Consider the following 144,179-nt stretch of genomic DNA (forward strand, 5'->3'; position numbering starts at 1 on the left):
GGTCTGAGTTCGGAGGCCCCAGACCACTGCCGGCAATTCTTTCATCCATCGACCGGGTGCTCTGTCGTTTTCGGTGTACAACCTTTTCTTTAGGGCGTCAACGATCATTCCGTTAGCACGTTCAACTTGACCGTTGGCACGTGGATGTGCCACTGACACGTATTTTATGACTATGCCTCTGTCATCGCAGAAGTCCCAAAAGGTGGTGCCAGTAAACTGAGTGCCCAGGTCGGTGATTATGCTGTTCGGGATGCCGAATCTGTGTATGATTTGATTGAGGAACTCCACAGCCTTCTCGGAGGTTGCCTTGACTACGGGCATGTATTCAATCCACTTGGAGAACTTGTCGATTAACACGAAGACAAACTTGAAATTGCCCGGGGCTGGTTTAAATGGTCCGATCATGTCAAGCCCCCAGCAAGCAAAGGGCCAAGATGACGGGATGGTTTGAATTTCATGGGCAGGTACATGGGTCCTCTTAGCAAAAAACTGACATCCTTCGCAATGTCGAACCAGTTTTTCTGCGTCGCCGACCGCGGTTGGCCAATAAAAACCTGCTCGGAAAGCCTTTCCGACCAACGTTCTAGATGCGGCGTGATTGCCGCAGGATCCAGCATGTATGTCCTCTAAGAGCTTGATACCATCATCTTGGGGTATGCACTTGAGCAGTACTTCGGAGCTTGCATTTTTCCGCATGAGTTTTCCGTCGACCAGGATGTAGTTCTTTGATCGTCGGATGAGGCGCTCGTTCTCTGTTTTGTCCTGAAAACCTGTCCCGTCTGATATGTATTTGATGAACGGGGTACGCCAGTCACGCCCACCGGTTGTCGGAGTGGCGTCGTCTATGAGCATTGCCTCGGTGGGTTGCTTGTCGACCAGGGAGGAGCCTACGCTCGGCTCATGGATGTCCTGGACGAAAATACCCCGCGGGATTTGGGCCCGAGATGAGCCTAACTTTGACAACGCATCTGCTGCTTGGTTCTTATCCCGGACCACGTGGATGTATTCTATGCCATAGAAGTTGGTTTCCCATTTGCGAATTTCTTTGCAGTAGAGATCCATCTTCTCGTGGATTGCGTCCCACTCCTTGTTGAGCTGGTTGATGACCAAAGCGGAGTCGCCATAGACATAGAGGCGCTTGACCCCCAGTTCAACTGCTAGTCTTATGCCATGCAAGCACGCTTCGTATTCGGCGACGTTGTTTGACGCCGGAAAAAGGATCCAAAGGACGTAACGTAGTTTGTCCTTGTTGGGTGATACGAACAGTACCCCGGCGCCGGCACCGTTGATGTTTAAGGACCCATCAAAGAACATTGACCAGTGGTCTGAGACATCGGGAACGGGAGGCTCATTGAGATCCGTCCATTCAGCAATGAAATCGACCAGGGCCTGAGACTTGACCGTAGTTCGGCTCTGGAACTCCAGCGAGAATGGGCACAGTTCCATTGCCCATTTCATGATTCTGCCATTGGCGTCTTTATTGCGCAGGATGTCCCCGAGAGGGAAACTGGTTGTCACCAGGACTCGATGGCCGTCGAAGTAGTGCTTCAGCTTTCTTGATGTTATCAGAATGGCGTATATGAGTTTCTGTATTTGTGGATACCTAGCCTTGTACTCGTTTAGGACTTCACTTATGAAGTAAACGGGTCTCTGGACCTTGTAGGCATGACCTGGTTCATCTCGCTCGACCACTATTGCCGTGGAAACAACCTTGTCGGTTGCAGCAATGTAAAGAAGTAGGTCTTCATTGGGCTGAGGCGCTGTGAGGACAGGTGACGAAGTGAGGAAGGTCTTAAGCTGAGTGAACGCAGCGTCGGCTTCATCTGTCCAAGAAAATTTTTCTGACGCTTTCAATAGTTTGAAGAAAGGGAGGCCTTTTTCTCCCAGCCTTGAGATGAAACGACTGAGGGCGGCCATGCATCCGGTTAGCTTCTGAATGTCCTTGACGTTCTTCGGTGGTCGCATGTCGAGTACGGCTTTGACTTTTGAAGGGTTTGGTCGTATGCCGTCGCGACTGACGACGTTGCCGAGCAGTAGACCGGAAGGAACGCCGAAAATGCATTTCTTGGGGTTGAGCTTCCACTTGTAGCTATTGAGTGCCTTGAAGGTTCGGTCTAAGTTGTCGATTAGGGTGCTCGCGTCCCTTGTTTTTACGACCACGTCGTCCACATAGGCCTCGACGAGGTCATCGCGAATCTCGTCGTGGAGGCATTGCTGGATGGCCCTTTGATAAGTGGCCCCGGCGTTTTTGAGTCCAAAAGACATGGTCGTGTAGCAGTATGCGCCGAAGGGTGTGATGAAGGATGTTTTGATCTGATCTTCCTCCTTTAGCGAGATCTGGTGATAACCAGAGTAGCAGTCTAGAAAGGAGAGGAGTTCGCATCCGGCCGTTGAGTCGACCACCTCGTCGATGCGAGGGAGACCAAAAGGATCTTTAGGACAGTGTTTGTTAAGATCAGTGTAATCAACGCACATTCGCCATTCATTATTCTTTTTGCGTACAAGAACCGGATTGGCGAGCCAATCGGGGTGATACACTTCTTTTATGAATCCGGCTGCTAGAAGCCGTGTTATTTCTGCCCTAATAGCCTCCTTTTTGTCACGAGCGAACCGTCGCAGTTTTTGCTTGATTGGTCTTGCGGTCTTCGAGACATTTAAGGAGTGCTCGATCAGGTTTCGTGGGACACCGGGCATGTCTGCGGGTTTCCATGCGAAAACGCTCACGTTGTCCCTTAGAAACCTGACGAGCGCGTCTTCCTATTTTGGATCCAGGTTGGCCCCGATGAGGGCTGTCTTCTCGGGGTTGCCTTCGACCAGCTGCACTTCTTTGTACTCCTTGGATTTTGAGTTTTTCCTGGCTGTCGCCTGTTCGGGTAATCGGAGCTGATCGGGAGGTAGCTGTGCGGCTTGGTTTGCTGTTTCCGCCATGCGGATTGAGAGGTCGATTGCCTCGGTGATCTTGAAGCTTTCTTCTTCGCAGGTGTACGCAGTGTAGACGTTGCCTCTGACGGTTAGGACGCCCTTCTCCGTGGGCATCTTAAGGACCAGGTATGAGTAGTGCGGTACTGCCATGAACTTTGTCAGCGATGGGCGGCCCAGTATGGCGTGATAGGTCCCGTCGAAATCCGCGACTACGAAGTTGATGAACTCCGTCCGGAAGTGGTCGGGTGTGCCGAATTGGACAGGCAATGTTATCTGTCCAAGGGGCACTGAACTTTGACCTGGCAAAACCCCCCAGAATTGGGCGTCATAAGGTTTTAGTTGTGCCGATGATATCTTGAGGGCGGGCAGGCTGTTGCGGAAGAGGATGTCGATGGAGCTTCCCCCGTCCACGAGCACGCGCTCGAATCTGATGCTATTGATGCAGGGGTCAAGAATCAGTGGGAAACGACCCGGTTCTGGGATAGCGGCCCACTGGTCCTTCCTGCTGAACGAGATCTCCCTGTGGGACCACGCGGGAAATTTCGGATGTGCGATCAGCCCGTCCGTGCTGTCTATGTTGAGGCAAGCTCTCTTTAACAGCTTTCTTTCTTGCTTGGACTCAGTGGAGACCTTGCCCCCGAAAATGGAGTGGACCACGTCAGTGGGGCTGACGTATTGGTGTCGGGGGTCCCTATCTTGGTCCTCATCCTCATCTTCGTGGTCGTGCCCGTCGCGCTTGTTATTTTTCTTGGCGGAGTCCTCTTGGGCGGCCCGCCGTGTATAGATACTTTTGAGGACGCGACACTCTTCCATGGTATGGTTGGACTTTGGGTGTAGCTGGCACGGTCCCTTCAACGTTTTGTTGTAGTCGTCTTGGTAGTCCCATCGTCCATTGGGACGTTTGACCGTATTTACTTCGTGGTCGTAGTCGCGAGGGCGCTTTCCTCTGAAGTCGTCGCGGCTGTCGCGCTGCCGATCCCAACCCTCTCGGTGATCGCGGTTGTCGGAGCGGCGGTGATTTCTGTTGTCGTAGCGACCACGACCGTCATCTCGCCGGGAAGGCTGGTCGGGGCCTCTCGCATCGTCTCGGATTAGTTTTTCTGCGTCATCGGCATCGGCGTAATTTTTAGCCGTGGCGAGGAGCTCTGCTACCGTTGATGGGCGCTTACGCAACAGCTTGTTCCTCAGCGCTTCATGGAAACGCAAGCCCTTGATAAAGGCTGAGATGGCCTCGTCATGAGAAATCTTCGGGATTTTGAGGCGCATATCCGAGAATCGTCGGATGTAATCGCGCAGAGGTTCATTCTTCCTGTCTCTTATCCTTTCAAGGTCATACTTGTTTCCGGGCTGCTCGCATGTGGCGATGAAGTTGTCGATGAAAGCCTGGCGTAGCTCTTCCCAAGAGTCGAAGGAGTCCTCGGGCAAGCCGAGAAGCCACTGATGACCAGCCTGGTCGAGGACTACGGGGAAGTAGTTAGCCATGACGTGCTCGTCTCCTGCCGCTGATCGGACGGCGATTTCATAGAGAGTGATCCAGTTCTCTGGATTTTCCTTGCCGTCGTATTTTTTAAGTTTTTCGAGCTTGAAATTGCGGGGCCACACGACCTGGCGGAGGTGTGAGGAGAACTGTCTTAGGCCCGGAGGACCGTGGGTCGCATCGTACTCGATGCGGCGCAGGTTTTCGTGGACTGCTCTCTCTGCGGCGCGCCTGTTGATGCGGTCCCGGGCATCTTTGGAAGGGATGTTGTGGCGTAGATCCCTGTGTTGATCTTCTTCTTGGCCGCGTACGCCATGAATTTGCTTGCGGCGGCCATCGGCGTCCCGACCACCATCGTCGCGCCGCGAGTCCCCTCGACGGTTGTCGGGGGAGCGGCTGCGGTGACGCCTGCTGGGTGAGACCTGGCTACGATTAGTCTGGTCGGAGGCGGCTTCCGTATAAGAGACGTCCTGGACTCTCTTGAGTAGAGTGGCTGTCTGTCCCATTGCGGCGATCAGGTGTGCTCGGATGCTGGTCCGGACTCCCTGGCATTCGGGGGTGTCAGGAAGCCGATCCAGGTTGGCCATGGCGACAGCCACGTTGGCGCTTGGCGTTTTGTAGACTGGCTGGTCCCCGACCATGTCAAAGGCATCGTTGAGGTTATTTGGTGGCATCTGTTGTTGCTCGTCCGCACGCCGTCGGGCGCGATCGGCGTTACGCTGTTCGCGGAGTTGCCTCTGGTCATCTGTTTCTCCGTCAACGGCCGGTTCGTCGGCGCTGACATTGAACACAATATCCCCTCGCCGGGGGGGAATATCGGGAATCGGTCGAAACCCGGAGGGTGTGAAGGAAAATCCAGGTCGTAGCCCTCGTCTTCGGTGTTTATAACCTCGGTGGGGACGGAGCCGGTGCTTGAGTTGGTGCTGGAAACCTGGCCGTCCCGTAGCTCTCGGATTGTCACCATGTTGACATGGTGACGATTGTTCCTTGTCGGCGACCAACCCGCCTTGCTGAAAACGAATTGGACATGCTGTGAGTAAACAGAGGCCGAGTTGTTCAGGCCGCAAGGATAATCTTCCTTTTTGAGCTCGACGGATCGTCCTGAGGGGGTTGAGGTTATCGTCAGGGACGTTCCCAGCCGTTCGTGTGTGGCGACACGAGTTGGCCGGCGGGATTTCGAAAAATCCGCTCGAGCAGCTTGGTCGGGCCGGCGCAGAACTCCATCTATTAGTTGGGAGACTTCGAGTAGCTTGGAGTCAGCGCGATCGAGCGCTTGGAGGAGGTCCGAGCAGTCGATCTCCTTTCCCTTGTAGAGTGGGAACGGTGGTCGGGCGCTTGGTGCCGTCATGCGTGTGGTCGGAGACGGCGTGATCTCAGATTGGATCTGGATCTCTTCCGGAACCGTGGTCGCGAAGCCGCCGCTGCACGTCGTCCACGTGATCTGGCCGACGGTGAACGTGAGGCCTTCGGGCACGGTCGCGGAAGCTGGGATCGTGACCGTCTTGTTCGCCGGAAAAGTTGCACGCACACCCCCTACCTGGCGCGCCACTGTCGACGAAAGCTAGTCGGCAGTCTACCTTGGGGTATACCCACGGTAGTAGTTTATCGGTAGACGGTGCGCAAACTACGAACTCGGTGGTGAAGCAAGACACGGACAAGCTTTTTATCCAGGTTCGGCCGCCGAGTTGGCGTAATACCTACGTCCTGCGTCTGGTTGTATTGATTTGTGTTGAGAGAATATGATGTGTCCTAGGGGGGTCCCTTGCCCCTCCTTATATAGTCTGGAGGGCAGGGTTACAGATCTGGAAACTAATCCTAGTCGGTTACAATTGCCATGGATAATTCGATATCAATTCCTATTCTAACCGACCAGAATCCTGCTTGATCTCCACATCTTGTTTCCTTGCGCGGAACTCCAGGTTGTCGGATCAAGCTTTGGACTCGTCTCGTAATGGGCCAAGCCTCCTGGCCCAAGTCCAGCCGTAAGGGTATAGGGGTTTATACCCCCACACAGACCATGTGAACATAGACAGGAAAAAGAAAGCCTGCTTCATGCGTGGTCTAAATACTAAACTTCAGACCATGATGACCACTTGCCAAAATGCTACCTTCTACGAGGCGGTAAATATTGCCATCGCCTCAGAGGAAAAGAATAGAAAGCACAAAGAAGCCAAGAACAAGGCTGCTTCTTCCTCCTTCTCTGGTCGCGGTCAAAAGCGCCAGAGAATCATTTATCATCCGCAGGGCCACGGACGTTTTCCAACGCCGTCACCTTATCGTGGTCCCTTTTCCCCACCACAATATAGACCAGGGCAGCAGGTATACCCTCGACCTACTGCCATCACCCTTGCACCACGCCAGCCGAACGCCCCAGGTGTTCGCCCCACTGCTCCACCCAACCACAATTACCCTTGTTTTAATTGTGGTAAGCCTGGGCATTTTTCTAAAGAATGCCCTTACCCCTGCCAAACCAACCCCACCTTCCAAAGGCCACCTATGGGCCAACCCCAGCCGGGCCAATTCAGGACTGGGGTTCAGAAAGGACAAAATGTGCAAAGGGGAAAACCAGCGAAGAAAGTGGGACAAGTCTTCCATACGGAGGTGGAGACGATCCCGGAGGGTGAACCAGTAATGATGGGTACGTTTCCTGTCGCGAAACATCCTGCTTTAATGCTTTTCGATTCTGGTGCATCTCATACATTCATCAATCGCACCTTTGTGTTAAGGCATGGCATACCCATTGGGGAAAACACAAGATCATTTTTATATACAGTCACCAGGAGGGCGGCTGAGTTCTAAAGAAATGGTTCACCAGGTACCCATCGAATTTGGTGGCCATAGTTTTCCCACTAGCATGATTGTTTTTAAAGACCAAGAAATTGATGTCATACTAGGCATGAACTGGATGGCACAACGAGGGGTTGTGCTAGACACTTTGCATCGAACCATTAAAATCCCATTGCCCAATGAGAATTCCTATTTGCTAATTCAATTAGTTACTCCCAAGCGGGCAATTGGGCAAGTTCATGCCACTAATGTGTCTGCAGTTAAAGATATCCCGGTAGTTCGAGAATTTCCGGACGTGTTTCCGGAAGACCTACCAGGTCTGCCACCGGACCGGGATGTACAATTCAGTATAGAATTGAAACCAGGGACAGCCCCAATATCTCGAAGGGCCTACAGAATGGCACCGAAAGAGCTGGCCGAATTAAAAACCCAACTACAAGAGCTGTTGCAGAAAGGTTTTATTCAGCCCAGTTCTTCTCCATGGGGTTGCCCAGCCTTGTTTGTGAAAAAGAAAGATCAAACATTAAGGCTGTGTGTCGACTATCGTCCCCTAAATGAGGTGACGATTAAAAATAAGTACCCTTTGCCCCGCATTGACTTATTGTTCGACCAGTTAGCCGGGGCCAAAGTATTCTCAAAAATTGATTTGAGATCAGGGTACCACCAAATTAAAATTAGGCCGGAAGATGTGCCCAAGACAACTTTTACAACCCGTTACGGGCTGTATGAATACTTGGTAATGTCTTTTGGGTTGACCAATGCACCGGCCCATTTCATGTACCTGATGAACTCTGTCTTCATGCCAGAACTAGATAAATTTGTGGTCGTCTTTATTGATGACATCTTAATCTATTCCAAGACTAAGAAAGAACATGCTGAACATCTGAAAATCATGCTGACCCGTCTTAGGGAGCATCAACTATATGCCAAATTTAGCAAATGTGAGTTCTGGCTGGACAAAGTTCATTTCCTGGGTCATGTATTATCAGCGGAGGGAGTCGCTGTAGACCCAGGCAAGGTAGAAGATGTGTTGAATTGGAAACCCCCAACTACGGTACATGAGGTCCGTAGTTTTCTGGGTATGGCGGGATATTATCGTCGTTTTATCCCGGACTTTTCAAGAGTCGCCAAACCTATCACGACCTTGCTCAAGAATCAAACAAAATTTGTTTGGTCACCTCAATGTGAGCAAGCCTTTCAGACTCTAAAATGGTTATTGACAACTGCACCTGTCTTAGCCCAGCCAAACATTGAAAAACCCTTTGATGTGTATTGTGACGCATCAGGGATTGGGATAGGCTGTGTGCTAATGCAGGAGGGTCGCGTAATTGCATATGCCTCCAGATAGCTTAAACCACATGAAGAGAATTACCCGACCCATGATCTTGAACTAGCCGCCGTAGTACATGCATTAAAGATCTGGCGCCATTATCTATTGGGGAACACATGTCATTTATACACCGATCACAAAAGCTTGAAGTATATTTTTACTCAAGCCGAGCTTAATATGCGCCAACGAAGGTGGCTAGAACTAATCAAAGATTACGACCTTGAGGTGCATTATCATCCTGGCAAGGCGAATGTAGTAGCTGATGCCCTCAGTCGTAAGGCTCACTATAATTGCTTAACAGTGACGCCTAGAGATATAACTTTGTGCCAAGAGCTAGGGAACTTGGGGATAGAAATGATTTCCCAAGGAAGCTTTGCCAATCTAAAGATTGAGTTTAATCTCGAAGCTCAAATCATAGAGGCACAAAAGGAAGACAAAGGCATGAAACATCTTAAAGAGAAAGTTTCTAATAGAGCACCTACAGACTTTAAGGTGGATGATGCAGGAGTGATCTGGTTCAAGAACCGGTTAGTGGTTCCAAAGGTACCTGAGCTACGTCAACGAATCCTGGATGAAGCTCATACCACGAGGTATTCTATTCATCCGGGGAGCAATAAGATGTATCAGGACCTAAAGCAAAGGTTTTGGTGGACAAAAATGAAGATAGAAATAGCTCGCTATGTGGCCCAATGCGATACCTGCCGAAAGGTCAAAGCTATTCATCTCAAGTCCGCTGGGGAGTTGCAACCTTTGCCTATTCCAGCGTGGAAATGGGATGATATTAGTATGGATTTCATAGTAGGATTGCCCAAGACAGCCAGAGGCTTTGATTCTATTTGGGTCATTGTGGATCGTCTCACCAAAACAGCACACTTCTTACCTGTAAGGAAATCCTATTATACCTCCACCTATGCTAAGATCTATTTTGATCGTATACTAAGTCTGCATGGGGTGCCAAAGACAATAGTGTCAGATAGAGGCACACAATTTGTCTCCCAGTTCTGAAAATGCTTACATGAATCTTTGGGCACCAAACTTTTATACAGCACAGCCTACCACCCTCAAACGGGTGGGCAAACTGAAAAAGGTGACTCAAACTCTAGAAGATCTATTGAGATCTTGTGCCCTAAATTTTCCGGATAAATGGGATGACTGTTTGCCTCTAGCAGAATTTTCTTACAACAATAGCTACCAAGAGAGTATCAAGATGGCTCCCTTTGAGGCACTATATGGTCGTCGATGTCGAACTCCGTTACACTGGTCAGAGCCCGGAGAAAGATGGTTCTTCGGAGTTGACTTAGTGAAAGAGACTGAGAACAAAGTTAGACAAATCCAAAATAACTTGAAAGTTGCTCAGTCCCGACAGAAAAGCTATGCCGATAAAAGGCGTCGACCATGAAGATTCGCCTAAGGTGATCATGTGTATTTGAAAGTATCCCCAATGAAGGGAGTAAATCGTTTTGGTGTTAAAGGCAAGTTAGCACCCCGTTACATTGGTCCATTTCCAATCCTTGACCGATGTGGACAGGTAGCTTATCGCCTTAAACTGCCCGAACGATTATCCGGCATACACAATGTATTCCATGTGTCTCAATTGAAAAAGTGTCTTCGAGTACCGGACCAAATCCAAGATATTGAAGATGTGGAACTTGAACCGGATTTAACTTATTCGGAGTATCCTATCCGAGTATTGGACCAAAGAGATAGAGTTACTCGAAGAACAACTACCAAGTGGTACAAGATACAGTGGAGCCAGCACTCTGAAGAGGAAGCCACCTGGGAATCTGAAGATTACCTAATGGAGAATTTTCCTGAGTTCCATGCTTCTCTTCAAGATAACATCTGATAAATAGGTAGTGTACTCTAGTGAAGGAAAAGAGTGGCCAAAGTCATGTACTTGGTATATATATATGTTATAATTGAGTAATCTTTCCCCACTTCTTGTTTTATGAGAAAGTTGAAGATAAAAGAGTTTTGACAAATTTCCTTTTCCATTACGTATCCTAAGGCTTTAAATCTCGGGGACGAGATTTCTTTAAGGGGGAAGGGCTGTAACATCCCCGATGTTACGGTTACTAAAATTTGGATCATGGCATCATCAGCATTGCACAGCCTAGTTGTTGAGCACACCTGATGCATCAACTTAAAATGAGTTTAATTTGGTTGAATGTGCTTAGGGAATTAAAGTGTGTTTATCTTGTATATTGATGCTTGAGTTGGTTGCTAAAACCCAAGGGTAAAGGATTTCCGAAAGATTAGGGGGGAAAACCCTGATTTTTGAACCCAAGATTTGCCCCCTTTTGCACAATTTAAAAACTAAGCAAAATTTGAAATTGAGTTCAAAAGCAAAGTTGTAGATCTTGTCAAGATGTACAACTTTGGTGTTTTGAGTTTTTGAAGATTCAATACAAAATTCAAAGTAATTTTGAAAATACAGATTTCCAGAAAGTGTCCCCTTTTCCAATTTGAACCTCCAATTCAAAATCTATTCGGAATTTTGAAAAGTGACCAACATGAAAGTTGTAGAGCTCAAAAAGTTGAACAACTTTCATGTTGGGAGTTTTTCAAGTTGTTAAGCAAAATCAAAAGTAATTTTGGAAACCCTATTTTATCCCCAATTCAAAGATTTGAATTTCTTTGAATTGAGTTGTGAATTCCAAACTGTTTGGCCAAATTAACCAATTTCCACTTAGATTTAGCCTTGGGCACCAAAATATGATTTGTAGCTTATAAAATTCTGAGCAACTTTGGTTTTGGTGAAATTTGGTCTTCAGTTCAAAATTTGGGCGAATTTTGCAAAACGACAAATTGAATGGATTGAGCTTGCTACAGTGATTGGACAGGGGGGGTGCTCTGCCGTCGGGACAGAGCCACCGTGCCCGGTGCTGCCACGCGCCTGGCCACGCAGCTGCTTGCCGGCTGGCGTCGCTCGGACGTCCTCATCCGCTGCGGGCACGTCGCGGTGAGGATAAAGCCTCGAGCCGCCGTGGAAAACCTTCTTCCTCTTTGAACTCTGACGCCGACGAGCTCCCTACGCTCCACGATTTCGCCCTCCCCGCTCCATTTCCAAGCCATTCGAGTGCACCAGCAGCTCCGCCTTGAGCCCCGCCACCGATTGCGCCCCCTAACGCAAGCTCTAAGCCCGCATAAGCCGCAGCTGAGCCATCGTTTCCAACTCCGGCCAAAGCGCCGCCGCGAGCACACCACCGTGGCCAGCATCACTCCGACCCTCTCCGCTGCTGCTTTTTGCTCGGTTGAAGTCGTGGTGAGCTCCTGCTGCTTTTGCGCTACTCTTTTCACGCTCTACTCGCTCGTGGTGGCCGGCGTTTGCTTGGCCGAGGCGGCCGTCCGCCATGGACGTGAGCAGGAGGGTTAGGAGGGAGTAGCGGTTGTCCCGTGTGTCCTAGGGGTTGCGCGAGAAGCCGGAGGTGCTAGCCCACCCCACCGCGGAGGCCGGGAGCTCACCGGCGCGGAGCTTGAGCTCACCGGAGCGGTGGCGGGAGGAAGAAGACGCCTCTGACAGGCGGGACACGCCCGTCAGTGGCCGTGTGTGAGGGCGGCGCCCGCGCGCGACGCGGGAGAGCTCCCGGGCCGACTTGGGCCGAGTCCAAGCAGGCCACCAGCGCGGCATAGTGCACTTTTTCTTTTTCCTTTTTGTTTAAAAATGCTTGATGTTTGAATTTGAATAGTAAATTTTGTGCTGATCCAAAAATTATGAGAATTTTTGTATAGCTTCCATAAAATGGGTAGAGCACAAGAAAAATGCTAGCTACTATTTCTGGTAGTTTGCATGTCTGTAAAAATTTGCTCTCTTAATTAGTAAATAAAACTTCTAGGAATTTTAATAATTTATTAGTATGTCCAAAAATCACCAAAAATTATGGGCAGTCTCTGAATATTATTCCCTGGCTCCACACAAAATTTGGTGTCTTTTGGATAATGTTTGAATAAAACATGATTAAACCCTTAATTAATAATTAAATAATAATTCTAGGATAATTAGATAATAATTAGTTAATTGCTCAAAATTAGGATTTGAGTGATTTTGGGATTATGTGATGACCTGAGGTCATTAACCCTAATGACCTTTGGCATTTAATTATTGTTTGGCCTTAATGCTTAATTACTGTCTTTAATAATTAATTAAGAATTAATTAAGGTAAATAGGATTAATAATTAGTTAATTTAAGATAATTATGAATTAAGAAAAGTACTAATTTACAGATGCAACCTCTTGGGTAAAGACACTAAGTTGTTGAACAACTTTAATTATTGTTTAATCTGTGTTGCACCGAGGCGGCCAGTGGTATTTAACTTGGTCCCTTTTTGCATATTTGTCATACGAATATCATGAGTATTCATCATTTCGCGTATAGTGCACGTGACCGAAGGAGCGCCCGTTGAACCGAACCCCGAGGTCGGTGCTCCGTTCGAGGAAGTAGGATCCGAGACTTGGGAAGTCTCCGAGGGTCCCTCTCTGCCCTGCAACCAAGGCAAGCCCCGGATGCATTAACCCCTCCTTGAATGTTTTAAATCTTTTATCACTTATGAATTGAAAATGCTGCATTAGATAGTTGAGAATTGGGTTAACCTACTTGCTGCATTTACTACCTTGATATTTGTTATCTTGTCCTTGGCACCTGTGTTATTTTGAAATCGTGTAGCGATGCTTAGCCCTGCTACTAGATAGGTTTTCAAACAAAGTTTGAAGGGTTGTTGTGGAATACACTTATGATCAATGATGTTTCAACTTGAGACCGGTCAGTGGACTTGCTTTAAGAATGGAGTCTTGAAGTAGTGTCTCCAACTGTGTCGATTAAGGACCGGTCCGTTGGTGGCCTGATGGGTTGAGAATTTTTAGTACTAGCCACTTGCCCTCGGTAAGCTCGGTCTTGGGATCCCTCGACGCGAACAGCTACTCGCGCACTGGGAGTGGAAAGATGGCGAGAGTAACATGTGCCCACCTTACGGATCTGAGATGACCGGAAAACATCTAGATCGGCTGTAGGATGGTGGAGTACTGTGCTCTCGGGTGCCGCGAACCTGGTCAAATTTGGGGAGAGCTTGATTTGGGTTGATATATGCAAGATTTGGTTCTACATATGTCGGGTGGTTAGGAACTCCAGCTGGATTGCTAAGCGGTTCGAATCGTCGTTGCTCCCCGATTGGGAGACTCAATCCACTGACCCTCATAGTAGTAAATATGCAACTAAGTAGTAAAATGAGAAAGAGGGAAATGTCTCATGAGGTTCGGATCCCAATTCCCGGACTCAGAGTGACATGAAGCTATGGCCGTTGGATAAATAATACTTTATTTTAGGACTAGGAACTCACAGACTTGTCTGTGGGAGACAACTAGTTAGAGTGTCCTCAAACTCCTCGGCCTCTTAAGGAGAGGAATTCGCAGGTAAAACTTGAAAGTAAGGATGCACTATTAGTAAGCTTTTCCGCAAAACACTTTGGCTCCTTGCTCAACCACCCCTTGTCTACCCCAAGCCTGCATTCCTAATTTCTCCTCTTTTTCCACCGGGTAAGTCTTGTTGAGTACTCCCGTACTCAGGGTTTTCCAACCCCCTGTTGCAGGTGAAGCTCAGGAGCCGACTTGTTTCGGATCCTGTTGTGTGACCGTCGTCGAGGTTGACGACGAAGAAGAGTGAACGTGACCCATGGGCAGGGTCTGTAAATTTGTAATCTGTATTCTAAAGTTTAAGTTGCTCCGCTGGACCTGGCTTGTAATAACACTCTGCTATTTGGAAGAACTCCTTTTGTAAATTAAGTTATGTAATACTTCCGCCGTTTTACTCTGAAGTAATATTTTGCTCTTGTGTCGTCTGTGATACTGCAATGTCTTCGCAACGAATGATCCTGGTGTTAAGGTGGCCACTTGCTATCCTGTAAGGGCGAGAAGAAGAAGTTCTCGTTAATTGACCATCACCAGTGGTCAGGATGAGCCTGCTTAGTACGCCACAGGTAGCAGTGGAATGAGCGTCCAGCGATGCTCATCGGACTTCTAAAGTGGGAGGATCCTCGGCATCACTGTCAGAGGTCCTTAGGACAATGACAGGTGTCGGTGGGCCCAAACACTTAGGAGGTTCTGCCACAAAATATTGCACAGATTACACAGCAAATAGAGCCTCCAGATCTTCAAAGCATGGACAACTGCGGCCAATTCTAGATCATGAGTAGGGTAATTGACCTAATGTTTTCGAAGTTGGCGTGAAGCATAAGCGATAATGCAACCTTCTTGCATAAGCACACAACCTAGACCGATACCGGATGCATCACAAAAGACATCGAAAGGCTTCTCGATATCGGGTTGAGCTAGGACAGGAGCCGATGTTAGCAATGTCCTCAACTTATTGAATGCCTCTTCACGTAATGGTGTCCACATGAACTTCTCATCTTTCTAAAGTAAGTGAGTCATAGGCTTGGATATTGTCGAGAACTCTGGAATCAAACGTCGATAATATCCAACCAAACTTAGAAAACTCTGAACGTCGTGCACTGAAGTCGGGACCTTCCAATCCAGCACTTCTTGCACCTTGGCCGGATCAACTGATATCCCTTCTTCAGACAATACATGGCCCAAGAAAGGTACTTTCTTTAGCCAGAACTCGCATTTGCTAAACTTAGCATAAAGCTGATGATCACGCCAATGAGTTAACACTACATGCAGGTGCTTTGCATGTTCTTCATCATTGCAAGAATATACTAAGATATCATCAATGAAGACCACCACAAACTTGTCCAATTCGGACATAAAGACTGAATTCATGAGAGACATGAAATGTGCCAGTGCATTTGTAAGACCGAAGGACATGACGAGATACTCATTCAACCCATATCTCGTTGAAAAAGCCGTCTTGGGTATATCTTCACGATGGATCTTAATCTGATGGTACCCAGATCGCAAATCAATCTTGGAGAATACCTTAGCCTTAGACAACTGATCAAACAAGACATCAATGCGAGGAAGAGGATACTTATTCTTGATAGTCACCGCATTAAGTGGGCGATAATCCACACACATGTGCAAGGATTGATCTTTCTTCTTCACAAAGATAGCCGGACAACCCCAAGGAGAAGACCTAGGACGAATAAGACCCTTCTTCAACAATTCGTTCAACTGGGTCTTAAGCTCAGCCAGCTCATTTGGCGGCATTCTATATGGTCTTCTAGAAATAGGAGCAGTACCTGGAAGCAATTCAATTTTAAACTCCTCATCCCGGTCCGGAGGAAGCCCGGTCAAGTCATCAGGAAATACGTCCAGAAACTCACACACCACCGGAATATCCTCGATGGCCCCAGATGTAACTACGTTCATTGTGTTGTGGATATGAATATCACGAGGAAGTTGTACTAAGAACGCCTCCTTAGTACTAGGATCTCTCAACATCACTACGCGAGTAGTGGTGTCGGTAAGAACCCTGTTACCACTCATCCACTTCATTCCCAGAATTACATCTATGCCCACACCAGGCAAAACAACTAGATCAGTAAGAAACGGATGGTCTCCTATTTCCAGAGTTGCCCCCAAAACCACTTGATTGGTAGAAATATTATTTCGAGTGGCACTAATGCAATAACTGCCCCTATCAAGTGTAATTGCCTTGAGATTATGCTTAGACACAAAATCTGAACTCACGAAGGAATGTGATGCTCCCGAATCAAAAAGCACAAGTGCATCACATTGGTTAACCAGAAACTGCCCGTGACTACCTCACCAGCAGGGATGGTTTCCACTGTAGTATAGTGAACACGTCCCCGACGGACGTTACCTTGGTTGGCTTTCTTCAGCGGGTAAGGGCAGTTGCTTTGCCAATGCCCCAGCTGATCGCTGTTCCAGCACGAACGATTGGCAGGCGGAGTCTTGGCATAGCTAGGCCCAGTGTTTCCCCTAGTGTCGGCATCTAGACTCGTCGTCTACACACAAATGAGTATAAGTATGTGTGTCTCCCTAGCCCAGATGGTGATGCAAGTGAAACACAGAGAGTTTATACTGGTTCGGGCTAAGGATGCCCTACGTCTAGTGTGAGATTGGGGGTTTGTATTGCCTTGCACCCAAAGGTGCTTGTAGTAAGGGTGTACAAGCAGGTTGCAAGGGAGGGCTAAGTCCCAGGTCTTGACTTTGTGTGGTGGATAGAGCGCTGCTTGCTACTCTGTGTGAGAGCTCGCTTGGAGTGTGGTGTTTGTGTGTTGCTTGGCCGTGTTTTGGTTGTGAGCCCTAGCTCCCCTTTTATAGTCTCAAGGGGGCCCAAGTTTTTACATGTGTGACTAGTGATTTTCCTCTGGTGAGAGGTGGGGCTACAGTCCTGACACTATAGAGGCTTGTCCATCCTGTCCTTGAGGCATGGCTGACAGCATAGTTACTCCTGTGGAGGGTCGCCGAGCCCTGTTGAAGTTGTGGGGGTCGGATCGGTGATACTGCAGCTTGTCCCGTAATAGTGGGTGAAGACAGCCAATAGTGACGCTGATTAATCTCCCCCATTCCTCTTTCACTGTGAGGCAGTACACCACAGTGAAAGAGGTAAGGTAGCATAGTACAAGAGGTAAGGCTACAGTGGCCAGGGTGGTTGGAATAGTCGCCTCCATGCCCTGCTGCGATATGGGAGTTACTGCGCCTGTCACGTCGTGGGTACGGATGCCGTGTGCTGGAAGCCTTGTTCTGGGGGCTCGGGCGAAGCGGCGTTGGTGCCCGAACCCTAGAGGGGTCGGGCGAGGCGGAACTTGCGCCCGAGGCCAAGGGGGGTCGGGCGAGCCGTGGCTTGCGCCCGAGGCCAAGGGGTCGGGCGAGCCGGGGCCCGCGTCCTGGTGATCGCGGATGGTTCACTTTGTCTTTTGCGATTTTTATTGCTCTGATTTGGGTATCCCTTTTTATGGTACCCAAAAGTAGCCCCCGAGCCTTTGAAGGGGTGAAGGCACCCTTTCAAAGGTTCTTTTTCAAGGGACTATTTTGCTTGACTTGGAGCTTTTTTATTTCCTCCGGAGGGTGTAGCCCCCGACCTTTTGGAGGAATGGTGTTATTCGTTCCAAGGCTTTTACCCCTGAGTGTTGTAGTCGGGAGTATTTGAGGGGTAGGTTGCGTGTTCTTTACACGTAGTGCCTGTCCCCATTGTGCGAGGAAGCCCCCGAGCCCTTTCCCCACAAGGGTCAATCGGGTTCTTTCTCGTCTTGTAGTTACGTCCCTCATTCTTCCTTTCGCTCGAAGGAGGGGTGGGCAGCGCCGTACTACCCTCGATTGGCGAGTGTCGACGTTCCCCGGGAGCTGCAAGTGGGTAAATCCAAGTGGATGTCTGAGTGCCATTCGATAGGGGTCGGCTAGTGGCCTTATGGGCACATCTCAAAATACCCGAGGGCAGTCACGGTGGATGTCAGAACCGTTCGCTAGGTTCCGAGGGCTCGGTGCCTTCCTCGATGGGATCCCACTCGCGTGACACCCGCATGGGTCTCGGATACGACTGGTAAAGATGCGTTGACCCCCTGAGGGGCTCGGACCATGGCCTCTATGTGCTCATCTTCAGTCATCCCTTGCTCGGTCATCCAGAGGCGACTGTTCGAACCCGCTTTGCAGGTCAGTCTCGCAACCTCTGGAATGTAGGTGGCCGTGGCTTGGGGATATTTACTTCGAAAGGTTTTCAGATTTGATTATAGTGTCGGGGTCAGGCGAGACGGAATCTGCGCCCGACGGAAACCGCCTTGCAATTTTTGCTCGGGGTTAGCAGGGGGTCTAGCGAGACAGAATCTGCACCTGACAGAAACCGCCTTGCAATTTTTGCTCGGGGTTGACAGGGGGTCGGGCGAGACGGAATCTATGCCCCACGGAGACCACCCTACGACTTTGGTCAGCAGGGGGTCGAGCGCCGCTTGCCCTGGAAGGAACCGCCTTGACATATCTTTTTAGGGTGCTCCTTTTGAGGCGCCGCGCGTGGGGAGTCAAAACGGCCGTGCCGTTGTGCCCTGACCGGACACGACGTTTCACCTGCGAAATTAATGCGTGCATGCGGCGGGTGTGAGAATCAGGGGAAGTGGGCGTTTCGAATTTTTCACCTGGTGAGGGAGCGAGCGACGCTTGCTCTTTTCCCCCTTGATCTTTCGTGCAGGCGGTGTGGCCACGGTGCGCTCCTTCTATAAAAGCAGCCGCGGGGGCTTCGATTACTTCCCTCCTGCTCTCGCGCAAAAAAGCTCTTGCCTCCTGCTCTCCTTGCCGCCGTCTTCTCCACTCCATCTCGCAAGCTCCTCACTTTGCTCGCAGCCATGGCAGGTGATGATGCGAGGCCCACCAGTAACGTGACTAGGTCCACGCTGGATGCGCGCGTGAAGGCTGGGCTCCTCCGCCCCATCATGGATGTCGGGTCGCCGGAGTGGTTCGCTCCCCCGGTGAGCGACAGGGAGCCAAACCCGCCTCCGGGCTATGTGGTTTGCTACCTGTCATTCTTGGACAGGGGGTTCGAAACTCCGGCCAGCCGTCTTATCCGGGCGATTCTGCATTACTATGAGGTGGAGCTGCACGACCTCAACCCCAACTCGGTGATGTAGGCGGTCGTCTTCGCCACGGTGTGCGAGGGGTTCCTGGGGCTTCCCCCCCACTGGAACCTCTGGCTTCACCTCTTCAAGGCGGATATGTCTGCCCGCTACGAGGGAGGGGAGAAAATTCCCCTGCGGGTCGGTGGTTGCACGCTGCAGCTCCGCCAGGCGCGGTCCCACCAGTACATCTGGAGCGCCATGCCCTCGTCGAACCGGGGGTGGCAGAGCGGATGGTTCTACCTTCGGAACGACGGCGGGCTGCTCCCAGAGTACACCGGGAAGATGGTGATCGAGAGCCCCCAGAAGTGGGCGTGGTGCGCCCCTGCGGAGGAGCAGAAGAGGCTCGCCCCTCTTCTTGCGGGGCTCGAGAAGCTGCGCGACACCAGAGTCACCGCGGCCGTGGTGGCGATGGCGTTCCACAAGAGCAGCTTGCTCCCGCTGGCGCAGCGGCGGGCATTCATGTTCGGGATGACCCGGGATGTCCCCTGGGTCGGGACAAGGATGCTGGAGGCGCCGGTGTCGGCGTCTGACATAGCCGCCCGGGTATCTAAGACCACGCACCCGGACCTGAAGAACTCCCAGGTGGTGCCAATGCACCCTGAAAAGGGTTACATTTCTCTGGTAAGGCGCCGCCTTTGTTTTTGATTTTTGCGCTTGTTCCTTTTCCTCCCTGCCTTAATCCTGATTGCTGCTCGTTTTGCAGGGGATGGGGATTGTCAAGGACTCCCTGCCCCCTGTCCCTGAGGACAAGGAGCTCTGATCCAAGAATCGAGCCCAGAACGAGGAGTAGAAGAAAGCAAAAGAGGACAAGAAGGCGAAGAGCGCGAGGAAAGCGCAACGCTGCGAGATCTCCACCAAGAACCATCGCGAGGCCGAGAAGGTGGGGCTCCCTCCGCCCGACTCTCCCGAGACATCGGTCTCAGAGATAGAGGGCGGGGGAGACAACGCGCACTGGCTCGATGAGCTCAAGGCGGAGGAGGATGACATGATCCCCCTGTTGGCGGGGGGACCGAGATCCCGGAGGGGTCGAAGGCCCATGGGGGGGCGGAGGCTCCCGAGGTGTCCCAAGCACCGGGGGGTGGGCGGACCGCCCCACATATAATCGTCGATGACGAAGACGACGGCGCTCCACGAGAGGGCTCTGTCCTCCCGGGTCCCCAGGAGGGGGAAAAGGCATCAGGGGGCAGATCCGAAGTGCCCCCACAACCGGTGGCGCCGGAGGGCCCAACTGAGCCCCGTCCAGCGTCCTCGGCGGAGGCAGGCGGCTCCATTGAGGCACCACGGTCCGAGACCACTGTCAAAGCTCCCGCGCCAACCGCTGGGGAGACGGGGGTCCATCTGACGGCCCCTGGCGCTTCGAGAGGCCCCCAGGGAGCTCCAAGCTCTCAGAAGAAGGCTGACCCTCGAGCAAGGTATGTTTTAGCTTTTTTTGATCTTTATTCTGATTTTTAGTTTTTCTCTTTCTTCTGACTCGTGTTATCTCCTCTTCAGCCGGAAGAACAAGGCGGCCTCAGTGGAGGTGGCTCCCTAAAGGCTGTGAAGAGGGGGGCGCAGTAGACCCCTGGATTGGCGAGGCCCAAGTCGCCACCCCCCCTGAGCCATGAAGAGGGGGAGCTCCCCCATGACGAAGGGGGGTAGGGGACTGGGCGGAAGACGCCGGATCCGCCGATGAAGGAGGTGGGGACGCCGAGGACCCAAGAGCCAGAAGAGACGGTCCTAGCCCTCGGGGCTATTCCCCCTTCTGGGGATGCTAGCCAGGGGGGCCATGATCGTCAGGTATAAGAGGGCCGAGCCGAGGGGACTCTTAGCGTGGTGGCCCCTGTGAGGCCCCACACGAAGGGGCCGGCCCGACCTGAGGCTCCTGCAAGGGAGGGGGGTGGGAGAATGGCCTGGGGCCAGGACCCCGTGATCTGGCCCAACCCTAACAACCGAGAGGGGAGGGCCAGATTCATGTTAGACGACCCGTCAGAGGCCTATCTCTGTCGGGGTCTTGAGGAATGTGGGCGCACGAGCGTCGAGGCGCTCAACCGAGCGTCCGAGCTCGTGAGCCCTGATATGTTCAAGCTCGCCCAGGTACGATCTCTGTCCCCCTGTCGGTGAGGTGTTTTGCGTCTTTGGGTTAATTCTTTGCTTAATACTTGAATTGCAGGCACTCCAAGCCGCTTCCCTAGAGAAGTCGACGTTCCTTCGTGGGGAGCGGGACGCCTGGGCGGCCTGTGATGATGAGAAGGCTGCACGGGAGGCGGCCGAGGGGGAACTCGCAAAAGAATGCGAGATCTCTGCCGAGCTTCGGCAGTTGTGCTCGGCCCTTGCGACTGAGGCTCGGGAGGCCCGAGAAAAGGTTGCTCCCTAGAGAAGAGGGTCAGCGACCTTACCCAGGAGTCCCAAGAGCAGAGGGCGACCGCTGAGGGGTATAAGGGTGAGGTTGCTCGGCTAGAAGCTCTGCTCGCCGAGAAGGACCTTGCCCTGAACCAAGCCTAGGCCGACCTCTCCGCAGCTCAGAGCGAGGTGGTCCGTTGGCACCGGAGCTCGGCGGAGAATGAGAAGCGAGCCGAAGGTAAGGACTGAATCTTTTACCTTAGCTCTTTTTATATTTGGATTGGTTTTCCTGACCTTGGTCTTTTCGATCTATTTTCAACAGAGGTGGAGAAGAAGATGGCTGAGACGGTCTCTGCCACCGACGCCTTGCAGAAGTCTCTCAACACCGAGGTCGCGGACCGCTCGGCTCAGGAAGCCGTGGTCACCTCGGCGTGCGAGGGGCTCGGGGTGTCGGCGGGCCTGTTGGGGTCGTCGCTGTGGAGTCGGATCGAAGTTCTCTACTCCCGGGCCGGGGAGAGGATGAGGGAGGCACTCCATGCTGGGGTGAGGAAGGCCCTGGCGGTGGTGAGCTCTCACTACGTCGGTATTGATTTGCCGGCGGTCAGTGAGGGCTATGTCCTCCCTGATGACGAGGTGGAGGCCCAGGGGGAGCTGTAGAAGGTTGAAGACGCCGCGGATGCCCCGAGAGATGCCCTGGCCGCCTTCTTCGACGCTGAGGTGGAGCTTCCCCCCCTCGGCGCGTAGGGGCCTAGGCCAGCAGGGCAATAAGGCCCTTTAGTTAGTTTTTTCTTTTTGTAAACATCGAAGGCCAGTGGGCCTTGTTTTCTGTATAAAACATTGATGTTGAGAATGTTTATATGTTGTTTCTTTTAAGATTTTCTTTGTATCCTTTATTATCTTTTTCCCTATGTCGACCCGACCTCGGCAGCGTGGGGTCAGGTGAGCTACTTAGGGTCTGTGCTAGTCAGAGCGTTCGAGCCTAAGTCCTTTCCTCTTCCTTAGTAATTTTTAGAAGTCTGGATTCGTCCCCCGATCCTACGGAGTGAGCGGAGGTCGTCCTTGCCCGTGGGCGTGGATCTTTCCTCGAGCTCACACCTTGCTAAGATTTAGGGGATGGATTCTGCAGCCTCTTAATTTCCTTTAGGAAACCAAAGAAAGGACTTGGGTCGGGGTGCTTTGACTTGCACGAAAAAAGGAGGAAAGAAAATTTTGGAGTTGCCACAGGGGGTTCCCCCCGTGTAGCCCCCAAGGGAGGCTCGGACTCTGCAAGGCAGATCCAAGGCTTACTCTCAAAAGAGAAACAACCATATAATTTGAACTTTCATTTATTCTTTCGAGGTGATGAACAAATGGATATCTTTAAAAAATTCTAAGGGTAGAAGCGACGTAGTTGTTCTATGTTCCACGCGTTCTTGAAGACCTCCCCTGCTTCGTTGGCGAGCTTGTAAGTGCCGGGTCGGAGGAGTTCGTTGATGACGAAGGGTCCTTCCCAGGGGGGTGTGAGCTTGTGATGACCCTTGTTGCTTTGTCGGAGCCTCAGCACTAAGTCACCGACATGAAAGGCTCGGCCTCGGACTCGTCGCGCGTGGTATCGGCGGAGGGCCTGCTGGTACATGGCAGAGTGTAGGAGGGCTACGTCTCTGGCTTCATCCAGCTGGTCCAGTGCGTCTTCTTGGAACGTCTTGTAGCTATTTTCGTCGTAGGCTTGTACCGTTGGAGACCCGTACTCTAGATCCGTTGGGAGGACGGCTTCCGACCCATAGACCATGAAGAACGAGGTGAAGCCTGTGGCTCGGCTTCGGGAAGTCCTTAGACTCCAAATCACGGCCGACAACTCTTTGAGCCACCTTTTCCCGAACTTGTTCAACCGGTTGAAGATTCTAGGCTTCAGACCCTGGAGGATCATGCCATTGGCACGCTCCACCTGACTGTTGGTCTTTGGGTGAGCAACCGCTGCCCAGTCCACACGTATGTGGTGTCTGTCGCAGAATTCCAGAAACTTCCGCTCGGGGAACTGTGTGCCGTTGTCAGTGATTATGGAGTTGGGGACTCCAAATCGGTGGATGATATCCGTAAAGAACAGCACTGCTTGTTCGGCCTTGATCCTTGTGATCGGTCGGACCTCAATCCACTTGGAGAACTTGTCAATTGCGACAAGCAAGTGGGTGAAGCCCCTGGGCGCCTTTTGCAGAGGCCCGACGAGGTCGAGGCTCCAGATAGCAAAGGTCCAGGTGATGGGGATCGTCTACAGAGCCTGAGCTGGGAGATGAATCTGCCGAGCGTAGAACTGGCATCCCTCATAGGTCCGCACAATCTCCGTGGCATCGGCCAGGGCAGTGGGCCAGTAGAAGCCTTGTCGAAAGGCATTTCCTACTAGCGTTCGAGGCGCGACGTGGTGGCCACAAGCCCCCGAGTGTATGTCCTCTAGGAGCTTGATTCCCTTCTGACGGGGGATGCAGCGCATAAGAATGCCCGAGGGGCTGCGCTTGTACTTCTCTCCGTCGAGGAGGAGAAAAGTCTTAGCGTGGCGAGCCACACGTCGTGCCGCAGCCTGGTCTGGGGGCAAAGTGCCGTCGACGAGACGTTGTAGCAAGGGGTAGCGCCAATCTGGTGAGTCGTCTGGTGCAGGGGATTCGGACTCGATGTCCATGGCCTCATGCTCCCGAGCCGCGGAGACCTTGGGGTCGGGGCCTAAGTCACCTAGGGGTTGATCCGAGCCCCCGTCGTCTTTGTAGTCGACGGAAGGTTTATAGAGGTCGCTGACAAAGACATCCGGGGGGATCGTGGCCCGCTCGGATGCCATTTTGGCGAGCGCATCAATGGCCTCATTGTATTTCCTTAACATGTGGTTAAGCTCGAGGCCGTCGAATTTTTCCTCCAGGCACCGAACTGTTTTGCAGTATGCGTCCATCTTGGGGTCGTGGCAGCTGGACTCTTTCGTGACTTGGTCGATGATGAGTCTGGAGGCGCCTCGGACGTCAAGCCACTTGATCCCAAGCTCGATCGTGATATGGAGACCATTGACAAGGGCCTCGTACTCCGCCGTGTTGTTTGAGGCAGGGAAGTGGAGTCGGCTTGCATATCGCATCCTTACCCCGAGGGGCGAGATGAAGACGAAGCCAGCGCTGGCCCCAGTTTTCATCAAGGACCCGTCGAAGTACAAGGTCCAGCACTCGTGCTGGATCTGGGGTGGAGGGAGTTGGGTTCCCGTCCACTCAGCTACAAAATCCGCCAGAACTTGGCATTTTATAGCTTTTCGAGGCTCGTAGGTGATCCCGTCACCCATAAGCTCTATTGCCCACTTAGCAATTCTACCATTAGCCTCTCGGTTTTGAATCACCTCTCCCAGGGGAAAGATGATACTACCGAGACTGGGTGAGACTCAAAGTAATGGCGTAGTTTGCGTCGTGCTAAGACTATCGCGTAGAATAGTTTTTGGATTTGGGGGTATCAGGTCTTTGTGTTGGATAGTACCTCACTAACAAAGTACACCAGCCTTTGGGCCGATAGGGCGTGCCCTTCTTCCTTCCTTTCGACCACGATAGCTGCACTGGCCACCTGATCGATGGCTGCAACATAAAGGAGCAGTGGTTCCCCCTCGGTGGGAGGTACCAAGATGGGAGGGTTAGTGAGCAGAGCCTTGAGCTTGTCAAGGGCTTCCTGGGCCTCGGGGGTCCAGGAAAAGTGCTTGGATTTTCTATGTAACCTATACAGAGGTAGTCCTTTCTCCCCACGACGGGAGATGAAATGACTGAGGGAAGCTAGGCACCCCATGACTCTTTGTACTCCCTTTAGGTTACGAATTGGGCCCATATTCGCGATGGCCGAGACCTTTTCAGGATTGACCTCGATCCCTCGCTCAGACACAATGAACCCAAGGAACATGCCTCGGGGGACCCCGAAAACGCATTTTTCAGGGTTGAGTCTGATCCCTTTTGCCCTGAGGCATCGGAATGTTTCATCCAAGTCAGCCACCAGGCCGCTTGCCTTCCTGAATTTGACAACAATGTCGTCTACGTAAGCCTCTACCGTTTTGCCTATGAGGTCCCCGAAGACCTAGAGCATACATCGCTGGTATGTAGCCCCCGCGTTCTTAAGGCCGAAAGGCATGGTTACGTAGCAAAACATTCCAAAAGGGGTGATGAATGAAGTCACGAGCTGGTCGGACTCTTTCATTTTGATTTGGTGGTAACCGGAATAAGCATCAATAAAAGATAAAATTTCACATCCTGCGGTGGAGTCAACTATTTGATCGATATGAGGTAATGGAAAGGGATTCTTAGGACATGCTTTATTTAAACTAGTATAGTCTACACACATCCTCCACTTCCCATTTTTCTTTTTGACTAGTACAAGGTTAGCTAACCACTCGGTATGAAATACCTCCTTGATGAATCCGGCCGCCAGCAACTTGTGGATCTCCTCCCCGATGGCCCGGCGCTTCTCCTCGTCGAATCGGCATAGGCGCTGCTTCACAGGCTTGGAGCCGGCTTGGATGTCCAAGGAGTGCTCGGCGACTTCCCTCGGTATGCTAGGCATGTCCGAGGGACTCCACCCGAATATGTCAGCATTCGTGCGGAGAAAGTCAATGAGCATTGCTTCCTATTTGGGGTCGAGGCTCGAGCTGATCCTCAACGCCCTACCTTCAGAGGTCCCGGGGTCGAGGAAGACGAGCTTGGTCTCCTCCGCCGGCTCAAAGCTTCCGGCGTGACGCTTGGGGTCGGGGATGTCCTGCTCACCGTCGCCGAGGCTGGTGAGGATAGACAGAGACTCAGCTAGAGCCTCAGCCTGCTCGATGCACTCGACGTCGCACTGGTAGGCGTGTTGTCTGGTCATGCTGACGGTGATGATGCCGTTTGGTCCCGGCATTTTGAGCTTGATGTAGGTGTAGTTGGGGACGAACATGAACTTGGCGTAGCATGGTCGCCCTAGGATTGCGTGGTAGGTTCTTGGGAACCCGACCACGTCGAATGTAAGGACCTCCCATCTGAAGTTGTCGGGGGTCCCGAAGCAGACGGGCAGATCGATCTGCCTGAGAGGATGGGCACGATGTCCCGGCACAACTCCGTGGAATGGCAATGCATCATTCCTCAGCCGAGACTTGCTGATCCCCATAAGGGCCAAAGTCTCGGCGTAAAGAATGTTGAGGCCGCTGCCTCCGTCCATCAACACCTTCGAGAGACGAGTCTCAGCGATGATGGGGTCGACGATCAACGGATAACTCCTGGGGTGGGGATCCGATCTGGGTGATCCTGCCGATCGAATGTGATCGCGCTCTCGGACCATTTGAGGTACGAGAGCGCGGCTGTGCTGACTGCGCAAACTTCCCAGAGTTCACACTTCCTCTAACTCGCGGTGGGGCGAGCCGTACGTCCCCCAAAGATGAAGAGGAAGTTTTTGACCTTGGGGAAGCCTTCTCCCTGAGGGTCGTCATCCTTGGGGGGCTCTTCAGCGCCCTCCTTGACTATCATGTCGGTGTAATACCGATGTAGGACAGTGCACTCCTCGAGAGTGTGCTTGGTTGGGCCCCTACGATAGGGGCATGGCTTCTTCAACATTTCGTCGAAGAGACCAGGGCCAGCGGGAGCCCGCTTGGGGTTCTTGCGATCTGGAACGGCGACTAGTTTGTCGTCCGACTAACCCTGCTTCCCCTTGCGACCCTTCTTCTTCTTTTTTGGGTCGTGAGAGCCCGAAGCCTCGGTGGCCTCGGCCTTTTGTTTCCCCTTGGCCGCGCCATCAGAGAAAATGGCACCAACTGCCTCTTCGCCTGAGGCAAAGTTGGTAGCGATGTCGAGCAGCTGGCTGGTGCTCATGGGGGTCTTCCGATCGAGCTCATGTACCAGCTCCTTGCAGGTGGTACCGACGATGAAGGCTCTGATGACGTCGGAGTCTGTGATGTTGGGGAGCTCGGTGCACTGCTTCGAGAATCACCTGATGAAGTATCGGAGGGACTCATCGGGCTTCTGACGGCAGCTCCTGAGGTCCCAGGACTTCCCAGGGCGCACGTATATGCCTTGAAATTCCCGACGAAGATCTTGCCTAGTCGTGGATCATGCGCTCAGGAAGGTGCTCGAGCTATGCTCTGGCCGTATCGGCCAGGTGGAGTGGCAGGTTGCGGATGATGAGCAAGTCATCGTCCGCCCCGCCCAGCTGACATGCTAGGCGGTAGTCCGCTAGCCAGAGCTCAGGGTTGGTTTCCCCCGAGTACTTGGTGAGGTTAGCGGGCTATCGGAATCGTGCCAGGAATTTGGCCCTACGGATGGCCTCGCTGAAGACGCGGGAGCCCGGAGGCTCCGGCGACGTGCTGCGGTCGTGGTCGGGGTCATACCTCCCACCTCAGCGCGGTCGATAGCGCCGAGACTCAACTTCGTCCCTGTCATGCCGTCTGGCCTCGAGGTTGGCCCGGGCGTCCATGTTGGTCCCGACACGCTCATGGACAGATGGGGCCTTGTTGCCCCTTACGGGTTAGGGGCGGCGGTCCCTACACCGTTGGTGCCCTGTTAGGAGGGGGCTGATCCCCTTGGCGCCTCGTTCCTTGGGACCGTGACGCAGAACTTTCTACGTTCTGCACTACAGCTTGCTCCAGGAGGCCACATAGCCCCTGGCGCACCCTTCTCCCCTCAGGAGTCGATGGCTCGGGCATCGCTCTGAGGAGGAGTGCGGCAGCCATCACGTTCTGGCTGGCCGTGCTGAAGACTGGGGGTTGTCACCCCCTTCGTCCTCGATGATGCGGCAGTTGACGTCCCGGGCATGGCGTCTAGCCTCGCCCCCGTCCCTGCGGCCGGACTAGTCTTGGACCAGGGTCTCGCGTAGTTGGCGGAGGCGTACGCGCTCTTCTTCGAGCCTGGCCTCCAGCTCGTTGAGCTGCTCGAGGTCAGGGCGCTGTTGTCCTGCGGGGGTTGATGCTGCCCCGCGTGCTCCAGGATGGGTCCCGGGAGTTGTGTTGGGAACCAGAGTGGCGTTCCCCTGCCTAGAGGGTCCTGCACACCCTTGAGCGTTGGGGGCGCTCCTCCGACCTCGAGGTTGGAACACTCTCGTGACAGATCGTAGCCGCTGTCGTCGGAGTCGGAGTAGCCGAGGCTGTAGTTGCTGGCCTCCAGAAAGCGCATGAAAGTTTCTGGATCACCACAACCGGAAAAGTCAGCGCCGGCCCATTCATCGTCGCCTGAGGTGGGATCCTCAGGGTATGACGAAACGGGCGGTGTAGCGATAAGGTCTAGTGTAGACCTCAGGTGGTTCCCTAGAAGATCCGCGTACACACTTAATGAAGTGCTCGCGGAAGAGGCGTAAGTGGCGGCTGTGCTCCTAAGTCCCAGAGGGAGCTCGGGAGGCGCCGCTGTCTTTCGTCCATCCATGGATGGAGGGCGACAAGAAGTCGAGGCTCCCTGGTCCCTCTTCTGAGGAGGGGGCGGGATCCGTGCTTTATCCTTTGATCGGGGCGGAACAGGAGGTCGCGAAGATCCCCTATTGGTCCATGGAGTGGAGCTTGATGCTCCGTGGGCCCTTCCTCTAGCGCCTGTCGGGCTAGAAGAATGGGTGATCTGGTGAGGAATATGCGGGGGGAGGGCCGGACGGACCCTTGCCTCGGTGGTAGGATCAGAGATCCTTGACGTCTGACGCCCCCGCGGGGCACCCCCTGCATGGTGCCCCGAGCGCCTCCCGCGCACTAGCTGTGGTGGGTGTAACACCCAAGGTGTTAAGCATGCACTTAATCTCATAAACCAACCACAAGCATTCTCATCAAGCATAGCATCACATGAGCATGTCATTCATTCAAGTGTGATTTTTTGTGCTTTATTTTATGTGAATTAAATATGGTAAAAATATTATGCTTCTTTCTAAAATTCTTCAAATGCCCAAATTAGGTTGAAATATGTGTTAGGGGATTTAAGAGTAATTTTGTGATATTTTTGGAGCTATAGAAAATGAGAAATGGAATTTATACAAAAATCCCTAAAATGAATTTATTAAAAACCTAGAACAAGTTTTAATTTGTGATTCAAATTCTATTTGGAATTTGGCTTTCCTTATTAAAACAAATTTGTAGGGAATTTTGTAGGGAACAATTCTTCTTTTTACTCCAACCCCTAAAAAGATTTGTAAAAGCTTCAAAAGTCACATTTAAGCTTTTTGGGAAAATAATTTCAAAAAAAAGGGGGCAGGCGCTGCTGGGCCGACCCGCCTCCCTTTCGGCCCAGCCAGACAGCGCGGCCCGGTTTCCCCTCCCTCTCTCCCGCGCGCGGACGCCCGCCTTCGTCCACCCGACGCCGGCCACATGGCGGCCGTACGTCGGCGTCGTGGACGCGCCGCGGCCGACCGGCCTTATCCCGGTCGGGACGCCGCCCCGCGCCCCCAGGCCACTCCATTCTGTCCCCTCCCCGCTCCCCTCTCCTTCCTCCGCTCGCGAGCGCAACAGCCGTAGCAGCTCCGCCGCAGCGCCATCGCCAGAGAGCTCCGCCGGCCACACCAGTGACCTATCCTCGGCGCCAAAACCACCGCTGCACTCGTCTTCGCCGCGGTAAGCCTCTGCGCATGCTCTACCGAGGTGAGAGACCGCCGCGAGCCCTGAATCGCTCGCCGGAGTTTCCCCGACCTCATCAGAGTGCTCAACTGCGTCGCAACTTACTCGTTTTTGCCTCATATCGCTTGCTTTCGAGCGCGTTAGGTTCGTAGCACGGTGAGGAAGCTCGGACGAGTACCCGCGCGCGTTCTACCGCACCGGAGCGGCCTGGCCACGGCGAGCAGCGCCGCCGTGCTGCCATGCATGCTCGTGAGGGTGCTCCGGTCATCTTACGGCCGATCCAAGGGTACCCTTGGGTGCGCCTCGCTGCGGGGAGAACGTTAGTGCTCGCCCCGTGGCCGGAGACCTCGCCGTCGGCGAGAGCCGCCCGGCCGAAGTCGGCCGGAGTGCGGCGTGGCTAACCCGTAGGGCCACGACCCCTGGGTCCCGCCTATCAGCGCCTTTGCGGGTGTGGATCAGGGTGGATCTAGTGTTTTTCGTCGGTTTTTCTTTAAAAAAAGGGTTTTCAGAATTTGTTTAAATCTTGTATATTTCATAACTTGAGTTCTACAGCTCCGAAATTGATGAAATAAATTTTGATGAACTCTATAATTCAAGATCTATAGTTTGGTGTGGTTGCATGTCATGTTTGAACAACTTTCCTGTACAAATATAATTAACCCATGTTTTTGCTGAAAATTGGAAAATGCACAGTAATTAAAATATAGCTCAGAAAAATATGATAACACATTATTTGCTGTATAAATTAATTTAGGGTGATTTAAATGCTTGCATGGTAGTGGTTTATAATTTTTAATAAATAATTGGATCATGCAATTAATCTAGAAATTTTTGTGGGTGTTTCTTATGATAACAAGTAATTTATAAACACTTGGTCCACTGTAGGGTATTTATACTTGCTTATCTGGATTAATCTTGTGATTTTTGTAGCCCAAAATAAATGTCCAAATATTATGAGAAATTTATGGTAGACTTTATGGTTGACTGGTGATCTGCTATAATTTTTGTGGAATTTATTGATAAACAGAAATATATGCTACTTTTGTAGACCTAAAAGTGGATAAAATAAATTATGAATTGTAATACATAGATTAAATAAAGTAAGAGGATGTTTGGTGTATCTTTGAAGCATCATGTGAGCTTGCTGGTTAACCATGAAGACAACTTGTAGAAGAGAATGTAATAGATGTTTAGTTCGATTACATGTTCTTGGATGATGTTGACTACCTTGTAAAAATAACCACTTATACCATCTATGCATCATGTCATGGTCATCTGGTATCCACTTGTATAAGCATTGCACCCGGGCATCTCACACTCCACTCATGAGCACACATGCATCATACAGGCTCGCAGGAGAACGAGGTGGGACCCGAGGAGCAGGAACCTCTAGGAGGACCAGAGCCCGGAGAAGAACTGCAGGAGTGCCCAGACCACAAACCGAGCACGTTTGAGAAAGGCAAGCCCCGGATCATTCTAAGTCTCCCTATTCTCACTAACATAAATGATATATTATGCTTGTTCTACTATGACTGCATTTAAGTGATAGGAATTGCTTGATACCACTGATGCATAGGTACTCCTTGATATTACCACTTGTTTATCTACCTTGTCCTATGTAGATAGGCACGGAGTCCATGCTTAGTTTGCTTAGTCCGGTAGAAGTCGGGTGATTTCCTGTCACCTGCAAGATATAGGTGGACACCTGTTTGATTAGCTGTAATTGCTATGGGGAAAAGTAATCAAGTGTGGAAAGGAATTTGAGACCGGGCAGGGTCTTACAGTGGGGTGGACCATAGTGCCCCTGACGGCCCTCTTGTCATGTTGAACGCATGCCCCACACTTAGCTGGAAGGATAAGTCATTCCGACCGCGAAGCCTGAACACTATCCGGGCCGGGAGTCGAGCCGCCATGCGCTGTATTGGTGATGGTTGAGGACAACGACGAGGGCGCGGCGCGCAACCTTGGTATACCTTGGATACCTCGGTCGTCGGAATGGTCCTCGGGTACTGGCGGTGCCTGCCGAACCCACGAATTGGTCCTAGATAGTGTAACAGTGTGATCTGTAGCTCACTTGATCAGTGAGTGTGGTTTGTGTGGGGAATAACAAGCCAGCTGGTTAGAAATCGATTCGAATCGCCATCACTCCTGGATAGTGAGCACTTGACATGAGCTTCGTTCTCGTAGTAAGGATCGTGGAACACTTGGGTTATGATGATAAATGAATTAAGAATGCTATGATGAGGTACCTTCATATTACTACACTTGCTTGTAATAGTACAGGTGCAAACCTAAATAATAGGTATTGATATTATCAAACTTGAGCAAATTAAAAGAGGAATGGTCTCTAGGCTACGTTTAGTGGAATAATGCTTTTATGCTAAAAGTCTCAGCTACCCCACCATACAGCCTTCATGATCCTTGAAGAGTCTTTATTTTTGGTTTATGACGGGTAAGTCTAGCTGAATACATTCTCGTACTCAGGGTTCTATTCCCATGTTGTTTTGCAGATGGTCAAATGTACTATGGTTATTGCATCCTCTGCTTGTACCCAGCCTTGGGCGATGACTCGACCAAGGGCGATGGTCAATCTACCTCATCTTTTGCTTTTGTGGGAATGACCAAACTATGGCACCGTATCAGACTAAATGTGTGCGTGTTATTTTCAAACTATGAAGCTTCCACTACTTAAGAACTTGGTTGTAATAATCTTAAGCACTCCGAGGTATTTGATGAAGGTTGTAAATTGGATGTAACTATGGGTGGTAACCGTTGAACTTATTACGGTCTTGGCTGTATGTGCGATATATGGTTTGAAATCCTTCGAGATTTCACGGACTACCGGGATTATATGGGCTTAAGCTTGGTAGTTTGACTGTGCAGATGGTCACTATTAAGCTTAATCTCTTATAATTTGGGCGGTTCTATTACAGCTGGCATCGGAGCAAGGTTAGCGAGTTACTGTTCATAAGTACGTTCTAAACTAAACTTAAACTGGATTAATAAAAGATTATTGTTAATTAAATGATAATCAAGGTGTCAAACTAAGTTTTTAGACTCTAAGGTGCCAAGGTCATATCCTTTATGCCCACTTAAGGACACTAAGGTGGCTAGTTAAGTACTGACTTGGGGGTTAATGCATCATATTTCTATTTCGTCGCTCATACGGCGTGCAATAGTATGAGTACCATTCATTTGAGTGGTAATGTATGGATCAATTCTTCCTCTACGTCTCGGTAAGTGGGTGCTGTGAGAGCATGATCGGATACACTACCGATCTAGGGAAGTGTTGTTAGGTGCTGTGTCATACACACATGTTTGGTGTGCCTGGGAACAGTACCGTATGTTGGGAGATTCCGTCCTGAGAGGCAATGCCGTCACTAGGGCGATGATGTGGGTAGTAACACGCCATATGCATGGACGGGGTGTCTATGCATGTGGGGTGTGTAGATTTAAATTCTTGTTCTGCATGTTCATACTATCGTTGGGCTGAAATGAGTTTTCTGCAGGTACCCTAACCACGCTCCCGCCTAGAATGCTAGTTACATTATGAGAGAACGTTGTGTGCCACCGTATATACCGATCAGTGTTAACTTTTGTTCCTATGTTTGTGAGATCGTAAGTTCGTGCATGCATCATGTTTATTTCATATCATTGCTTACTTCCCTCCCTTAAAGTAAATCTGTCTCAATTTTAATTAAGTTAATAAAAGGTACTCTGTTGACGGTCCTTAATGCTCATATTTAACCATCAACTAATCATGGAAAAGGATCCAAATGCAACCAACACCTAGACTTAGGGTTTTATCTGACAGAATTCCACGAGTTTTGGTGTTTGTCTATTTCTGCAGGGGGTTATTAGGAAATACGGGGGAAAGGCCGACACGTCGGGTTTACATAGAGATATTAACGTGCTGCGCAATTTTCTACCATCTAGAAGACTCCAGAAGCCACGGGACCGAAGCGGAGGCCGAGAGGGCTCACGGACAGGGCGCCCGCCCAAGTCCTGAGGGCGCCCGCCTTAGAGTTCTGCCCAATCACGTCCAAACTCGTGGATCGTGCTCCACTGACCTAAGGGATCAAGGATAACCGTTCAATCAATGTCGGTTTGATCCAACAGTCCATATTCACTTGAAGGGACTATAAAACCAGACCCTCTAGCCCCTGGAGATCATACCTCTTCTACAAAATCAAAGCTAGGGTTTCAATTCTTCATCCAAGTAGAGAGGATCCCTCTAGTTCTTCTAGTTCTGCCTCTAGTTTATCTAGTTCTAGTTCTAGTTCATCTAGTTCTAGTTCTAGTTCCTCAAGTTCTAGTTCTAGTTAGTTCTAGTTGTAATCTAGAAAATAGGGAGAGAGAAGAGGAGAGCAGTGCAGGAGGAGCCAGATCTATCGGATCTTCCTCAACATTATACTTTTGCAGCAACTGGTTCGTTCTTCATCGTTCTCCAGGTTCTTCAATTCATAATTCCTGAGTTCTTTAATTACTTTTATTTACATTCAAGTTATTTATTGGATTCCCGCTTGCATCAAGTGCTCTAATCTTTGAAACATTAGAGTAGTAATTAATAGATTAGACGTGGTGTTTAGTCTTGCAATTACCTGGAATTGCACCCAATCCTGCGGATTGTTGTGGTAGCCTTAGGGTAGTGACAGCCCTAACGGTCGACGTATTCCACCTCGTTCGGATCGGTGTTTGTAGGACCGTAGTCGCAGCTTCCTAGCCCCCTTCTCATCTCTTTCTATGGTTAGTGTTCTGATGTCCCGAAATAGATAATCTTGAAGTAATTCTTGATTCTTAGATCAACTAGAGAACTCTCAGGAAACTTCCTCTCTTCCCACCAAAAATAATTATATAGTTATCCTTGGGCGATCTTGATTCTTAATTAGTACACTCACGTTCCCTGTGGAAAATCGATACTCTGGAATACTCCCGGGTGAAAGCTACATCGGTATCCGTGCGCTTGCGGATTTTTCTGTTTGCGTTTAAAATACCCAACAAGCTTTCTGGCGTCGTTGCTGGGGAACGGTAGCTGTGCTAGTTTCGAACCAAGTCGTCCGTGTATCCTTTTTATTTTCCTTGTTTACCACACTCATCTTATCATTTTCACCATACCACATGGATTTCACTCTAAGCATTAATGAGCATGGAATCTATTTCATAGCCACTTCATTTACTCCATGCTCATATGCAACATCTTCCCAATCCATTGGTTTTTTTCAACATCACCACATTCAAGATCTCCAACCCCCTCATTCTTTCTATTTATAAAAACTTTAAAAGGGCGGTTGTCGATGCATATGTCTATAAGAAATATTGCAGATCTCGTTGAGTTGATCTTGATATAGGTCAGCGTTGGAGGGGAAACCACTTCGCCGACATAAATTGATGGTTTCCCAAGGACAAGCTTAGTGTCCTAAAATAAGCACTGATCAGATCATGACATGAGCTTTTAACTATTTGCAACATTACCTTGTGTGTTGAGCATATAAGGATAATTGTAAAAAAATTCCTTCGGGTATTCTTGTCACTAACCTTTCTAGGATTGGAGCAAGAAGATCAGATGAATGACAAGCACAAGGTATGTCCAACCAATTATCATACAACATTGAATTAAATTCATCCAAACTTGAATTTTGCAAAATTCATGCTTGGGGGAGTACTTTACATGAAACATCCTTTGCCATGTTGCTATGTTGGTTGTCCCTACCTTTAAGACATGCTCAATTTTGTTAAATACTAATCACACTACTTCATCTGCACTTGAGTAGATCTCTATAAATGCTCTCATGCTACCATTATTTGCTTTAGTATATGTCTAGGTTTGGAGTAGTTTCATTTTTCTCTTAATTAAGCATGGTGCTTAGTTAGGAATGTTGATCTTACTTCCAAGGGAGTTTAAATTCAGCATGATTCTTAGGTTAAAATGCCCTCCTAAATCAAATTAGACATGGTGTCTAGGTTGATTTTTGAGCCGATAGTATGCTATAGTAGATATTGGATATTTTGTTGGACTAACCCCTGCAGGAAAACTTTCAATATCAACCTGGGAAGTCCTGAGATACAAACGCACATTGGAGATAAAGGAGACACATGAAGTTTAACAATTTACACAAGGAAGACATAGCTCACAAGAGATGATCCATGGAGGGTGCCACAAACACGATGCACAACCGATAAGAAAGGGAAGCTACCACAAGGTGATACTGTACCATCACTCTTCAAGTAAGGTAACATCTTAAGGTACTTGACTATCAATTTTTATAAGTTTCTCCTTGGTTCTTCCGTTCACATGAATAAAAGAGACAAACATGTATTATTTACAACTCTAGATTAACCAACCCAATCGATTCAACATGTTTAGTCCTTCCACCTTTGTGATCCCACACTCCTAATCATATAAACTAAAATGTTGCACACACAATCTTTGAATGATATATATATATATAACATAAGTATAGATAGATTATCTTTCCATTTGGGTGAGCGATCTGATCTGACAAATGTTTTAAATGCTACACTCATGATGTTATTATCCATCAACTTTGTCTTGCTCTCTATGCTTAAGGATAGAGAAAAATAAATACACTTTTGGTTCTGTTGTTGTTTTCCACCAACAGGGCCCATGCACTTGATCTCTACCTTGTCTCTATGAGCAGGTACACTTCGAGCAAGATATGAAGGAGTTTTACAACTCCCAGACTCCACTAAGTGAAGAACCTAGATCTACGAGCACAAACACACTGGAGATACTGGACACTCAGGCAATCACTGCCCTGAGATGCTTGAGGACGTAAACTACATCAAAAACAACAACAACAACTACTACAACTATCCTCAACAAAATCAATGTTGGAATCAACAGAGGCCTAACTACTCAGAGAGGCGATCCAAGATGCCCCGTCATCCCGATCTCCATCGGCATGCTTGCAGATCGGACGCTAAGTTCCCCAAAGGGAATATTGAAGAACCTCTACGTCCGAGTTGGTACCCTATCCGCTCCAGCAGACTTCGTGGTGATAGAGACTGATACTGATGAGAGGGCACCCATCATCCTAGGGAGGCCATTCCTGAACACCTCAGGAGCTGTCATCTACGCTAGTGGTGCCAAGATCAGTTTCTACATAAAGGGAAGGAAGGAGACGTTTTTCTTCAAGAACAAGATTACACAAATCCCAAAGCAGTCCTGACATGAACCAAGGAAGAGGACCAACAGGAGGAATAGGAACAAGCAAATGTGGACCGAGTCAGCTAAGATGGTCACTACAGCTCAAGGAGGTCAAGATCGTCGACTCAAGTCACCTTTCTTGATCAAGAAGGACGACCCTAGTGTTCCAAGCATCGAGTGCACAATCAACGGATACTCTGTTCAGAAGACAATCTACGACACTGGATCTGATGTCAACATAATGGCCGCAGTCACTTATCAGCTCCTGCATGGAACCATGTCACTACAACCAACATACACTCAGCTCCAGATGATTTTCAGGTCATTGACATAGGAGAAGTCGAGTACGATCCACCCACCATCCTTGGAAGACCGTTCCTCAACACTATCAAAGCCATTATCTATATTAGAACCAGAGAAGTCCACATACATTTCCCCTCTAAGAAGGTACGCCGCTATTTTACTGACCCTAACTATATAGTTGAAGATTCTAAGCAGGTCAGGATAAGAAGAAGACGACGCAACCGCAACCAGAGGAGGCAAATCATCAAGGACGGATGGGCAGACTACGAAGGAGAAGTGATAAGGTCTCAAGACATACAATTTGAACAGAACTGTCCTGAGGAGACCGTAGCACCGAGTCAGGTGTGGAGAGAGAAGATAGTTATACACGAAGAGGAAGCAGCGCTGGAACCACCGACTACGCCATCCAGCGAATCCCATGACGACTGAGAAAACAGAGAGTCCCGTTCGGAAGACTTAAAAACACCGAACGCCTTGCCAAGAGGTAAACTTGGTAGTCATCTTTTTCCTTTCAATTATTTTAAAATAGTTTGCTTAGTTAATCAGGTTCATATCATCTTGAAAAGAAAATAAAAATGTTAAAAATAGTAAGCCCCATGTGAGTATGCTCATGGCATAAAACCCATAAGTACATTCATTGTGGTGGCGTAAAAATGAAATAAATATATTCCTATCCTATAAAAATAAAAATAAATTTATGATCCTACTAAAGAGAGTAACATTTATAGAGGAGGCTCAACATGATAAAGGCTAGATATTTATGCTAACACTTAACTAGTTCCACAAAGCTTTGTTGTCTATTTGAGCTCCAAAAAATTCAAGGATCAAAGAAGACTAGCAGACGGAGGACATCCTAATCGCTGTCAGGGTGCTGCCAACATTCAAATATACCTCCGCCACATGCTAGCTACATGAGAAGGAATTACGGCAAAATCCAGCTTGGGGGAGAACACCCCCATTTATCCAGCTAAGTGTTCTACTCACATTTATATTTTACTCAAATAATAAAAAGATGCATAATCATAAAAACCCAAATAAAGATTTTGTGCTTATATATATATATATATCTTTGCTTAGTTTGCTAAATAAATAAATAAATAAAGTCTGCTATGAACCCTCATGATAAGCTCTCACATGGAAATGATGAATTGTTGCTCTGCCATGACTAGTTCTCAGAATTGAAATCTCTCTCAAGTTTAGGCTTGACTGTTATGAATTAAGATTTGCTCTAAACCTGAACTTGTGGGGAGAATACTTGATCTAAAGTCTAAGTCGTTAATGGATACGATATGGGAAGGTTGAGTTGCTGTTTATCTGTTCCTAGAGATGCTAGAATTCTGGAGAATTTTATCTTTAAAAATCTTTAAAATGTTACATGATGAGTTCCTGTATGATGAGAGTTTAAATTCCTACCACAGCCATATATACATGCTTATTAGACTATGAACCACTCATTTACTTTTTACTACTTATGAGCATTGAGTGTGGTCAAGCTGTGTAGACCCTTAGGAGCTTGTCATGTGGTTAAAATCAAGATTCACTTGCACGTTCACTCACACATGCTGCTTCTACTCCGGAAGTACGCATCCACATATATCCACCCATTTCCATCTCCAGAATCACCTAAAAATATTCTACTCCTAATCCGGGAGAGAATAGCCAAAAACATTTCTGTTTTCCCCTGTGAAATAAATGCTCAAGTTATCTTGTTACTACCACTTGCTACATTATCTCATGAGATGAGTACTCTAAAAAAAGAGAAAAATACGAGGAAATAAAAAGGGGCAAGTGCCCGGAACCTCGAAGAAAAAAAAGTGAGACGAGAGGTAAAAATGGACAAGTGTCCGACAGTAGAATTAGGGGTACAAGATACCCACCTGAGAGAAAAGAAAAAAAAGAGAGCATCTCATTCTCCTCAAAAAGTTTCAAAAGAGCAAGAAAGGTATGTATCCCCTCAAAAGAGCAAAAGTAGAATTAGACTTTCACCATTATTATCACCATCATCACCATGCACTATTCATTCGCCACACATGCACATCTTGATTTGACTTATTGACTTGTTCTTCTCATGGTTTGACTATGCAATAAATGTCTTGTAAGTATGTATTAGCTGTCTCCCACCTATGAGCCCCAGATATCAAAAACCTTATTAGAGTAGGGTGAGAGAGAAGGCAATGCTACTATGCCTCATACCAAAAATACCACATACTTTGAGAGAAGGCATACACCATTACTACCTTGGTAAGGATCCAGAAATACCACAAATGAGAGACTAGAGAGAGTCATATAAGGAATCTCTGAGTTTTATTTGAAAATTTGCAAAAACTACAGAGCTATAGTTAATCAAGAACAAGAGACATGGCGCTTGACCAGACCGTTCTATCTTTTAACTGCTCAAGACAAAAGTGACGGTTGCAAGTCCCATGGTGGAAGGTAATACGAGTAAGTTTAAATTTTAACAGTTTACCCTAACCCAGAGATGAGATCTTGTTTGAACGCATGTGTATCTTTAAGGCATGAAACCACTGCAAAAACTCTTGAGTTCATATTTGCTCAGGGACGAGCAATGGTTAAGCTTGGGGGAGCTTGTTGGTGGTTCTTAATGCACACATTTAACCATCAACTAATCATGGAAAAGGATCCAAATGCAACCAACACCTAGACTTAGGGTTTTATCTGACAGAATTCCACGAGTTTTGGTGTTTGTCTATTTCTGCAGGGGGTTATCAGGAAATATGGGGAAAGGCCCACACGTCGGGTTTACATAGAGATATTAACGTTCTGCGCAATTTTCTACCATCTAGAAGACTCCAGAAGCCATGGGACCGAAGCGGAGGCCGAGAGGGCTCAGGGACAGGGCGCCCGCCCAAGTCCTGAGGGCGCCCGCCCTAGAGTTCTGCCCAATCACGTCCAAACTTGCGGATCATGCTCCACCGACCTAAGGGATCAAGGATAACCGTTCAATCAATGTCGGTTTGATCCAACGGTCCATATTCACTTGAAGGGACTATAAAACCAGACCCCCTAGCCCCTGGAGATCATACCTCTTCTACAGAATCAAAGCTAGGGTTTCAATTCTTCATCCAAGTAGATAGGATCCCTCTAGTTCTTCTAGTTCTACCTCTACTTTATCTAGTTCTAGTTCTAGTTCATCTAGTTCTAGTTCTAGTTCCTCTAGTTCTAGTTCTAGTTGTAATCTAGAAAATAGGGAGAGAGAAGAGGAGAGCAGTGGAGGAGGAGCCGGATCTGTCGGATCTTCCTCAACATTATACTTTTGCAGCAACTGGTTCGTTCTTCATCGTTCTCCAGGTTCTTCAATTCATAATTCCTGAGTTCTTTAATTATTTTTATTTACATTCAAGTTATTTATTGGATTCCCGCTTGCATCAAGTGCTCTAATCTTTGAAACATTAGAGTAGTAATTAATAGATTAGACGTGGTGTTTAGTCTTGCAATTACCTGGAATTGCACCCAATCCTGCGGATTGTTGTGGTAGCCTTAGGGTAGTGATAGCCCTAACGGTCGACGTATTCCACCTCGTTCGGATCGGTTTTTGTAGGACCGTAGTCGGAGCTTCCTAGCCCCCTTCTCATCTCTTTATGTGGTTAGAGTTCTGATGTCCCGAAATAGATAATCTTGAAGTAATTCTTGATTCTTAGATCAACTAGAGAACTCTCAGGAAACTTCCTCTCTTCCCACCAAAAATAATTATATAGTTATCCTTGGGCGATCTTGATTCTTAATTAGTACACTTATGTTCCCTGTGGAAAATCGATACTCTGGAATACTCCCGAGTGAAAGCTACATCGGTATCCGTGCGCTTGCGGATTTTTCTATTTGCATTTAAAATACCCAACTCAATCTTACCCAAGGTATTCTATCTGCAGTAGATGGCACGCACTAGGCTCACCGCTCGCAACTCCACTGGTGGGCGGGCCCCTCGCCATCAGTTGGCAGCTAGGAGCTTGCGTCATAAGAGCAAGTTCGTGGAGGAGTTTGGAATGCCCACCTTGCTTTGGAGGGTGCTCAGTTCGATGGGGTATCCCGAAGGAAGGGAACCTCGCTACTATTGGATCAAGGAGCAGCTTGGTGACGGGACCCTGGTGGGGATCGAGGCAGTGGTCCCTACCAGTGGAGGTGACCCCGCCTGGGGCGGCTGGGTGTATGAGTCCCGAGGTACCACGCCTTTCCACGATGCCAGTAGAGCAGCCTTTGCAGTTCTAAGGGACATCATGGAGAGGTTTCTACAGGAGCTAGCCCACGCCTTCGCTGGGGTGTTTCCCCGGCGTGACCCCTACACTTCGGTGTGGAATCAGTCTGAGGTGAATGCTCTAGAGAGGAGTGCGGACGAGGACCAGCACAGTGACTGTGCAGCTATGAGTGCTATGTTCGCCTTGATGATGACCTATGGGGGTCTAGAGCATTGCTTGGGACGCTTGTCTGGGTCCCTTCTCATAGTTCAGGATGAGAAGCGTCAGCTGCAGCGTGAGTTCGACACTGAGGTTGAGAGGTTGCAGGCAGAGTTTGTAACACCCTAGGTGTTAAGCATGCACTTAGTCTTACCAAAGCATTCATAAGCATTCTCATCAAGCATAGCATCACATAAGCATGTCATCCATCTAAAATATGATTTTATGTACTTTATTCCATGTGATTTAAATGTGTTAAAAATATGATGCTTGCTTCTAAAATTGTGAAATATTCAAACTAGGTTGAATGGTGTGTAAGAAGATTTAAGAATATTTTTGTGCAATTTTTGGAGCCATAGAATTTGAGAAATGGAATTTATACAAAAATCCCCAAAATGAATTTATTTGAAAACCTAGAGTTAGTTTTAATCTGTAAGTCAAATTCTATTTGGAATTTTGTCATGCTTATTAAAACAAAATTGTAGAGTTTTTGTTTTGGAACAACTTTGCTTTTGGGGAAAAAGGGTGAAAATGAATTCTAAATAGTCCAAATGAATTTAGAAAGAATTTGAGAAAAGAAATTCAAAAAAAAGGGAAAGGGGACATGCGCTGCTGGGCCGACCCGCCTCCCTTTCGGCCCAGCTGGACAGCGCGGCCCGCTCCCCCTCCCCTCTCTCCCGCGCGCGCGGCGCCCGCCTCGCTCCACCCGGCGCCGGCCACGTGGCGGCCGTACGCCGGCGTTGGACGCGCCGCGGCCGGCCACCTCCACCCCCCTGGTCGGGACGCCGCCCCGCGCCCCAGACCACTCCCTCCATTCTGTCGCCTGCCTCACCCTCTCTCTTCTTCCTCTCCGCGCACGCGCAGCAGCAGCAGCAGCAGCTCCGCCCGCGCCATTGCCGGAGAAAGCTCCGCCGCTCGCTGCCGGTCGCACCAGAGCTCTAACCTCGACGCCAAGAGCACCAGCGCACTCGCCGTCGCCGCGGTAAGCCCCTGCGTACGCTCTACCGAGGTGAGAAGCAGCCGTGCGCTGTGAATCGCTCGCCGGAGTTGCTCCGACCTCGCCGGAGTGCTCCGCCGTGACGGATCCTGCGATATCCTGCCTAGTTTCGCTCGCTCTTTAGCGCGTTAGGTCCGTAGCTCGATGGGGAAGCTCGGAGGAGCTTTTGCGCGCGCTCTACCGCACCGGAGCGGCCTGGCCATGGCGAGCAGCGCCGCCGTGCCGCCATGCACGCTCGTCGGAGGTGTTCCGGTCATCCTCCGGCCAATCCGAGTGTACCCCTGGATGCGCCTCGCTTCGGGGAGCACGCTGATGCTCACCCCGTGGCCGGAGACCTCGCCGTCGGCGAAAGCCGGCCGGCCGAAGTTGGCCGGAGCTCTGCATGGCTGACCTGTGGGGCCCCGACCCCTGGATCCCACCTGTCAGCGCCTGTGCGGGTGTGGATCCGGGTGAATCTAGCATTTTCCGTCGGTTTTCTTAAATAAAGGTTTTCCAGAAATTGATTTAAAACTTGTAATTTCCATATATTGAGTTCTACAGCTCCAAATCTGGTGAAATAAATTTTGGTGTGCTCTCTATTCTCAGATCTACGGTTTGATGTAATTGCATGTCATGTTTGAGTAACTTTTTTGTATAAATATATTTAATCCATGTTTTTCTGAATTAGGAAAATGCATAGTAATTAAAATATGACTCGGAAAAATGTGAAGCTTGTTTTGTTGGCTCTGCATGTATGTTTAATCACTGGGAAAATGTTGCTACACATTATTTGCTGAATAAATGAATTTATGATGATTTAAATGCTTGCATGGCAGTGGTTTATGATTTTTAATAAATAATTGGATCATGCAATTAATCTGGAAATTTTTCTGGGTATTTCTTATGATATTAGGCAAATTATAAAATATGAAATCTGCTGTTTGACACATATACCATAGTAGAGTAATGGTACTTGCCTTTATTAATTAATCTTGTGATTTTTGTAGCTCAAAATAAGTATCCAAAAATTATGAAAAATTCATAGTGGACTTTAAGCTTGACTGGTAGTCTCCTGTAACTTTTGTGAAATTTATTGATAAACATAACTGCATGCTATTTTGATGGGCCTAGAAATGAATAAAGAAATTATGAATTGTTATATGTAGATTAAGTAGAATAAAAGGGGTTTGGTGTATCTTTGAAGTATCTTGTGAGTTGCTGGTTACACTTGAAAATAATTATGTAGGAAAGAAGGAAGTGGATGCTTAGTGTAATTACATGTTCTTGGATGATGTTGACTACCTTGTAAAGAGCATGACCAATTAAATCACCTATGCATCATGTCATGGTCATTTGGTACTTTCTCATACAAGCATCCACTCGGGCATCTCGCACTCCACTCATGAGCACACATGCATCATACAGGCTCGCAGGAGAACGAAGTGGGACCCGAGGAGCCAGAGGAGACCAGGAGCAGGAACCTCTGGGAGCACCGGAACCTGGAGAAGAACTGCATGAGTGTCCGGATCACAGACCCAGCACGTTTAAGAAAGACAAGCCCCGGAGCATTCTAAGTCTCCCTATTCTCGCTAACTTACAGTATATATTATGCTTGTTCTACTATGTTGCATTTAAGTGATAGGAATTGCTTGATACCGTTGATGCATATGTACTCCTTGCTATCCCTACTCGTTTATCTACCTTGTCCCATGTAGATAGGCACGGAGTCTATGCTTAGCTTGCTTAGTCCGGTAGAAGTCGGGTGATTTCCTGTCACCTGTGAGATATAGGTGGATACCTGCTTGATTTAAGCAGTGATTGCTTTGGGAAAGGATAACCATGTGTGGAATGGAAATTTGAGACCGGGCAGGGTCTTATGGTGGGTTGACTGTAGTGCCCCTGCCTGTGTCTATTAAGGACCGATCGTTGACGGCCCTCTTGTCATGTTGAACGCATGCCCCACAATTAGCTGGAAGGATAAGTCGTTCCGACCGTGAAGCCTAAGCACTATCTGGGCCGGGAATCGGCCCGATGTACGCGTTGTATTGGTGATGGTTGAGGAGAACGATGAGGGCGCGGCGCGCAACCTTGGTATACCTTGGATACCTCGGTCGCCGGAACGGTCCTCGGGTACGGGCGGTGCCTGTCGAACCCGCGAATTGGTCCTGGATAGTGCAATACGGTGATCTGTAGCTCACTTGATCAGTGAGTGTGGTTTGTGTGGGGAATAAACTCGCCAGCTGGTTAGAAATCGATTCGAATCGCCAGCGCTCCTGGATAGTGAGCACTTGACATGAGCTTCGTCCTCGTAGTAAGTGTTGGGTATTCTTAACATCATTACCAAAAGTAGACTAAGTTCTCTAAATCTAGTAACGGTGCCAAAAATGCCAAACCTATCCCTCACACCACTTAAGCCAAGTTGTCATCCCCAGCATGATATAAGAGACGCGGTATTGAAATATGCAATTGCTCTTCTAAATAAATAATGAATGGGATCTGCAAGCGCACAGATTAATACCGATGCAGCATTTTAACCGGGAAGTATTCCAGGTATCGTTATTTATATTTTTACCACTGGGAAGGGATTAGCAATCATCACTATTGATTACAGAATAGAATATGAGATTGAGCATCTATCATTGCATGTATAATTGAGAACATTATATCTAACTCATCATACAGGGATAAGTGTCACATAAAAGATATATGAAATAATAATAGTGACAAGGATAACTAATCTGATCTAGCCACATGATAAATATGATAAGCACCTTAATTAGATACTCTAGAAAGTCATTAGCATGGTATTAGAACGAACTACAAGAATATTCCCTAAGTTATTCTTAACTATATAGTCTAGCATTATCATAATTAGTGCAAGCATACTTAGCAATCATTGCGAGATAAGACTACGCCCATGTATAGTGATATTAGCAAGGAATATGAGAAACATAGCAATCACTCCCCTGTAATAATGTTGCTCTGCCAGCCCAATACACGAGAGGGGGACTATATAAGAATCAATGAAGCTGTCACTATCACGAACCACCCCACGATCTGGCATATTGGGTACAATCGCAGATAAATACGGTATAAGCACCACGCCTACACAATATCTATCATTTACCCATGGATCCGATGGATAAACGCTATACGATCCTAAGCATGTATATAGATCCAATCTAACTAAGCCAAGTACATAACTATGATAAACTAAGAACAATATAATCTTGAATATAAGCAAGTAGAGCAAAGTCATAAGCAATATATTGAAGTAGAACAAAGTCATATTCATAATATTGAAGAACAAAGATAATTAGAAAGCAATTAGAAGCACAATTAGAGAATTACCAAGAATCCCCTTGACAGATCCGGAAACCAATCGAAGATTGACTCCTTCTAGTTCTAATCCTATGTAGCTATGCTAATCTAGATGTCTAATTGATGTGGTGGCTCTAATCTTGATCAGAGGCTTCTTCTCCCTTGATGGAACAATGAATTAGGGTTGAGAGGCTCTCTCCTCCAGGGGCCAGGGGGTCTGGTTTTATAGTCCCTCCAAGTGAATATGGGCCCTTGGATCAAACCGACATAGATTGTATGGTTTAGATTCATCCTTTAGGTCGGTGAAGATCTCCCGCAAAGCAGAGTTCTGATTGGACTCAGGGGCAGGGCGGGCGCCCAGTAGGACAGGGCGGGCGCCCTGTCTCTGGCCCCGTTTCGCCTCCGCTTCGGTCTCGTGGCTTCTGGAGTCTTCTAGATGTAAGATAATTGCGCAGCACGTTAATATCTTTACGTAATACTGACATGTGGGCCTTTCTTCCATATTTCCTTATATCCCCCTGCAGAAATAGACAAACACCAAAACTCGTGGAATTCTGTCAGATAAATCCCTAAGTATAGATCTTGAATTCATTTGGATCCTTTTCTTTATTTATTTGATAATTAAATTTGATACTTAAGGACCGTCAACAAACTCCCCCAAGCTTACCTCTTGCTCGTCCCTGAGCTAGGATAGACTCAGCTATGGATCATAAGTTGTTGCAATATTTAGAAAATTGATGGTACACATGCTTTTAAATAAGATCTCATCTCTGAGTTAGAGTAAACTATCAAGACTTAAAATTTACTTACTTTACCTTCACTATGGGACTTGTAACTGTCACTTCTGTCTTGAGTGGTTAAAAGATAGAACAGTCTAGCCAAGTGCCATGTCTCTTATTCTTGATCAGCTATAGCTCTGGGGTTTTTGCAGATTTTCAAATAAAACTCAGAAATTCCTTGTATGATTCTCTCAGGTCTCTCTTTTGTGGTATTTTTGGATCCTTACCAAGGCATTGATGGTATATGCCTTCTCTCAAGATATGTAGTATTTGTGGTATAAGGCATAGTGACATTGCCTTCTCTCTCACCCTACTATAATAAGGCTTTAATATCTGGAGCTCATAGGTGGGAGATAAAGTATACATACTTATAAGACATTTATTGCATAGTCAAACCATGGATCCAAAGTAACAAGTCAATAAGTTTAATCAAGATGTGCATGTGTGGCGAATGAATGATGTATGGTGATGACAATGGTGAAACAATGGTGGTGGAAGTCTAATTCTACTTTGCTATTTGAGGGGATACATACCTTTCTTGCTTTTGAAATTTTATGAGGAGAATGAGATGCTCTATATTTTTTTTCTTTTCTCTCAGGTGGGTATCTTGCACCCCTAATTCTACTGTCAGACACTTGTCCATTTTTACCTCTCGTCTCACTCTTTCTTTTCTTTTGAGGTTCCGAGCACTTGCTCCTTTGTATTTCCTCGTATCTTCTTTTTCTCTTTTTTTTAGAGCATTCATCTCTTGAGATAATATAGCAAGTGGTAGTAACAAGATAACTTGAGCATTTATTTCACAAGGGGAAAACAGAAATATTTTTGGTTACTCTCTCCCGGATTAGGAGTAGAATATTTTTGGGTGATTCTGGAGATGGAATGGGTGAATATATGTGGATGGTACTTCCGGAGTAGAAGTAGCATATATGAGTGGACGTGCAAGTGAAATCATGATTTAACCACATGACAAGCTCCTAAGGGTCAACACAGCTTGACCACACTCAATGCTCATAAGCAGTAAATAATAAATGTGTGGCTCAAAGTCTAGCAAGCATGTATATATGGCTGTGGTAGGAATTTAAACTCTCATCATACAGGAACTCATCATGCAACATTTTAAAGATTTTTAAAGATAAAATTCTCCAGAATTCTAGCATCTCTAGGAACAGATAAACAGCAGCTCAACCTTCCCATATCGTATCCGTTAACAACTTAGGCTTCAGATCAAGTTTTCATCCCACAAGTTTAGGTCTAGAGTAAGCTTTAAATTATAACAGTTATGTCTAAACTTGAGAGAGAACTTAAAATTTGCAAATTAGGCAGAGCAACTATTTATCGTATCCATGCTTAAGTTTTATTTAGATACAGATTAGCATAGCCACTTTATTTATTTATTAAACACACTAAGCAAAAGACATATATATATATAAGCATAAAATCTTTATTTGGTTTTCCATAGTTTATGTGTATTTATATTCTAAAATAATATAAGTATAAAGATAGATAGAAATACTTATCGAGATAAATGGGGGTGCTCTCCCCCAAGCTGAATTTTGACGTAATTTCTCTTGATGTAGCTAGCAGGTGACAGAGGTGTATTTGAAAGTCAGCAGCATTCTGACAGCGATTAGAATGTCCTCCGTCTGCTAGTCTTCTTGATTCTTAAATTCTGTGGAGCTCAAATAGACAACATAGCTTGTGGAACTGATTAAGTGTTAGCATAAATATCTAGCCTTTATCATCTTGAGACTCCTTAATAATTATTACTCCCTATTTTTATATTTTTGTTTTTATAAAGCAGAAAAATAATTATTTTATTTTTATGCCACCAGAGTGAATGTACTTATGGGTTTTATGCCACTCGTCTACTCACATGGGGCTTACTGTTTTTCACATTTTTATTTTCTTTTTTTTAGGATAATACAAACATGATTAACTAAGTAAACTATTTGAAATAATTGAAAGGGAAAGGATAACTACCAAGTTTACCTCTTGGCAAGGCGTTCGGTGTTTTTAAGTCCTCCGAACGGGACTCTCCATTTTCTTAATCGTCCTGAGGTTCGTTGGGTGGCGTAGTCGGTACTTCCAGCAGCGCCTCCTCTTCTTGTATAGTTATCTTCATTTTCCACACCTGACTTGGTGCTTCAATCTCCTCTGGATAATTCTGTTTAAACTCAACGTCTTCTGACCTTATAACTTCTCCTTCATGGTCTGCCCATCCGTCCTTGATGATCTGGCTCCTCTGGTTGCGGTTGCGTCTCTTTCTGACCTGCTTAGATTCTTTAACAATATAGTTAGGGTCAGTAAAATAACGGCGTACCTTCTCTGAAGGGAAGTGCATATGGACTTCTCCGGTTCCAATGTAGATAATTGCTTTAACGGTGCTGAGGAACGGTCTTCCAAAGATGATGGGTGGATTATACTCGTCTTCTCCCATGTCAATAACCTGAAAGTCTGTGTAGACAAAGTGATCGTCTATTTTGACTGGGACATTAGTTACTGTTCCTTTGACTTCTCGAAATGTCTGATCTGCCATCTGGAGCTGAATGTATGTTGGTCTTAATGGCATGGTTCCGAACAAGAGCCGATAGGTGACTGCGGCCATTATGTTGACGCCCGATCCGGTGTCGCAAATTGTCTTGTAGAAGTTGTATCCATTTATGGAGCAGTAAATGCTTGGCATTCCTGGGTCGTCCTTCTTGGTCAAAAACGGTGATTTAAGTTGATGATCTTGGCCTCCATGAACTACAGTGACCATCTTCGCTGACTCGGTCCACACTTGCTTGTTCCTGTTCCTCCTGTTGGTCCTCTTCCTTGATTTACGTCTGGATTGATCTTGAATTTGTGTAGTCTTGTTCTTGAAGAAAAATGTCTCCTTCTTCCCTTTGACGTAGAAACTGATCTTGGCAGCACTAGCGTAGATGATAGCTCCCGTGGTATTCAAGAATGGCCTCCCTAGTATGATAGGTGCTCTCTCATCATTCCCGGTCTCTACCACTACGAAGTCTGCTGGGCATACAAGGTACCAACTCGGACACAAAGGTTCTTCACCATTCCTTTTGGAAAAGTTATCGTCTGATCTGCAAACTGCAAACACATAGTTGTCTCTAATAAAGGATATGTAAAGAATTTTTCATAGAGTACCCTGGGTATAATGTTGACACTGGAGCCATAGTCGCAGAGTGCTTCTGGGAAGTCCACCATGCCGATGGAGATCGGGATGATGGGGCGTCCTGGATCGCCTCTCTTGACCGGCAGACGGTCAGTAGAAAATTCAGTGACGGGGTTACTCTAATTACCTGCATCAAACATGTCTACAAGATTTGCAGATTCTAATCCTTCCGGTTGTGATGGTATACCGGGGTTAGTAGTAGGAACAGCAGCAGCTATTTGATTTAACTGGGATTCAATCATTTTATTAAAGCTAATTTGATTCTTGATAGCAGTAGAAAAATTATCCATTCTATTATTTATATTTTCTAGCATTTTATCATTAGATGCCAATTTCTTAGACAGATTATCCATTAGCTTTCCTTGATTAGACACTAACTCTCTCAAAGGTGGAAAATTACTATTATTATTGTAAGAATTGTTACCTTGATAATTATCTGAGTAGTTAGGCCTCTACTGATTCCAACCTTGATTTTGTTCAGGACGGTTGTAGTAGTTGTTGTTGTTGTTGTTGTTGTTGATGTAGTTTACATCCTCAAGCATCTCAGTGCAGTGGTTGCCTGAGTGTCCAGTGTCTCCACACTCCTGACAAGTCATGTGAGAGTCATAGATGTGCATAACTTCTTTCTTGTCTCCAGCTCTATCATCGAGCTTCTTCATGAGCAGGCCTAGCTTTGCAGACAGCATGTCTACCTCCTTCAGCTGATGCATACCTCCACCTCTCTTGCGTGTCTGGGTCCTCTCTTCATTCTAGCTTTGATTGGATGCCATCTTCTCCACAAGAGGTGTGGCTTGTGGTATAGTAAGTGATAAGAATGCTCCTCCAGCTGCAGGATCCATGGTTTCTCGAGCACTGTTGCCGAGCCCATGATAGAATGTCTGCATCAATAGCCAACTCTCCATTCCATGATGGGGACATTCTAGGATGTAGTCTTGAAAGCGCTCCCATGCTTCTGGAACAGATTCATCATTTTGTTGCTGAAAACTTGTAATCTTTCCACGGAGAGCATTGGTCTTGCCCATGGGAAAGAACTTTGCCAGGAAGTTTGTTGAGCAGAGTGCCCACGTAGTATTCTTCTCCTTTGTAGCGTAGAACCACTGCTTCGCTCTTCCTAACAGTGAGAATGGGAAGAGGCGAAGTAGTATTCAATCCCGAAGCATTATTCAAGAAGACGAGAGCCAAGCTAAAGAAATCATCAACACTTCACGAAGAAGCTTCATCCAATCAAGAAGATCACTGGAACTTGTCTTCAGAGTACGAAGCCATGGCGAACAAATCAATCCGCGAGTTCTCAGCTCCCACTACGGACAACATCCGCACTGGACCTGCTGCAGAGATCGATGGCAACTTTGAGCTCAAGCCTGGACTTATCAACATGGTGCAATCCAACCAGTTCTGTGGGAAGGCACACGAAGATGCTAGTGCTCATTTACAACACTTCCTGGAGATTTGCAACACATTCACCATACAAGGAAGAGCGAAGCAGTGGTTCTACGCTATACTACTTCGCCTCTTCCCATTCTCACTGTTAGGAAGAGCGAAGCAGTGGTTCTACGCTACAAAGGAGAAGAATACTACGTGGGCACTCTGCTCAACAAACTTCCTGGCAAAGTTCTTTCCCATGGGCAAGACCAATGCTCTCCGTGGAAAGATTACAAGTTTTCAGCAACAAAATGATGAATCTGTTCCAGAAGCATGGGAGCGCTTTCAAGACTACATCCTAGAATGTCCCCATCATGGAATGGAGAGTTGGCTATTGATGCAGACATTCTATCATGGGCTCAGTAATAGTGCCCGAGAGACCATGGATGCTGCAGCTGGAGGAGCATTCTTATCACTTACTATACCACAAGCCACAACTCTTGTGGAGAAGATGGCGTCCAACCAAAGCTGGAATGAAGAGAGGACCCAGACACGCAAGAGAGGTGGAGGTATGCATCAGCTGAAGGAGGTAGACATGCTGTCTGCAAAGCTAGACCTGCTCATGAAGAAGCTCGATGATAGAGCTGGAGACAAGAAAGAAGTTATGCACATCTACGACTCTCACATGACTTGTGAGGAGTGTGGAGACACTGGACACTCAGGCAATCACTGCCCTGAGATACTTGAGGATGTGAACTACATCAACAACAACAACTACTACTACTACAACCGTCCTCAACAAAATCAAGGTTGGAATCAACAGAGGCCTAACCACTTAGGTAATTATCAAGGTAACAATTCTTACAACAATAACAATAATTTTCCACCTTTGAGAGAGTTAGTATCTAATCAAGGAAAGTTAATGGATAACCTATCTAAGAAATTGGCATCTAATGATAAAATGCTAGAAAATATAAATAATAGAATGGATAATTTCTCTTCTGCCATCAAGAATGAAATTAGCTTTAATAAAACGATTGAATCTCAGTTAAATCAAATAGCTGCTGCTGTTCCTACTACTAACCCCGGTATACCATCACAACCGGAAGGATTAGAATCTGTAAATCTTGTAGACGTGTTTGATGCAGGTAATTGGAGTAACCCCGTCAATGAATTTTCTACTGACCTTCTGCCGGTCAAGAGAGGCGATCTAGGACGCCCCGTCATCCCGATCTCCATCGGCATGGTGGACTTCCCAGAAGCACTCTGTGACTTTGGCTCCAGTGTCAACATTATACCCAGGGCACTCTATGAAAAATTCTTTACATATCCTTTACTAGAGACAACCATGTGTTTGCAGTTTGCAGATCAGACGATAACTTTCCCAAAAGGAATAGTGAGGAACCTTTGTATCCAAGTTGGTACCTTGTATGCCCCAGCAGACTTCGTAGTGGTAGAGACCGGAAATGATGAGAGAGCACCTATCATCCTAGGGAGGCCATTTCTGAACACCACGGGAGCTATCATCTACTCCAGTGCTGCCAAGATCAGTTTCTACGTCAAAGGAAAGAAGGAGACATTTCTCTTCAAGAACAAGACTACACAAATTCAAGATCAATCCAGACGTGAATCAAGGAAGAGGACCAACAGGAGAAACAGGAACAAGCAAGTGTGGACCGAGTCAGCTAAGATGGTCACTGTAGTTCATGGAGGCCAAGATCACCAACTTAAGTCACCGTTTTTGACCAAGAAGGACGACCCAGGAATGCCAAGCATCTACTACTCCATAAATGGATATAACTTCTACAAGACGATTTGCGACACCAGATCAGGCGTCAACATAATGGCCGTAGTCACTTATCGGCTCTTGTTCGGAACCATGCCACTAAGAGCAACATACATTCAGCTCCAGATGGCAGATCAGATATTTCGAGAAGTTAAAGGAATAGTAACTGATGTCCCAGTCAAAATAGACGATCACTTTGTCTACACAGACTTTCAAGTTGTTGACATGGGAGAAGATGGGTACGATCCACCCATCATCCTTGGAACACCATTCCTCAGCACCGTTAAAGCAATCATCTACATTGGAACCGGAGAAGTCCATATGCACTTCCCCTCAGAGAAGGTACGCCGTTATTTTACTGGCCCTGACTATATCGTTGAAGAATCTAAGCAGGTCAGAAAGAGACGCAACCGCAACCAGAGGAGGCAGATCATCAAGGACGGATGGGCAGACTATGAAGGAGAAGTTGTAAGGTCAGAAGACGTTGAATTTAAACAGAATTATCCAGAGGAGATTGAAGCACCGAGTCAGGTATGGAAAATGAAAATAACTATACAAGAAGAGGAGGCGCTGCCGGAAGTACCGACTACGCCACCCAACGAACCTCAGGATGATTAAGAAATTGGAGAGTCCCGTTCGGAGGACTTAAAAACACCGAACGCTTTGCCAAGAGGTAAACTTGGTAGTTACCCTTTCCCTTTCAGTTATTTCAAATAGTTTACTTAGTTAATCATATTCACACTATCTTAAAAAGAAAATAAAAATGTTAAAAACTATAAGCCCCATGTGAGTAGACGAGTGACATAAAACCCATAAGTACATTCACTGTGGTGGCATAAAAATAAAATAAATATGTTTCTGCTTTATAAAATAAAAATATAAAAACAGAGAGTAACATTTATTAAGGAGTCTCAACATAATAAAGGATAGATATTTATGCTAACACTTAATCAGTTCCACAAGCTTTGTTGTCTATTTGAGCTCCACAGAAATTTAAGAATCAAGAAGACTGGCAGACGGAGGACATTCTAATCGCTGTCAGAATGCTGCTGACTTTCAAATACACCTCTACCACCTGCCAGCTACACCAAGAGAAATTACGTCAAAATTCACCTTGGGGGAGAGCACCCCCATTTATCACGATAAGTATTTCTATCTATCTTTATACTTATATTATTTTAGAATATTAAAATACACATAAACTATGGGAAAACCAAATAAAGATTTTATGCTTGTATATATCTTTTGCTTAGTGTGTTTAATATATAAATAAAGTGGCTATGCTAATCTGTATCTAAATAAAACTTAAGCATGGATATGATAAATAGTTGCTCTGCCTAATTTGAAAATTTTAAGTTCTCTCTCTAGTTTAGATATAACTGTTATAATTTAAAGCTTGCTCTAGACCTAAACTTGTGGGATGAAAACTTGATCTGAAGTCTAAGTTGTTAACGGATATGATATGGGAAGGTTGAGCTGCTGTTTATCTGTTCCTAGAGATGCTAGAATTCTGGAGAATTTTATCTTTGAAAATCTTTAAAATGTTGCATGATGAGTTCCTGTATGATGAGAGTTTAAATTCCTACCACAGCCATATATACATGCTTGCTAGACTTTGAGCCACACATTTAATATTTACTGCTTATGAGCATTGAGTGTGGTCAAGCTGTGTAGACCCTTAGGAGCTTGTCATGTGGTTAAATCAAGATTCACTTGCACGTTCACTCATATATGCTACTTCTACTCCGGAAGTACCATCCACATATATCCATTCATTTCCATCTCCAGAACCACCTAAAAATATTCTACTCCTAATCCGGGAGAGAATAACCAAAAATATTTCTATTTTCCCCTTGTGAAATAAATGCTCAAGTTATCTTGTTACTACCACTTGCTATATTATCTCAAGAGATGAGTGCTCTAAAAAAATATACGAGGAAATAAAAAGGAGCAAGTGCTCGGAACCTCGAAAGAAAAGAAAAGTGAGACGAGAGGTAAAAATGGACAAGTGTCCGACAGTAGAATTAGGGGTACAAGATACCCACCTGAGAGAAAAGAAAAAATATAGGGCATCTCATTCTCCTCATAAAGTTTCAAAAAGCAAGGAAGGTATGTATCCCCTCAAAAGAGCAAAAGTAGAATTAGACTTCCACCACCATTGTTTTCACCATTGTTATCACCATCATCACCATACACCATTCATTCGCCACACATGCACATCTTGATTTGGCTTATTGACTTGTTACTTTGGATCCATGGTTTGACTATGCAATAAATGTCTTGTAAGTATGTATACTTTATCTCCCACCTATGAGCTCCAGATATTAAAGCCTTATTAGAGTAGGATGAGAGAGAGGGCAATATCATTATGCCTCATACCACAAATACTACATATCTTGAGAGAAGGCATATACCATCACTGCCCTGGTAAGGATCCAGAAATACCACAAAAGAGAGACCTGAGAGAATCATACAAGGAATCTCTGAGTTTTATTTAAAAGTCTGCAAAAACTCTAGAGCTATAGCTGATCAAGAATAAGAGACATGGCACTTGGCTAGACTGTTCTATCTTTTAACCACTCAAGACAGAAGTGACAGTTACAAGTCCCATGGTGAAGGTAAAGTAAGTAAGTTTTAAGTCTTGACAGTTTACTCTAACTCAGAGATGAGATCTTATTTAAAAGCATGTGAACCGTCAAATTTTTTAAAGATATTGCAACTACTTATGATCCATAGCTGAGTCTATCCTTGCTCAGGGACGAGCAAGAGGTAAGCTTGCGGGAGTTTGTTGACGGTCCTTAAGTATCAAATTTAATTATCAAATAAATAAAGAAAAGGATCCAAATGAAATCAAGATCTAGACTTAGGGTTTTATCTGGCAGAATTCCACGAGTTTTGGTGTTTGTCTATTTCTGCAGGGGGTTATCAGGAAATATGGAAGAAAGGCCCACATGTCAGGATTACGTAAAGATATTAACGTGCTGCGCAATTATCTTACATCTAGAAGACTCCAGAAGCCACGAGACCGAAGCGGAGGCGAAACGGGGCCAGAGACAGGGCGCCCGCCCTGTCCTACTGGGCGCCCGCCCTGCCCCTGAGTCCAATCAGGACTCTGCTTTGCGGGAGATCTCCACCGACCTAAAGGATGAATCTAAACCATACAATCTATGTCGGTTTGATCCAAGGGCCCATATTCACTTGAAGGGACTATAAAACCAGACCCCCTGGCCCCTGGAGGAGAGAGCCTCTCAACCCTAATTCATTGTTCCATCAAGGGAGAAGAAGCCTTTGATCAAGATTAGAGCCACCACATCAATTAGATATCTAGATTAGCATAGCTACATAGGATTAGAACTAGAAGGAGTCAATCTTCGATTGGTTTCCGGATCTGTCAGGAGGATTCTTGGTAATTCTCTAATTGTGCTTCTAATTGCGTTCTAATTATCTTTGTTCTTCAATATTATGAATATGACTTTGTTCTACTTCAATATATTGCTTATGACTTTGCTCTACTTGCTTATATTCAAGATTATATTGTTCTTAGTTTATCATAGTTATGTACTTGGCTTAGTTAGATTCGATCTATATACATGCTTAGGATCATATAGAGTTTATCCATCGGATCCATGGGTAAATGATAGATATTGTGTAGGCGTGGTGCTTATACCGTATTTATCTGCGATTGCACCCAATATGCCAGATCGTGCGGTGGTTCGTGACAGTGACAGCTTCATTGATTCTTATATAGTCCCCCTCTCGTGTATTGGGCTGGCAGAGCAACATTATTACAGGGGAGTGATTGCTATGTTTCTCATATTCCTTGCTAATATCACTATGCATGGGTGTAGTCTTGTCTTGCAATGATTGCTAAGTATGCTTGCACTAACTATGATAATGCTAGACTATATAGTTAAGAATAACTTAGGGAATATTCTTGTAGTTCGTTCTAATACCATGCTAATGACTTTCTAGAGTGTCTAATTGAGGTGCTTATCATATTTATTATGTGGCTAGATCAGATTAGTTATCCTTGTCACTATTATTATTTCATATATCCTTTATGTGACACTTATCCCTGTATGATGAGTTAGATATAATGTTCTCAATTATACATGCAATGATAGATGCTCAATCTCATATTCTATTCAGTAATCAATAGTGATGATTGCTAATCCCTTCCCAGTGGTAAAAATATAAATAACGATACCTGGAATACTTCCCGGTTAAAATGCTGCATCGGTATTAATCTGTGCGCTTGCAGATCCCATTCATTATTTATTTAGAAGAGCAATTGCATATTTCAATACCGCGTCTCTCATATCATGCTGGGGATGACAACTTGGCTTAAGTGGTGTGAGGGATAGGTTTGGCATTTTTAGCACCGTTACTAGATTAGAGAACTTAGTCTACTTTTGGTAATGATGTTAAGAATACCCAACAAGCATTATATCTAACTCATCATACAGGGCTAAGTGTCACATAAAAGATATATGAAATAATAATAGTGACAAGGATAACTAATCTGATCTAGCCACATAATAAATATGATAAGCACCTCAATTAGATACTCTAGAAAGTCATTAGCATGGTATTAGAACGAACTACAAGAATATTTCCTAAGTTATTCTTAACTATATAGTCTAGCATTATCATAATTAGTGCAAGCATACTTAGCAATCATTGCGAGATAAGACTACGCCCATGCATAGTGATATTAGCAAGGAATATGAGAAACATAGCAATCACTCCCCTGTAATAATGTTGCTCTGCCAGCCCAATACACGAGAGGGGGACTATATAAGAATCAATGAAGCTGTCACTATCACGAACCACCCCACGATCTGGCATATTGGGTACAATCGCAGATAAATACGGTATATGCACCATGCCTACACAATATCTATCATTTACCCATGGATCCGATGGATAAACGCTATACGATCCTAAGCATGTATATAGATCCAATCTAACTAAGCCAAGTATATAACTATGATAAACTAAGAACAATATAATCTTGAATATAAGCAAGTAGAGCAAAGTCATAAGCAATATATTGAAGTAGAACAAAGTCATATTCATAATATTGAAGAACAAAGATAATTAGAAAGCAATTAGAAGCACAATTAGAGAATTACCAAGAATCCTCTTGACAGATCCGGAAACCAATCGAAGATTGACTCCTTCTAGTTCTAATCCTATGTAGCTATGCTAATCTAGATGTCTAATTGATGTGGTGGCTCTAATCTTGATCAGAGGCTTCTTCTCCCTTGATGGAACAATGAATTAGGGTTGAGAGGCTCTCTCCTCTAGGGGCCAGGGGGTCTGGTTTTATAGTCCCTCCAAGTGAATATGGGCCCTTGGATCAAACCGACATAGATTGTATGGTTTAGATTCATCCTTTAGGTCGTGGAGATCTCCCGCAAAGCAGAGTCCTGATTGGACTCAGGGGCAGGGCGGGCGCCCAGTAGGACAGGGCGGGCGCCCTGTCTCTAGCCCCGTTTCGCCTCCGCTTCGGTCTCGTGGCTTCTGGAGTCTTCTAGATGTAAGATAATTGCGCAGCACGTTAATATCTTTACGTAATCCTGACATGTGGGCCTTTCTTCCATATTTCCTGATATCCCCCTGCAGAAATAGACAAACACCAAAACTCATGGAATTCTGTTAGATAAAACCCTAAGTCTAGATCTTGATTTCATTTGGATCCTTTTCTTTATTTATTTGATAATTAAATTTGATACTTAAGGACCGTCAACAGTAAGGACTATGGAACACTTGGGTTATAATGATAAATGGTTGCATGAATGCTATGATGAGGTACCATCATATTACTATACTTGCTTGTAATAGTATAGGTGCAAACCTAGAGAATAGGTAATGATACTTCAACTTGAGCTAATTAAAAGAAGGAGGACCTCTATAGAATTTTGGTTAACAGAAGAGTGCTTTTATGCAAAAAGGTTGTCAGCTACCCCACTATATAGCCTTCATGATCCTTGATGAGTCTTTATTTTTGAGTTTATGACGGGTAAGTCTAGCTGAGTACATTCTCGTACTCAGGGTTCTATTCCCATGTTGTTTTGCAGATGGTCAAATGTACTATGGTTATTGCATCCTCTGCCTGTACCCAGCTATGGGCGATGACTAGACCAAGGGCGATGGTCACTCCGTCTCTTCTTTTGCTTTTGTGGGAATGACTGAATTATGGCACTATATCAGACTAAGTATGTGTATGTTATTTTCAAACTATGAAGCTTCCGCTACTTATGAACTTAGCTTGTAATAACTTTAAGCACTCCGATGTATCGTATGAATGTTTTCGAAACTGGATGTAACTATGGATGGTAACCGCTGAACTTATTACGATCTTGGCTGTATGTACGACATGTGGTTTGAAATCCTTCGAGATTTCATGGACTACCGGGATTATATGGGCTTAAGCTCGATGGTTTGACTATGCAAGTGGTCACTATTAGGCTTAATCTCTTATAATTTGGGCGGTTCTGTTACAGAGTTGGCCCACGTGACCTGGGAGAGGGATCAGGCGGTCCAGAAGAATAGTGAGTTAAGTCAGGACCTGCTCGCAGTTAGGGAACAGAGGGACAGGGGGACCACCGCTCACAGGAACTACGAGCGCATGCTAGTTCATGTGGTTGGTCAGAGGAATGAAGCCTGGCACGAGGAGGACACCCTGACGGCCCGACAGCTAGAGCTTGAGCAGCAGCTAGCTAATGCTGAGGAGTACAATGAGAACCTGGATGAGGAGATCCCCCAGCTACACAACCAGCTCCACCCTCACCACCTGCCTAGAGCGGCTGAGTTAGACTCTGAGGATGAGATGGATGAGGATCTAGAGATAGAGGCAGCTGCTAGTGGAGATGAGGACGAGGAGGGCTCCGGCATGGACAGTGACCATAGCGAGTAGATGCTAGGGCTCTAGAGCTAGTCCTTCTTCTTTTGATGTTGTTATTGCATGGCATGTCTTGTAATCTTGGATTTGGGTTGTGTAAAACTTTATGTGATGACGCTGAAAGTCCAGTGTATGTATGCTGGCAATTTTGGATGAATGCGAACCTTGTTGCTCGAATGTTGAGTAATCTGTTAGTGATGTTGTGTGTGGATGATGAATTGTTATGCCTCTGTTTATTGTGTGAATTTATTTTCCTCAGTGAATTCAGTACGGCATAATTCTACATATGTCTACCGTTGATGGCAACTCCTAACGACTGCTTATTATTGACGCATGCAGATGGTGCAAACACGTGGCAGGGGTAACAGCAACCCCGGTCTTGGAGTAGGTACTTCCGGAGGTGGGGCTCAACGGAATGAGGACAGAGCACCAACACCGCCACCACCACCACCTCCTCCGTACACTGCGGACGTGTTTTCGCGCAGTTTCTGGGGAGCCAACGCAACATGGAGCAGATGCAGCGCAACATGGAAGAAGCCCTGCGCAATATCACTGACAATACCCACCGTGGGGATAACCAGGGCAGCCGTGAGGCCAGTCAGTACAGCTCTTTCAAGGACTTCTTAGATACCAAACCGCCAGTGTTCAAGGAGGCCTTAGAACCGCTCAAGGCAGATGAGTGGATCAACACCATGGAGCAAAAGTTCCGTCTTCTTCGGATGACGGAAGAACTTAAGGCTGAGTATGCAGCGCATCAGTTGCAGGGACCTATTGGGATTTGGTGGTCCCATCACTGTACCACCTACCCAGAGGGGACCCCTATCACCTGGAACCACTTCACCACCGTTTTCCGAGGAAATTACATTCCTCCGGGTGTGGTGGAAATGAAGGTTGGGGAATTCATGAGGCTGTCCTAGGGAATGAAGTCTATGAAGGAGTATCTACACGCTTTTAACAATCTTGCTCGTTACGCCCCCGAGTATGTGAACACGAAAGCCAAGAAGATCGCTAGTTTCTAGAGAGGCCTGAGCCCAAAGATGCTGAAGACCTTGGGTACAGGAGCCCGGGCTACCTTCAATACCTAAATCAGTGACTATCTGACCTAGGAAAACAATAACAACAACTATAGTGCATCCAAGTCTCGTAAGAGGGCTTTTGAAGCCGGGTCATCTCAGTCTAGGGCACCAGTGGCAGGGTGACAGCAGTATCGTCCTCCTGCCGCAGGTGCTAGGTTCCAACAACCGCAGAGAAGGAACACCGGGCATCCAACGCAGCAGAAGCCGTACAAGGTAGCAATAGCTCCTGCCAAGCCAAAGGCAATTCAAGCTGCAGCACCTGCCGCCAACAACATGACTAAGGGACTGTGCTACAACTGCCACAAGATGGGGCACTTTGCCAAGGAATGTCCCTACCCCAAGAGGCAGCAAACAACCTACCCAGCTCGAGTGCACCATACCTCAATAGAGGAGATCCCGGAAGGAGAACCGGTAACAGCTGGTATGTTTCCTGTCAACCAACATCTTGTAGTTCTTTTTATTTGATTCTGGATCATCGCATTCATTCATGAGCCAAGCATTTGCACAAATGCGTGACCAAGCAGTTACGGATCTGGGTTATGGCTATCGCATCAGCTCGGCAGGGGCAGATGTGTTGACAAATAGAGTGGTCCGAGGGGCAACCTTGGATATAAGTAACTGGGTGTTTCGAGTAAATCTGGTAGTCATGCCTGGGTTAGTTTTGGATGTTATCATGGGCATGAACTGGATGAAAGAGTGGGATGCTGTCATAGATACTGGGAAGAGGGTGTTATCTCTCAGAGAACCCTAGGGCAGTTGATCTTTTCAAGTACCTCTGCCCCGTCGCTTTGACTTTGCTAGCATCTCTTGTGCTACGCACGTGGTTCCTCTGCCACAGATCCCAGTAGTCTGTGAGTTTTCTGATGTTTTCCCTGAGGAATTGCCAGGACTTCCCCCAGACAGGGAAGTAGAGTTTGCAATAGAGCTAATACCAGGTACCACACCGATATCTAGGAGGCCGTACAGGATGCCGCCTAATGAGCTCACTGAGTTGAAGAATCAACTAAAGGAGTTACTGGATAAAGGGTTCATCCGGCCAAGTTCGTCAGAGTGGGGTTGTCCGGCATTGTTTGTGAAAAAGAAGTATCAATCGCTGTGCATGTGCATGGACTATAGTCCACTCAATGCGGTGACAATCAAAAATAAGTATCCATTGCCAAGGATTGATATTTTGTTTGATCAGTTGTCCAAGGCAAAAGTGTTTTCCAAGATAGATTTGAGGTCCGGGTATCACCAGATCAAGATCCGTCCGCAAGATATACCAAAGACCGCTTTTTCGACCAGATATGGGTTGTATGAGTATCTTGTCATGTCCTTTGTGTTGACAAATGCTCCTGCATACTTCATGTATCTGATGAACTCAGTCTTTATGTCAGAATTAGACAAGTTTGTGGTGGTATTCATCGATGACATTATGGTTTATTCAGAGAATGAGCAAGATCACGCCGAGCATCTCAGAGTCGTGCTAACACGACTACAAGAGCACCAGTTGTATGCAAAGTTCAGCAAGTGCGAGTTCTGGTTGAAGAAAGTTCCTTTCCTAGGGCACATTCTATCTGAAGAAGGGATTGCTGTAGATCCGTCAAAAGTACAGGAAGTCATGGACTGGAAGTGTAACACTCCTAGTGTTAGCTTGCATGTTAACCATGAGCATTGCATCAACATAAACATCATCATGATCACTCATGAGCATCATACCATGATCACATGCCATTTACTATATGCACTTTATGATTATATTGCTTGTGTGAGTTGTTTGAGTGACCTTAGTGGGTGACTAATACTTACAAATGTTCGTTGTCTTCCAAAATACCTCAATCATGTTTAGAATATCATTTAGAGCAAAGTTCATCTTGAAGGTTTTGTCCAAAAACACCCCTAAGTCATGGTTAACCCTAGAATGACCTTTTTGACCCCCTAGACCTCTTTTCAAAGATGTTTTATGAAACTGGTGTTAGAAACCTTGCATGTCTTTCACACCTGAAACAAAGTTGTAGAGAATTTCATAAGCTACAAAAGTTATGTTGATGACTTTTTATGAAAAAGCTTAGAACACATCCAAAAAGTGCTCACAAGCCAAAAATCAGGGCCGGTTTCACACTTAGCCAAATTTGGCTAAGTGTTGAGTCACACAGTTTCGACATAGGGTTGTTGGGAGCCTTGTAGTTTGAAATCCAGACCGAGTTAGGCTTTGATCTTGTAAACAAAGTTGTAGAACTCGTGTAGCTCTGTCCAGAGGATCAAATCCCAGCCAAAACCGCCGAGTGAGCTAAGAGTTAAACGTCGACGAACTTCGGGATTCAGTCACTGGCCACGGCGACTGAATCGCCCGATTCAGTTTGGACAGGAACCGTCCGCCGCCGCGTGTCCGGCCAGGTGTCGGCCGTACGCCGTCGATGACCCCGCTTGTCCGCCCCGACGTCATCCACAAGACGCCACGCACCGAGTGGACGCCTCAGACGCGCCCTCCACTCGCTCAACGCTGCTCATTTCGCTCCGCCGTCGCCTCAGGGAGCTCCGCCGCGCTTCGGCGAGCTTCTCCGGCCGTTCCACCGCGTCTCCAGCCAAGCCAGTCCGCCCAGAGCTCCGCCTCGACGTCCTCTACCTCAGCGTCACCTCCTTGGCCACTGTCGAGCACGGGTAAGGCGGCGTTGCCGAGCTCCGAGCAGTTCTTCCTCGCCGGAGTTCCGCCCGAGCTCACCGGCAACGTGGCCAGGCTTCTTTGCTCCACCATTTTCCTTCATTCTTGTTCCTATCGCTTTCCCTTGGTTCACTGATGCTCGGCGTGAACCTCTACCATGTCGCCATTGCCTGGATCCGCCGGCGTACCGCCGCGCAGCGCCGCCGCTCCGCCATAACCAACGGCGAGCACCTTAGGGTCCAGTAGAGCGCGAGTAAAGTAGGTCAACAGAGTCGCCTTGATGAGAGGAACACGTAGATGCCCTTGGATCCGGCGGAGACCTCGTTGTCGTTGAGCTTTGCCGGCGACGAGCTTCTCCCCTGTCACTGTCTCACTGACGCGCGGGTCCCGGGTGTCAGCCTCTCTATCTCACTCCCCCTAGTTCACTGTTTTTGCATAGCCTGTGCTGTTTTTGAAAAATTCATATCTGGAGTTTTAGAGATCCAAATGACATGGTTCCATTTTTGCTAGGTTCCAGCATAACTCTAGTTTTTAATAAAAATATGAAACATGTCATGTTTTTGCAGAAATAAATAGATATAAATTAATCTTGGATTTTTTGGGAGGTAATTATATCTTGAAATCTATTGATCTGCTGGCCATGCAAATTTAGGGAGTTGTTACTTATGTTTTGACTAGGCTCTGATAAATTTATCATGATTTTTGGAAGCCTGGTTAAGAAGTTAAAAATAAATCTTGCTTAAACAGGAGTTTCTTGTGCTATTTTTAATAATTAAGTTATAACTCCTTTTGTGGTGAAACTTGCTGAGTGTTGTACTTATATGTAGACAAGGCTAGGAAAAATCTGAAATCTATTGTCTGACACTTGTTGATAGGGTTTCACATTTATGCCTTGCATGCCTTTGCTAGCTTGTTATTTTTGTATCTCACAATATGTATGTGCAAATGTTCTGAACATTTTACAGTAATCTTATGATAGCATAAGTAGCTTGCTGTAATTTTCTTAGGATTTTTGGAACATTTGGAATGCATGTTCATTAAATCACCTTAATAATTAAATAAATGAAAAAGGTGATGATAGAAATGAGTTTAGACCTTGCCATGATGTTTTCTAGTGTTTCTTAGTCATGTTCTATCTATTGGTGCAATTGGATTGTCCCTGTGATACATTCTCAATATGTGTAAAATATTATTTTTGCTATTTATGTCTTTCCTAGAGCATTTCTGTACAGCTGATAACAAATGCTTAAGAACTATTTGAAGATGATGTCTTCTGGGACACTTGTCTACAACAAACTTGTAGCTAACTTACTGATCTACTTCGTGTCCAAATTTCATGACATTTGGTTGAGTAGTTTGAAAGTTATGCATGTTGCAAGTAGCTGCTGCAAAGTGCTTGCTCTCTGGATTTTCCAGGACAGCCAGACAACTTTGTAGGATTTAGCACATTTCGGTTGGGAATCTGGCTAGGATTTCTAAAAGTGAATTGTAGACAAATTGTTAAGCTTTCCAGAAAGTATTTACTTGCTTAGTTTGGTTAAATGATGCTTAAGTTATGGCTGAAACTTGTGACAGGTTGGTTTGTCTAGTAAACCAGTGACTGGGTAGGAGTAGCTAGGACTTGTTTAACTGGTCTATTTAGTCTCTCTACCAGAGAAGAAGTATGCATTTACTTGTTATTCCATGACTCACTTATTCTTAGAAGTTTATGCTCATGTTATACCTTGTTGTGTGTCCCTTTGGCTCCTCATCTTGGCATCATACACCATATGTGCATTCTCCATATTCATCTCCTTGTCATGCATACATAGGTGTACCCAAGGGAGTGACGGTGCTGGAGTTCGAGTTGCCGGAGCTGGAAGGACAGCAAGGTGAGCTACCTCAAGGAGCTGAGGAGGAGGAGGAGGACTTGCCAGAGTGCCCTGACCATCGTCCCTCTACTTACGTCGAAGGCAAGCCCCAGAGCATTATAAGCCTCCTACTATTTTATTATTCGTGTTCAGCTATCAATTGACTATGGTTATATATTGTTGCATTAAGTGGTAGGCGTTGATATGACACCCTTGCTGCATAATGACTACCTTGTCCACCTCATACCTCACCAAAGTAGGTCCAGGATCGAAGTAATGCTTAGCCATGCTTAGCTCGGTAGAAGCCGGGTGATTTCCTGTCACCTGCGAGAGTTAGGTGGATGATGATCACGGTTGGCTATATTTGCTATCGTGGACATAACCATGTGTTAATAATGAATTTGGGACCGGGCGGGATGACGATAGTGCAGCAACAAGGCATGGAGGTCTTGGGTGTGAATCTATCCCCGTCTGTGTCGTTTAAGGACCGAATCGCTGTACGTCCCCGTGTCATGTTGAACGCATGCCTATTGTCGAGGGTATCAATAAGGGGTACCCTCACCGATGCACGTAACAAGACTATCTGTACGCAGGACGAGACCCTCGACTAGACGCTCTGGATGTACATATACGCAGCCATCGACGTCCGCAGCCTCGAAGACAGAAATAGTGTCGAGCGAACCGATCAGGGGTCGAGCGCTGGCTACCGTCGAATACGGAAACAGGCTCGAGCGAATCGGGAAGCGTCGAGCGCAAGGACACTGTTCGCCGTCTGACGCGCGCACGAGAGCCAGGGCATTTAATGCACCTGCCGTTTTCCCACCTAACACACTGACCACGGGAAGCGTGATAGGAAACAGGCACCCGTCCCATCGCTCTTTTTGCAGCCTTCCCCACCAAACAATCCAGGGCGTGTCAGGACGCAGGAAACGAGGATGGGACGTCTAATCGGGACCCCCTCGAGACATCCAAGGTCAGCGCTCCGGATATCGGCACATTACACGGCGTCCGACCCTCGACCGAACAGAGTTCCATCCTGGGGACGAGTTGGGCGTCGACTGACAACACCAAACCACCCCGCTGGATCTGCCGCCATACCGTACAAGCGTGCGACCGTTGAACCAACACAAGACGGCGTGCAGAGTAGAATGCAGGGGCACGTGTAATCATCACCAGGCTATCAAGACGGGACGGCTCGAGGCCATGTCGGTACGGAAGCCTCGAGTAGGTCAGCGCTCCATGCTGCTATCGACCCCTACTCTGACACCTATACATGTACCCTGGGTCTCTCCTTGGAGCTATAAAAGGAGGGACTCAGGAATAGAACGCAAGGCTACACCATACGCAGTAGAGCTCACACACTCCATACGACGCTGGTATTCACCCTTGTACAAGCACTTAGGTGCGAGCTAATACAGACTTCCCTCCCCCGCTGGACGTAGGGCCTTCTCTTGCCCGAACCAGGATAAATCTTTGTGTCTTCTCGCATCACCATCTGGGAAAGGGAGCACGCATACAAATTCACTCATTGGTGTGACCCCCTGTGGGGAAAACACCGACAGTTGGCGCGCCAGGTAGAGGTCCTGCGTGTTTTTTCATCGATTTCCCACTCCTTTCCAGATGGCTGCTCTCGCCTCGCCGATTCCGTGCTCCACGGTGATTTGGTTTGGGAGTCTCGAGTTCATGTCTACGGGCTCCGGCTACGACATGATCTTGCTCTCAGTCAAAGGACTAGGAGGAACCCGTGTTGCACCAGCACGGTCGAGGGCCCCAAGACGCCCTCGCCACCATGCCTCCCCGCCCAAGAAGAGGCGCGGACAGCATCACCGCCGCTCCTCTGCTTCATCACGACCGACAACTCGTGCGAGGCAGGAGGTGGGCCACGAGCCGGCAACACCATATGCCGGAACCACGGGCACGACGGCTCAGCACGGCACGACGACGGGAGGGGACGTGTCTCGCGCGCCCTCCCCCACCGCCGCTAAGCTACTTCCACACGGGTTGGCATTGCCATTCGGATTGGACAATGCCGTGGCGTCGCTTGCCAGAGCAATATGCCCAAACGCCCAGACGTACGTAGAGAGACCAATGGTCCTCCCACGTAACTCTAAGGCACTACGACCGACGCCCGAACTGCCGGATTTCTCCCAGGTGCGAGGCCTCCGCCGCCTATGCCCTGGGCGATACACGATCACCTCACTCAGGCAATGGCTGCTGGAGGAGGGACGGGGACGCTTCTATGCCGCCGAGCCAGACTCCGACTCCGAGACCGATAGCTACGACCCTACGAGGGAATGCTATCACGTCGACGGGGCAGTAGAAACGACCGACGAGACGCAGGATGCTGCAGCGGGCGGTCGAGCCCCTGCAGCACGGGAAGACCCCAGGACGCCTGGGAACGACGGACAGGTCGACCCCCCTCCACAGGAAGACAAGGCTGCGCAGCTTGCACAGCTACGAGAGCTCAAGATGAAGCTCGACGAAGACCGTGAGCGCCTCGTCCTGCTTGAGCAAATCCTTGAGCAAGACCTGCCCTACCCGCCGGGCGGAAGTGTCCGCAGACGCGCTCGAGAGGTACATCGACAAATCGTCGGAGACGCAGAGCCAGAGCAGCCCGTCAGCCGTTTCCCTCAAGCGGGCCAAAATGTAGTGGCGGCAACGATGCTACTGCGCAACATGCCAGAACCATCGAACTCCCATGCTCGGCGCATTCGAGACGAGGTACAGACTCTGCTCCAGGTGGCGGCAGTTCAACAAGCCGAAAGCTCAGCTTCTCGACGACGAGGAGCTGCCACTGAAAAGCGCGACGAGCCGCCTGAAAATGAAAAGGAGGTGTCAGTCCATCAACAGCCTCCTCCTCGAGGCAGAAAGACCGCTCTCATTCTCCCCGTCGACAATCAGCGTCGGCACGACGCGCGGCATGACATCGAAGAGAATCGACGCCGCCGACACGGAGACGCGGAAGAGCGCGGTTATAGCAGGGCGATTTGATTAAAGTTTTTGCGGTGGGAGGTACGACAGCGACGAGGACCGGGTGGCCCCCGAGCCACCGGGCCCACGGGTGTTCAGCAGGGCGATCCGCAGCACACCCCTGCCCAGTCCATTCCGACCCCCGACCAGCATCGTGAAATACAATGGTGAGACCAAACCAGAATTATGGCTGGCCGATTTTAGGCTGGCCTGTCAGCTAGGTGGCGCTCGAGGAGACGATCGAGCCATCATCAGACAGCTACCGCTCTTCCTCTCCGACACCGCCCGTCGATGGCTCGAGCAACTTCCAGCAAATCAGATTCACGACTGGGTCGATTTGATTGAAGTTTTCGAGGGAAATTTCAAAGGGACCTACATACGGCCCGGGAACTCATGGGACCTCAGCAAATGCAAGCAGAAGTCAGGAGAAACTCTTCGAGAGTATGCTCGACGCTTCTCGAAGCAGCGCACTGAGCTGCCACACATCCCTGACCATGACGTCATCCTGGCTTTTGTCTCTGGTACCACCAGTCGAGACTTAGTGCGGGAACTGGGCCAAAATCACCCTCACACCGTCGATGAGCTGATGGACGTAGTGGCGAACTACGCAGCAGGGGAGGAGGCAGTCGGCGCTTTCTTCAGCTGTGAAGGAGGGAAAGGCAAGCGGCCTGTCGATGAAGATGGAACCCCCAGTCAAGGGCTCAAGAAAAACAAGAAGAAGCAGAAAGCACGGCGGTTGCAACGGGAAGATTTCGACGACAACCTTATCGCCGCCATGGAGCGGAAGAAGCCTCGAGGCCCTCCAGATGGAGGTATCTTCGATAAGATGCTAGAGGAACCATGCCCTTACCATAAGGGAGGCGCCAACCACAAGCTCAAGGATTGTCGTATGCTGAAAAGGCATTTCGACGGTCTAGGGTTCAAAAGGGATGAGCGTGACGACTCGAAGAAGGAGAAGGGCGACGACAAAGGGGGCAACAAGGACGACGACGGCTTCCCCGCCGACCACGACTGCTACATGATCTATGGTGGGCCTTCGACACAGTTGACCATGAGGCAGCGCAAAAGGGAACGCCGTGAGGTCTTCGCGGCAAGAATGGCGGTGCCCCAGTACCTCAGCTGGTCGAGCACCCCCATCACCTTCAATTGAGAGGACCACCCCGACAAGGTAGTCGCCCCAGGCGTCTACCCGCTCGTCGTCGACCCTATCATCATCAACACACGGCTCTCCAAGGTGTTAATGGACGGAGGCAGCAGCCTCAACATCATCTACCTCGAGACCCTCGACCTCCTTGGCATCGATAGGGGACGGCTCCAGCCAAGCGCCGGCGGTTTCCATGGCGTCGTGCCAGGAAAAAAGGCGTTGCCCGTAGGTCGAATCGACCTACCGGTCTGCTTTGGCACGGCGGCCAACTTCAGGAAGGAGACCCTCACCTTTGAGGTGGTCGGGTTCCGTGGCACGTACCACGCCATCATCGGGCGCCCGGGCTACGCCAAGTTCATGGCCATACCCAACTACACCTACTTGAAGCTGAAGATGCCCGGTCCCAAAGGCGTCATCACTGTTAGCTCCTCCTTTGAGCACGCTTACGAGTGCGACATCGAGTGCGTCGAGTATGGGGAGGCGGTCGAAAACTCCACCGAGCTCGTCACTAAACTCGAAGCCCTGGCCGCTGAGGCTCCAGAGCCCAAGCGCCACGCAGGCAACTTCGAGCCAGCAGAGGGAACCAAGAAGATCCCGCTCGACCCCAACAACTCCGACGGCAAGGTGCTGACGATCAATGCCGACCTCGACCCCAAATAGGAAACTGTGCTGGTCGACTTTCTCCGTGCGAACGCCGACATGTTTGCATGGAGTCCCTCGGACATGCCAGGCATACCGAGGGAAGTCGCCGATCACTCCTTGGAGATTCGAGCCGGTTCCAAGCCAGTGAAGCAGCGGTTGCGCCGATTCGACGAGGAGAAGCGCAAGATCATTGGCGAGGAAATCCACAAGCTTTTGACGGCCGGATGCATCAAGGAGGTTCATCATCCTGACTGGTTAGCAAACCCTGTATTAGTTAAGAAAAAGAATGGGAAAATGAGGATGTGTGTCGATTATACAAGTCTAAATAAAGCATGTCCGAAAGTTCCTTTTCCATTACCACGTATTGATCAGATTGTCGATTTTACTGCGGGATGTGAAACCCTTTCTTTCCTTGATGCGTATTCTGGTTACCATCAAATAAAAATGAAAGAGTCCGACCAGCTCACGACCTCTTTCATCGCACCTTTTGGGATGTATTGCTATGTAACCATGCCATTTGGGCTTCAAAACGCGGGAGCCACATACCAACGCTGCATGCTCCACGTATTTGGCAAACACATAGGATCGACAGTCGAGGCCTATGTCGACGACATTGTCGTCAAATCGAAAAGGCGAGGGGACCTGATCCAGGACCTCGAGATCGCTTTTAGCTGCTTACGCACCAACCAGATCAAGCTCAATCCCGAGAAATGCGTCTTCGGCGTGCCTCGAGGCATGCTCTTGGGTTATATTGTTTCCCAGCGCGGAATCGAGGCCAACCCTGAGAAAGTCTCGGCCATCACGAGAATGGGGCCAATCCGAGACATCAAGGGTGTACAAAGAGTCACGGGATGCCTGGCGGCTCTGAGCCGTTTCATCTCGAGACTAGGAGAAAAGGCGTTACCATTGTACCGACTTCTGAAGAAGGTCGAGCGTTTTTCCTGGACCCCCGAGGCCGAGGAAGCTCTCGAAAGGCTGAAGAATACACTGACCTCAGCACCAGTCCTGGTCCCACCTCAACCTGCGGAACCACTGCTCCTTTACGTTGCGTCGACGACCCAGGTCGTCAGTGCAGCGGTGGTGGTCGAGAGGCAGGAGGAGGGGCATGCGCTACCAGTCCAGAGGCCAGTCTATTTCATCAGCGAGGTGCTTTCGGAGACCAAGACACGTTACCCCCAAATCCAAAAGTTGATCTATGCCATAATCCTCGCCCACCGCAAGCTACAGCACTACTTTCTCGGCCACCCCATCACGGTTGTCTCGTCTTTCCCCTTGGGCGAGATAATCCAGAGCAAGGAGGCCACGGGAAGAATAGCTAAATGGTCGGTCGAGCTCATGAGTGAGACTCTCACTTAGGCGCCTCGCAAGGCCATCAAATCGCAAGCCCTGGTGAACTTCATTGCGGAATGGACAGACTCCTAGCTTCCCTCGACTCAGGTCCAGTCTGAGCTGTGGACGATGTATTTCGACGGGCCGCTCATGAAGACGGGGGCCGGGGCTGGCCTGCTGTTCGTCTCGCCCTTGGGCGTCCATGTGAGGTACGTCATCACGATTCATTTCGCCGCATCCAACAATATCGCAGAATACGAGGCCCTCGTCAACGGTCTCAAGATCGCCATCGAGCTGGGAGTCCGACGCCTCGACGTCCGAGGTGACTCCCAACTCGTCATCGACCAAGTAATGAAGACTTCAAGCTGCCACGACCCAAAAAATGGAGGCGTATTGCAAGGAAGTTCGTCGACTTGAAGACAAGTTCCACGGCCTCGAGCTCGTTCACATCGCCCGACGCTACAACGAAGCAGCCAACGAACTCGCCAAGATCGCATCGACCCGAGGCACGGTGCCACCTGACGCGTTCTCAAGAGATCTTCACGAACCATCCGTCGACTTGGGCTCGGGGGCTGGCGTCGATGCCACTCCCGCCCAGCCAATCGACACCGTCGACGCACTGCTGATGGCAGCAGAGGTGATGGAGGTAGAATGGCGGCCTGGTCGACCGTTCGACTGGCGCACACCGTTCCTCGACTGCCTAATCCGCTGCGAGCTGCCAGAAGATCGATCAGAGGCCCGCCGTGTCGCTCGACGGGCCAAGTCATACGTGATCTATGGCGAAGGCAATGAGCTATATCGACGAAGCCCGACAGGGGTCTTACAGCGTTGCGTCACCGTAGAGGAAGGCCGAAAACTCCTCGAGGACATACACTCGGGGGCTTGCGGCCACCATGCTGCTCCACGGACCCTCGTGGGGAATGCCTTTCGATAGGGTTTCTACTGGCCAACGGCCGTGGCAGATGCCATCGAGCTTGTACGCTCATGTCATGGGTGCCAGTTCTAAGCCAAACAGACGCATCTGCCCGCCCACGCTCTTCAGATGATCCCCATCACCTGGCCATTTGCGGTGTGGGGGCTTGATTTAGTAGGACCTCTACAAAAGGCGAAAGGGGGTTACACCCACTTGCTGGTGGCCATCGACAAATTCTCCAAATGGATCGAGGCTCGACCCATCACCAACATCCGCTCCGAACAAGCCGTCCTCTTCTTCACCGACATCATACACCGGTTTGGAATCCCTAACGTGATCATCACCGACAACGGCACCCAGTTCACCGGCAAAAAGTTCTTGGACTTCTGCGATCAGCATCACATCTGTGTGAACTGGTCCGCGGTGGCCCATCCTCGAACCAACGGCCAGGTCGAGCGTGCCAACGGCATGATCTTGCAGGGGCTCAAACCAAGGATCTACAATCGCCTGAAGAAATTCGGCAAGAAGTGGGTCGAGGAGCTTTCCTCGGTCTTATGGAGTTTGAGGACGACGCCAAGCCGGGCCACCAAATACACCCCGTTCTTCATGGTCTATGGCTCTGAGGCCGTGCTCCCAAAGGACCTCGAGTATGGATCTCCTTGACTCAAGGCATACAACGAGCAATCGAATAAGGAAGCTCAAGAGAATGTTGTCGACCAGCTTGAGGAGGCTCGAGACATGGCCCTCCTCAACTCTGCCAGATACCAGCAGAATCTTCGACGCTACCATGACAAACACGTACGAAAGAGGGACTTAAACGTGGGTGACCTTGTCCTATGACGACGGCAGAGCAATCAAGGACGCCACAAGCTGACCCCGCCATGGGAAGGCCCGTACGTGGTGGCCGAGGTCTTGAAGCCAGGAACATACAAGTTAGCGGACGAGAAGGGGGCGGCCTTCACCAACGCATGGAACATCGAACAGCTACGTCGATTCTACCCCTAGAAGTTCAAAACTTATGTTCCTACGTACATTTTGTACCAAGACTGTGTAAACGAATGCAAGAATAAATGAAGCCTTTCCCTCGAGCAACTTCTTTTTGTACCAAGGATTTACAAGTCATAATCTCGACGTTAGAAGGGGGCGCCGACTATGACCCATCGTAGTCAACACCCCCTCGGGGGCTACCAAGGGGACGACCCCCCCCCCAAGCGTCGAAAAAGCCAAGAAATTTTCTCTTCTTACTTAGTAAACCTCACACGATTCGAGTAGCTAAGGCGCCTCGAGCCCCTCAAAGGCCGAGGGACAACGAGCCTGAGAACTCCTACGCCCCCGGGCTACGGAAACTCTACTCACTTCCTTACCATTGAGGTGATCGAGGTCGTTTTTGACGAAAGATCGAACAAGGAATATAAACATAGGCGCAAAAAGAAACAAAAAGCCTCGAGCGGAAAGACAGATAAACATTTAACAAATATTTAAAGACACTGCATCATTTTGACGAAGTTTTATACAAGGGGCCCCGGGCACCCTGAGCAGGCTCGCAGGCCTCAGTCCGTGGCACGACCCTCACCGCCCTCGCCTCCGCCCGAGCTAGTCTCAGGAGGAAGCACCTTAGGCTCAAATAGCTTGGCCAGTCTCTCTCCAGGAGCCTCCGCATCGTCGATCAAGGCGTGGAGCCTCTCTTCGTTCTCCGCGTCGGTCTTGGAGATGTCGGTGACGAAGCCGTGGGATACTACCTCCATGTCGTAGGAGAAGCCCGAGCAGACAACTGCCATCGCCCGCTTCACCCCGATGTGGAGGGCATCCCGCACCCGATCTCACAGCGTCGCGCCTATGTAGCACAGCTGGTCGACCAGTGCGTCGCCTCGAGTGTCCTCCCTCAACTCATCCATAGGCTCGACCTCCCAGGAGGTCGAGAGGTCGCCTATCGCCGTCCGCACTCGACGGTTCAAAGCAACCTCAGCCTCGAGCTGAGCCTTAGCATTACAGGCCTCGACTTGGGCGGCTAGGAGTTCGTCCTTAAGCCCTGTAAATGCCAATAGAAGAAGCCTTAGGAAAAACCAAGAACACCTCGAAAGAGAAAATCCGACAGAGGAAACGTACCTCGGACGCTCTCCTCCAGGGCCGTGTTCTCGCCGACTAATCTGGTGTTGGCCCTCTCGATATCTCTGTTGGAACGGACCAGCTCAGTGTTGGCAACACGGAGATCCTCGATCACCTTGCCAGCCTGAGCAATGGCCCCACTCTTTTCCAACAGCTCTCACTTCAGACGTTCGACGTCGTCAGAGAGCCTGCGGGATTGAGCTCGCTCCGCCTCGAGATCTTCGAGGGCCTTCCTCTTGGCTTCCTCCGCAGCGCTCCTGGCGATCTCGCCATTCACGTGCTCCACCTTCATCTTCTAGAAGGACTCTCGGAGAGAGTCCAGGTCGGTTTTAAGAAGGCCCTTCTCGTTGTCCAGGTCCGCGATAACGCTCTTGTAGGACAGGGCCTCCTCCCGGGCTCTGGACGCGGCCTCCTCGACCGTCAGAGCCCGCTCCCGTAGCAGTGTCGTCTCCTCCTCCGCCTTTCTTGAGGCCTCTCGAGCCTCGGCCAAAGCAGCCTCCCTCGCCTTCTTCTCCTCCTCGAGCGCTATGAGGTCTTTATAAGCCTTGAGGAGCTTCTCCTGCGACTCGAGGAGTTGGTCCTTGAGGACGGGGAGCTGCTCCCAGCCGCATCTTGTGGCGTGAATGAAGCTCGACTTGATGCGGGAGGTCTCTTTCATGTCCTGTGAGTCAGCGGTCGAACAGTTAGAACACAAAACCAAAAGGTTCCATGAAGATCAAAGATCGAAAAACACTTACGAAATAAGCCGGCCCGAGCCCGTTGTTGATGATGTCCGACAGGAGCCCCACCACGTGCTTCATCCAAAGGCGGAGCTCCTCGACATGCTCCCACTTCTCGGTCTCCTTCTTGTCGTCGAGGAAGATGTTGGGCTCAGACGGGTCGGTGGAAGCTCGGATACAAATCCGATCGGGACACCAGTTCTCCATCTCCCGATCAGCCCGTGCCTTGACGCCGCGGATAAGGTTCTCGACGGTCTCGAGGGAGCCCCCGTGGCGCAAGAATAGGTCGACGAGGCATGGGAACCGCCCGTCGTCATCCACCGTCTTCCAGGTACCGTCCTTGCTTCCCGACGTCCCGATCTCGTCCTCCTCAGAGGGAAAGCGGTCCTCCCACGCCCGACGCTCCCGGAGGAACCCTGGGGCGATCCCGTCCATGCCGTAGATCGTCCTCCTGATCTCGGACTCGGGGTCGGTGGGGGTGCGCATCATTCAGGCGAGTGCCACCACTCTGTCCGCTCGCCCCGACTCCGCCGGATCGTGGCGGGCGCCCCCAGGAGGAGCCACGCTGGGGTTGGAGGGCCGTACACCGGCAAATCTTCCTCCTGCTCGCCGGGCTCTTGCGGCGCCAGTGGTACCGGTTGGGCCAGACCTTGAGGCGTGGGCTCGAGTGGTCCGTCCTCTTGGCCCCCCTGCTGCTGCTGCTGTTGCTATCCCTCGAGCGTTTGCTGCTGCTGCTCCTCCTGCTGATGTTCCTGCTGCTCCTGCTGCTCCTGTGGCGGCCGCGTCGCCTCGCGCTCCCGCTCCTCCCCCTCCTTCTCTTTCTCCTTCTGCTCCTCGAGGGCTCGAAGGCCAGCGGGCCAGGGAGTCCGTCCCGAGATGAGAGAGGTCGACGCCTCCTCCTCCATAGGTTGGGCGTCCCCAGACGCCTCGTTACCACCAGACGTGTCGCTGATGGTGATGGGGCCCGCCTCGACCCCCAATCGAGGAGGCTCGGGGGCTCCTTCCTGCCATTGAGTTTGGGGCGCCTCGTCACGCGTCGACGGCATCGGAGTAGGCTCGGGACAAGACGGAGCACTACCAGCGTCGGCTGGAGGTTGAGAGTCGGAGGAGCCTGCGAAGTAAAGAATAAAGGTCGGTCACTGTAATAACCGACACAAAAACGTCACAAGACCCAGAAACAAACTACAAACCTGGCTCCTTGGAGGCTGCTCCCGCCTTGAGCCTCTTCGCCATTGAGGGCTGGGCCTGCTCGAGTGTCCGCTTTAGCCTAGAAAGAAGAGAACGAGCATGAAAAGACCAGAATACAAGGAAACGCGAGGGAACGGGTAAACAAAAGTCACAACTTCAAAAAAGCTTACCCTACGGGAAGAACAGCTCGCCTACCGATACCCCGACTGGTGGGCCTCGAGCCACCCCGCGCCAAGGCTCCGGGCCCCTCGAGTGCAGGCACTGGCCCTGGCACAGCAATTCCCGCTTGGCGGGCACCGGGAGTGGCGCTCCTGCGGCCGGCCTCTCCTTTCTCGGAGGCCGCAGCGCGACCGCGAGTCAGTGGCCCCGTCGCTTGGGGCCTAGCATGGCTGCCCCCCCTGGGCGCGGGGGGAGGGCGCGGCGCGACCTGGCCAGTCGAGGGCGCAGGAGGCGTGTCGGCCCGAGGGCGGTGGGATCCGCTCGGGCCCTCCTTCGGGGCCTCCGTCCGGGGGACGTCGACGTCATCTCGAGGCGGGCCCTCGAGGATCCGGTCAAGACGTGACGCCATCCCCTCGGAGTCGTCGCTGTCCTCGTCGTCATCATCATCTTCGCTGGGGGATTCTTCCTCAGGCTCCCCCCTCTGCCTGGATTTAGCTCGACGCGCATCTAATGCTTGGCGGTCGAGATTCTTCTTTTCCTCCCCTTTCTTTGCAGAGTCCTTGGCGGACTTCAGCTTCTCGGTGGACTGGCGCCGCTTGTCACGATCGACCTCGTCCTCCTTCACAGGGGGCCTCGAGGACCGGACATCAATACGTCCCTGCCAGAATAAAGGAAGGTTTAAAAAAGAATCGAGGAAAATCTAGAATCGGAGCTATGTGCGAGAAAAGAACATACCAGGTCGACCGAACCTTCGTCGGGCCTCATAGGGAAGCCGTTGACGTGCTTCGACTTAAAGTCACCGGCGATGGCCGCCCTAACCCGGGCAGCGATCTCATCGTCCGCCAGAGCCACGTTGGACATCCGGCAAGCCTCGAGATCCCGAGACGAGACGCCCGCCCCCATCTCGTCCATCCTCAACGGCCGAGACATCAAAGGGAGGACCCTTCGACGATGGACGGCCGAGAGGATGAGAGCGGCGGACAGGCCCTCCAGTCGCAGCTTCTTCATGGCGTCGAGGAGGGGGTCGAGCCGCGATTAGTGCTCTTGGACGACGCCGTACGTCCAGTTGTCCGGGCGCTCTGTAATCAGACGGCCCGTGTAAGCGGGGAAGAGACCGTCGTCGTTCCTCAAGTAGAACCACTGGGAGTCCCACCCAGCGTGGTTCGACGACAGCCCCACCGGGATATACTCGCGTGGCCTCTCCGTCTTCAGCACTAGGTTGAGGCACCCGGCCCGCACGTGCTTCCTCACGCCAGTGGTTCCGGTGGGGGCGTTGAAAAGCTCGCCCCTGTAGAGGTAGAGCCACAGATCCCAGTGGGGCATCATCCCCAGATAGCCTTCACACACCGCGGCGAAGACCGCCGCGACGGTGATGGCGTTTGGGGAGAAGTGCTGGAGCTCCACCCCATAGTGGAAGCAGAGGGCCTGCATGAAGCGGCACGGGGGAGCGCCCAGGCCGTGGCGGTGGAACTTGGCGAACGACACCACGTAGCCCCCCAGCGGCTGGGGCTCCCTGTGACTCGCCGGCGGCGCGATCCACTCTGGCGACGACAGCGAGGTGCGGCGGCGCAAGAGTCCCTCACTCCGTCATCGACGACGGGCGCCAGTCGTCGGCGGCGACGAGTGTCACAGGCATCTTGGTTGGAAGGACGATGGATCCGCTATCGCTCGAGGGGGTGCGCGCGCGCTTAAGGCAGCGAGAGAACAAACGCAACGAGAGGATGAAGGCGAGAAGGCGGAAGGAAGAAGAAAGAACAGCGGTGACGCCACGACGTATTTATAGGCAGCAGTCCGCCAATGGACCGATCCAAGAAATGAGGTAACTCCCCCCCATAAATGCGCCACCTAACCGTCTCTTTCCCCTCACAGGCGGGGCGCTCCGAATTCCACGCCGACGCAGTGTCGTAACGTCACCCACCTGAAAAGGCGCGCCCAACGGGCAAAAAGGCGAACCGCCACAGCCACTTCCTTCCCTTGTAAGCCAAGGGGCGTACCCGCGAGAGTCTCGAGAGGTCGATGGTTGGCCCGCCGAAAGGGTTCGACAGCCGATCTCGAGCACCAGAGTCAGGGATCCCCAGCGAGCGGTGAAAGATCGAGGCCCGCCTCGAAGACTCGCTGGCGATATCCAAGGTAGGGTCGAGACAGTCGAGAGGACTCTATCGAATGAGACTGGTATCCCCGACCACGTCGATCCCGCTTTATGAGAACGCCTCCGAGCTATAGCTGACCCCCTCGAAAGGGGCACAGGTTCTCACTTGGACTACCCGCTAGGAACTCCCTCTGGGGGGAAGACGCTCGCTCTATCGAGAGTACGTCGAAACCTCCACGTAAAACGAGCCAATCAGAACCTACCACCACTGGTGTCGATAGTGTTTCTACAAACTAGGCAATATAACCCTCGAAGGAGTCAAAAACTCCTTCAAGGGCTCGTGGGCTACCCCCGCGGGGTCGCTCGCGCGCCTCCTCGGAAGCTCGACCCGAGAATACAGCCTCCACTCGAGCGCCAGCGCTCGAACGGAGACTCGAGGGCTACTGTCGAGGGTATCAATAAGGGGTACCCTCACCGATGCACGTAACAAGACTATCCATACGCAGGACGAGACCCTCGACTCGACGCTCTGGATGTACATATACGCAGCCATCGACGTCCGCAGCCTCGAAGACGGAAATAGTGTCGAGCGAACCGATCAGGGGTCGAGCGCTGGCTACCGTCGAATACGGAAACGGGCTCGAGCGAATCGGGAAGTGTCGAGCGCAAGGACACTGTCCGCCGCCTGACACGCACACGAGAGCCAGGGCATTTAATGCACCTGCCGTTTTCCCACCTAACACACTGACCACGCGAAGCGTGATAGGAAACAGGCACCCATCCCATCGCTCTTTTTGCAGCCTTCCCCACCAAACAATCCAGGGCGTGTCAGGACGCAGGAAACGAGGATGGGACGTCTAATCGGGACCCCCTCGAGACATCCAAGGTCAGCGCTCCGGATATCGGCACATTACACGGCGTCCGACCCTCGACCGAACAGAGTTCCATCCTGGGGACGAGTTGGGCGTCGACTGACAACACCACAACCACCCTACCAGATCTGCCGCCATACCGTACAAGCGTGCGACCGTTGAACCAACACAAGACGGCGCGTAGAGCAGAATGCAGGGGCACGCGTAATCATCACCAGGCTATCAAGACGGGACGGCTCGAGGCCATGCCGGTTCGGAAGCCTCGAGTAGGTCAGCGCTCCATGCTGCTATCGACCCCTACTCTGACACCTATACATGTACCCTGGGTCTCTCCTTAGAGCTATAAAAGGAGGGACTCAGGAATAGAACGCAAGGCTACACCATACGCAGTAGAGCTCACACACTCCATACGACGCTTGTATTCACCCCTGTACAAGCACTTAGGTGCGAGATAATACAGACTTCCCTCCCCCGCTGGACGTAGGGCCTTCTCTTGCCCGAACCAGGATAAATCTTTGTGTCTTCTCGCATCACCATCTGGGAAAGGGAGCACACATACAAATTCACTCATTGGTGTGACCCCCCGTGAGGAAAACACCGACACCTATCACTTAGTTGGCCGGATAAGTCGTTCCGACCGCGAAGCCTACGAGTGCATCTCCAGCCGGATACCCCATTCGGTTTAAGTGCGCACCCCGGTTGTTAGCAAGGATGTGCGGGGAGTCAATGGCGTCAGACCGAGGTGTCAGGTTAGAGTCCTGACCACGGCAGATTGGCGGTCCCTGGGGGTGCGGCGCCGTACGGACCCGCGAATTGGTCTGGAGTTGTGCTAAAGGTGATCCGAGCTGCCGTCATGAAGTATGCTTGGGTGAGTGTTAGGAATACCCCTCCAGCTGGATAGGAATTGATTCGAATCGCCGTTTCTCCCGGATAGTGAGAACTTGACTTGGGCAGCGGCAACATAGAATTCACTAAATAAACTTAATGGTTATGATGAGAATGATGATAGCTATGTGAAAATCTAGATATGGTTATTATTGTAATGCTTAAATACACAAGTGTATGCTTAGAACAGGTGCTAATCTAGTGGATAGTTGCTAAGTAAGAACTTGCTGCTGAAATATGATAAATGAGTTACTTACAACAAAGGCTTTTATGCAAAAGGTGAGTCAAACCAGTCCACAAAGATCAGCCTTGAATACTCCTTGGTGTCACTTTATTTTGGTTTATGACGAGTAAGTCTAGCTGAGTACATTCTCGTACTCAGGGTTTTATTTACCCCTGTTGCAGATGATGTCGTTTACCACGGCTACTGTGCTAAATGTCATCACCCGGCTACGGATGATGAATAGATCATGGGCGTGATCACCTCCTTTATCTTCAGTGTGCTTTTGTTGGGACTTGACCATGGAACTGGCATGTATTATAAACTGAGTTGGTGTTGTTTCAAAACTACTTTGTTTCCGCTACTGCTATGGTTTGTAATAACCACTTTAAACTCTGATGTGATGTAAAACTATGTTCTGTGATGAATGTTGTAATCTGTGATGGTGATGCTTGATCATGTATGATCTTGATTGTATGTTGGTTGAATCGAGGTCTTTTGAGATTTCATCGGACTACCGGGTTTATATGGGTTCAAGTCCATTGGCTTGACTGCCTCTGTGGTCGCTAATTCACTTGCATTCTTATAAATTGGACGGTTCTGTTACAGCTGGCATCAGAGCAAGATTAACCATATAACCATCATAGATGTATTTGAAAACAAATGAATTTGGTTTTCTCAAACTAATTTGGCAAATTAGGTTATATATAGGGTTGTTTTAAAAAGGTTTTGATAACTTATACCATGCCAGTGGTCATGCCCTTTATGCCCATATAAGGACTTCTAGGTGGCTTAACATTACTAACATGGGGGTTTTTCCTTTCGTCGTCCATATGGCGTGTAATTATATGGATACCACTTACTTAAGTGGTAATGAATGGATCACATACCTCTACACCATGGTAAGCATTGTTTGTTTTCTTTCGTCGTCCATACGGCGTGAAATTGTATGGATGCCACTTGCTTGAGTGGTAATGTATGGATCTATATGCCTCTACGCTACGGTAAGTGTGAGCTGTGAGAGCATGACCGTCCAACCGTCGGTCTAGGGGAGTGTTAGCTGTGGTTATTGGAATATTTACGTGTTTCACACATGTATATATGAAGGTACTTAATTGTGGGTAGTAGGTGCAGCCATGTATACATATTTGATGTATATGTGGGTGTATCCAAAATGGGTAGTGTGCTGCGATATATGTTCGGGAATATATATCGGAGTACCTAGCTTGATTGTTGTTGATTGGTTTTATATTTCTGCACTTATACTATTGTGGGGTTGGGCTGAAATAAAATCTTCTGCAGGTACACTAACAACGAAACGTGTAGACCGTGTAGTTGCGTATAAAGAGTGCACGTATGTATGCCACCGACTATACCGTTAGAACTTTCTTCTAGGAATGGAATGGACGTATGGAACGTGCATGCATCATGAATCATTCATACATTCTTATGCACTACTTGGGTATTAAATTCTGAAATTATATCTATTTATCTCTCCTTGTAATTAATCTCCCTTACTCAAATGTGGTCTTTCTACAGATGGCAGCCCCGCACGCAAGTGAGACTTTCCTGGACATGTTTGGCACTCCTACTTTGTTGTGGAGGGTGCTAAGTTCAGTTGGATATGAGGAACCACCTAAGTACACTTGGACCGAGTTGGAGCATGCAGGAGCATTACCTTGGGTAGGTGTCCAAATTACAGTTCCCCCTTGTCCAAATAACCCACAGTGGCTAGGTTGGATAGTTGAGTGTGATGGCCAAACTCCTTGGGAGGGTGCCCAAGTAGCAGCCCTAGAGGTTTTGCTATAGATATGCCAAGATTATGGTGATGAGTTAGTGAATGGCCCAGCGGGATCCAGGAGAGTGAGTGTGACTGACACATTTGTGTCTCAGATAGGGAATGAGCCTTTAGAGATGAGAGAAACCCTGCTAGGATATAGCTCTAGCCCTGCCATGAGTGGCATGCTAGCGGTGCTTAAGCTGTACTATGTACGACAGGACAATTACATAGACGCCATGCTAGCGCTTCAACAAGCTCAAGTTGGGCAGCGCAAACTGCGCAAGCGAGTGCGCAAGCATCGCAAGGCTTTTATGGATGCACAAGCTGAAATCCAAAACTATCATACCGCTTTGCAAGCCCGCCGCAACCAAGTTGAAAATGCAGTTAGGGAGCGCAACGAAGCACAACCCCGCATGATGCAAATGACTAGAGAGAGAGATGAGGCTATGTGCTTGGCTGAAAATAGAGAAGCTGCTAGAGTTAGAGCCTTGTTCCATGCTGAAATGAGAGAGGAAGAGCTGATTACTAGGATTGCTGAGCTGCAGTTAGATGTCCATCGCTTAAATAATATCATAAATCCTATTCCACATCCAGCCGCTTTTAATCATGAAGAAGTTCCTAGTGAGGAAGATCAGGATGATGGCATCATTTCTAATGGAGAATCTGAGGAAGATATGTAGCCTAGCAATAATTCCGTGATCATGTATCAGTTTCCATCTCTTGTGTAATGGGCATGTAATCTGAATTTTAGTTGAAACTCTATGTGTTTGGCCATGGTGCCCCTCCTGTAAAACTTAAGTTGTGGCAGTGACTCTGTGTAACCCTATGCACTCAATTGTGAAGCTCCATGTTTATGTTGAGCTTAAATAAATTTCTGCAGTGACTTTAATTCTTGTGGAGTGTGGCTGTGAATGATCGCGAGAATAACCAAGTGTTGTAGATGATATTCTCTTGTTGTACATGGATTATTGTGCCTTAATTTATGAGAATTTACTTTATTAAATTCCGTATGGCAGCAATTGAAGTTCATGACAATTATACCTGTTGCCTGAAACAATCGCTTGGTATGCCTTGTGCAGATGGCTCGCAATACTCGCTCCGGTCATAACGAGGTGCTGCCACCACCACCTCCTCCCCCGCCTACGCCTACTGAGCTATTGGCAGCTCTTGTTGAGGGCCAGCGAATGCTCAATGAGGCTATGCAAACTATGGCGCAGCAGAACCGGGGTGGTCGCCATGCCCGCCAAGACGGAGAGGCAAATCAGTACAGCAGTTTCAAGGATTTCCAAGACACAAAGTCGCCGCTTTTCAAAGAGGCTGTTGAACCTTTGGAAGATGATGAATGGCTCAACACTCTCGAGCAGAAGTTCCACTTGCTGAGGGTGACCGAAGAGCTAAAGGCGGAATATGCAGCCCACCAGTTGGAGGGCAAAGCAGGTGTCTGGTGGAGTCATTACAGGACCAGCTTGCCTGCCAATGCTGTTGTAACCTGGGATCAGTTCACAACTGCTTTGAGGAATACTTACATTCCCCAAGGCTTAATGAATATCAACCACACCGAGTTCATGAACCTGACGCAAGGCACAAAAAGCTTGACTGAGTATCTTCATGCTTTTAATAATTTGTCTCGCTATGCTCCTGAGATGGTTGACACCGAAGCCAAGAAGCTCACTAGTTTCAAGAGAGGGTTGGGACCCAAGTTGTCCAAAAACATGGCTGGTAACAAGAGTACCACCTTTAATGAGTTTGTAAGTGATGCGTTGACTCAAGAGAACTCCAATGCCGTGTATGCCGCGTCCAAGAATCGCAACAGAGCCTATGAGGCAGGTGCTTCACAATCCAAGGCTCCAGTGGCAAGCAAACCGGCCTATCGCCCACCCAATGCTATGACAAGGTACAGGCCGCCGTAGAAAAAGTCTAACGTGAAGACGGGAGTACGCAAGTCCTTCACAGTTGCTCTCCCAAGAGGTGCCACGGGTCAAGGAGGTCTCAAGACTCCTCCTGATAACCGCCCCTTCTTCAATTGTAAGCAAGTTGGTCACTGGGCGAGAGATTGCCCTTATCCTAAGAGAAATTCTACAGCTGGAGGCAATAACCGTATTGGTCGTGTGCACTACACCACGGTTGAAGAAATCCCTGAGGGTGAAGCAGTCACCGCTGGTATGTTCCTTGTAAATCAACACCCTGCAGTTGTCTTGTTTCATTCTGGAGCTTCGCATTCATTTATGAGTCAAGCATTTGCATCCAAGCATGGACAGCATGTAGTTGATCTTGACAGTGGCAAGTTTTGCATTAGTGCTGCTGGGAACCAAATTTCCACGAACCAATTAGTGAAGGATGTGAATATTGCTATTGAGGGTCGTAACTTTTCAGCAAATCTTGTAATTTTGCCAGGTTTGGGCATAGATGTTATTTTAGGGATGAATTGGATGAGAAATAACGGGGTACTAATAGACACCTCCACGAGGGTGGTTATGTTGCGAGAGCCTGATAGCAAAGAAGCCTTCTTAGTCCAGCTTCCCAAGAGTGATGACTTTCGTCATGCTGCCAATGCCATTCGACCACTCACTTTGGCAGAGATTTCGGTAGTGTGTGAGTTTTCGGACGTCTTTCCAGAGGATCTGCCTGGGTTGCCACCGGACAGGGACATTGAGTTTAAAATTGATCTAATTCTGGGTACCGCACCTATCTCTAGAAGGCCATACCGAATGCCACCCAATTAATTGGCAAAGTTGAAAAAGCAATTACAAGAACTCCTAGAGAAGGGTCTTATTCGGCCTAGTTCTTCTCCATGGGGTTGTCCAGCTCTCTTTGTCAAGAAGAAGGACAAGTCTCTACGTATGTGTGTAGACTATCGTCCGCTGAATGCCATGACCATTAAAAACAAGTATCCATTGCCTCGCATCGATATCCTATTTGATCAATTAGCCAAGGCCAAGGTATTCTCCAAAATTGATCTGAGATCTGGGTATCATCAAATCAAGATCCGACCTGAAGACATTCCTAAAACAGCTTTCTCTACCAGGTATGGGTTGTATGAGTACTTAGTCATGTCTTTTGGTCTGACTAATGCCCCTGCTCATTTCATGTACCTGATGAATTTGGTGTTCATGCCTGAACTGGATAAGTTTGTGGTGGTGTTCATCGATGATATATTGGTGTATTCTGAAAATGCACAAGAACATGAGAAGCACCTTCGGATTGTACTCACTAGATTGCGAGAACATCAGCTCTATGCCAAGTTCAGCAAGTGTGAGTTTTGGCTGAAGAAAGTGCCTTTCTTAGGCAATATTTTATCCGAAGAGGGTATTTCTGTTGACCCGTCAAAGGTGCAGGAGGTTCTAGACTGGAAGGCCCTGACTTCAGTGCACGAAGTCCGGAGTTTTCTCGGTCTAGCTGGATATTATCGGCGCTTTATTCCAGACTTCTCCAAAACAGCTAATCCTATGACCAAGCTACTGCAAAAAGATGTGAAGTTTGTGTGGTCTGAGGAGTGTGAAGTTGCTTTCACCACTTTACGCCATTTGCTGACCACCGCTCCTGTTCTGGCACAGCCTGACATTGAAAAGCCATTTGATGTCTTTTGTGATGCATCTGGCACTGGCCTAGGTTGTGTGCTTATGCAAGAAGGCTGAGTTATTGCCTATGCTTCTCGGCAACTGAGGAAACATGAAGCCAACTACCCGACCCATGATCTAGAGTTAGCAGCAGTTGTACATGCATTGAAACTCTAGAGACATTATCAGTTGGGTAATCTATGTCACATTTACACTGACCATAAGAGCCTCAAATATATATTCACTCAGCCCGAACTGAACATGAGACAAAGAAGATGGCTGGAATTGATAAAAGACTACAATTTAGAAGTACACTATCATCCAGGCAAAGCCAATGTTGTAGCTGATGCTCTGAGTCGGAAACAACATGTTAGACCTCTCCTAGAGGAAGGCTTCAATTTGCTGCATCCTGTGGTCCTGCACAACATCATAGTCAGTTGCTCATTAGAAAGTCAAATCATAGAGCTCCAAAAATCTGATCCTGGTATTTTTCATATCAAGAGAAAAATGCAAGAGCAAGACACCAAGCATTTTCGGGTAGATGAGAAGGGTGTACTGTGGTTTGACAATCGACTAGTTGTACCCAAAGATCGTGATCTACGCAATAAAATTTTAGAAGAAGCTCATTCTGCCAAGTTGTCCATTCATCCGGGTAGTAGCAAAATGTACCAAGACTTGAGACCTCGTTTCTGGTGGACCAAAATGAAGAAAGAGATAGCAGCTTATGTTGCTAGGTGTGATACTTGCTGCAGAGTAAAGGCAGTTCACCTCAAACCTGCAGGTTTATTGCAACCTTTGTCGATTCCAGGTTGGAAGTGGGAAGAAATCAGCATGGATTTCATTGTTGGACTTCCCCTTACTCAAAAAGGACACAATTCCATATGGGTGGTTGTTGACCGTTTGACCAAGTCAGCTCATTTTATTCCTGTACACTCTACATACCGACCATCCGACTATGCTGAGTTATACTTCTCTCAGATAGTTAAATTGCACGGAGTGCCTCGCACTATTATTTCTGATAGAGGTCCTCAGTTCACTGCTCGCTTTTGGGAGCATCTGCATTCACTCCTTGGTACAAAGTTGGTTCGCAGTTCAGCCTATCATCCTCAAACCTCCGGTCAGACTGAGCGTGTGAATCAAATTCTAGAGGATATGTTGAGGGCCTGTGTTATATCTTCCAAGGGTGCATGGGAGAAATGGCTACCCTTAGCTGAATTCTCTTACAATAATAGTTATCAAGAAAGCATCCAAATGGCTCCTTTTGATGCTTTGTATGGCCGCAAATGTAGAACTCCTCTAAACTGGGTCGAACCTGGTGAAAGGAGGTACTATGGAATTGACTTTGTCAAGGAAGCCGAAAAGCAAGTTCTCATTATTCAGCAACACATGAGAGCTGCCCAGGCTAGACAGAAAAGCTATGCTGACCGAAGAAGAAAGCCAATCGAGTTCGAAGTAGGTGACTTTGTGTACCTAAAGGTATCGCCCATGAAGGGAGTAAATCGCTTCGGCGTTAAAAGAAAGCTTGCCCCTAGGTATGTGGGTCCCTACGAAATCATCGAGAAGAGTGTCAAGGTAGCTTACAAAGTACAACTACCTCCCGAAATGAGAGCTATTTTCCCCGTGTTCCACGTATCTCAACTTAAAAAGTGTCTTCGTGTTCCCGAAGAGAGAGTTGAAACAAGAGATATCAAGTTGCAGTCCGACCTATCTTATGAAGAAAAGCCTGAACAAGTTCTTGATGTCAAAGAACGAGTTACTCGTGGGAGAGTGATCAAACTTTTTAAAGTTTTGTCGAACTGTCAAAATGAGATGGATGCCACTTGGGAAAGGGAAGACTATTTACAAGTAACTTATGCCTCATTCTATGAAAAATGGTACGTCTTTCAAATCTCGGGACGAGATTTTTGTAAGGGGGGAGGGCTGTAACACTCCTAGTATTAGCTTGCATGTTAACCATGAGCATTGCATCAACATAAACATCATCATGATCACTCATGAGCATCATACCATGATCACATGCCATTTAATATATGCACTTTATGATTATATTGCTTGTGTGAGTTGTTTGAGTGACCTTACTGGGTGACTAATGCTTACAAATGTTCATTGTCTTCCAAAATACCTCAATCATGTTTAGAATATCATTTGGAGCAAAGTTCATGTTGAAGGTTTTGTCCAAAAACACCCCTAAGTCATGGTTAACCCTAGAATGACCTTTTTGACCCCCTAGACCTCTTTTCAAAGATGTTTTATGAAACTGGTGTTAGAGACCTTGCATGTCTTTCACACCTGAAACAAAGTTGTAGAGAATTTCATAAGATACAAAAGTTATGTTGATGAATTTTTATGAAAAAGCTTAGAACACATCCAAAAATTGCTCACAAGCCAAAAATCAGGGCTGGTTTCACACTTAGCCAAATTTGGCTAAGTGTTGAGTCACACAGTTTCGACATAGGGTTGTTGGGAGCCTTGTAGTTTGAAATCCAGACTGAGTTAGGCTTTGATCTTGTAAACAAAGTTGTAGAACTCGTGTAGCTCTGTCCAGAGGATCAAATCCCAGCCAAAACCACCGAGTGAGCTGAGAGTTAAACGTCGACGAACTTCGGGATTCAGTCATTGGCCACGGCGACTGAATCGCCCGATTCAGTTTGGACAGGAACCGTCCGTCGTCGCGTGTCCGGCCAGGTGTCGGCCGTACGCCGTCGATGACCCCGCTTGTCAGCCCCGACGTCATCCACAAGACGCCACGCACCGAGTGGACGTCTCATACGCGCCCTCCACTCGCTCAACGCTCCTCATTTTGCTCCGCCGTTGCCTCAGGGAGCTCCGCCGTGCTTCGGCGAGCTTCTCCGACCGTTCCACCGCGTCTCCGGCCAAGCCAGTCTGCCCAGAGCTCCGCCTCGACGTCCCCTACCTCGGCGTCACCTCCTTGGCCACTGTCGAGCACGGGTAAGTCGGCATTGCCGAGCTCCGAGCAGTTCTTCCTCGCCGGAGTTCCGCCCGAGCTCACCGGCAACGTGGCCAGGCTTCTCTGCTCCACCATTTTCCTTCATTCTTGTTCCTATCGCTTCCCCTTGGTTCACTGATGCTCGGCGTGAACCTCTACCGCGTCGCCATTGCCTGGATCTGCCGGCGTACCGCCGCGCAGCGCCGCCGCTCCGCCATTCCCGACGGCGAGCACCTTAGGGTCCAGTAGAGCACGGGTAAAGTAGGTCAACAGAGTCGCCTTGATGAGAGGAACACGTAGATGCCCTTGGATCCGGCGGAGACCTCGTCGTCGTTGAGCTTTGCCAGCGACGAGCTTCTCCCCTGTCACTGTCTCACTGACGCGAGGGTCCCGGGTGTCAGCCTCTCTGTCTCACTCCCCCTAGTTCACTGTTTTTGCAGAGCCTTTGCTGTTTTTTAAAAATTCATATCTGGAGTTTTAGAGATCCAAATGACATGGTTCCAATTTTGCTAGGTTCCAGCCTAAGTCTAATTTTTAATAAAAATATGAAACATGCCATGTTTGTGCAGAAATAAATAGATATAAATTAATCTTGGATTTTTGGTAGGTAATTATATCTTTAAATCTATTGATCTGCTGGCCATGCAAATTTAGGGAGTTGTTACTTATGTTTTGACTAGGCTCTCATAAATTTATCATGATTTTTGGAAGCCTGGTTAAGAGGTTAAAAATAAATCTTGCTTAAATAGGAGTTTCTTGTGGTATTTTTAATAATTAAGTTATAACTCCTTTTGTGGTGAAACTTGCTGAGTGTTGTACTTATATGTAGACAAGACTAGGAAAAATCTGAAATCTGTTGTTTGACACTTGTTGATAGGGTTTCACATTTATGCCTTGCATGCCTTTGTTAGCTTGTTATTTTTGTATCTCACAATATGTATGTGCAAATGTTCTGAAAATTTTACAGTTATCTTATGTTAGCATAAGTAGCTTGCTGTAATTTTCTTAGGATTTTTGGAACACTTGGAATGCATGTTCATTAAATCACCTTAATAATTAAATAAATGAAAAAGGTGATGATAGAAATGAGTTTAGACCTTGCCATAATGTTTTCTAGTGTTTCTTAGTCATGTTCTATCTATTGGTGCAATTGGATTGTCCCTGTGGTACATTCTCAATATGTGCAAAATATTATTTTTGCTATTTATGCCTTTCCTAGAGCATTTCTGTACAGCTGATAACAAATGCTTAAGAACTATTTGAAGATGATGTCTTCTGGGACACTTGTCTACAACAAACTTGTAGCTAACTTACTGATCTACTTCGTGTCCAAATTTCATGACATTTGGTTGAGTAGTTTGAAAGTTCTGCATGTTGCAAGTAGCTGCTGCAAAGTGCTTGCTCTCTGGATTTTCCAGGACAGCCAACCAACTTTGTAGGATTTAGCACATTTCGGTTGGGAATCTGGCTAGGATGTCTAAAAGTGAATTGTAGACAATTTGTTTACATTTCCATAAAGTATTTACTTGCTTAGTTTGGTTAACTGATGCTTAAGTTATGGCTGAAACTTGTGACAGGTTGGTTTGTCTACTAAACCAGTGACTGGGTAGGAGTAGCTAGGACTTGTTTAACTGGTCTATTTAGTCTCTCTGTCACAGAACGGACCAAATTATAAGAGTTCAAGTATAGAAACGATCGACAAGCAATCAAGTTTCCAAACTTGAGCCCATATAATCCCGGTAGTCAATTGAAATCACGAAGGACTTCAAACCAACTTGCAACAAACCAAGATCGTAATAATTCAGCACAACACAGCGAATGTTACATAGTCTTTCATTGCCGTCGAAGCGGCACCACATCGGAGTATTAAGTTATTACAACACTTGTTTGAAGTAGCGGAAGCAAAATAGTTACACACACTTTCCAAAGTTCAGTTCATAAATTCGAGTTACTGCCACAGTCTACATCATCCTTCCAAAAGCAACAGGTACGAGGTTCTTAGAGAACCGTGCCCAACGGTTAGTCCTCATCCCCAGCGGGATGGAGACAGGTCTTGCAGAAGCCGTCATAAAAGATGTCATCTGCAACAGGTGGGAAATAAACCCTGAGTACGAGAATGTACTCAGCTAGACTTACCCGTCTAGTAAAACATAAAAGACACCAAGGATCATGCAAGGATAATATCAAGTGGAGCTGGTTGACTCAACATTTTGCCAAGGCCTTTATTATGACTAACCCATTGTAAGAGCATCATATTTATTTATCATCAGCCTACCACTAGATTAGCACCTGCACTAAAGCACTTCACTTGATTATTACAAACAATAATAACCATATCAAGTTCACCATATGTTCTTCTTCGCTATCATCATTATCATGAACCAAGTTTATTAGTGAATGCTACGTTTGCCGCTGCTTTGTCAAGTTCTCACTAACCGGGAGAGACGGCGATTCGAATCGAATTCCTATCCAGCTGGAGGGTTATTCCTAGCACTCACCCAAGCATCCCCCGTCGGAGAGCCAACGGGTCACCTTTGCTCCGATCAGCGCCGCACTCCCAGGGCTACCACTCTGCCAGGGAGGTCAGGAATTTTAACTCACCTGCCTTTGGGCTTATGCCAATGGTCCCCCGCACACCGCACTTCCTCCGGTAGTGCGCACTTTATACTTTCCGGTCTTCTAGCCTGAGTCATACTACTCGGCTTCGCGGTCGGAACGAGTTATCCGGCCAACTAAGTGTTAGGCATGCGTTCAACATGACAAGAGGACGTACAACGATCGGTCCTTAGCTGCCACAGACGGGGTTACTACAACCTTGCAAAACTCCGCCCGGCTTAAGTCAAATTAATCAGGTTCCACCCATGTGTCGAGGGTATCAACAAGGGGTACCCTCACCAATGCGTATAACCAGGCCATCCGTACGAACGCGCGGCCATCGACGGTCGCAGCTTCGAAGACGGAAATGCCGTCGAGCGAATCGGTCAAGGCTCGAGCGACCACTGCCGTCGAATACGGAAGCGGGCTCGAGCGAACCGAGAGGCATCGAGCGCAAGGACACTGTCCGCCGCCTGACGCGCGCACGGGAGCCAGGGCATTTAATGTGCCTGACGCTTCCCCACCTAACACACGGGTCACGGGAGGCTTCTGTCCCATCGTTCTTTTTGCAGCCTTCCCACCGAACGATCAAGGGCGTGTCAGGACGCAGGGAACAAGGATGAAACGTCTAATCGGGACCCCCTCGAGACCTCCAAGGTCAGCGCTCCAGATATCAGCACATTACACGGCGTCCGACCCTCGACCGAACAGGGTCCCTTCCTAGGGGCAAGTTGGGCGTCGACTGACAACACCACAGCTACCCCGCCGGATCCGCCGCCATACCGTACCGGCATGCGACCTCAGAACCAGCGCGAGGCGGCGGGCAGGGCCGAACGCAGGAGCACGCATAATCATCACCGGGCTATCAAGATGGGACGGTTCGAGGCCATGCCGTACGGAAGCCTCGAGTAGGTCAGCGCTCCATGCGGCTATCGACCCCTACTCTAGCGTCTACGCATGTACCCTGGGTCTCTCCTTGGAGCTATAAAAGGAGAGACTTAGGAATAGAACGAGGGGACGAAAACAAGGACACAAGACCACACTCATACGTAGTAGAGCTTCACATTTCATACCACGCTTGTATTCGCCCCTGTACAAGCACTTAGGTGCAAGATAATACAAACTCTCTCCCCCCGCTGGACGTAGGGCCTTCTCTTGCCCGAACCAGGATAAATCTCTGTGTCTTCTTGCATCACCATCCGGGAAAGGGAGCACGCATACAAATTTACTCGTTGGTGTGACCCCCCGGGGGAAAAACACCGACAGTTGGCGCGCCAGGTAGGGGTCCTGCGTGTTTTTCATCGATTTCCCACTCCTTTCCGGATGGCTACTCTTGCCTCGCCGTTTCCGCGCTCCACGGTGATTTGGTTTGGGAGTCTCGAGTTCATGTCTACGGGCTCCGGCTACGACATGATCTTGCTCTCAGTCAAAGGACCAGAAGGAGCCCGCGTTACGCCAGCACGGTTGAAGGCCCCGAGACGCCCTCACCACCACGCCTCCCCGCCTAAGAAGAGGCGCGGACAGCACCACCGCGGCCCCTCTGCTTCAGCACGACCAACAGCTCGTGCGAGGCAGGACGTGGGCCACAAGGCGGCAGCACCATGTGACGGAGCAACAAGCGCGACGACTCAGCACCGCGCGACGACGGGAGGGGACGCGTCTCGCGCGCTCTCCCCCACCGCAGCTAGGCTACTTCCACACGGGTTGTTCTCTCCAAGGGCGGCACTGCCGTTCGGGTTGGACAACGCCGCGGCGTCGCTCGCCAGGGCGATATGCCCAAACGCCCAGACGTACGTAGAAAGACCAATGGTCCTCCCACGTAGCTCTGAAGCGCGGCAGTCGGCGTCCGAGCTGCCGGACCTTTCCCGAGTACAAGGCCTCCGTCGTCTAGGCCCCGGACGATACTCGATCACCTCCCTCAGGCAACGATTGCTGGAGGAAGGACGTGGGTGTTTCTATGCTGCCGAACCGGACTCCGACTCCGAGACAGACAGCTATGACCCTACGAGGGAATGCTATCACATCGACGGGGCGGTAGAAACTACTGACGAGACACGGGATGCTGCCGTGGGTGGTCGAGCCCCCGCAGCGCGAGAAGACCCCAGGACGCCTGGGAACGACGGACAGCTCGACCCCCCTCCTCAGGAAGACAGGACCGCGCAGCTCGCGCAGCTGCGGGAGCTCAAGATGAAGCTCGACGAAGACCGCGAGCACCTCGTCCTGCTCGAGCAAAACCTCGAGCAAGACCTGCCCTACCCGCCGGGCGGAAGTGTCCGCAGACGCGCTCGAGAGGTACATCGACAGATCGTCGGCGACTCAGAGCCAGAGCAACCTGTCAGCCGTTTCCCTCGAGCAGGCCAGAATGTAGTGGCAGCGATGATGCTGCTACGTAACATGCCAGAGCCGTCGAATTCCCAGGCCCGACGCATTCGAGATGAGGTACAGACATTGCTCCAGGTGGCGGCGGTTCAACAAGCCGAAAGTTCGGCGTCTCGACGGCGAGGAGCTGCCACAGAGAAGCGCGACGAACAGCCTCTAAACGAAGAGGAGGTGTCAGTCAAACAACAACCTCCCCCTCGAGGTAGAAAGACCGCTCTCATCCTCCCCGTCGACGGTCAACATCGACACGACGCGCGGCACGGCATCAAAGAAAATCGACGCCGCCGGCACGGAGACGCGGAAGAGCGCGGTTATAGCGCGCATCGCGGTGTGAGATACGACAGAGACGAGGACCGGGTGGCTCCCGAGCCACCAGGCCCACGGGTGTTCAGCAGGGCGATCCGCAGCACGCCCCTGCCCAATCCATTTCGACCCCCGACCAGCATCGCGAAGTACAATGGAGAGACCAAACCAGAGTTGTGGCTGGCCAACTTCAGGCTGGCCTGTCAGCTAGGTGGCGCTCGAGGTGATGATTGAGCCATCATCAGACAGCTACCCCTTTTCCTCTCCGACACCGCCCGTCGATGGCTCAAGGAACTCCCTGCCAATCAGATCCACAACTGGGTTGATCTGGTCAGAGTCTTCGAGGGTAACTTCAAAGGGACCTACATACGACAAGGGAACTCATGGGACCTCAGCAAGTGCAAGCAGAAGTCAGGAGAAACTCTTCGGGAGTATGCTCGGCGCTTCTCGAAGCAGCGCACTGAGCTGCCGCACATCCCTGACCACGACGTCATCTTGGCGTTTGTCTCGGGCACCACCAGCCGAGACTTGGTGCGGGAATTAGGTCGCAATCGACCTCAGACCGTCGACGAGCTGATGGACGTAGTAGCCAACTACGCGGCAGGGGAGGAGGCAGTCGGCGCCTTCTTCAGCTCAGAAGGGAGGAAAGGCAAGCAGCCCATCAACGAAGATGGGACCCCCAGTCGAGGCCTCAAGAAAAACAAAAAGAAGCAGAAAGTGCGGCAGTTCCACCGGGAAGATTCCGATGACAACCTTGTCGCCGCCATGGATCGAAAGAAGCCTCGAGGCCCTCCGGATGGAGGCATCTTTGACAAGATGTTGGAGGAGCCGTGCCCTTACCATAAGGGAGGCGCCAACCACAAGCTCAAGGACTGTCGTATGCTGAGAAAGCATTTTGACGGTCAGGGGTCCAAAAAAGATACGCGTGATGACTCCAAGAAAGAGAAGGCTGGCAGCAAGGAGGACAACAAAGATGACGATGGCTTCCCGGCCGTCCACGACTGCTACATGATCTATGGCGGGCCCTCGACTCAGTTGACCACGAGGCAGCGCAAAAGGGAGCGTCGCGAAGTCTTTGCAGCAAGAATGGCGGTGCCCCAGTACCTTAACTGGTCAAGCACTCCTATCACTTTTGACCGAGAAGACCACCCCGACAAGGTAGTCGCCCCAGGCGTCTACCCGCTCGTCGTCGACCCCATCATCGTCAACACCCGGCTTTCGAAAGTGCTGATGGATGGTGGCAGCAGCCTCAACATCATCTACCTCGAGACCCTCGACGTCCTCGGCATCGATAGAGGACGCCTCCAGCCAAGCGCCGGCGGTTTCCATGGCATCGTGCCAGGGAAAAAGGCACTGCCAGTAGGACGAATTGACCTATCGGTCTGCTTCGGCACAGCGGCCAACTTCAGGAAGGAGACCCTCACTTTTGAGGTGGTTGGGTTCCGAGGCACGTACCATGCCATCATCGGGCGCCCGGGCTACGCCAAGTTCATGGCCATACCCAACTACACCTACTTGAAGCTGAAGATGCCCGGTCCCAAAGGCGTCATCACTGTCAGTTCCTCCTTCGAGCACGCGTACGAGTGCGACGTCGAATGCGTCGAGTATGGGGAGGCGGTCGAGAGCTCCACCGAGCTCGTCGCGAAGCTCGAGGCCCTGGCCGCTGAGGCTCCAGAGCCTAAGTGCCACGCGGGCAGCTTCGAGGCGGCGGAAGGAACCAAGAAGATCCCGCTCAACCCCAACGACTCCGACGGCAAAGTGCTGACGATCAGCGCCGACCTCGACCCCAAATAGGAAGCCGTGCTCGTCGACTTTCTCCGTGCAAATGCCGATATGTTTGCATGGAGTCCCTCGGACATGCCAGGCATACCGAGGGAAGTCGCCGAGCACTCCTTGGAGATTCGAGCTGGTTCCAAGCCAGTAAAGCAGCGGTTGCGCCGATTTGATGAGGAGAAGCGCAAGATCATTGGCGAGGAAGTCCACAAGCTTTTGGCGGCCGGATTCATCAAGGAGGTTCATCATCCTGACTGGTTAGCAAACCCTGTATTAGTTAAGAAAAAGATTGGGAAAATGAGGATGTGTGTCGATTATACTAGTCTGAATAAAGCATGTCCGAAAGTTCCCTTTCCATTGCCACGCATTGATCAGATTGTCGATTCTACCGCGGGATGTGAAACCCTTTCTTTCCTTGATGCATATTCTGGTTACCACCAAATAAAAATGAAGGAGTCCGACCAGCTCGCGACCTCTTTCATCACGCCTTTTGGGATGTATTGCTACGTAACCATGCCATTCGGGCTTCGAAACGCGGGAGCCACGTATCAACGTTGCATGCTCCACGTGTTTGGCGAACATATAGGGTCCACGGTCGAGGCCTACGTCGACGACATTGTCGTCAAGTCAAAGCGACGAGGAGACCTGATCCAGGACCTCGAGATTGCCTTTAGCTGCCTACGCACCGGCCGGATCAAGCTCAATCCCGAGAAGTGCGTTTTCGGTGTACCTCGAGGCATGCTCCTAGGTTACATCGTTTCGCAGCGCGGCATCGAGGCCAACCCTGAGAAAGTCTTGGCCATCATGAAAATGGGGCCGATCCGAGACATCAAGGGTGTACAGAGAGTCACGGGGTGCCTGGCGGCTCTAAGCCGTTTCATCTCGAGACTAGGAGAAAAGGCATTGCCATTATATCGACTCCTAAAGAAGGTCGAGCGTTTTTCTTGGACCCCCGAGGCCGAGGAAGCACTCGAAAGGCTGAAGAAGACGTTGACCTCGGCCCCAGTCCTGGTTCCACCTCAACCTGCAGAGCCGCTGCTCCTCTACGTCGCATCGACGACCCAGGTCGTCAGCGCGGCGGTGGTGGTCGAAAGACAAGAGGAGGGTCATGCGCTGCCGGTCCAAAGGCCAGTCTATTTCGTCAGCGAGGTGCTTTCGGAGACCAAGATGCGTTATCCCCAAATCCAGAAGCTGATTTATGACGTAATCCTTGCCCGTCGCAAGCTGTAGCATTACTTCCTTGGCCACCCCATCACGGTGGTCTCGTCTTTTCCTTTAGGCGAAATAATCCAGAGCAAAGAAGCCACGGGAAGAATAGCAAAATGGTCGGTCGAGCTCATGAGTGAGACTCTCGCTTATGCGCCTCGCAAGGCCATCAAATCGCAGGCTCTGGTAGACTTCATCGCAGAATGGACGGACACCCAGCTCCCCCCGACCCAGGTCCAGGCGGAACTATGGACGATGTATTTCGATGGTTCGCTCATGAAAACTGGAGCTGGAGCCGGCCTGCTGTTCATCTCACCCTTGGGCGTCCACATGAGGTACATAATCAGGATTCATTTTGCCGCATCTAACAATGTCGCAGAATATGAGGCCCTCATCAACGGTCTCAAGATCGCTATCGAGTTAGGAGTCCGACGCCTCGACGTCCGAGGTGACTCCCAACTCGTCATCGACCAAGTAATGAAAACCTCGAGCTGCCACGACCCAAAAATGGAAGCGTACTGCAAGGAGGTCCGTCGACTCGAGGACAGGTTCCACGGCCTCGAGCTTGTCCATGTCGCTCGACGCTACAACGAGGCAGCCGACGAACTCGCCAAGATCGCATCTACCAGAGGCACAGTGCCGCCTGATGCATTCTCAAAGGATCTTCACGAGCCATCCGTCGACCTAGGCACGGGGGCAGGCGTCGACGCCACCACCGCCCAACCAACCAATGCTGTCGATACGCTCTTGATGGTGGAAGAGATGATGGAGATAGAACGACGACCGGGTCGACCATTCGATTGGCGCACACCGTTCCTCGACTGCCTTATCCGCGGCGAGCTGCCAGAAGACAAGACAGAAGCTCGTCGTATCGCTCGACGGGCCAAATCATATGTGATCTATGGCGAAGACAACGAGCTATATCGACGGAGCCCGACGGGGGTCTTACAACGTTGCATCACCGTAGAAGAAGGCCGAAAACTCCTCGATGACCTGCACTCGGGGGCTTGTGGCCACCACGCCGCTTCACGGACCCTTGTAGGGAACGCTTTTCGGCAAGGCTTCTACTGGCCAACGGCAGTGGCGGATGCCATCGAGCTCGTACGCTCGTGTCATGGGTGCCAGTTCTACGCCAAGCAGACGCATCTGCCCGCCCACGCTCTTCAGATGATCCCCATCACCTGGCCGTTTGCGGTATGGGGGCTCGATTTAGTAGGACCTTTACAAAAGGCGAAAGGAGGATACACCCATTTGCTGGTGGCCATTGACAAGTTCTCAAAATGGATCGAGGCTCGACCCATCACCAACATCCGCTCCGAGCAGGCCGTCCTCTTCTTCACCGACATCATCCATCGGTTTGGGATCCCCAATGTCATCATCACCGACAACGGCACCCAGTTCACCGGCAGAAAGTTCTTGGATTTCTACGATCAGCATCATATCCGTGTGAACTGGTCTGCAGTAGCCCACCCTCGAACTAACGGCCAGGTCGAGCATGCCAACGGCATGATTTTGCAAGGACTCAAGCCAAGGATCTACAATCGATTGAAGAAATTCGGCAAGAAATGGGTCGAGGAGCTTTCCTCAGTCCTATGGAGCCTTAGGACAACGCCAAGCAGGGCCACCAAATATACCCCGTTCTTCATGGTCTACGGCTCTGAGGCTATCCTCCCCACAGACCTCGAGTACGGGTCACCTCGACTCAAGGCTTACAACGAGCAATCGAACAAAGAAACTCAAGAAAACGCGGTCGACCAACTCGAGGAGGCTCGAGACATGGCCCTCCTCAACTCTGCCAGATATCAGCAGAGACTCCGACGCTACCACGACAAGCACGTGCGCAAGAGGGACCTCAACGTAGGCGACCTTGTCCTACGACGCCGGCAAAGCAACCAAGGACGCCACAAGCTGACTCCACCTTGGGAAGGCCCGTATGTGGTGGCCGAGGTCCTTAAGCCAGGAACGTACAAGTTGGCGGACGAAAAGGGGGCAATCTTCACCAACGCATGGAACATCGAACAGCTACGTCGATTCTACCCCTAGAAGTCCTAAACTTACGTTCCTACATTTTGTACGAAGACTTTGTAAACGAACGCGTGAATAAATAAAGTCTTTCTCTCGAGCGACTTCTTTTTGTGCTAAAAATAGTTACGAGTCATAGTCTCGACGTTAAAAGGGGATGCCGACCATGACCCATCATAGTCAGCACCCCCTCGGGGGCTACCAGGGGGACGACCCCCCCCAAGCGTCGAAAAAACCAAGAAGTTTTCTTTTCTTACTTAGTAAACCTTGCACGGCTCGAGTAGCTAAGGCGCCTCGAGCCCCCCAAAGGCCGAGGGATAACGAGCCGGAGAACCCCCACGCCCCCGGGCTACGGAAACTCTACTCACTTCCTTACCCTTGAGGTAATCGAGGTTGTTTTTTGACGAAAGATCTAGCAAGGGATACAAACGTAGGAACAAAGAGAAATAAAAGGACCTCGAGCGGAAAGACAAATAAGCATTTAACAATTACAAAAAGACACCATATCGCTTAGCAACAAAATCAACAAAATATCAAACAAGGGGCCCCAGGCGCCCTGAGCAGGCTCGCAGGCCTCAGTCCGCGGCACGATCCTCACCGCCCTCGCCTCCGCCCGAGCTAGCCTCAGGAGGGAGCACCTCAGGCTCGAAGAGCTTGGCCAACCTTTCCCCAGGAGCCTCCGCGTCGTCGATCAAGGCATGGAGCCTCTCCTCGTTCTCCGCGTCGGTCTTGGAGATGTCGGTGACGAAGCCATGGGACACCACCTCCATGTCGTAGGAGAAGCCCGAGCAGACAACCGCCATCGCCCGCTTCACCCCGATGTGGAGGGCGTCCCGCACCCGATCTCGCAGCGTCGCGCCTATGTAGCACAACTGGTCGACCAGGGCGTCGCCTCGAGCGTCCTCCCTCGACTCATCCATAGGCTCGACCTCCCAAGAGGTCGAGAGATCACTTATCGCCGTCCGCACTCGACGGTTCAAAGCAACCTCCGCCTCGAGCTGAGCCTTGGCGTTGCGAGCCTCGACTTGGGTGGCCAGGAGTTCGTCCTTGAGCCCTGTAAGAGCCAATATAAAGAGACCTTAGGAAAAACCAAGCACACCTCGAAAAAGAAATTCGACAAAGGAAACATACCTTTGATGCTCTCCTCTAGGGCCGTGTTCTCGCCGACCAATCTGGTGTTGGCACGCTCGATCTCTCTGTTGGAGCGCGCCAGCTCAGTATTGGCGACGCGGAGATCTTCGATCACCCTACCAGCCTGAGCAACGGCTCCACTCTTCTCCAGCAATTCTCCCTTCAAACGCTCGACGTCGTCAGAGAGACTGCGGGATCGAGCCCGCTCCGCCTCGAGGTCTTCGAGGGCCTTCTTCTTTATGTCCTCGGCGGCACCCCTTGCGACCTCACTGTCCACGTACGCCACTTTCATCTTCTGGAAAGAATCGCGGAGGGAGTCCAGGTCGGTCTTGAGAAGGCCCTTCTCCTTGTCCAGGTCCGCAATGACGCTCTTGTAGGACAGGGCCTCCTCCCGGGCTCTGGACGCGGCCTCCTCGACCGCAAGAGCCCGCTCCCGTAGCTGCATCGCCTCCTCCTCCGTCTTCTTCGAGGCCTCTCAGGCCTCGGCCAAAGCAGCCTCCCTCGCCTTCTTCTCCTCCTCGAGTGCTATGAGATCTTTGTAAGCTTTAAGGAGCTTTTCCTGCGACTCGAGGAGTTGATCCTTGAGGAGGGGGAGCTGCTCCCAACCGCCCCTCGTGGCGTGTATGAAGCTGGACTTGATGCGAGAGGTCTCTTTCATATCCTACGAATCAAGGGTCGGATGGATTAGAATACAGAAACCAGAAAGCACCATGAAGATTGGAGTTCGAGAAACACTTACAAAATAAGCAGGCCCGAGCCCGTTGTTGATGACGTCCGATAGGAGCCCCACCACATGCTTCATCCAAAGGCGGAGCTCCTCGACATGCTCCCACTTCTCGACCTCCTTCTTGTCGTCGAGGAAGATATTGGGCTCGGACGGGTCGGTGGAAGCTCGGATACGAATCCGATCGGGACACCAGTTCTCCATCTCCCGATCAGCCCGCGCCTTGACGCCGCGGATAAAGTTCTCGACGGTCTCGAGGGAACCCCCGTGGCGCAAGAACAGGTCGGCGAGGCAAGGAAACTGCCCATCGTCATCCACCGTCTTCCAGGTACCGTCCTTGCTCCCTGACGACCCAATCTCATCCTCCTCAGAGGGAAAGTGGTCCTCCCATGCTCGACGCTCCCGGAGGAACCCTGGGGCGATCCCGTCCATGCCGTAGATCGTCCTCTTGATCTCGGACTCAGGGTCGGTGGGGGTGCGCATCATACAGGTGAGCGCCACCACTCCGTCCGCTCGCCCCGACTCTGCCCGGATCGCGGCAGGCGCCCTCGGGAGGAGCCACGCTGGGGTGGGAGGGCCATACATCGGCAAATTTTCCTCCTGATCGCCGGGCTCTTGCGGTGCCAGTGGCGCCGGTTGGGCCAAACCTTGAGGCGGGGGCTCGAGTGGCTCGTCCTCTTGGCCCCCCTGCTGCTGCTGCTGTTGCTGCCCCTGCTGCTGCTGCTCCTCCTGCTGATGCTGCAGTTGCTCCTCCGGCTGGGGTTGTTGCTACTGTTGCTGCTCCTGTGGCTGCCGCGCCGCCTCGTGCTCCCGCTGTTCATCCTCCTCCCTCTTCTTTTTCTGCTCCTCGAGGGTGCGGAGGCCGGCGGGCCAGGGAGTTGATCCCCCGACATGAGGAGTCGATGTTTCCTCCTCCATGGGGCGGGCACCCCCAGACGCTCCGTCACCATCAGACGTGTCGCTGATGGTGATGGGTTCCCCCTCGACCCCCAATCTAGGGGGCTCGGGGGCTCCCTCTGACGCTTGCGTCTGGGGCGCCTCATCACGAGTCAGCGGCAACGGAGTAGGCGCGGGACGAGGCGGAGCCCTCTCGACGCCGGCTGGAGGTTGGGAGCTGGAGGAGCCTACAAAACAAAGGGTAAGGGTCAGACGTTACGATAACCGACACAGGAACATCACAACGCCCAGAAATAAACTACGAACCAGGTTCCTTGGAGGCGGCACCTGTTCTGAGCTTCTTTGCCATGGACGGCTGGGCCTGCTCAAGGGTCCGTTTCAGCCTGAGAAAAGGTTGGCATATGAGGAAAGGTGGAAGAATGGGAAGACAAAAACCGCAACATCAAAAAGGCTTACCCCACAGGGAGAACGGCTCGCCTTCCGCCACCCCGACCAGTGGGCCTCGAGCCACCCCGCGTCGGGGCTCCAGGCCCCTCGAGGGCAGGCACTGGCTTAGGCGCGTTGGTCCCCGCCTGGCGGGCACCGGGACTGACGCTCCTACGGCCGGCATCTCCTTTCTCAGAGGCCGCGGCGCGACCACGAGTTAGTGGCCCCGACGCCTGGGGCCTAGCCAGACTGCTCTCCCTGGGCACCGGGGGAGGGCGCGGTGCGTCTTGGCTCGCCTTGGGCGCGGGAGGGGTGTCGGCCCGGGGGCGACGAGATCCGCTAGGACCCTCCTCTGGTGCCTCCGTCCGGGGGGCATCGACGTCACCTCGAGGCGGGCCCTCGAGAATCCGATCGAGGCGCGACGCCATCCCCTCGGAATCGTCGCTGTCCTCGTCATCATCGTCATCATCGTTAGGGGATTCCTCCTCAGGCTCCCCCCTCTGCCTGGATTTGGCTCGACGCGCCTCTAATGCTTGGCGGTCGAGGTTCTTCTTCTTCTCCCCCTTCTTTGCAGACTCCGTCGCAGACTTTAGCTTTTTGGCAGATTGGCGCCGTTTGTCACGATCGACCTCGTCCTCCTTTACCGGTGGCCTCGAGGACCGGACATCAATCCGACCCTGCCAAAACTAAGGTGGACTTAGAAAAAAGAGAGGGGAGAAAGGAAACCCAGAGTCGAGGCTGCGCGCAAGAAGAAAGCGTACCAGATCGATCGAGCCTGCGTCAGGTCTCATGGGGAAGCCGTTAACATGCTCCGGCTGAAAATCACCGGCAATTGCAGCCCTGACTCGGGCCGCGACTTCGTCGTCCGCCGGAGCCTCGTTGGACATCCGACACGCCTCGAGGTCCCGAGAGGAGACGCCAGGGCCCATCTCGTCCATCCTCAACGGTCGTGACATCAGAGGGAGAACTCTCCGGTGATGGACGGCCGAGAGGACGAGAGCGGCGGTCAAACCCTCCTGGCGAAGCTTCTTCAGGGCGTCGAGGAGGGGGTCGAGCCGAGATTGATGAGCCTGGACGACGCCGTATGTCCAGTCCGCTGGACGCTCCAAGATCAGACGGCCCGAGTAGGAAGGCAGGAGGTTGTCGTCGTTCCGCAGGTAAAACCACTGGGAGTCCCAGCCGACGTGGTTGGTCGACAACCCTACCGGGATGTACTCCCGCGGCCTGTCCGTCTTCCCCGTCTTCTGCACCAGATTGAGGCATCCCGCCCGCACGGGCTTCCTTACGCCCGTGGTTCCGGTGGGGGCGTGGAAAAGCTCGCCCCTGTAGAGGTGGAGCCACAGCTCCCAGTGCGGCATCATCCCCAGGTAGCCCTCACACACGGCGGCGAAAACCGCCGCTACGGTGATGGCGTTCGGAGAGAAGTGCTGGAGCTCGACCCCATAATGGAAGCAGAGGGCCCGCATGAAGCGGCTCGGGGGCGCGCCCAGACCGTGGCGGTGGAACTTGGCGAACGACACCACGTAGCCCTCAGGCGGCTGAGGCCCCCTGTGACTCGCCGGCGGCGCGATCCACTCCGGCGACGATAGCGAGGTGCGGCGGCGCAGCAGTCCCTCTTTCTCAAGCTCTAACAGTCGGCGCTCCGTCATCGACGACGGGCGCCAGTCGTCGGCGGCGACGAGTCTTACAGGCATCTCGGCTGGAGGGACGGTGGATTCACTACAGCTCGAGGAGGCGTGTGCTCGTGAGACGGCGAGAAAGCAAAGGCAACAAGAGAATAAGAGTGAGAAGGCGGAAGGGAGAAGAACGGCGGCAACGCGACAGCGTATTTATAGGCAGCAGTCCGCCAACGGACAGATCCGAGAAATAAGGTAACTCCCCCCATAAATGCGCCGTCTGACAGTCCTTTCTCTCCTCACAGGCCGGACTCTCCGAATTCCCCGCCGATACAGTGTCGCAACGTCACCCGCCTAAAAAGGCGCGCCCAACGGGCAGAAAGGCGAACTGCCACGGCCACTTCCTTACTTCGTAAGCCAAGGTATGCGCCCACAATAGTCTCGAGAGGTCGATGGCTGGCCCGTCGAAAGGGTTCGACAGCCGATCTCGAGCGCCAAGAGTCAGGGATCCCCAGCGAGTGGTCGAAAATCGAGGCCCGCCTCGAGGGCTCGTTGGCGATGTCTAAGGTAGGGTCGAGACAGTCGAGAGGAATCCCCCCGAAGGGAGGCATCGAGCCGCTGGACTCTATCGAATGAGACCGGTATCCCCAACCACGTCGACCCTGCTTTATGAGGACGCCTCCGGGCTACAGCTGACCCCCTCGAAAGGGGCACAGGTTCTCACTTGGACTACCCGCTAGGAACTCAATCTGGGGTGGAAGACGCTCGCTCTATTGAGAGTACGTCGAAACCTCCACGCAAGGCAAAGCCGAACAGAACCTTCCACCACGGGTGTTGACAGCGTTTCTGCAATTTTGGCAAAATAACCCTCGAAGGAGTTGAATACTCCCTCGAGGGCTCGGGGGCTACCCCCGCGGGATCGCTCGCGCGCCCCCGTGGAAGCTTGACCGTAAAAACGAAAGTCTCCACTCGAGCGCCAGCGCTCGAATGAAGACTCGGGGGCTACTGTCGAGGGTATCAACAAGGGGTACCCTCACCAATGCGTATAACCAGGCCATCCGTACGAACGCGCGGCCATCGACGGTCACAGCTTCGAAGACGGAAATGCCGTCGAGCGAATCGGTCAAGGCTCGAGCGACCACTGCCGTCGAATACGGAAGCGGGCTCGAGCGAACCGAGAGGCATCGAGCGCAAGGACACTGTCCGCCGCCTGACGCGCGCACGGGAGCCAGGGCATTTAATGCGCCTGACGCTTCCCCACCTAACACACGGGTCATGGGAGGCTTCTGTCCCATCGTTCTTTTTGCAGCCTTCCCACCGAACGATCAAGGGCGTGTCAGGACGCAGGGAACAAGGATGAAACGTCTAATTGGGACCCCCTCGAGACCTCCAAGGTCAGCGCTCCAGATATCAGCACATTACACGGCGTCCGACCCTCGACCGAACAGGGTCCCTTCCTAGGGGCAAGTTGGGCGTCGACTGACAACACCACAGCTACCCCGCCGGATCCGCCGCCATACCGTACCGGCATGCGACCTCAGAACCAGCGCGAGGCGGCGGGCAGGGCCGAACGCAGGAGCACGCGTAATCATCACCGGGCTATCAAGATGGGACGGCTCGAGGCCATGCCGTACGGAAGCCTCGAGTAGGTCAGCGCTCCATGCGGCTATCGACCCCTACTCTAGCGTCTACGCATGTACCCTGGGTCTCTCCTTGGAGCTATAAAAGGAGAGACTCAGGAATAGAACGAGGGGACGAAAACAAGGACACAAGACCACACTCATACGTAGTAGAGCTTCACATTTCATACCACACTTGTATTCGCCCCTGTACAAGCACTTAGGTGCAAGATAATACAAACTCTCTCCCCCCGCTGGACGTAAGGCCTTCTCTTGCCCGAACCAGGATAAATCTCTGTGTCTTCTTGCATCACCATCCGGGAAAGGGAGCACGCATACAAATTTACTCGTTGGTGTGACCCCCCGGGGGAAAAACACCGACACCATGATAGCACATATAGAGCATCGTGATCCGACACAACCCTATATCGCGCAGGTGACCGGAAATCACCCGACTTCTACCGATTAAGCATGGCTAAGCTGCTACTCGATCCTAACTCTACAACCAGGGTGTGGTGAGTTATCTGGACAAGGATGGAGTAAAATGCAGCCAAGGTTTCATCACAATTCCTATACTTAATGCAGCAATAGATATAACATATTAAACAAACTTTCGAAAGTAAAGGGAGGCTTAAGATGCTCCGGGGCTTGCCTTTCACGAACGAGGCTGGCTCGTGGTTTGGGCACTCAACTTCTTCTTCGGGCTCCTCGAGTCCGACTTGCTGGACCTCCACCTCCGGGTTGCCCTCCTGGCCTTCGGGGCTCACTTGCAGATCGAAGGAGGTTGCCACGTCCGATGCACCTATTGCATGCTCGGTGAATAAGAAGGTGTGCATACAAAAGAATGAATGCTTGATAACATAAGTGACCCACTGGACACTCATTTACGGAGCAATAGTTATAACAACTTCACACAAGTTAACAAGTTAACTTAGCCCAAAACCTATCATGATAACCTATAACAGCAAGCAACATAGAACAGGATTCACTCAGTAAACAGGTCATAACTAATGCTAGGCAGATCCAACAAACATGAGTAAGGACATTTTGGAAAGCTTATGAAATTGTCTACAAATCATCTTTAAACATCTCAGCAAGATTAATATATTAAACAAGTCATTTAAACAAAGTTCCAGGTTCTATCCCAGAAAGACAGAGAACACCTATTTCTGGAACCTAAATTGGAAAGATCATAACTTCAAAACTACTGGACCAAATGATCCCAAATTTAAACCACAGCTAGATCAATAAGTTTACAACAACTTTGATTTAGACAAGTTTCCCAGAAAGCCAAGTTATCATTAAGCAATAGTTAAATTACTCCCTTGCTGTCCTGAACAGCTTTTAACCCTTTAATTAATTATTTGATGACATAACTAAAACATAAACCATGTCAACCACATGGCTCATGAGCACAAGCATATCATAAGACAACCAAAACACCAGATGATAACCCTCAAACATTTACTTAACAAGGCATTTATTAATTAATTCTAGAAAGGAGCATAATTACAAGATACTAGTCAAAGTGCTCAGAAAAATCTACAAAACTTACAGCAGCACAAGTATAGCATCAAAGCATCACCATAAAAATTTCAGGGCAATTGCACATACCAAATTAAATATATGCATTTAACATGTAACAAGGTATTTATTTCATAAATTGGGAATCATGACTTATTTTGTGTCAAACAACAGATTTCAGATTATTTATATATTATAAATGTCATAAACAAGTTTACCACCAAAGTAGAACACATAAGCAGCAATTATTTTATATGATTTAATCAAGGAAACAAGCCAAATTTCAATCATAAATTACATAACAAAGCTGCAGTACTCCAAAAATCATGAAATATTTATCAAAGCACTCTAGTACCACACAGAGACTACCATATAATTTTCATGGCAAACTAAGCAGTATAACAAGAGATATGAAATTATCCATGAATAACAAGATTAAATCCTTAAAAAATATTTTTCCAGAAAACATGGTTCATTTTATATTTTTATTAAAAACTAGCTATCTCATGGAACACCACAAAATTGGTTTCACAATTTTTGGATCTCAGAAACAGGAGATATGATTTTTGCAAAAAAGCCAAAATCAGGATTTTGAATAAAAGAAAAGGAGGCAAGGGAGGTGACACTGACAGTGGACCCCGCCTGTCAGGTTCTTCTCCCCCACAGCCGAGGCGACTCTCGCCGGCGATTTCTCCGCGACGGCGAGGTCTCCGGCCAAACCAAGGGCACGATTGTGATCCCCAGACTCTAGCGACTCGATTGATCCCCTTTTTCCCACAGCGGAGCCACCGGAAGAGGCTCGCCGTCGATCATGGCGGCTCGGCGGAGGTGCTCGGCGTTACGCCGGAGCCCTCGGGCCGGTAGAGCGTGACCTAAGGCCTTCTACAGCACCAGCGGACTATGGCGAACCTTCCTAGGTAAGCGGCTTGGCTAGAAACGTTGTGGAACGTGCTGGCCACGAGAGACCCCAACTCCGGCGGAAACACGGCGGCGCTACGCGTCGTGTCCGGCGACGGTGGGTTCGGTAGAGCGTCCACCAAGTGGCGCAAACGCAAGCTAGGAACCTAAGCAACCTCTAGGACCTAACCAGAGAAGACGAGAGGCCCTGATAAGCTCAGCATTGGGCTCGCCGGAAAAGATGGTCACGGCGACTCGATTTGGGGGAAGAAGGAAATGGCGGCTCACCGGTGGATCTCACGGCGAGATGATGGGTGGAGAATGAAGAGCGGTTCACGGCGGAGCTGTGGGTGGAATTTGGTGGACTGCGACGCAGCGAGGAGCGCACACGAGCTCGCCGGAGTGAGCTAGCGACGGTGAGCTCGCTGCGGGCGCTCTTCTGGCGAGAGAGGCGAGGCAAAGAGGAAATGGACGCGTCCACGCTGCTCGGAGCGTCGCCGTGGAGGTCATGCGCGCGCTGGGAGCTGTCGAGCGGGGCCATCGCCGGCGTACGGGCGCCATCTGGCGGACAGATGTCGCTCGGGACATCCACGACGGCGAGCTCGGCTCCGATTCAGAGAACATGATGACCGACTGACAGAGCGACTTCAGCAATGGCTAACTCCCAAACCAGCCCGAGTTAGAAGATGATGCAGTTGACAAAGTTGGAGTTCCAATCGAGTTCTACAACATTGTTAACTAGAGCAAAAGCCAGATCGGCCTGGATTGAGAGATATAGAGTTTTCAAAACCGATCGAGCAAACTGGTTTCGTTCCACGACTTAGAAAAATTCCTAAGTGTTGGAAACAACCCCAAATCTGCCTTGTGGGTCAGTTTTGAGCTATTTGTATTAATTTTCATGAGATGGCCATAAAACAACTTTTGTTCCTTATAAAATTTGCTATAACTTTGCTGTATAAAGTTTTGACATGAAAAAATTTTATGAAACACTTTTTAAAAGCCTAAGCAAAAGAGGTTTCTAGGGCCTATTTGTATAAGTATGACTTAGGTGATTATTTTGGAGAAGTGATCAACATGAACATTGTTCCCAAGGTTAAGTTAAGCATAGATAAACTAATTACCAAGACATAGAGCACAAACACAAGCATGGTTCACTCAAACATAAGCATAGGAAGCCTATTTAAGCAATTTAGCTCACATATTTGCATAGAATGACATGGCTCAAGATAGATGATGACCATGATATGCTTTGAGTAGATGATGATGCTCATGCTATGCACATGATTAATGCAACCATAACACTGGGGTGTTACAGCCCTCCCCCCTTACAAAAATCTCGTCCCGAGATTTGAAAGCTTACTGATTTTCGAAGAATGTTTTGTAAACTTCTTTTAAATAATCCTCCGTCTCCCAAGTGGCATATTCCTCCCCATGGTTACTCCACAACACCTTGTAGAGCTTAACCACACGATTACGAGTCTCCCGTTCCTTCCGATCAAGAACCGCTACGGGTTTTTCTTCATACACCAAGTCTGACTTCAACTTGATATCTCGAACTTCCACTCGTTCCTCCGGTACACGAAGGCACTTCTTTAATTGTGATACGTGGAAGACAGGGAAAATAGCTCGAAGCGCAATAGGGACTTGAACTTTGTACGCCACATTCCCTTTCTTTTCGAGAATCCGATAAGGTCCCACATAACAAGGTGCAAGCTTTCGCATGACTCCGAACCTTTGTACACCCTTCATCGGAGACACCTTGATATACACATGGTCACCAACTGAAACCTCAATCGGCTTCCTTCTTTTGTCGGCACAACTTTTCTAATGAGCTTGAGCAGCTTCCAGATGTTGCTGGATGGTACGGACTTGCTGCTCTGCTTCGTTCACGAAATCGATGCCATAATACCGTCACTCCCCGGCTTCTACCCAATTCAACGGGGTTCGACACTTTTGACCGTACAGGGCTTCAAATGGAGCCATATTGATACTCTCCTGATAACTATTGTTGTAGGAGAACTCAGCTAATGGCAACCACTTAACCCAAGAACCTTTTGAAGAGAGAGCACATGCCCTCAACATGTCTTCTAGGATTTGGTTAACCCGTTCAGTTTGACCAGCCGTTTGGGGATGATAAGCAGAGCTACGGACTAAATGAGTACCAATCTGCTCATGTAGACATTCCTAAAAACGAGCAGTGAAATGTGGTCCACGATCTGATAAAATAGTTCGAGGCACACCGTACTGACGAACAATGTGCTCGAAGTACAATTCTGCATATTGATGTGGACGATAGTCAGTTCGAACTGGAATAAATCGAGCAACTTTGGTCAAACGATCTACAATCACCCAGATGGAGTCGTAACCCTTAACAGAAGTTGGGAGTCCAACAATGAAATCCATGCTGACTTCTTCCCATTTCCAACCAGGAATTGACAAGGGTTGAAGTAAACCAGCTTTCATGTGAACAGCCTTCACACGACAACAATTGTCACAACGAGCGACAAAAGTAGCAATCTCCTTTTTCACCTTTGTCCACCAAAACAAAGGTTTCAGATCCTGATACATCTTGCTACTACCAGGATGGATAGACAATTTGGATGAATGAGCTTCAGACAAGATCTGGATTCGCAGCTCACGGTCTTTTGGGACCACTAGTCGATCTTTAAACCAAAGAATTCCGTTCTCATCGACCCGGAAATGCTTAGTTTCTTCTTCCTTCATTTTCCTCTTTATATGGTGGATGCCTACATCTGTTTGCTGCAATTTGATGACTCAGTTGCGAAGAGTACTCTCCAGAGAAATCTGGTTGAGCACAAGTGGATGCATAAGATGTGACAACAATGGATCTTCCACTTGGATTGAGTGACAGTGCGCTTTCCGACTCAAGGCATCCGCCACCACGTTTGCCTTGCCCGGATGATAGTGCACTTGTAGATTATAATCTTTAATTAACTCAAGCCACCTTCGCTGCCGCATGTTCAGTTCAGGTTGAGTGAAGATATACTTGAGGCTCTTATGATCGGTGTAAATATTACACAGATTACCCAGCAAATAATGCCTCCAGATTTTCAAAGCATGAACAACTGCCGCCAATTCTAAGTCATGAGTAGGGTAATTGACCTCATGCTTTCGAAGTTGGCGTAAGGCATACGCGATAACGCGACCTTCCTGCATCAACACACAACCTAGACCAATGCCTGACGCGTCATAAAAGACATCGAAAGGCTTTTCGATATCAGGTTGAGCTAGGACAGGAGCTGATGTCAGCAATGTCCTCAACTTGTGGAATGCCTCTTCACATTCAGGCGTCCATACAAACTTCTCATCTTTCTGAAGTAGCCGAGTCATAGGCTTGGATATTTTTGAGAATTCGGGAATGAATCGACGATAATATCCAGCCAGACCAAGAAAACTCCAAACCTCGTGCACCGAAGTTGGAACTGTAACAGAACCGACCAAATTATAAGAGATTAAGCCTAATAGTGACCATTTGCATAGTCGAACTATCACGCTTAAGCCCATATAATCCCGGTAGTCCGTGAAATCTCGAAGGATTTCAAACCACACATCACATATACAGCCAAGATCGTAATAAGTTTAGCGGTCGTCATCCACAAGTACATCCAGATTACAACATTCATGAAACACATCGGAGTACTTAAGTTATTACAAAACAAGTTCTTCAAGTAGCGGAAGCTTCATAGTTCGAAAATACAACACACGCGACAAGTCTGATACAGTGCCATAGTTCGGTCATTCCCACAAAAGCAAAAGAAGAGACGGAGTGACCATCGCCCTTGGTCTAGTCATCACCCATAGCTGGGTACAGACAGAGGATGCAATAACCATAGTACATTTGACCATCTGCAAAACAACATGGGAATAGAACCCTGAGTACGAGAAGGTACTCAGCTAGACTTACCCGTCATAAACTTAAAAGAAAGACTCATCAAGGATCATGAAGGCTATTTAGTGGGGTAGCTGACAACCATTTTGCAAAGACCGCAAGATTTTATTACCCAAGCCTACATAAATCCTTTCTTCTTTTAATCTGCTCAAGTTGACAGTATCATTATCTATTACCTAGATTTGCTCCTGTGCTATTACAAGCAAATATGAGACTATGATAGTACCTTATTACAGCAGTCATAAACCCGTTTCATTATAACCCAAGTGTTCCATAGTCCTTACTACGAGGACAGGGCTCATGTCAAGTGCTCACTATCCAGGAGCGATGGCGATTCGAATCGATTTCTAACCAGCTGGCGAGTTTATTCCCCACACAAACCACACTCACTGATCAAGTGAGCTACAGATCACCGTATTGCACTATCCAGGACCAATTCGCGGGTTCGACAGGCACCGCCCGTACCCGAGGACCGTTCCGGCGACCGAGGTATCCAAGGTATACCAAGGTTGCGCGCCGCGCCCTCGTCGTTCTCCTCAACCATCACCAATACAGCGCGTACATCGGGCCGATTCCCGGCCCGGATAGTGCTCAGGCTTCGCGGTCGGAACGACTTATCCTTCCAGCTAAATGTGGGGCATGCGTTCAACATGACAAGAGGGCCGTCAACGATCGGTCCTTAATCGACACAGGCAGGGGCACTATGGGCAACCCACCATAAGACCCTGCCCGGTCTCCAATTACTTTCCACACTTGGTTATTTCTTTCCCCAGCAACCACTGCTTAATCAAGCAGGTATCCACCTACATCTCGCAGGTGACAGGACATCACCCGACTTCTACCGGACTAAGCAGGCTAAGCATAGACTCCGCGCCTATCTACATAGGACAAGGTAGATAACGAGTAGGGATAACAAGGAATACATATGCAGCAACGGTACCAGACAACTCCTATCACGTAATATGCAATATAGTAGAATAAGTATAGCACTTTATATAAGTCAGTGAGAATAGGGAGACTTAGAATGCTCCGGGGCTTGCCTTTCTCAAACGTGCTGGGTCGATGATCCGGGCACTCTTGCAGTTCCTCTCCGGACTCTTGTGCTTCCGGAGGTTCCTGCTCCTGAAGCTCCTCGGGTTCCTCGGGTCCCACTCTGTTCTCCTGCGAGCCTGTATGATGCATATATGCTCATGAGTGGAGTGCGAGATGCCCGAGTGGATGCTTATATGAGAGAGTACCAAAAGAGTCATGTTGTGATGCATAAGTAATGCACTTGATCATGCTTATTACAAGGTAGTCAACATCATCCAAGAATAAACAATTGAATCAAACATCTATTACATTCTCTTCTATAATTATTTTTCAAATGACATCAGCAACCTATATGATGCTTCAAAGATACACCAAACCCAACTTAATCCATTCAACCCATATACACAACCATTCAAAAATTTTCTTTATTTATTTCTAAGCCTATTAAAATCACATGCAATTCTGTTCATCAATAAATTCCAGAAAAATTACAGGAGACTACTAGTTAATCACAAAGTCCACTGTAAATTTTTTATAATTTTTGGTTACTTATTTTGAACCACAAAAATCTCAAGATTAAGTAATAGAGTAAGTATAATCACCCTACTGTGATATAAGTGTTAAACAACAGATGTCATATTTTTACAATTTGTCTAATATCATAAGAAACATCCACAAAATTTTCCAGATTTATTGCATGACTCAATTAATTATTAAAAATCATAAAGTACTGCCATGCAAGCATTTAAATTACCATAAATTCATTTATACACCAAATAATATGTAACAATATTTTCTCAGTGAGTAAACACACATGCAGAGCCAGCAAAACAAGTTTCACATTTTTCTGAGCCATATTCCATTTACTATGCATTTTCCAAGTTCAACAAAAACATGGATTAATTATACTTACACAGAAAAGTTATTCAAACATGACATGCAATCATACTAGGATATAGATCTGGAAATAAGGAACACACCAAAATTTATTTCACCATTTTTGGAGCCATATTCATCAAGATATGAATTTTTGAACATTTAAATCATTTCCTGGAAATTATTTTTCTGAAAACAAATCAAATCCACCCCAAGATCTGCTAGGTGCACCCGGTGCAGTGCACCCGCGGCCGCTGACGAGCGGACCCGCCTGCCAGCAGGGCCCGCTGGTCAGAGCGCAGAGGGGGGGGGAAGCTCCGGCGAGCCGGAGCTCACCGTCGGCGACCCCTTTCGGCGAATCAAGCGGCTCTACACGTTCTACGGATCACGGCGGACCTAAGGCACTCATTTGCGCGGCCTAAAACGGACCGGAGCAGGCTCGCCACCGGCCATGGCGGAGCGGCGGCGCTGCTCGTCGTCGGTACGGGACGCCGGCTCGGTAGAGCGTGGCTGGAGGGGCTTGCGAGCATCGCGGTGCCAAGGCGAACACGATGCGCCAACTACGTAGCACCGGAAGGCATGGGGACGCGCGGATCACGCGTGCGGCGGCGGAGCTCTCGCCGGAGAAGAAAGCGAGGGCGAGCGGGGCTCACCGTGCCTTACCGAGTGCTCCGATGAGCGTTTCGCAACGGCGGAGCGAAAGCGAAGCTCGGGGAAGAACTAATTGAAGAATGGCGCACGTACGGAGGAGGAACAGCCGAGGCGAAGCTCGGGCTCCAATGGCGACGGCGGCGCTCCGCGCGTGCGGGGCGAGGGCGAGAGAGCGAGAGAGAGAGAGCTGAGGGGCGCAAATGGGAGCGGTGGCGGAGGCGAGCGCGACCGGGGCGCCTTGGTGGCCGACCGGGGCGCGTCCTCGCTGCCGCATGCCCGCCACGCGGCGGCCGAGCCCTGCCGGCGTGCCACGGCGTCGCGGCGAGCGCTGTCCGCGCGCGGACGCGGGCGCGAGCGCGGGGGAAGGGGGAGGGGAGAGCGCGGGCGGGCCGAGCCGGCTTCGGCCAGTGGGCCAGAAGCGAGGCCGCGGCCTGCTAGCGCCCCCTTTTCCCTTTTCCATTTTTTTTTTTTAAATTTTCTTTTCTCAAATCCTCTTCCAAAAGCATTTTGACTATTTTCAAATCATTTTCACCATTTCCACCCAAAAGCAAAGTTGTTCCAAAACAAAAACTCTACCACTTTGTTTTAACAAGCAAAACCAAATTCCAAACAGAATTTGAATTACAAGTTAAAACTCAGTTCTAGGTTTTAATTAAATTCTTTTTAGATATTTTTGTATAAATTCCATTTCTCAAATTCCATAGCTCCAAAAAGTGCACAAAAATATTCTAAATTCTTCTCACACATAAATCTACCTAATTTGAATTTTTCACAATTTTAGAAGCAAGTATCATATTTTTATCATATTTAAAACACATGAAATAAAGCACATAAAATCATACTTTGCTCAAGAGTGTCATGCTCATGATGCTTATGCTTGATGAAATGCTTATGCATGGCTTTGGTGAGGCTAAGTGCATGCTTAACACCTAGGGTGTTACAGGAACTTTCCAATCCAGCACTTCTTGCACCTTGGCTGGGTCCACCGATATGCCTTCTTCAGATAAGACATGGCCCAAGAAAGGTACTTTCTTTAGCCAAAACTCGCATTTGCTAAACTTGGTATAAAGCTGATGTTCGCGCAAATGCGACAACACTATACGCAGATGCTCTGCATGCTCCTCTTCATTGCAGGAATATACCAAGATATCATCAATGAAGACCACCACAAACTTGTCCAATTCGGGCATGAACACCGAATTCATGAGATACATGAAATGAGCAGGTGCATTTGTAAGACCAAAGAACGTGACGAGATACTCATACAACCCATACCTCATCGAGAAAGTTGTCTTAGGTACATCCTCAGGACGGATCTTAATCTGATGATACCCAAATCGCAAATCAATCTTGGAGAATACCTTAGCTTTAGACAACTGATCAAACAAGATATCAATGCGAGGAAGAGGGTATTTATTCTTGATGGTCACCACATTTAGGGGACGATAGTCCACACACATGCTCAAATATTGATCCTTCTTCTTCACAAAGATGGCCGGACAACGCCATGGAGACGAACTAGGACGGATAAGACCCTTCTTCAATAACTCATTTAGTTGGGTCTTAAGCTCAGCTAGCTCATTGGGTGGCATTCTATAAGGTCTTCTAGAGATAGGAGCGGTACCTGGAATCAACTCAATTTTGAACTCCACATCCCGATCCGGAGGAAGCCCGGGTAAATCATCAGGAAATACATTCGGGAACTCACACACCACCGGAATGTCCTGAATAGCTTTAAATGTAACTGCATTCACAGTGCTACGGATTTGAATATCACGAGGGAGTTGCACTAGAAATGCCTCCTTGGTATTTGGGTCTTTCAACATCACTACACAAGTGGTGGTGTCGATAAGAACTCCATTGCCACTCATCCACTTCATCCCCAGAATTACATCTATGCCCACACCGGGTAGAACAACCAAATCAGCAAGAAACTGACGGCCTTCTATTTCTAGAGTTGCCCCAAAACCACTTGATTGGTGGAAATATCATTTCCCGCAGCACTAATACAATAACTGCCCTTATGAAGTGTAATTGCCTTGATATCATGCTTAGACACAAATTCAGAACTCACAAAAGAATGCGATGCTCCGGAATCAAAAAGCACAAGTGCATCATGTTGGTTAACCAGAAACTTACCAGCCGTGACTACCTCACCAGCAGGGATTGCCTCCACCGTTGTGTAGTGAACACGCCCCTGACGGACGTTCCCCTGATTGCCCTTCTTTGGCGGGTAAGGACAGTTGCTCTGCCAATGCCCGGTCTGATTGCAGTTCCAGCATGGACGGTTGGCAGGTGGAGTCTTGGCATAGTTGGGACCCGTGTTGCCCCTAGGAAGAGCAATAGAGTACCCTTTGTGAAAACCCATCTTCGCCTGATTCTTCTTCACCGGAGGGCGATACCGCTGGTTAGGCGTTGGAGCACGGAACGGTGGCTTAGCTGCCACTGGAGCCTTGGACTAAGATGACCCTGTCCCGGCCTCAAAAGCCCTCTTGCTAGTCTTGGTCGCAGTGTACACAGTGTTATAGTTCTCTTGAGTGAGAGCATCACTGACAAACTCATTGAAAGTTGCAGACTCAGTGCGGCCCATAGTCTTCAGCAACTTGGGGCCCAAACCCCGCTTGAAACTAGCAATCTTTTTAGCCTCAGTGTTCACAAACTCAGGAGCATACCTAGACAAATGATTGAAAGCATGTAAATACTCCTTCAAAGTTTTGTTACCCTGGGTTAACTGCATGAACTCAGTATGCTTCATCTCCATGACACCAGGAGGAATGAAATGCCCTTTAAAAGCATCATGGAAAAGATTCCAGTCGAGCACAGTGTCGGCTGGAAGAGCTTCCCGATACTGATTCCACCAGATGCCTGCCGGACCTTGCAGTTGATGAGCCGCATACTCTGCCTTCAAACCTTCAGTCAACCGAAGCAAGCGGAACTTTTGTTCCACCGTGTTCAGCCATTCTTCAGCTTGAAGGGGTTCTTCAGCTTCTCTGAAAGGTGGGGGCTTTGTATCCATAAAGTCCTTGAAGCTACTGTACTGGTTAGGAGCTAGCCATTCATGTGCATTACGACCACCCTGATTCGCCATCCGATTGATGGTCTCAGTGAGCATCCTCTGATTTTCCACCATCATTTGCATTAACTCAGCAGGATTTGGTGGTGGAGGAGGAGGGGGTGGATTCATGCTTGCACGCTGTTCCGCACCTCGGGTGCCACGAGACATCTGTAAGGACACAGTCAGTGAGCATTGATGATGATAAAATTTGTCGCAGAAGAACTTATATTTATGCCTGAAAGTATTCGAGAGAATAGCTTTATAGAAAAGGCACAATAATTCGATTCCACAAAAGAACATCACCAATCCAACACATGACAGAGATATCTGCAATATGCACCACAACGGAAAACATCGTCATAACATAACGAACATGTTAAGATTACACATTGGGTCCACAAAGTTATACACCATCCCAGTACATGCCATGAGTCAAGGTCAAAGTTCCGGATTACAACATTGGTACAAAAGCGCCATGGCTGATTGGCATACTACAAAAGATCCTCACATAACACTACCCACTACTCCCTACACTCCAGGCTCGTCGTCCGAGTCAGCGTCGAAGATCGCCTCTCCATCCTCGTCGCTAACCGGCTCAAGCTCCTCGTCCTCCACGTCCTCGTGCAAAGGTGGTGCAGCCGCTGCTGGTCCATCGACCTCCATACCATCATCATCGTCCACAATCACCTGAGGTCCCACCTCTAGATACACGGGTATAGGGCGAGGAATAGGGTGTAGCAAGTTGTTGAGACGGTGAATCTCCACAAGACCAGCCTCGATCTGATCGTGCAGATAGTTCTCCCGCTCAAGCGACTGAACTCGGTGCATCTCCCATGCCCGGCGCCTGTTCTCCGACACGCGGAGTGCAGTGTCCCTCTCACGAGTGATCTGCACCAAGCGCTCCTGTATGGTCTCCCTCTCTCTAGCTAACTGACTCATCTGATCCTGCTTATGATCTCTCTCTAATGGCCTTCACCCACTGCTGCCTACGGTACTCCACAATGTCTTCCCAGTCATTGCGGTCCTTCTAAGCTTGCTCCAGGAGTCTAGCTTGCTTGCGAAACTTGCGAGCACGCTTTTCAGCCTTCCGTTGCATCTCCTGAGCCTGGCGAACAGCCACCATCACCTGTGCATAGGTGTCCTCTCGCTGACTGATCAGCTTGAGCACAGCCATCATAGCACTCATAGCAGGACTAGAACTCTCAGCTCTCTCTCCCCTGCCTCGAACCAAAGCACAACCATCAGCCTGTTTCCACTCCGCTGCTGCTGGGTCAGCACGGGGAATGGAGGCCGCTGGTCCTCCCGTCAGCTCATCACCACACCTCTGACAGATAACGAGCAGGATGGTCTAGGGTGCAACCTGAGCTGCCTCCCAAGGAGTCTGCCCATCAGAGCTACAAGTCCAGCCTGTCCATGCAGGCTTGTCCCCATGTGGAGGGACAACTCCCTGCACAGCAAACCACTGTATCCCTCCTATGCTCTCCAACTCCCACCAAGAATACTGAGGTGGCTAAGTATACCCGACAGTCCGTAACACTCTCCAGAGTAGGGTAGGAGTGCCAAACTCGCTCAAGAAAGTGTCACTGGGGCGGGGTGAAGCGGGTGCGTCAATCTGTGGAAAGGAATAGGAATACCATGGTAAAAGAGGATTAGTTTAAGCAACATTTATTTAATTAAAAGGGACGACATTGTAAGAGAAGGAGTAGACAGAATGTATGTATGAATGCGACATGATGCATGCACGAACCGTACGTCCTCGCAAACTTAGAAAATTAATATTCTAACGGATATACGGTGGCATACATTCGTCTCTCGATACGATAACTATCGATTTACACGTGCGCTGTTAGAGTACCTGCAGAAAACTTCATTTCAGCCCAACAGTTCCCAATATAACACTCAAGAAAGCAGTAAACTAAGTGCACATTGCTTGGACATGCCCAACATGCACAAACAATGACACCACAGCTACCCGAGAATTTAAATGCTCCCTAATTAAGTTTCTTTCGTGGTTCCACGGTTTTGACATGTAACCACTCCAGAAAACCACCGCGAACACTCCCCTAGACCGCCGTTTGGACGATCATGCTCTCACAGCTCACACTTACCAGAGCGTAGGTGCGACGTTGCATAATTTAAATCTAGCGACATATGTGGCTAATTCACATATGAAGGCTACCTCCACCATTAGACCACAGGGTAGCATAGTGCGGTCATCACACATCCATACCTGAGTACTGCCGGAGATGCATAAATAAAACCACCCAAGTCAATACTTAAATAGCCACCTATAGTCCTTATGTGGGCAAGGAGGATTCGACCACTGGCATAACTTAAATATTGATTTACACCATTTTACTTAAAAACTCTTTTGTTTTTAAATACACAAACGCTGCATTTATAATGCTGAACTTGCTCCGATGCCAGCTGTCACAGAACCGACCAAATTATAAGAGTTCAAGTGTAGAAACGATCGACAAGCAATCAAGTTTCCAAACTTGAGCCCATATAATCCCGGTAGTCAATTGAAATCACAAAGGACTTCAAACTAACTTGCAACAAACCAAGATCGTAATAATTCAGCACAACACAGCGAATGTTACATAGTCATTCATTGCCGTCGAAGCGGCACCACATCGGAGTATTAAGTTATTACAACACTTGTTTGAAGTAGCGGAAGCAAAATAGTTACACACACTTTCCAAAGTTCAGTTCATAAATTCGAGTTACTGCCACAGTCTACATCATCCTTCCAAAAGCAACAGGTACGAGGTTCTTAGAGAACCGTGCCCAACGGTTAGTCCACATCCCCAGCGGGATGGAGACAGGTCTTGCAGAAGCCGTCATAAAAGATGTCATCTGCAACAGGTGGGAAATAAACCCTGAGTACGAGAATGTACTCAGCTTGACTTACCCGTCTAGTAAAACATAAAAGACACTAAGGATCATGCAAGGATAATATCAAGTGGAGCTGGTTGACTCAACATTTTGCCAAAGGCCTTTATTATGACTAACCCATTGTAAGAGCATCATATTTATTTATCATCAGCCTACCACTAGATTAGCACCTGCACTAAAGCACTTCACTTGATTATTACAAACAATAATAACCATATCAAGTCCACCATATGTTCTTCGTCGCTATCATCATTATCATGAACCAAGTTTATTAGTGAATGCTACGTTTGCCGCTGCTCTGTCAAGTTCTCACTAACCAGGAGAGACGGCGATTCGAATCGAATTCCTATCCAGCTGGAGGGTTATTCCTAGCACTCACCCAAGCATCCCCCGTCGGAGAGCCAACGGGTCACCTTTGGTACAACTCAGGAATCGCGGCTCCGATCAGCGCCGCACTCCCAGGGCTACCACTCTGCTAGGGAGGTCAGGAATTTTCACTCACCTGCCTTTGGGCTTACGCCAATGGTCCCCCGCACACCGCACTTCCTCCGGTAGTGCGCACTTTATACTTGCCGGTCTTCCAGCCTGAGTCATACTACTTGGCTTCGCGGTCGGAACGAGTTATCCGGCCAACTAAGTGTTAGGCATGCGTTCAACATGACAAGAGGACGTACAACAATCGGTCCTTAGCTGCCACAGACGGGGTTACTACAACCTTGCAAAACTCCACCCGGCTTAAGTCAAATTAATCAGGTTCCACCCACGATAGCACATATAGACCATCGTGATCCGACACAACCCTATATCGCGCAAGTGACCGGAAATCACCCGACTTCTACCGATTAAGCATGGCTAAGCTGCTACTCGATCCTAACTCTACAACTAGGGTGTGGTGAGTTATCTGGACAAGGATGGAGTAAAATGCAGCCAAGGTTTCATCACAACTCCTATACTTAATGCAGCAATAGATATAACATATTAAACAAACTTTCGAAAGTAAAGGGAGGCTTAAGATGCTCCGGGGCTTGCCTTTCACGAACGAGGCTGGCCCGTGGTTTGGGCACTCAACTTCTTCTTTGGGCTCCTCGAGTCCGACTTGCTAGACCTCCACCTCCGGGTTGCCCTCCTGGCCTTCGGGGCTCACTTGCAGATCGAAGGAGGTTGCCACGTCCGATACACCTATTGCATGCTCGGTGAATAAGAAGGTGTGCATACAAAAGAATGAATGCTTGATAACATAAGTGACCCACTGGACACTCATTTATGGAGCAATAGTTATAACAACTTCACACAAGTTAACAAGTTAACTTAGCCCAAAACCTATCATGATAACCTATAACAGCAAGCAACCTATAACAGGATTCGCTCAGTAAACAGGTCATAACTAATGCTAGGCAGATCCAACAAACATGAGTAAGGACATTTTGGAAAGCTTATGAAATTGTCTACAAATCATCTTTAAGCATCTCAGCAAGATTCATATATTAAACAAGTCATTTAAACAAAGTTCCAGGTTCTGTCCCAGAAAAACAGAGAACACCTATTTCTGGAACCTAACTTGGAAAGATCATAACTTCAAAACTACTGGACCAAATGATCTCAAATTTAAACAACAGCTAGATCAATAAGTTTACAACAACTTTGATTTAGACAAGTTTCCCAGAAAGCCAAGTTATCATTAAGCAATAGTTAAATTACTCCCTTGCTGTCCAGAACAGCTTTTAACCCTTTAATTAATTATTTGATGACATAACCAAAACATAAACCATGCCAAAACACCAGATGATAACCCTCAAACATTTACTTAACAAGGCATTTATTAATTAATTCTAGAAAGGAGCATAATTACAAGATACTAGTCAAAGTGCTCAGAAAAATCTACAAAAACTACAGCAGCACAAGTATAGCATCAAAGCATCACCATAAAAATTTTAGGGCAATTGCACATACCAAATTAAAGATATGCATTTAACATGTAACAAGGTATTTATTTCATAAATTGGGAATCATGACTTATTTTGTGTCAAACAACAGATTTCAGATTATTAATATATTATGAATGTCATAAACAAGTTTACCACCAAAGTAGAACACCAGTATAAGCACCAATTATTTTATATGATTTAATCAAGGAAACAAGCCAAATTTCAATCATAAATTACATAACAAAGTTGCAGTACTCCAAAAATCATGCAATATTTATCAATGCACTCTAGTACCACACAGAGACTACCATAAAATGTTCATGGCAAACTAAGTAGTATAACAAGAGATATGAAATTATAAATGAATAACAAGATTAAATCCTTAAAAAATATTTTTCCTGAAAACATGGTTCATTTTATATTTTTATTAAAAACTAGCCATCTCAAGGAACACCACAAAATTGGTTTCACAATTTTTGGATCTCAGAAACAGGAGATATGATTTTTGCAAGAAAGCCAAAATCAGGATTTTGAATAAAAGAAAAGGAGGCAAGGGAGGTGACACTGACAGTGGACCCCGCCTGTCAGGTTCTTCTCCCCCACGGCCGAGGCGACTCTCGCCGGCGATTTCTCCGCGACGGCGAGGTCTCCGGCCAAACCAAGGGCACCATTGTGATCCCCAGACTCTAGCGACTCGATTGATCCCCTTTTCCCCACGGCGGAGCCACCGGAAGAGGCTCGCCGTCGATCATGGCGGCTCGGCGGAGGTACTCGGCGTTACGCCGGAGCCCTCGGGCCGGTAGAGCGTGATCTAAGGCCTTCTACAGCACCAGCGGACTATGGCGAAGCTTCCTAGGTAAGCGGCTTGGCTAGAAACGTTGTGGAACGTGCTGGCCACGAGAGACTCCAACTCCGGCGGAAACACGGCGGCGCTGCGCGTCGTGTCCGGCGACGGTGGGTTCGGTAGAGCGTCCACCAAGTCGCGCAAACGCAAGCTAGGAACCTAAGCAACCTCTAGGACCTAACCAGAGAAGACGAGAGGCCCTGATGAGCTGAGCATTGGGCTCGCCGGAAAAGATGGTCACGGCGACCCGATTTGGGGGCAGAAGGAAATGACGGCTCACCGGTGGATCTCACGGCGAGATGATGGGTGGAGAATGAAGAGCGGTTCACGGCGGAGCTGTGGGTGGAATTTGGTGGACTGCGACACAGCGAGGAGCGCACACGAGCTCGCCGGAGTGAGCTCGCGACGGTGAGCTCGCTGCGGGCGCTCTTCTGGCGAGAGAGGCGAGGCAGAGAGGAAATGGACGCGTCCACGCTGCTCGGGGCGTCGCCGTGGAGGTCATGCGCGCGCTGGGAGCTGACGAGCGGGGCCATCGCCGGCGTACGGGCGCCATCTGGCGGACAGATGTCGCTCGGGACATCCACGACGGCGAGCTCGGCTCCGATTCAGAGAACACGATGACCGACTGACAGAGCGACTTCAGCAACGGATAACTCCCAAACTATCCCAAGCTAGAAGATGATGCAGTTGACAAAGTTGGAGTTCCAATCGAGTTCTACAACATTGTCAACTAGAGCAAATGCCAGATCGGCCTGGATTGAGAGATATAGAGTTTTCAAAACCGATCGAGCAAACTGGTTTCGTTCCAGGACTTAGAAAATTTCCTAAGTGTTGGAAATAGCCCCAAATCTGACTTGTGGGTCAATTTTGAGCTATTTGTGTTCATTTTCATGAGATGGCCATAAAACAACTTTTGTTCCTTATAAAATTTGCTACAACTTTCCTGTAGAAAGTTTTGATGTGCAAACATTTTATGAAACACTTTTTAAAATCCTAAGCATAAGAGGTTTCTAGGGCCTATTTGTATAAGTATGACTTAGGTGATTATTTTGGAGAAGTGATCAAAATGAACATTGTTCCCAAGGTTAAGTTAAGCATAGATAAACTAATTACCAAGACATAGAGCACAAACACAAGCATGGTTCACTCAAACATAAGCATAGGAAGCCTATTTAAGCAATTTAGATCACATATTTGCATAGAATGACATGGCTCAAGATAGATGATGACCATGATATGCTTTGAGTAGATGATGATGCTCATGCTATGCACATGATTAATGCAACCATAACACTGGGGTGTTACACTCTCTACCAGAGAAGAAGTATGCATTTACTTGTTATTCCATGACTCACTTATTCTTAGAAGTTTATGCTCATGTTATACCTTGTTGTGTGTCCCTTTGGCTCCTCATCTGGGCATCATACACCATATGTGCATTGTCCATATTCATCTCCTTGTCATGCATACATAGGTGTACCCAAGGGAGTGACGGTGCTGCAGCTCGAGTTGCCGGAGTCGGAAGGACAGCAAGGGGAGCTACCTCAAGGAGCTGAGGAGGAGGAGGACTTGCCGAAGTGCCCTGACCATCGTCCCTCTACTTACGTTGAAGGCAAGCCCCAAAGCATTATAAGCCTCCTACTATTTTATTATTCGTGTTCAGCTATCAATTGACTATGGTTATATATTGTTGCATTAAGTGGTAGGCGTTGATATGACACCCTTGCTGCATAATGACTACCTTGTCCACCTCATACCTCACCAAAGTAGGTCCAGGATCGAAGTAATGCTTAGCCATGCTTAGCTCGGTAGAAGCCGGGTGATTTCCTGTCACCTGTGAGAGTTAGGTGGATGATGATCACGGTTGGCTATATTTGCTATCGTGGAAATAACCATGTGTTAATAATGAATTTGAGACCGGGCGGGATGACGATAGTGCAGCAACAAGGCATGGAGGTCTTGGGTGTGAATCTATCCCCGTCAGTGTCGTTTAAGGACCGAATCACTGTACGTCCCCGTGTCATGTTGAACGCATGCCTATCACTTAGTTGGCCGGATAAGTCGTTTCGACCGCGAAGCCTACGAGTGCATCTCCAGCCGGATACCCCGTTCGGTTTAAGTGCGCACCCCGGTTGGTAGCAAGGATGTGCGGGGAGTCAATGGCGTAAGACCGAGGTGTCAGGTTAGAGTCCTGACCCTGGCAGATTGGCGGTCCCTGGGGGTGCGGCGCCGTACGGACCCGCGAATTGGTCCGGAGTTGTGCTAAAGGTGATCCGAACTGCCGTCATGAAGTATGCTTGGGTGAGTGTTAGGAATACCCCTCTAGCTGGATAGGAATCGATTCGAATCGCTGTCTCTCCCGGATAGTGAGAACTTGACTTGGGCAGCGGCAACGTAGAATTCACTAAATAAACTTAATGGTTATGATGAGAATGATGATAGCTATGTGAAAATCTGGATATGGTTATTATTGTAATGCTTAAATACACAAGTGTATGCTTAGAACAGGTGCTAATCTAGTGGATAGTTGCTAAGTAATGAACTTGCTGCTGAAATATGATAAATGAGTTACTTACAACAAAGGCTTTTATGATAAAGGTGAGTCAAACCAGTCCACAAAGATCAGCCTTGCATACTCCTTGGTGTCACTTTATTTTTGTTTATGACGGGTAAGTCTAGCTGAGTACATTCTCGTACTCAGGGTTTTATTTACCCCTGTTGCAGATGATGTCGTTTACCACGGCTACTGTGCTAAATGTCATCACCCGGCTGCGGATGATGAATAGATCATGGGCGTGATCACCTTCTTTATCTTCAGTGTGCTTTTGTTGGGACTTGACCATGGAACTGGCATGTATTATAAACTGAGTTGGTGTTGTTTCAAAACTACTTTGTTTCCGCTACTGCTATGGTTTGTAATAACCACTTTAAACTCTAATGTGATGTAAAACTATGTTCTGTGATGAATGTTGTAATCTGTGATGGTGATGCTTGATCATGTACGATCTTGGTTGTATGTTGGTTGAATCGAGGTCTTTTGAGATTTCGTCGAACTACTGGGTTTATATGGGTTCAAGTCCATTGGCTTGACTGCCTCTGTGGTCGCTAATTCACTTGCATTCTTATAAATTGGACGGTTCTGTTACAGGAAGGCACCAATTTCTGTCTTGGAAGTTCGGAGTTTTCTTAGCCTAGCCAGGTACTACCGCCATTTCATACCCGACTTTTCCAAGATCGCTAAGCCAATGACCAGTTTGCTACAAAAGGATCATAAGTTTGTCTGGACGGAAGGGTGTGAACTAGCTTTCCGCACCTTGCGAAAGTTGCTAACCACTGCTCCCGTTCTAGCGCAACCCAATATCGAGAAGCCTTTTGATGTGTTTTGCGACGCATCGAAAAGTGGTTTAGGACGTGTGCTGATGCAAGATGGTAGAGTAATAGCTTACGCTTCACGACAGTTGAGAAAGCACGAAGTTTACTACCCAACTCACGACCTCGAGTTAGCAGCAGTGGTGCATGCTCTGAAGATCTGGAGGCACTATTTGCCGGGCAACAAGTGTCATATCTACACAGATCATAAAAGTCTGAAATACATCTTCACTCAGTTCGAGCTGAATATGAGGCAATGAAGATGGTTAGAGATAATCAAGGATTACGACCTGGAAGTCCATTATCATCCGGGCAAGGCTAATGTGGTAGCAGACGCTTTGAGTCGCAAACCGCACTGTCAAGTGGTTCAACCGTTGTTTGAGGATGGTTTCAATCTCATGCATCCTAAAGTCTTATGTCACATACAGCTCAGTTGTTCACTTGAAAGTCAAGTCATCGAGGGTCAGAAAATAGACAAGGGTATTTTTGACATCAAAGAAAAGATCAAAAACGACCCAAAGACTCAATTCCGAGTTGATGAAAAAGGGGTATTGTGGTTTCAGCACCGGCTGGTAGTTCCGAAGAATCAAGAATTAAAGAATCGCATCATGGATGAAGCACATCTCTCCAAGCTTTCTATTCATCCTGGCAGTAGTAAGATGTATCAAGACCTAAGGTCTCACTTTTGGTGGACTAAAATGAAGAAAGAGATAGCAGCATATGTGGCCCGTTGTGACACATGTTGCAGAGTCAAGGCTATACATATGAAACCTGCAGCTCTGTTGCAACTGTTGTCAATTCCAGAGTGGAAATGGGAAGAGGTCAGTATGGACTTTATCATAGGTTTACCGACAACACAAAAGGGGAATGACTCGATTTGGGTAATCATCGACCGATTGACCAAGTTGGCTCATTTCATTCCAGTTAAAAACACGTACCGACCTCCCGAGTATGCTGATATATACATGGCTGAGATTGTCAAGCTACATGGCATTCCTAAGACCATCATATCAGATAGAGGACCGTAGTTCACCGCTCATTTCTGGGAGCGAATGCATAAGAGTTTGGGGACTAGTCTGATAAGGAGCACCGCATATCACCCCCAAACTTCAGGTCAAATGGAAAGACTCAATCAAGTACTCGAAGATATGTTGAGGGCATGCGTGTTATCTTCCAAGGGATCATGGGAATCATGGTTACCTTTGGCTGAATTCTCATACAATAATAGCTATCAAGAGAGTATCAAGATGGCTCCATTCGAAGCATTGTATGGTCGTAAGTGTAGAACTCCGTTAAACTAGGTTGAACCTGGTGAAAGGAGATACTATGGTATCGACTTCGTGAACGAGGCTGAGAAAAAGGTGCAAATCATACAACAGCATATGAAGGCGGCACAATCGCGACAAAAGAGTTATGCCGATAAGAGAAGAAGGCCACTCGAATTCAATGTAGGTGACTATGTTTACCTCAAGGTTACGCCAATGAAGAAAGTTCAATGTTTCCGAGTTCGAAGCAAGCTTGCACCCAGATATGTGGGACCATATCGGATACTAGAAAGGAAAGGCCCTGTGGCCTACAAGATTCAGTTACCTGAAGAGATGAGTTGAAACTTCCCAGTCTTCCATGTGTCGCAGCTACGAAAATGTTTAAAAGTACCCGAGCAAAGGATTGAACCTCGAAGAATTAAAATAAAGGCAGACTTAGAATATAAGGAGCAGCCAGTGGGTATTGTATATACTAAGGAGTTGGTAACCCGGAACAGAGTTGTCAAAACATATAAGGGGGTGTGGAGTCATCATGACGATAGGGATGCCACCTGGGAAACCGAGGATTACCTAAAAACAGTTTACCCAAAATTTCATAAGAAATGGTAAGTAACCCAAATCTCGGGACGAGATTTCCCTAAGGGAGGAAGGGCTGTAACACCCTAGGTGTTAAGCATGCACTTAATCTCATAAACCATCCACAAGCATTCTCATCAAGCATAGCATCATATGAGCATGTCATTCATTCAAGTGTGATTTTATGTGCTTTATTTTATGTGAATTAAATATTCTTAAAATATTATGCTTGTTTCTAAAATTCTTGAAATGCCCAAATTAGGTTGAAATATGTGTTAGGCGATTTAAGAGTAATTTTGTGATATTTTTGGAGCTATTGAAATTGAGAAATGGAATTTATACAAAAATCCCTAAAATGAATTTATTAAAAACCTAGAACTAGTTTTAATTTGTGATTCAAATTCTATTTGGAATCTAGCTTTGCTTATTAAAAAAAAGTTGTAGGGAATTTTGTGGGGAACAATTCTTCTTTTTACTCCATCCCCTAAAAAAGATTTGTAAAAGCTTCAAAAGTCTCATTGAAGTTTTTTGAGAAAATAATTTCAAAAAAAAGAAAAGGGGGCAGGCGCTGCTGGGCCGACCCGCCTCCCTTTCGGCCCAGCCAGACAGCGCGGCCCGGTTTCCCCTCCCTCTCTCTCCCGCGCGCGGACGCCCGCCTTCGTACACCCGACGCCGGCCACGTGGCGGCCGTATGTCGGCGTCGTGGACGCACCGCGGCCGACCAGCCTTATCCCGGTCGGGACGCCACCCCGCGCTCCCAGGCCACTCCATTCTGTCCCCTCCCCACTCCCCTCTCCTTCCTCCACTTGCGAGCGCAGCAGCCGTAGCAGCTCTGCCGCAGCGCCATCGCCGGAGAGCTCCGCCGCTCACCGCCGGCCACACCAGTGACCTATCCTCCGCGCCAAAACCACCGCTGCACTCGTCTTCGTCGTGGTAAGCCTCTGCGCACGCTCTATCGAGGTGAGAGACCTCCGCGAGCCCTGAATCCCTCACCGGAGTTTCCCCGACCTCGTCGGAGTGCTTCGCCGCGTCGCAACTTACTCGTTTTTGCCTCATTTCGCTTGCTTTCGAGCGCGTTAGGTTCGTAGCACGGTGAGGAAGCTCGGACGAGTACACGCGCGCGTTCTACCGCACCAGAGCGGCCTGGCCACGGCGAGCAGCGCCGCCGTGCCGCCATGCATGCTCGCGGGGGTGCTCCGGTCATCTTCTGACCGATCCAAGGGCACCCTTGGGTGCGCCTCGCTGCGGGGAGCACGTTGGTGCTCACCCCGTGGCCGGAGACCTCACCGTCGGCGAGAGCCGGCCGGCCGAAGTCGACCGGAGTGCGGCGTGGCTGACCCGTGGGGCCACGACCCCTGGGTCCCGCCTGTCAGCGCCTCTGCGGGTGTGGATTCGGGTGGATCTAGTGTTTTTCGTCGGTTTTTCTTAAAAAAAGGGTTTACAAAATTTGTTTTTCATAACTTGAGTTCTACAGCTCCAAAATTGATGAAATAAATTTTGATGAACACTATAATTCCAGATCTATAGTTTGGTGTGGTTGCATGTCATGTTTGAACAACTTTCATGTACAAATATAATTAACCCATGTTTTTGCTGAAAATTGGAAAACGCACAGTAATTAAAATATAGCTCAGAAAAATATGAAACTTGTTTTGTTGGCTCTGCATGGATGTTTAGGCTCTGGGAAAAATATGTTACACATTATTTGCTGTATAAATTAATTTAGGGTGATTTAAATGCTTGCATGGCAGTGGTTTATGATTTTTAATAAATAATTGGATCTTGCAATTAATCTGGAAATTTTTGTGGGTGTTTCTTATGATAACAAGTAATTTATAAAAATATGAAATCTATTGTTTGACACTTGGTCCACAGTAGTGTATTTATACTTGCTTCTCTGGATTAATCTTGTGATTTTTGTAGCCCAAAATAAATGTCCAAATATTATGAGAAATTTATGGTAGACTTTATGATTGACTGGTGATCTGCTATAATTTTTGTGGAATTTATTGATAAACAGGAATATATGCTACTTTTGTGGACCTAAAAGTGGATAAAATAAATTATGAATTGTTATACATAGATTAAATAAAGTAAGAGGATGTTTGGTGTATCTTTGAAGCATCATGTGAGCTTGCTGGTTAACCATAAAGACAACTTGTAGAAGAGAATGTAATAGATGCTTAGTTTGATTACATGTTCTTAGATGATGTTGACTACCTTGTAAAAATAACCACTTATACCATCTATGCATCATGTCATGGTCATGTGGTATCCACTTGTATAAGCATTGCACCCGGGCATCTCGCACTCCACTCATGAGCACACATGCATCATACAGGCTCGCAGGAGAATGAGGTGGGACCCAAGGAGCAGGAGGAGACCCAGGAGCAGGAACCTCTGGGAGGACCGGAGCCCGGAGAAGAACTGCAGGAGTGCCCGGACCACAAACCGAGCACGTTTGAGAAAGGCAAGCCCCGGAGCATTCTAAGTCTCCCTATTCTCGCTAACATAAATGATATATTATGCTTGTTCTACTATGAATGCATTTAAGTGATAGAAATTGCTTGATACCGCTGATGCATAGGTACTCCTTGATATTACCACTTGTTTATCTACCTTGTTCTATGTAAATAGGCACGGAGCCATGCTTAGTTTGCTTAGTCCGGTAGAAGTCGGGTGATTTCCTGTCACCTGTGAGATATAGGTGGACACCTGTTTGATTAGCTGTAATTGCTATGGGGAAAAGTAATGAAGTGTGGAAAGGAATTTGAGACCGGGCAGGGTCTTACAGTGGGGTTGACCGTAGTGCCCCTACCTGTGTCAATTAAGGACCGATCATTGACGGCCCTCTTGTCATGTTGAACGCATGCCCCACACTTAGCTGGAAGGATAAGTCATTCCGACCGCGAAGCCTGAACACTATCCAGGCCGGGAGTCGAGCCGCCATGCGCTGTATTAGTGATGGTTGAGGACAACGATGAGGGCGCGACGCGCAACCTTGGTATACCATGGATACCTCGGTCGCCGAAACGGTCCTCGGGTACTGGCGGTGCCTGCCGAACCCGCGAATTGGTCCTGGATAGTGTAACACTATGATCTGTAGCTCACTTGATTAGTGAGTGTGGTTTGTGTGGGGAATAACTCGCCAGCTGGTTAGAAATCGATTTGAATCTCCATCGCTCCTGGATAGTGAGCACTTGACATGAGCTTCGTTCTCGTAGTAAGGATTGTGGAACACTTGGGTTATGATGATAAATGAATTATGAATGCTATGATGAGGTACCATCATATTACTACACTTGCTTGGAATAGTACAGGTGCAAACCTAGATAATAGGTAATGATATTATCAAACATGAGCAAATTAAAAGAGGAATGGTCTCTAGGCTACGTTTAGTGGAATAATGCTTTTATGCTAAAAGTCTCAGCTACCCCACCATACAGCCTTCATGATCCTTGAAGAGTCTTTATTTTTGGTTTATGACGGGTAAGTCTAGCTGAGTACATTCTCGTACTCAGGGTTCTATTCCCATGTTGTTTTGCAGATGGTCAAATGTACTATGGTTATTGCATCCTCTACTTGTACCCAGCCTTGGGCGATGATTAGACCAAGGGCGATGGTCAATCTACCTCCTCTTTTGCTTTTGTGGGAATGATCGAACTATGGCACTGTATCAGACTAAATGTGTGCGTGTTATTTTCAAACTATGAAGCTTCCGCTACTTAAGAACTTGGTTGTAATAATCTTAAGCACTCCGAGGTATTTGATGAAGGTTGTAAATTGGATGTAACTATGGGTGGTAACCGCTGAAATTATTACAGTCTTAGCTGTATGTGCGATATATGGTTTGAAATCCTTCGAGATTTCACGGACTACCGGGATTATATGGGCTTAAGCTTGGTAGTTTGACTGTGCAAATAGTCACTATTAAGCTTAATCTCTTATAATTTGGGCGGTTCTGTTACAGTGGGGTCGGCTCGAGGCGAGGCTCGGCGTCACCACGTGGTGGAAGGAGGACCATGTCATAGCCGAAGCCAAGCGACATGAACTCCAAACTCCCAAACATCATGATGGTGCCGAGGCGAAGTGGGTGGAATCCGTCTACCATTCGGGCTTTCCCCAGTAGGGAAAGATGAATGCCACGCACAAGGCCCCTACCTAGCGTGCCAACTATCGGTGTCTAGACTCGTCGTCTAGACACAAACGAGTATAAGTATGCGTGTCTCCCTAGCCTAGATGGTGATGCAAGTGAAACACAGAGAGTTTATACTGGTTCGGGCTAAGGATGCCCTATGTCCAGTGTGAGATTGGGGGTCTGTATTGCCTTACACCCAAAGGTGCTTGTAGTAGGGTTGTACAAGCAGGTTGCGAGAGAAGGCTAAGTCCCAGGTCTCGACTTTGTGTGGTGGACAGAGCGCTGCTTGCTACTCTGTGTGAGAACTCGCTTGGAGTGTGGTGTTTGTGTGTTGCTTGGCCATGTTTTGGTTGTGAGCCCTGGCTCCCCTTTTATAGTCTCAAGGGGCACAGGTTTTTACATGTGTGACTAGTGATTTTCCTCTGGTGAGAGGTGGGGCTACAGTCCCGACCCTGTAGAGGCTTGCCCATCCCATCCTTGAGGCATGGCTGACAGCATGGTTACTCCTGTGGAGGGTTGTCGAGCCCTATTGAAGTCGTGGGGGTCGTATCGGTGATACTGCAGCTTGTCCTGTAACAGTGGGAGAAGACAGCCAATAGTGACGCTGATTAATCTCCCCCATTCCTCTTTCACTGTGAGGGGGTACACCACAGTGAAAGAGGTAAGGTAGCATAGTAAAAGAGGTAAGGCTACAGTGGCCAGGGTGGTTGGAATAGTTGCCTCCATGCCCTGCTGCGATATGGGAGTTACTGCGCCTGTCACATTGTGGGTACGGACGCTGAGCGCTGGAAGCCTTATTCTGGGGGCTCGGGCAAAGCGGCGTTGGCGCCCGAACCCTAGAGGGGTCGGGCGAGGCAGAACTTGCACCCGAGGCCAAGGGGGGTCGGGCGAGCCGTGGCTTGCGCCCGAGGCCAAGGGGTCGGGCGAGCCGGGGCCCGCGTCCTGGTGATCGCGGATGGTTTGCTTTGTCTTTTGCGATTTTTATTGCTCTGATTTGGGTATCCCTTTTTATGGTACCCAACACCTAGGGAGAGCAACAGAGTACCCCTTGCGAAACCTTGTCTTCGCCTTATTTTTCTTCACTGGAGGGCGGCATCGCATATTAGGAGTTGGAGCACGATACTGGGGCTTAGACGCCACTGGAGCCTTGGATTGAGATGCCCTAGCTGTTGATATTTGGTAATGCAATGAGGACTTAATCCGCAAGCGCACGGATATCGGTGAGCACTTGACCCAAGATGTTATCCAGAGTATCGTATTTATATTTTTACCAATTGGAGAAAGCGTGCATCTGACTAACTCGGTCTATTACTACTAACCTTTAGGCTACAAACTATGTGATTCGATGTGAGTGATGTATAAAGAAGACTACAACCACACTCTCGTTCTAAGCTTTGTAAGGATGATCTACTATTCTGTTGGGGAGGCTCACGGAATCTAGACACCACAAAGGATGTTCGACCCGCACCTATAAACCCTATTGATCCTGCTAACGGGATATGGGCTACAAAGGTAACCCGGAAATGTCACGTTCCTCGCTACTACCACGGTCCAGCTAGTCAGGGGATATCTATGAGTATCCTAGCCCAAACACCACGTTTACGCTAGAGATGATTACTCTAAACTCTACACGAAGAGATCAAAGTAAACTCATAAACCAAAGAACAATAAAACAAAGAACTTACAAGAATTTAGAAGTCAAAATAGTGAAGAATCCTAGGAGCAAGCCTCACATTAGGAGACTTGATCCCGCAGGTACAACCTCAGAGTAGACACCGATAGGCCAGGCTTCATCCGATCTACACCTCCACTCTATCTCTCTCAATCTAGTAGAACTAGTCTACTCTCACATTGGATGCTACACCCTATGAGGTGGGAACCCTAAGGAACTTCTCTCTCTGAATCCTCTCTCAAAAATATGCTAATGAATAATTGGATTCTATTTCTCCAGGGGCCAGGGGCCTTCCTTATATAGCCCTCTCAAATGAATCTGGGCCGTCAGATCAAACCGGGTACCTTGATTGAATGGTTCTCCTTGATCCTCAAAGGCGGTGGAGCATAATCCGCGTGATTCATCGTGATTAGCCACCATAGGTGGGTGGGCGCCTAGGGGGGTAGGGCGGGCACCCTGCCTGTGGGCCCGCTCGGCCTCCCGCTCGTTCGTGTGGCTTCTGGAACCTTCTAGACCAAGGAAAATTAGCGCACAGTTAATATCTCTATGTAAACCTGATGTGTGGGCCTTTCTCCCATATTTCTTGATAACCCGCTGTAGAAATAGATAAACAACAAAACTTGTGGAATTCTGTCAGATCAAACCCTAATTCTAGGTGTTGTTTGTATATTAATCCTTTCCATTGTTTATTTCATAATTAAAATTGGTACTTAAGAACCGTCGACAAATAGGACGGTTAAAAAATATCTGGGGTTAAAACATTATAAAGCATTCTCTTCATACCTGCAGGGTGTTGTAAAAATCCACTGTGTACTGTAGTCAGGGAAATATATGGTCAAGAGTAGAGGTCCTTTCTTCTTAATCCTGTCACTTGGAGTTTTTGTATATTTTTGAAAAGAAATTTAGCATACCTTTATCCTCATAGGTTCTTTCAGGTCGCTCTTTTATCTTTTATATATCTTACTGAGGCTGTTTTAATTTTGCAGAACTTCTCAACCATTCTTACCTTGTATTTATTGCCTGATCAAAACGGGATCCGAGGAGAGGAATGACATACTCTTAGATCAAAGACTTTGGAAATTAAAAACTTGTCAACTCTTACTGGCATATTTCTTATTAGAGGGACCATGGGCTATTATTTTCTCTCTTTTTTTCAGGTGGATACCGAGGTACCCCTAATTCTACTGCCGGACACTTGTCTATTTTTTTCTGCGAGGTTGTCGAGCACTTGCTCCTTTTTATTTCCTCGAAATATTCATATTTTTGCATAGCCCATGCCTCTAACGCAATAATACTTCGGAAGAGTGAATCTTTCTGAATAAATGTCTTGATCTTAGGAGCATGATAAATCCCTCAACAAGGGTCTAACTCGTTTTGAACAAACTGAATATAGAGCAGATAGCTTTTATAATTATTTAATATTTTCAGGTTTAACACGCATATAAAACACTAAGGATGGTAGCTAGAATTTTTGAAGATTTTGAAATAAATTCTCCCAGCAACAATGATATCAAGAATAGGGTACTCATACTCTACCATCTCACATTCCATAGTAACTTAAGCAGCATAGTGTTTTAAAATGAATTTTCAATAATTGCAGGTTTTCAGGAAATATCACAGAGTGAGATTGATCATGATTAGAAATATTTTTATCTTTTTAATTTATCATGTCGGAGACAATATTCTGCACAAACCAAGATATATGTGTATGTGTAAAGTGTGCAGAGTATGTACCTGAATCGTGGAGTGGTGTGGTCGAAGTGCGTTTGGCATGTCGGGAGATCTCCCCCATACTTGTTTTCTGCTTACTTGCATAAAAATAAAGTAGAGACACAGAGGACATAATAATAATCTTTATTAATCTTGAGGCATTTATTACAACTGACTAATAATGAACTGAAGCTAATAATAGATCTAAGCCGAATCTAAGGATGAATAACTAAGATATACTGCCTCAAGATCTAATCTTCATAACTTAGCAGCGCTCTAACTCCCTAATCTTCTTATTGGCACTAGCAAGATCATGCTTAAGACCTAGTATAACGGTGTTCTGGTTAGAGAGCTGCCTATTGATAGAGTTAACCGAGGACTGGAGCTCTATGATGACCTTGTCTAGCCTACGAATGTCCTCATCAACATCTGCTATAGTCTTGCGGCGCTTAGGAGGTGTCTCAAGAGCGTTGAGAGCGTGCTTCGGGGGTGCCTTTGGAGGGATGAAACGGACTTTGGCTGCTCTAATTCCCTCGAAGTAAGGCCTCTCCTCCTCTGTAGTGTAGCGGATGCTATTGATCTCGCCGATCTGGTTGGTCTTGACTCCAACGACCCGCTCATTGGGCCTGGGTGGCAGGATCCTCGCGCCGGCTGGCACCTTGACAGTGGCCTCCTTCTTGGCTAATGGTCCTTTGAGAAGTAGGGGCTGCGGCGGTGTGGTGAGAACTGGTTGAGCATGGTAGGTTTGGGTAGAGCTGCGCTGGCGTGATGGCATGGCTGCTAGTCGTCGCTCTGTGTTGGCCGGGACGAGAGCGTAGGCGTCGGGATCTTCCTTGGGCTTCTTGTTGAGGTCGAAAGGGACGACTTTCCAATCGTCGTGGAGCTCTTCGGCCATTGGAGCAGCGAGGAACTAAGCAACCTCTAAACAAAGAAGGAGAGAAGGCTTGAATGAATTGGTGTTTGAAAACTGACGTCCGGGGTCTGTTTATATATGGGTCAAAAAGTGCCTCTAGGGTTTGCTCGGGCTACTCCCATCGCCATGCGCGCGAAACATTCCATCTGCATGATTATTTAGTTTACCATAAATGGGTTTATCGTGACGGAGGAAATCGGGACTGAGAGGAGGCAGGGGCTGGGCGCCCGCCCTCTTCATCAGGGCGCCCGCCCTGTGCCTCACCCTGTTGTGGGCCCGCTTCCTCGAGCATGCTTCTAGATGCAGACTTTATTCGAAAAACATATACGTTGCCCAAAAATGTCAGATTAAAAAGGTTGGGCTCTAATTCTCCATACGAAGGTAAAAATGAATCACGTCTATTTCTTCTATTTCTTCTAATTCTCCATACGAAGGTAAAAATGAATCACGTCTATTAAAAAGGTTGGGCTCTATTTCTCCAGACATTGACCATTTACCTTGAATAACGTACCTTCGTCATTTTGAAGTATGATAGCTCCATGGGATGATGAATTGATTACTTTGAATGGTCCTTCCCATTTACTCTGGAGTTTTCCCTGCCCGAAAAGCTTCACACTAGAATTAAAAAGTAATACCTTATCTCTGGGTGCGAACTCCTTCTTCTTGATCCTCTTCTCATGCCACCTTTTGACTCTTTCTTTGTAGATTTTTGAATTGTGCTATGCTTTCTCTCGCCATTCTTTCAATTCTGATAATTGCATTCTTCTACGATCTCCAGCGACATCTAGGTCCATATTCCATCTCCTTATGGCCCAGTGTGCTTTGAATTCTAGTTCAACAGGTAGGTGGCAAGTCTTCTCGTACACCAATTGGTATGGGGACATTCCAATTGGGGTCTTGTATGCTGTCCGGTATGCCCAGAGTGCATCAGGTAACTTTTCCTTCCATGCCGTTCCCATCTCATTGACTGTTTTCTGAAGAATATTCTTGATTTGCTTGTTCGAAGTCTCTGCTTGGCCACTTGTCTGAGGATGGTAGGGAGTAGCGACGTTGTGACGGATTCCATGTTTCGATAGATAGTGCTTGAAGCGTTTGTCGATGAAGTGTGCTCCTCCATCACTTATCACTACTCTGGGGACTCCAAATCTTGGAAATATAACTTCTTCAAACATCCTCTTTGAACTGATGTTGTCGACGTGTTTGCAAGGTAGTGCCTCTACCCACTTGGAGACGTAGTCAACTGCCACCAAGATGAACTCACACTTCTTTGATGGGGGAAATGGACCCATGTAATCTATTCCTCGGACATCAAAGAGCTCAATCTGAAGGTTGTTGGTGAGTGGCATGGCATCTCTTATGTTTATGTTTCCGTGCCTTTGACATGGCCCACATCTTCTGATATATTTCTTCGTGTCTTCATACCTTGTAGGCCAGTAGAATCCACACTGCCAGATCTTTGAATGTGTACGGAATGCTCCATAATGACCTCCATATGGTGATGAATGACATCTATCAATGATCTTCCATCCTTCCTCGATGCTCACACATCTCCTGAGTAAGTCATCAGAGCATACTCGGAAGAGATATGGCTCATCCCATATATGTGAACGAATTGTTTGAATAAGCTTCTTCTCGTTCGCTCCAGGTGGTACATAACCTGAAACCATAAAATTAACAATATCTGCATACCAGGGGTCAGACCTATTAATCCCATAGAGCTTGTCATCCCGGAGTGAATCATTGATGGGGGTTTCCTGTGGATTCTTAAAATACATTCTAGACAAGTGATCGGCAACAAAATTTTCTACTCCCTTTTTATCTTTTATTTCCAAGTCAAATTCTTGAAGTAATAAGATCCATCTAATCAGGCGAGGTTTAGCATCTTTTTTTAGTGAGCAGATATTTTAGTGCAGCGTGATCAGTGTAAACAATTATTTTAGCTCCAACTAAATAAAATCTAAATTTATCAATGGCAAAGACAACGGCCAGAAGCTCTTTTTCAGTAGTTGCATAATTAAGTTGAGCTCCTGTCAAAGTTTTACTGGCTTAAGCAATTGCATGATGCTTCTTATTTTTAGTTTGTCCCAAAACTGCCCCCACAGCATAATCACTACCATCACACATAATTTCAAAAGGCAACGACCAATCAGGGGGTTGAATGATTGGTGCAGAGATGAGTGCATTCTTTAATAAATTGAAAGATGTTATGCATGCATCATCAAATTCGAAAGGAGCATCCTTGGCTAGCAAAAGAGTAAGTGGTCTAGCAATAAATGAAATATCTTTTATGAATCTACGATAAAAACCAGCATGGCCAAGAAAGCTTCGAATTCCTTTTATATTCATAGGTGGAGGTAGTTGTTCAATTACTTCAATTTTAGCTTTGTCTACCTCAATACCTCTTTCAGACACTAGGTGTCCCAACACTATTCCTTCCCTAACCATAAAATGATATTTTTCCCAATTGAGAACTAAGTGCTTTTCTTCACATCTTTGCAAAACCTTGTCTAAGTTTTCAAGACAACTATCGAAAGTTTTTCCATATATAGAGAAATCATCCATGAAAACTTCCATAATCTCTTCAATCATATCAGAAAATATAGACATCATGCATCTTTGAAAAGAAGTTGGTGCATTACATAACCCAAAAGACATTCTACGGTGAGCATAAGTTTCGTACGGGCATGTAAAAGTGGTTTTGCTTTGATCATCGGGATGGATCGGGATCTGGTTATACCCTGAATATCCATCTAAGAAACAGAGGAACGAATGGTTTGCTAATCGCTCTAGCATCTCATCTATGAAAGGTAAAGAAAAATGATCCTTTTTCGTGGCTTTGTTCAGTTTTCTATAGTCTATGCACATCCGCCACCCTGTGACGGTGCGTTGCGGAATTAGCTCGTTCTTTTCATTCGTAACGACAGTCATGCCTCCCTTTTTAGGCACAACTTGAACTAGGCTCACCCACTCATTGTGCGGCACATGATATATAATCCCTGCATGCAGCAACTTTATAAATTCTTTTTTAACTACCTCTCTCATCGCATTGTTAAGTCTACGTTGGGGCTCTCGAGAAGGTGAAACAGAAGGATCTGTCGAAATACAATGGGTATAAATCATAGGACAGATTCCTGTAAAATCTTGGAGTGAGTAGCCGAAAATTGAGTGATGTTTGCCAAGAATGGTCATCAATCGCAGAGTTTGCTCGTGAGTGAATTTATCACTAATGATCATAGGAAACTCTGGATTATTGTTTATGAAAGCATAGGTCAGACCGGGTGGTAAAGTTTTAAGCTCTATGGGAGGTCTAGGTGTTTCTTCAAACTCGTCTAAGGGTTCAGATTCAGAATGTTCGGCCTCTTCTTCTATGAAGAAAGGAGCTTCTTCTTCTAAGTCTGGTTCATCTAAAAGCTCTAGAGATGCAGCCTTTACCTCCTCCATAGCATCGGGCAAAAGATATGACTCGATCTTATTATTTAAGGAGAGAGAAATCGTTATTGGAAATTTAAAATCTTTTCTAAAAGAAATTTGTAGCTTTCCAGTTTGACCTTCATAAAGGAGTCTTCTAAAAGGTTGTCCTATCAATAGGTCGAAGTCCCATGTATCAAAGATATAGAAGTTCAAATGAACTATGGAGCCTTCTACCATAAAGGGTAGGACATTAATAATTCCAAGACTGGGGACTAATCGCCCTGAAGAATCCTTTATGACCTTTATTGTGGGGGTTAAGACCAAATTTTTAAATAATTGAAGTGCAAAAGATTCAGAAATAATGTCGATCCCCACAACAGGATTATAGAGAGCATCAAATTGATCAGAATCATAAGCACAGCGTATAGTTATAGGAGGTGTGTCCAAACAGATCACATCAGAGGAAAGCTCTGACTCCTCCAACCATTCGCTACTCATGACTGCGATAAGCTCTCTCAATTGATGTTCACTTGGCAAACAAATGCTAAAATGGGCGTTTTGGGGTCTGTCAATAGAATGGTAGTTTGAAATATTTCCAAAATCGGCAAAAAGATCAGATTCTATATCCAGCATGAAATCAGGTGGTGGAATTTCTTCCTTTTGTGGCTCAGAACTTGGGATAGCTAAAGTAGATGGAGAATTTGGCAGAGTGTCTACTTCAGCTTCGTGGGTTTCATCATGAAGGGTATTATCCATCTCAGCTTCTAGGATTCTATCTAGGATCGCTCTAGCGTCATCAGTAGGGATGCGAAAGAAAGAACCTCTAGACATTGTATGTAGCATTTGTTTATGATCTTTCTGAAGACCTTGAAAAAAGTGAAATAAAAGAACAGGGTCTTCAAGATTAAGGTTTGGACCAGATTCTAAAAGATCAGAAAAACGTTTCCAGGATTTTCCCAAAGTTTCATTATTTTTTTGTTTAAAAGATAGGACTTCGAGTCTAAGGTCGCTGATATGGTAGAGGGATTAAAAATCTAGACAAAAGTTGGCTCGTCAGACTCCCCATTCACCTCGTTGTTGACTTACCTTCTGACTATACCATTCTCTAGCTTCTCCCCTTAAAGAAAAAGGAAAAAGCTTCCAACATAAAGTTTTATCAGAAATGCCTTCAATGCGAAGACAATCACATGTTTGCTCCAAATCTCTATATGAAGGTAAGGGTTTTCGTCTTCCTTACCTGAAAAAGATAGGTTTTGAATCATGGCAATCAACCTGGAACTTAACCTATACTGGGATGTTAGGATAGGCTGTGATGACTCCCGTGGTAAAAGGTCAGTTTCCGAAGGTGTTGCAAATTGATAGATCGATTTAGAATCTTGGTTTTCCATAAGATAAGAGTAAAGAAAATAAATAATATAAAAAGATAATAAAAGATAAAAGTATGAATACAAGCTAGTAGTAAGACTCAAGGTTATCTGCAAACCGTCTTTCTCCCCGGTAACGGCGCCAGAAATGCTTGTTGATATTTGGTAACGCAATTAGGACATAATCCGCAAGCGCACGGATATCGGAGAGCACTTCACCTAGGATGTTATCTAGAGTATCGTATTTATATTTTTACCACTAGGAGAAAGCGTTCATCTGACTAACCCGGTCTATTACTACTAACCTTTAGGCTACAAACTATGTGATTCGATGTAAATGATGTATAGAGAAGACTACAACCGCACTCTCATTCTAACCTTGGTAAGGATGATCTACTGTTCTATTGGGGAGGCTCACGGAATCTAGACACCACAAAGGATGTTCGACCCGCACCTATAAACCCTATCGATCCTGCTAACGGGATATGGGCTATAAAGGTAACTCAAAAATGTCACATTCCTCGCTACTACCACGGTCCAGCTAGTTAGGGGATATCTATGAGTATCCTAGCCCAAACACCACGTTTACACTAGAGATGATTACTCTAAACTCTACGCGAAGAGATCAAAGTAAACTCATAAACCAAAGAACAATAAAACAAAGAACTTACTAGAATTTAGAAGTTGAAATAGTGAAGAATCCTAGGAGCAAGCCTCGGGTTAGGAGACATGATCCTGCAGGTACAACCTCGGAGTAGACACCGACAGGCCGGGCTTCCTCCGATCTACACCTCCACTCTATCTCTCTCAATCTAGTAGAACTAGTCTACTCTTACATTGGATGCTACGCCCCATGAGGTGGGAACCCTAAGGAACCTCTCTCTCTGAATCCTCTCTGGAAAATATGCTAATGAATAATTGGATTCTATTTCTCTAGGGGCCAGGGGCCTTGCTTATATAGCCCTCTCAAATGAATCTGGGCCGTCGGATCAAACCGACCTTGATTGAACGGTTCTCCTTGATCCTCAAAGGCGGTGGAGCATAATACGCGTGATTCACCGTGATTGGCCACCATAGGTGGGCGGGTGTAACACCCTAGTGTTATGGTTGCATTAATCATGTGCATAGCTTGAGCATCATCATCATCTACTCAAAGCATATCTTGATCATCATCTATCTTGAGCCATGTCATGCTATGCTAAAATGTGTTTTAAATTGCTTAAATAGGCTTCCTATGCTTATGTTTGAGTGAACCATGCTTGTGTTTGTGCTCTATGCCTTGGTAATTAGTTTATCTATGCTTAACTTAACTTTGGGAACAATGTTCATGTTGATCACTTCTCCAAAATAATCACTTAAGTCATACTTATGTAAATAGGCCCTAAAAACCTCTTTTGTTTAGGCTTTTAAAAAGTGTTTCATAAAATGTTTGCATGTCAAAACTTTCTACAGAAAAGTTGTAGCAAATTTTATAAGGAACAAAAGTTGTTTTATGGCCATCTCATGAAAATGATCACAAATAGCTCAAAAGTGACCCACAAGGCAAAATTGGGGCTGTTTCCAACACTTAGGAAATTTTCTAAGTCCTGGAACGAAACCAGTTTGCTCGATCGATTTTGAAAACTTCATACCTCTCGATCCATGCCGATCTGGCTTTTGCTCCAGTTGACAAAGTTGTAGATCTCGGCTAGTACTCCAGCTTTGTCAACTACATCATGTTCTAATTCGCTCTGGTTTGGGAGTAAATCGTTGTCAAAGTAGCTCTGTCAGTCGGCCGTCGTTTTGTCTGAATCAGAATGGAGCTCACCGACGTGGCCGACCGGCGGCAGAGCAACGGCGACATTTGTCGTCCGTACGTCGTTCCTGGCCCCGCTTGTCGGCTCCCAACGCGTGCATGAAGTCCACGGCGTCGCCCCGAGCGGAGTGGACGCGTCCACTTCCTCTCTGCCTCGCCTCTCTCGCCAGAAGAGCGCCCGCAGCGAGCTCACCGTCGCGAGCTCACTCCGGCGAGCTCGTGCGCGCTCCTCGCTGTGTTTCAGTCCACCAAACTCCACCCACACCTCCACGTGAGCCGCTCTTCACTTCCCACCCTCTAACTCGCCGCGAAACCCACCGGTGAGCCGCCATTTCCTTCTTCCCCCACCGGTGAGCCGCGAATTCAATGCCGAGCCCTGTGAAGCCTCTCGTCGTCTCTAGTTAGGTCCTAGAGGTTGCTTAGGTTCCTAGCTTGCGTTTGCGCCACTTGGTGGACGCTCTACCGAACTCTCCGTCGCCGGACACGATGCGCAGTGCTGCCGTGTTTCCGCCG

This window comes from Sorghum bicolor, chromosome 9 (assembly GCF_000003195.3).
Source record: "Sorghum bicolor cultivar BTx623 chromosome 9, Sorghum_bicolor_NCBIv3, whole genome shotgun sequence".
In the NCBI taxonomy this organism is placed as follows: domain Eukaryota; kingdom Viridiplantae; phylum Streptophyta; class Magnoliopsida; order Poales; family Poaceae; genus Sorghum; species Sorghum bicolor.